General features: G+C 41.3%; 3 protein-coding genes and 1 pseudogene across 5 annotated transcripts; 2 read left to right on the top strand and 2 right to left on the bottom strand.

The window, feature by feature from the left end:
- Positions 1-53,497: 53,497 nt before the first annotated feature.
- LOC101402133 (suppressor of cytokine signaling 6-like) lies at positions 53,498-55,114 on the bottom strand (annotated as a pseudogene).
- Positions 55,115-57,570: 2,456 nt separating this feature from the next.
- OGT (O-linked N-acetylglucosamine (GlcNAc) transferase) lies at positions 57,571-90,819 on the top strand. 3 transcript variants are annotated; one of them, XM_087426510.1, is made up of 23 exons: positions 57,571-57,691; positions 57,788-57,833; positions 60,654-60,804; positions 61,741-61,984; positions 67,851-67,919; positions 71,213-71,329; positions 74,169-74,248; positions 74,810-75,005; positions 75,708-75,848; positions 76,444-76,544; positions 76,711-76,864; positions 76,955-77,056; positions 77,735-77,914; positions 78,589-78,747; positions 78,899-78,988; positions 80,241-80,366; positions 80,704-80,874; positions 80,987-81,103; positions 81,192-81,362; positions 82,776-82,928; positions 84,630-84,882; positions 85,146-85,269; positions 88,544-90,819. In XM_087426510.1, the coding sequence occupies exons 2-23, from the start codon at positions 57,797-57,799 to the stop codon at positions 88,716-88,718; spliced, it is 3,111 nt and encodes a 1,036-aa protein (XP_087282636.1). In that variant the 5' UTR covers positions 57,571-57,691; positions 57,788-57,796; the 3' UTR covers positions 88,719-90,819. The 3 variants fall into 3 exon arrangements, with proteins under 3 accessions (XP_087282636.1, XP_087282635.1, XP_004439899.1); XM_087426509.1 differs by having other exon boundaries at positions 60,624-60,804; XM_004439842.3 differs by having other exon boundaries at positions 57,595-57,833; positions 60,624-60,804.
- Positions 90,820-92,640: 1,821 nt separating this feature from the next.
- Positions 92,641-116,927, top strand: GCNA (germ cell nuclear acidic peptidase). The gene is made up of 11 exons (XM_087427694.1): positions 92,641-92,732; positions 94,882-94,936; positions 102,090-102,136; positions 102,542-102,578; positions 106,267-106,349; positions 108,882-109,250; positions 110,259-110,334; positions 113,553-113,697; positions 114,911-115,049; positions 116,126-116,330; positions 116,633-116,927. Exons 2-11 carry the CDS (start codon positions 94,890-94,892, stop codon positions 116,880-116,882), a joined length of 1,398 nt encoding a protein of 465 aa, XP_087283820.1. The 5' UTR covers positions 92,641-92,732; positions 94,882-94,889; the 3' UTR covers positions 116,883-116,927.
- A 2,719-nt stretch (positions 116,928-119,646) lies between these two features.
- Positions 119,647-121,998, bottom strand: CXCR3 (C-X-C motif chemokine receptor 3). The gene is made up of 2 exons (XM_004439841.3): positions 121,897-121,998; positions 119,647-120,901 (listed from the first exon to the last, which is right to left on the bottom strand). Exons 1-2 carry the CDS (start codon positions 121,906-121,908, stop codon positions 119,804-119,806), a joined length of 1,110 nt encoding a protein of 369 aa, XP_004439898.2. The 5' UTR covers positions 121,909-121,998; the 3' UTR covers positions 119,647-119,803.
- Positions 121,999-132,043: the final 10,045 nt, after the last annotated feature.

Raw genomic sequence — 132,043 nt, 5'->3', positions numbered from 1 at the left:
TATATACACGATGGAATACTACTCAGCCATAAAAAATGATGAAATCTTGCCATTTGCAGCAACATGGGTGGATCTTGAAGGTATTATGCTAAGCGAAATAAGTCAGAAGGAGAAAGTCAAATACTGTATGATCTTACTCATAAATAGAAGATAAAAACAACAACAACAACAACAAACAAACACATAGCTACAGAGATTAGATTGGTGGTTACCAGAAGTAGGGGGAAGGGAGGAGGGTGAAAGGGATGAGTGGGCACGTGTGTGTGGTGATGGATGGTAATTAGTGTTTGGGTGATGAACATGATGTAATCTACATAGAAATCGAAATATAATGATGTACACCTGAAATTTATATAATGTTATAAACCAATGTTACTGCAATAAAAAAAAAGAGTGAGAAGTACTGCAAAGAAAAAACAAAGTGATGTGAGAGGGTATGGGGTGAGGGTGCTAATTTAATGGTCAAGGAAGACCTTGCTGAGTAGCCGTCATTGGCATACAAATATGCATGTATTACTTTGATAAAGTTAAAACATTTTTTAAAAATTTGAAAAGGTAAGCAATGAAAGAACCACAAAAGACACTTTAAAAGACTAGCCAGAGAAGTATGAGGAAACCGGGAGACGCTGTTTTTAGGGAAACCAAAGGAGGAGAATTTCACGGATGGAGTGGTCAACAACATCCAGTCCTCGCAAAAAGGTCAGTCAGATAAGGACTGAAATTTGTCACATGGACTTGGCAATTGTTGCGCCTAGTGAAAACAGTTTCTTTGGAATAGTGGGTGCAGAAACCAGATGGCAAGTGGGTTGAAGAATTGAATTGAATGTGAGGAAGTAGAAACAGAGCTTGATTTGATTAAATAATAGCTATCATTCACTGTGCCAGCCTCTGTGCAGAGCTCTTCTTACCTGGCCTCATTTAATCCTGAACCATCTTTTTTTTTTTTTTTTTAATAATTTTATTTATTTATTTATTTTCCTCCAAAGCCCCAGTAGATAGTTGTATGTCATAGCTGCACATCCTTCTAGTTGCTGTATGTGGGACGCAGCCTCAGCGTGGCCGGAGAAGCAGAGCGTCAGTGCGCGCCCGGGATCTGAACCCGGGCTGCCAGCAGCGGACCGCGTGCACTTAACCGCTAAGCCACGGGGCCGGCCCAATCCTGAACCATCTTTGAGATAGGTACTATTATTCCCATTTTACAAATGAGGAGACTTGTTCAGGGGCACAAAGGGTAGAGGGATTAGCCTTGGACTGGAGAAGGACCACCTTTAAATTAAGACCAGAAAGATGGGTATTGGATATATCTAAGCAGTAGGAAGGGAGCAAACCATGCCTCCGGGCATTGTAAGCCCTAATAAGGAGTTTTGTCTTTATCTTGCAAGTGGTGGGAAACTTTTCAGTGGGAGTGAGGTGGAGGTTGAGAAGGTAACCTCAGCTTTGTGTTTCTAAAACGTCAGTTCCATATCAGTGTAAACATCGCCAATTTTTTTCCTATTGATAGTTTAAGCTTCTTTTGCAATTCCAGGGTCTTAGGTGTTACAGTACAGTATTTGCTGAAATATAATAATCTATCTTGTTTTCCCCCGACTTTGAAGATAAACAACTGGTGTGCTTGTTAAAAAACACTGATTCCTAGGCCCCAGTTCGGCCCTCTTGAGTCAGAATGTCTAGGGAAGAAGACTGGTGGTCTGTATGTTTTACAGATGGCCCAAGTTATTCTTATCTGAGAAGTCTGGGAAACTCTGATCCAGCAACATTCCCAAATTAATGCTATCCTCTGTATCAGCTGTTCTTAAGCTAGTATACATCCAAAGTGGAGTAGGAGTTGCTTATTGTAAATTTAAATTCCTGGGCTTGGGATGTGCATTTTTAATACGCACACTTGTCACTCTGATGCAGATAGTCCTTAAAATAATAATAGCAACACTGTTAATAATAATCCTTTGGTAAACATAAATGCTTTAGAAGAAATATAGAATCACAATTTTTTAATTATCAGGTATATAATACTGCAAATTTATCCTTTGCTTTTTGGTTCATAATAACTTAATAGTCAAGGTTTTTTAAAATAATAAATTACCGGGGCCGGCCCTGTGGCTTAGCAGTTAAGTGCGCGTGCTCCGCTACTGGTGGCCCGGGTTCGGATCCCGGGCATGCACCGATGCACTGCTTCTCCGGCCATGCTGAGGCGGCGTCCCACATAAAGCAACTAGAAGGATGTGCAACTATGACATACAACTATCTACTGGGGCTTTGGGGAGAAAAAGGAGGAGGATTGGCAATAGATGTTAGCTCAGAGCCAGTCTTCCTCAGCAAAAAAAAAAAAAAAAACTAGTAAAATAATAAATTACCCTTACTATTATGTATTTCCTCTATTATTTATGAATATAATGCATAAACTGTGATAATTTAAATTACACATAAATTATAAGTTCTGCAAGTTGGCTTAAATAGATGTAAGACTTTCAAACTAATTTCTTATAAATTTTGCCTATATAGGTTTGGATTTTCCACATTTGGGGGACTCGGAATCCAGTGTTTCCAAGCAACTCCATATTACAGCTTTCCAACTTTTAAAAATATCCATTCATCCTGATTTACAATAAAACAAGAATGTGCACTTATATCCTGTGTTTGTGACTCTCTCACTTATATAGTACAATTAAGACCTTCTATCAACCAAAAATTTGCTTCAGTTATGTATAATATATGTAAGAAGTGGTCAAATAACAGAGTAAGCAGAATTCAATTGCATTTTAGTAGGTGGAGGGTATGTCATATCAATTGATCACAAAATTATTCACTCTTCCTATGTTTCCTTCTTCTTATGAAATCAGTAGTACTTTAAGGGGAGGAAAAAGCAATATGGGAACACTGGGAGCAAATAAATGCTCAAAACTAGAGAAATAGTTAAGCACTTAGGAAAGAAAAAGAATTTATAAATGAGAAATTAAGATTGCTAGGATGCCAGATATATTTTGCTTCAATTTTCCCAATTGTCAGTCTATCAGAAGAAAGTATATTAGTAGTAAATGTATTAGAAGCTGTTTAGGGGCCGGCCCCGTGGCTTAGCGGTTAAGTGCACGCGCTCTGCTACTGGCAGCCCGGGTTCGGATCCCAGGCATGCACTGACACACTGTTTCTCTGGCCATGCTGAGGCTGTGTCCCACATGCAGCAACTAGAAGGATGTGCAACTATGACATGCAACTGTCTACTGGGGCTTTGGGGGAAAAAAGGAGGAGGATTGGCAATAGATGTTAGCTCAGAGCCGGTCTTCCTCAGCAAAAAGAGGAGAATTGGCATGGATGTTAGCTCAGGGCTGATCTTCCTCACAAAAAAAAAAAAGAAGAAGCTGTTTAGACAACTCACTTCCTAAATTTCTTGATCCTAAATTTTGACATTCTGCCTCTTTTAAAATAATATCAGCATAATGCTGGGCCCATATTATGACCATGAAGGCAAGAGTTTAAACCAGTCTTTTTATTTGTTTCTTTCTTCCCCCAGTACACTGGGGGTGTAAGATAAGCTTTTATTAGTAAACAAAGTTTCTAGATTCTCAAGGAGTGGGGGTACCTCTTAGATATGTGGCAGTGGGGAAGCTCATCAGAGTCTGAGAGGAGGTTTTTTTTAAGCCTCCTAAATGATAGGGAGGCCTGCCCGCCCCTTCCCCAATCCCTGATTTAGACAGTTTGGTGAAGTTTCTCTAATATTGCAAACATTCTTAGTCTCAATACTTAAATTCAAAACCAATTGGTTCCTTATCAATAAGGAATTTTCAGCCTTTTACCTTTGTTCTGCTCTGTCCAACAGCTCTCAATCTATCAGAGGTTAAAATAATGGATCTTAACCATATGGACAATTTTGACAACATAGTAAAAGCCATGAACTCTCCCTCCAGAAAAAATATAAATTTTTTGTATGTAATATCAGATGTTTGTTGGACTCCTCATTAAAAAAATAATTTAAAAAGAAGTGTAGCCTGAGGTTTAAAGTAATTTTCTCTCCAAAAGTGTCTAAGTCTCAAAACAATAGAGCATAGTTTACGTACTCCTAAATCTTAAGAAAAAATCATAAGCAAGTTACAGGCTGGATTGCCAATTTATAATAGAAAAGTTGGGGCAACACATTTTCATTCTCTTGAGGTAAATTTACAAGTCATTCCACTTCCTCCAACCTTCTAAATGCCAATTGTAACTCCAGATTCCAGTAGAATCTTTGTAGACTACGAGGCAAAAAACAACTTTTCAACAAAACCCCACATTTCAGATCCAAGTGTCTTAGAAACAGTGTCATATTGTGGTTTAAAATACAGGCTTGAGTGTCATACTTGTGGCTTCCACAACTTCCTAGCTATGTGACCTTGAGCAATTAACCAAGGTTCAGTTTCCTCAGCTACCTGACAGAGCGGCAGTGAGAATTAAAGTGGATCATGCCTATGAAGTGCTTAGCCCACAGTACACACCCAGTAAATGTTAGCTCTGGTTGTTGTCTGTTCTGAATCAGCAATAGTTCGTACATTTAGACCAATTTAAGTTATTCTAACTCCTTAAAGTGAAAACTTAATGTTAAATTCCAAACACCAGTTAGTCTTCTTGTGTTCCACACTAAGTAGAAATCCTCAAGAGAGGAGAGTTTGTCAGAATTACCTGAGAGACTTTTTTGAACTCCCATTCCCTGTTAATCTTCTTCCTCACATTCAAATTGGCTTCCACTATCACCCAGAGTTGTATTATCCCCTTGGCTGAAAATCACTGCCTTGGTGAGCCACTGTTACAGATGAAAATGTGTAAAGGGAGGGGAAAAGCTTCAGAACCACATATTGACTTCATCCCCCATTCTGGCAGGGCCAGAAAATAGAACTTTTCAATTTACTTGACTCTCCTTTATTTAAAATAAACTCCTCTTTATGACAAAGTCAAATAAAAGTAAAACACAGATGCTTGAGGGCTCTAGACATCTCCAAGTGCTGTAATACAGCCAGACTGTATTGCAGATTTGAATAAGGCTTAAGAATTTGTTCACCACTAACTTTTGTAATTGAAAAATTATTTTAGCTTTTATTCCAAGTTTCTTGATGTGTTTCCAAAATTCAAGTTTAGAATAAAAATTTGGGGTTTTAAAAGGTTTGCTTCTCATTTCATTTTCTCTTATGATTTTATTTTTGACTTGAGAAAAAAATTGTAAGTTAGATTTAACTCTCAGATCACCAGCTAAGTATGGCTTCTTCTAACTTTGGGCAATAAATATCAGACTGGGCAGAATTTGTTTACCAGAATATGTAATATAAATTCTTAAAGAGGTAAGATGAAGAAATTTCTTACAATTAAACCCAAAGTTGTTCCCTTTAACTCCATCCTATCATGATGATTTTTTAAAAACATTATTTAGAAGTAAGTTATTACACAGTAAATACATCCATTCAGTTAATACACATTTTACATCCCAGTTTAGTCAACTGACTTCTAGTTTCAAGGGCTCCTCATTTTTTTTCCTTTTTTTTTTTTTTTGCTGAGGAAGATTCACCCTGAGCTAACATCCACTGCTAATCTTCCTCTTTTTGTACATGAGCTGCCACCACAACATGGCCACTGACAGACAAGTGGTGTAGGTCTGCACCAGGGAAGTGAACCTGGGCCGCCTAAGTGGAGCACGCCAAACTTAACCACTAGGCCACTGGGGCTGCCCTGTGGGGCTCCTCATTTTATAACATATAAATTCTAGGTTTTTCCATGCAAAACTCTAATTATTAAAATTTCCAGCACTTAAAACTGCTTTTAATGTCAGTGGGAGCTGTGTAAAGAGGACTGCCTGGAGCTCTCCCTTGGTGTCAAGCCTTGCTCTCAATACATGGGTAGAAGAGGCTAGGCTGCCCTGTCCCCTCCCCCAGGACTCATTACAAAATAATAACTGTGAATTTCCATGAACACTTCTGTTCTCTGACATACGCTATCCTTGTGCATTTTGCCAGGGACATATGCAGCTTCCGAGCCTAGAGACGGTTCAGAGATGCACGTGTAAATGATTTACAAAATAATGAAGTTAGATGACTTCTGGCATTGTTTTCAAATTAAGATAATATGTCATAGTGCCTAAGAACGTGGCTTTGAAGTCAAACTTCTGTGCTCAAACTTTGGCTCTTTATGCAAGTCCCCTGGGCCTTAGTTTCCTCATCTGTAAATGTGGGATAGTAAGATCATCGTAAAGATTAAATAAAATAACATATTGTGAAGTATGTGTTAACTATTATTTTGTTATTACAATAATAGTAATGAACAGGAGAAAGGAGGTGGACCTTCCCTTGTTCTAATTGCACAGCTCATCAGTTCCTGTGTCACAATCTACCGGTGTCACAGCTCAAGTAGAAAAGCAAGGCGCACTGGGCAAACAGTGAATGGCGACTGTTGGGAGGTGGTTCATCGGCTCAGGGGAGACCAGCTGACCACCCAGTTAGGTGACCACTGGTAGCATTCCTCCCAGCCTGTGGTCTCAGTCTCATTAATCAGAAGCTGTGTCCAAACCTTAAGTCAAACTGATATATAAACATTTACTAATTTATTTATTTTAACAACTTAGTGGCCCAACAGAAGCCATCCTTTATTTTTTTTTTTTTTAAAGATTTTATTTATTCATTTTTTTTCCCCCCAAAGCCCCAGTAGATAGTTGCATGTCATAGGTTCACATCCTTCTAGTTGCTGTACGTGGGACTCGGCCTCGCGTTGGACGGAGAAGTGGTGCCTCGGGGCGCGCCCGGGATCCGAACCCGGGCCGCCAGCATCAGAGCGCGCGCACTTAACCGCTAAGCCACGGAGCCGGCCCCATCCTTTATTTTTAATTATTTTTTTTTTTGTGAGGAAGATCAGCCCTGAGCTAACATCCATGCTAATCCTCCTCTTTTTGCTGAGGAAGACCGGCTCTGAGCTAACATCTATTGCCAATCCTCCTCCTTTTTTTTTCCCCAAAGCCCCAGTAGATAGTTGTATGTCATAGCTGCACATCCTTCTAGTTGCTGTATGTGGGACGTGGCCTCAGCATGGCTGGAGAAGTGGTGCGTCGGTGCACGTCCGGGATCCGAACCCAGGCCGCCAGTAGCGGAGCGCACGCACTTAACTGCTAAGCCATGGGGCCGGCCACTTACTAATTTATTAATCAGCGATGAGAACTGTAACAAATAGGCAAGTACTCATATTTGCTTATTAGTACATTCTCCACTAGTTGACAAATCTGCATGAAGAAGACATTGTAATCAGAATGTTGCTCAGTGAGGAGAAAATCAGAACCAGGGCAGTAAGTTGGATTTTACTTTTAAGTTTTTACTGTGGAAAATTTCAAACATACTTAACGGTAGAAAGAAGAGTATAATGAACCCTCATGAACTCCTCATCTAGCTTTAACAGTTATCAACAGTTTGCCAGTCATCTTTCATTTATCCTTCCCCCCTTTCTTGGAGGGGTGCTGTAGTACTTTAAAAGAAGTCCCAGATATCATATTTTGCCAGTAAATTCTTCAGTATGCATCTCTTATGAATAAAAACTTAAATAACTCCTCTACCTCTATCACACTTCAAAAATAACAATGACCTCCTAATACTATCTAATACCAGATCTATGTTCCAATTTCCCCAGTGTTTCAAAAAAACATGTTTATACATTTGGCTTGTTGAAACCAGGATCCAAACATTGTATTTGGTTTATATGTCTTTTACGTCCTTTCTAGTCTTTAACAGTTCCACCTCTCTCTTTTTTTAGAAACTGACATTTATTTGTTGAGGAAACCAGATCACTTTGACTTTCTCACAGTATGGCTGATTACATCCCCAATATTCTTCTATCCCCTGAATATCCTATAGATGGGCGGTTAGACCAGGAGGTTTAATTAGACTCAGTTCAAAATGTTTTTATTTGCGAGGGAGAAAGAGGAACAGGATGCTTCATAAGTGATGGCATGTGCTTCCTATTGCATCACACCAAGAAGTACATACCTGGTTGTTACATTGGTCGATTTTAATGGCTGGTATCATCAAGCTGTGATAACCTCATGCACCCAGCTTCTCTATAGGGATGGATTTGATACTGGAACATCCCCCGAGACAGTGCTGGTGAATATTGATGAATTTGGCCTCTACTCTGAACTCTTCTATCTGATGATTTGCAGACTATCCTTATTCAGTTAATACATCACTTTATCAGATGGAGCTCAGTATAATTGCTGAAATAAAAGCTTCTTACCTGCTAGAACAATCCATCCTGTGCTTATACCAAATCAACTTAATTGAATTTGGAGTGTTAAAAATTTTGTAGATTCTGGGCCAGCCCTGATGACCTAGTGGTTAAAGTTCAGCACACTCCACTTTAGTGGCCTGGGTTTGGTTCCCGGGCGTGGAACCACACCACTCGTCTGTCAGTAGCCATGCTGTGGCGGCAGCTCCCATAAAAAGAGGAAAATTGGCAACAGATGTTAGCTCAGGGCAAATCTTCCCCAGCAAAAAAAAAAAAAAATCATATATTCCTTCCACAGATGGCTTTAGATCCCTTACATATTTTTCTTTATTGTTTTTTAAGTTATGAAATAATTCATGTGTGTAAAAGAATATAATGGATATACTAGATATAAAGAATAAAACCATTAAATATGTACCTACCACCTGACTTAAGAAATTTCGTTTTTTTCTTCAATAGTTTTATTTTGAAATAATTTTGGATTTACAGGAGCGTTTCAAATATAGTACAGTGATTTCCCATATACCCTTACCTGGCTCCCCTTAATGTTGGCATCTTACCATGATACATTTATCAAAACTAAGAAATTAGCATTGGGACAATTCTATTATCCAAACTACAGACTTTATTCAAATTTTACTAGTTTTGTCACTTATGTCCTTTTTCTATTCCAGGTTGCAATCCAGGATATCATGTTGTGTTTAGTCATTATGTCTGTTTAGTCTCCTCCAATCTGTGAAAAATTCTCAGTCTTTCCTTTCTTTCATGTCCTTGATGCTTTGGAAGAGTACTGGTCAGGTGTTTTGTAGAATGCCCCTCAATCTGGGTTTGTCTCATACTTTTCACATTAGACTGGTGTTATGCATTTTGGGGAAGAGTACCACAGAGGTGAAGTGCCTTTCTCATCGTGTCATATCGGGCGGTACACACAATACCAACGTGACTTATTACTGGTGATGTTAACCTCTATCACTTGGTTAAGGAGCTGTCTGCCACATTTCTCCACTATAAAATTACTCTTTTCCACATACTATTCTTTGGAAGCAAGTCACTAAGTCTAGTCTGCACTCAAGGTGAGGGGAAGTGAAGTTCCACCTCCTAGATGGAGAGGTAGCAAAGGAGTTGTGGACATAGGTTAAAACCACTACAGTAATTAATAAACTTTTGATAGACCCCTTACATTTTGACTCCTCCTCATTTCATTATCATTACCAATATTGCCTACACTAGCCATCAACCACTTTGTATTTCTTCACCCAGGAGTTTATTGTTAACTTGTCGTCGCCTTCTTGAGCGCTATAAGTATTTTTACTGCAGTTTCCCAGACTTGTCTGATTATCATGATCACTTGGAGTACTTGTGTAACTATAGGTCTCCAAGCCCCTCCTCCACAGTATAATTTGGTTTGTCTGGGGTGTGGACTTGGAAATGAGCTTTAAAGCATCCCAGATGATTCTTATTATGAGAATAAATTTGAGAGACACTGGCTTATAGCATTTCTCTCTTCTCCCTGTTTTCCAGTAGCTAAATATGGACACAAAACTTACTGTTCTACAGTTTATGTTTATAGTTTCCTTATTTATATAGTTTATAGTTTCCTTTTTTGAAATTTAGGAAATTTTTACTTTCCCATCTTCCATAAAATAAGGATATTTGAGAGTAAACTACAAGAGTAGTAAACTACATTTATGGTTGGGAAAGGGTAGGTGGTCTCCCAACTCTTTCCCTAGAGTTTTGGTCTCTTCCTCCCCTTTGCCTTTTAAACTTGAAGCCTCTACTGCTTTTCTAAAAAGGCCAGAAGTTTTTCTTCCGGGGTTTATCTCTGCTTATTTTTTCTAAGTTTTGGGGGTTTCAGTAAGGATGCCATTCATTTCTATTTTCCTGCTTCTATAATAATAATTTCAATAGCTACAATTTATTGACCATGTACTATGCCAGATATCATGCTTTATGTATTAGGTTGAAATTAGGTTTCAAAAATGAAAAACATTTTTGTAGGTCAGAATTACTGAATGTTGGCAATTTTATATGGTTCGACCTAATACATTATCTTCTTTAATCCTCACAATAACCCTGAGGGTAGCTGGTAGTATGCCCATTTTTACAGATGAGAAAACTGAAGGTCAGAATACTTAGGTGACTTTCCTAAAGTCACATATTTATAAATGGTAGAGCCAGGATGTGGATACGGGGCTATCTGCTTCTAAAACCCATGTTTGTAAACACAGTACTGCTTTAAAGAAAATGTTATGATGAGGATGTGATAAAGCAGGCACCGACACACTGTGTGGGAGTGTAACTTAGGACAATTTTGCTGAAAGCTATTTGACACTGCACATCAAGAGCCTTCAGAATTCTCATACCTTTGCACCTAGTAACTCCATTTCTAAAGAATTATCCTAAGGGACTAGTCAGAGATGTACAAGAACATTTATGTAAAATATGCTCATTGGAGCATTACATTTTTAATATTAAAAATTGGAAACAATGAGTGTTCAACAATAAGGGATTAAACTAAGGTACAGCCACAAGATGGACATGGGCCATGGGAAAATGCTCATGAGACAATGTCAAGTGGGACAAGCAGTATACAAAATTCAGTATTACCACATTTAAAAAAAAAGTATAGAAAAAATATGGAAAGACATACAGGAAAATTATAACAGTGGTTATATCCGTACAGTGGGATGAAGCACGGTTTTCATTTTATTTTTTTAAAATTTTCTGTAGACAGTTTTCTATGACAAACATGACTTTCATCATAAAAATGTTGGAAATAAATTTTGGTAAAAGAAAAGAGTCACCTATGATCCCACTACTCTAACACAATAACTGTTTTCATTTTTGCATATCACCTCCCCGTCTTTGTTCCCACAATTGCATAATTTTACCTGATAGCAGTCGTGGTGTACAAAGTGTGTTTTTTTTTAATTTTTAAAAATTATTATTGTGCAAGTATTATTGTTCATTGTAGAAAATTAAACAATATAGATAAGCAAAAAGAAGGAGATATAAACCTGTAATCCCACCACCAAAGAAAGTCACTATTAACTTGTTTTGTGTATAGCTAGCTCCCAGGCTTTTCCTTACACACTTGTGTATCTATAAAGTATATCAAAATTAGATCAAACTTGCACATACCATTTTTATTATGCTTTGTAAACATTATATTGTAAAGCCTTTTCCAAGTTTCTACATAGTTTATAAAATGGTCTCTTAAAAAAAATTTTTTTTTACTTTTGCTGAGGAAGATTGGCCCTGAGCTAACATCTGTGCCCACCTTCCTCTATTTTTTTTAATATGTGGGACGCCTGCCACAGCATGACTTGATAAGTGGTGCATAGGTCTGAACCCTGGATCCAGACCGCAAACCCTGGGCCACTGAAGCGGACCACGTGAACTTAACCACTACACCACCGGGCTGGCCCCAAAATGGTCACTTTTAATGGCTGCATAATAGTTTATTGAATTAACTTATCCTTACTTACTTAACCATTTCTCTATTATTGTGTTATTAGATTGTTTCCAAGATTTCTCAATTTTAGATGATACAACAATTAACATTTCATGCATATAGCTTTTACTTCTATTGAATTGTTTCTCTAGCATCAGTTCCTGAGTGTGACATAATTAGACCAATTGTCAAAAACAATTCTTTAAAATTGCTCTCTACATAATACATGGTTCAAAAATCAGAAGAACTCATATTGAATAGCAAGTTCCCTGCCACGCCTCTTCCCTTTTCTTCTCCACTCACTTTCCCCAGAGGCAACCACTTCTATCTGTTATGAAGATACTTAGGGGTTTTGCTATGCAATGTCATATTGCTTTCCCAAAGTTTGCACCTGTTTATCTTGCCAGCAGTCCTGTGTGAACATACAAATTTCACTACAACTTTGTCAACTTTAGATGTTATTTAAAAGTTGTTTTTGCCTATTTTCATTCATTCGATAAACATTCTAGCACCTACTACATGAGACAACTGAGGATACAAAGAAGAATGAGATACATCATCTGCCCTCAAGTGTCACAGGTAGCCGGATTGACAGAAGAAGCAAAAACCTAAGAGTTAAGTGTGATCAACGCCATGGAAGTACGTGAAAGGAAGCCGGAGGATGAGAGGAAAAAGTAATCAACTTTGCAGGTCATGGGCAGGTGATGAGGGTGAGGAAAAGCTTTACAAGGCAAAAGACCTTTGAGCTGAATCTGGATGGATATTGGGGGGTTGACAGGTGAGGTGGGTGAGGATATTCCAGGCAGATACTACATATCCAAAAGCCAGAGCCACGCATCAGCATGGACTGTTTGGATAACTGCAAGAAGTCCAGTGCAATTAGAGCATTGGGTATGTGGGGAGGGAAAATGAAGGTAAGGGGAAGGTGGGGAAGGCAGAGCAGATCACGAAACAGATCCCTAAAGGGTTTATGGACCATGGTAATGAGTTTGGACTTTATCTTGATGGATGATGAAGAATTTTAAACAAATGAAGGATGTGATTAGGTTTGGTTTGGTTTTAGAGAGGCTAACTCTGGCTTCAATGTAGTGAAAGTATTAGAGGAGAGGCCAGGCTTGAGGAAAGGGCACCTGTTACAAGGCTATTGCATTAGTTCAGGTGAGAAGTGATGAGGACTTCAGCTAAAGCAATATTTGGGTTGGAGAAGATGGGACAGACTTGGGAGATGTTTAGGAGGTAGACTCAACCATGCTTGGTGACCAATTGTTATAAGAGGCAAGAAATAAGGAGGCATATAGGATTCAGTCATCCAGTCAATAAATATTTATAGTGTACTCACCATGTGCCAGACACTGTTCTAGGCTCTGGGGATATAGCAGTGAAAAACATTGATATAAATCTTTGTTCTCATGGAGTTTATATCCTAGTGGAAAAGAGACAGACAGTAAACAAGTAAACAAATAAACTGCATTAGAAATAAAAGAAGGTGATAACATTAGTAATTGTGGCTGGGTTGGGGTGGGGGTGGTCCTACTTTAGAAAGGATAGACAGGGAAGGTCTCTAATGAGGAGGTGACATTTTAGCTAAGACTTAAAGATGAGAAAGAGCCTCACATTGATCCAGAGGACGATCATTCTAGGAAGAGGGAATAGCAAGAACAAATGCTCTGAGGCAGAAAAGAGGTTGGTGTGTTGGAAGAACTGAAGTATTGCTAGAGTAGCTCGGAGTGTAAGGACCAAAGGAGAGAGTGGAATTCTTTCAGGTTTTTGTCTTGGGCAATTAGGGATGGGGGCAGGGAATAATAGACGAATAACTTAAAAGAAGGAATAGGCTTTGGGTTGGGGAAGATAATGAGTTAAGTGTCATATCAGGTGACATGTCTGTGAGACATCCAAGTGAAGATATTCAGTAAGTAGTTGGAAATAGTAGGGCTTCAGAAGAGGTTGTGTTGTTGTGTCATTAGCCTGTGGATGGCAGATAAAGTTAAGGAGATGAGGTCAGGGCCAAAGGCAGAACTCTGGGGAAAAGACCCGATATTTAATGGGTGGCAAAGGTAAGGGAATAAGCAAGGTGACTGCAAAAGAAGAGTCAGAAAGCATGTAATTCAGAAGCTAGAGGGGAAAGAGGATGTGAGGAATGAAGGAATAATCAGTATTTAAAATGCAACAGAGAAGTCAAGTAAGAACTGAAAAGTAACCATTGAATTTGGCAATTAGGAGGACAGTGGAGTGGTAGGGTAGGAAATAGATCTGCACGAACTTGAAGAATTATTGGACAAGCAGATGTAATTTAAAAAATATATATGCCACTTAAAATAGCAAAAATAATAAGATACCTAGGAATGAATTTAAATAAAAGATTTTTAAGACCTTTATGAAGAAAATAATGAAATTTTACTGGAAGATTTAAAGACCTAAATAATGGAGAGATATTCCAGATTCATGAATAGGAAGATTCAATATTATAAACATGTAAAGATGTCCTAAATTGATCTATAGATTCCAATGTATTTCCATCAAAATTCCAATAGGGTTTTTCACAGAACTTGACAAAACAATTCTAAACTTGGTATGGAAGAGGAATGGACCAAAAATAACGAAGAAGACAAACAAAATGAGGGAACTGGAACTTCCCCTTTCAGATATCAAGACTTTTTATAAAGCAGCAGTTGAGAGAGTTTGGACTTGGCACAGGAATAGGCAAATGTAATGATGGAACAGAATAGAGAGCCTATAAGATAGAAGTGATGTTGCAGATCAGTGGGGAAAGGATGGACAGTTCTGGGACAGTTGGTATCCATATAGGAAAAAAATGAAATGATATTGCCACCTCATACCTCATGCAAAAATCAATTCTGGATGGATTAAGGACTTAGATGTACATTGCAAAAAATTTTAACTTTTTAGAAGAAAATATAAGAGAATATTTCTATAACCTCAGTATAGGGAAGGATTTCTTACACAAAACGTATAAAGCACAAACCATACAATAAAAGTTTGATATATTTGGGGGCCAGCCCAGTGGCATAGTGGTTGAATTCATGTGCTCTGCTTCAGTGGCCGGAGGCTCGCAGGTTTGGATCCCAGGTGCAGACTTACACCATTCATCAAGCGTTGCTGTGGCGGTGACCCACATAAAAAGTAGAGGAAGATTGCCACAGATGTTAGCTCAGGGACAATCTTCCTCAAGCAAAAAGAGGAAGATTGGCAACAGATATTAGCTCAGGGCCAAAAGTTTGATATATTTGACTATGTTAAAAAACCAGACTTCTGGGAGTGACGTCAGCATCATGGCAGAGTGAGCTTTCCTGTAAACTCTTCCCCCGATAACATACAACAAAAGGAACAGGCACAGACCAACAACAGACTCCTAGACACTGAAAAGGAAGATCAGAAGGATCTGCCATGCATCTGAGAGTGGAACGTGCTGGGCCCATGGAGGAAGTGGGAAGAGGTAAGGAGAATTCCTCTCCCTCCCCATCAGATCAGTGATACCGGTCTGTGTGGCTCCAAGAAAGGGGGGAGGGGCGGTGCTCTGCGGGAAACCATAGCTCTTTGGGCTCTCTCAGCCAGTGGGAAACTCCAACACAGAGGACTCAGCTCTGCTACAGGGGTACCATCAACATCTGAGCACCCCAGGAGAGCAGATAACGAGGGGCGAGCGAGAAGCCCCCCACGCAAGGGACCCAGTGGGCAAAAGAGAGAGCCCTCCCTCCCGGCATGCTGGACAATACAGCTCAGCCAACCAGACCAGACCAAGTGGCTGGCAGATCGCAGCGAGCAGCCAGGGCAGAGCGCAGGGGGCTCAGATTACACAGCCCTTAACCCCCATACGGTGGCGGCAGGTGGAAATTGCAACCAGATAATTCCAGGGTGAGGAAAAACAAAGCCAATACAGGAACCACAATGCAAAGGTACAGGAAATCACCAGACCAGAAGGAAAATGACAAGAACCCAGAAACCAACCCCGAAGACACAGAAATCCCTAACCTAAATGACAGAGATTTCAAAATAGCTATCATAAAAAAACTCAATGAAATACGAGATAACACAGACAAACAATTCAATGAGATTAGGAGTTTCTTCACAAAAGAGATTGAAATCATAAAGAAAAACCAATCAGTACTGATGGAGATGAAGAACACAACGGAGGAGATAAAGAAGAATCTGGAATCTTTAAAGAACAGAGTTGACAATATGGAAGAAAGAATTAGCATTATAGAGGCTAGAAATACAGATATGCTCCAGATGGAAGAGGAGAGAGAACTAAGACTAAAAAGAAATGAAGAAAGTATCTGAGAAATATCTGACTCTATTAGGAAATGTAACATAAGAATTATAGGTATTCCTGAGGGAGAAGAGAGGGGAAGAGGAACAGAGAGCCTATTCAAGGAAATAATAGCTGAGAACTTCCCAAATCTGGGAAAGGAGCAGGAAATACCAGTAAGTGAAGCCAATAGGTCGCCTAAATATGTCAACAGGCAAAGGCCCACTCCACGACATATAGTGGTGTCGGGGGAAGAGGGAGAATCTCCCTCTGCCCTTTCCCTTAAGGTTCTTCTGGCTGGCCAAATAATCAACAAGACAGGTTAGCAGGAGAAAATAATATCGAGTTTAATAACAAGTATACATGGGAGAAAGCAGGGACACTGCGTTTCTCAACACAATAGCAGAAATTCTCGTCTTAAATATCATTTTCAGCCAATGACAAAGGAGGATTTTGGGGGTGGGGGGAGTCAGTTACAGGAGATTACCACTAAAGCACAGTAAACAAGAGTAAGGTTTATTATGTAGCTCAAGGCCTCACCTTCCACATTGATAAGTCACTAGAAATGAGCTCATCGCCCTCTCTTCTCCAAACAGAGAGGGAGATACCTTTACAAATGGAGATTTCCCTTATAAATGTAAATGATTGTCTGGCAACTCTTCGCAGGGTCATCCAGAGAATGTGGCCAGAGAGACAGAACTTCTGATAAGAGGGGCTTGTTGGTGCCTTTCCTATTGTAACATTTACCCTATGTTATCTTTACAGCCATCATGATAGATCTGTTTCAGGAAGGAGCTACCATGTCAAATTCTCTAGGCAGTTAGCGGGGGAGGTCAAATGTCCCTAGAGAAAACAACCAAGGTAAAGAGATAGATTTCAGGGTGGCCAAATCTTGATCTCCCACAGTGGTAAGGCTGGCTAAAGTCAATGACAAAGAAACAATATTAAGGGCAGCTAGACAAAAATAAAAAATAACATACAAAGGATCTCCCATCAGGCTCTCAGTGGATTTCTCAACAAAAACTTTACAGGCTAGGAGAGACTGGAATGATATATTCAAAATACTGAAAGACAAAAACTTTCAGCCAAGAATACGTTATCCAGCAAAAATATCCTTCAAATATGATGGAGAAATAGTAACTTTCCCAGATAAACAAAAGCTAAGGGAGTTCATGGCCACGAGACCCCCACTACAAGAAATACTCAAGAAGGCCCTCAGCCCTGAAAAAAAGAAAAGAAAGGGAATACAAAGCTTGGATCAAGGAGAAAAATATGTAGACAAAATCAGAAAAATAGTAGATCTTTACCGGAATAGGTTAGCAACCACTTAAATACCAAAATCAAAGATCAAAGGAAGGAATTCACCAAAAATAAATATAATCTCATCACTGTAAACACACACCCACAACACAAGATAGAATAAGGTATAACAAGAACGACTTAGAAGGGGAAGAGGAAAGAGATTGAATTGACTTTGTATAAGGAAATAAGAGGCCATCAGATAATGGACTATCTCATACACAAGATTTTTTATACAAACCTCAAGGTAACCACTAAACAACTAATCAAAACAAAATCACATATGATAAACAAAGAGAAAACTAATAGAGTCATAAGACAGAACAACCAAACTGAATTGGCAGTCCAAAACAAATGGGACAAGAAACAAAGGAAACGCAAAAGAACTGGAAAATAAGTGAGAAAATAGCAATATGAAGCCCTCATATATCAATAATTACCCTAAATGTAAATGGATTGAACTCTCCAATCAAAAGATAGAGAGAGGCAGGATGGATTAAAAGCATGACCCAACAATATGCTGCCTCCAGGAAACACATCTCAGCTCTAAAGACAAACACAGGCTCAGAGTGAAAGAATGGAAGACAATACACCAAGCTAACGGCAAACAAAAGAAAGCAGGCATTGCCATACTCATATCAGACAAAGTAGACTTCAAGATAAAACAGGTTAAGAGAGACAAAGAAGGGAAATATATAATGATAAAAGGGACACTCCACCAAGAAGACATATCACTTATAAATATATATGCACCCAACATAGGCGCACCAAAGTACATAAAGCAACTATTAACAAACCTAAAAGGAGACATTAACAACAACACAATAATAGTAGGGGATCTTAATACCCCACTTACATCAATGGATAGATCACCCATACAAAAAGTCAATAAAGAAATAGTGGACTTAAATGAAAAACTGGATGAGATGGACCTAGTGGACATACACAGAGTGCTCCATCCAAAAAAGAGATGACTACACATTATTCTCAAGGGCGCATGGAAAATTCTCAAGGATAGACCACATGTTGGGAAACAAAGCAAGCCTCAATAAATTTAAGAAGATTGAAATCACAACAAGCATCTTTTCAGACCATAATGCTATGAAACTGGGAATAAACCACAAAAAAAAAAAAACTGGGAAAGTGACAAAAATGTGGACATTAAACAACATGCTACTGAACAACCAATGGACCATTGATGAAATTAAAGGAGAAATCAAAAACTATCTGGAAACAAACGAAAATGAAAATATGCCATACCAAATCATATGGCATGCAGCAAAAGCGGTCCTGAGAGGGAAACTCATAGCGATACAAGCCCACCTTAACAAACAAGAAAAGGCCCAAATAAACAACCTTAAGTTACTCCTAACAGAACTAGAAAAAGAAGAACAAACAAAGCCCAAAATCAGCAGAAGGAGAGAAATAATAAAAATCAGAGCAGAAATAAATGAAATTGAGACCAAAAAAACAATAGAAAGGATTAATGAAACAAAGAGTTGGTTCTTTGAGAAGATAAACAAAATTGACAAACCTTTATCCAGACTTACTAAGAAAAAAAGAGAAAAGGCTCAAGTAAATAAAATTAGAAATGAAAGAGGAGAAATTACAACGGATACAACAGAAATACAAAGGATTGTAAGAGAATACTATGAAAAACTATATGCCAACAAATTGGACAATCTAGAAGAAATGGATAAATTCTTAGACTCATACAACCTTCCAAAACTGAACCAAGAAGAAATGGAGAATCCGAATAGACCAATCACAAGTAAAGAGATTGAAATAGTAATCAAAACCTCCCAAAAAATAAAAGTCCAGGACCAGATGGCTTCTCCAGTGAATTTTACCAAACATTCAAAGAAGATTTCATACCCATCCTTCTCAAACTATTCCAAAAAATAGAGGAAGATGGAACACTTCCTAACTCATTCTATGAGGCCAACATCATCCTGATGCCAAAGCCAGACAAAGACAATACAAAGAAGGAAAATTACAGGCCAATATTGCTGATGAACATAGATGCAAAAATCCTCAACAAAATATTGGCAACCTGAATACAGCAATACATTAAAAAGATCATACACCATGATCAAGTGGGATTTATACCAGGTACGCAGGGATGGTTCAACATCTGCAAATCAATCAACATGATACACCACATCAACAAAACAAAGAATAAAAACCACGGGGTCATCTCAATAGATCCAGAAAAGGCATTTGACAAGATACAACATCCATTTATGATAAAAACTCTCAACAAAATGGGTATAGAAGGAAAGTACCTCAACCTAATAAAGGCTATTTATGACATACCCACAGCCAACATCATACTCAATGGGGAAAGACTGAAAGCCATTCCTCTGAGAGCAGGAATGAGGCAGGGCTGCCCACTCTTACCACTCCTATTCAACATAGTACTGGAGGTTTTGGCCAGAGCAATTAGGCAAGAAAAAGGAATAAAAGGAATCCAAATAGGCAAAGAAGAAGTGAAACTCTCACTATTTGCAGATGACATGCTTGTATATATAGAAAACCCTAAAGAATCCATTGGAAAACTATTAGAAATAATAACAACTACAGCAAAGTCACAGGGTACAAAATCAATCTACAAAAATCACTTGCATTTCTGTATGCTAATAACGAACTAACAGAAAGAGAGCTCAAAAAGATAATACCATTTACAATTGCATCAAAAAGAATAAAATATCTAGGGGCCGGCCCAGTGGCGCAAGCGGTTAAGTGCGCGCACTCCGCTGCGGCGGCCCGGGGTTCGCTGGTTCGGATCCCGGGCGCGCACCGACGCACTGCTTGGCAAGCCATGCTATGCCGGCGTCCCATATAAAGTGGAGGAAGATGGGCACAGATGTTAGCCCAGGGCCGTCTTCCTCAGCAAAAAAGAGGAGGATTGGCGGATGTTAGCTCAGGGCTGATCCTCCTCACAAAAAAAAAAAAAAAAAAAAAAAGAATAAAATATCTAGAAATAAATCTTACCAAGGAGGTGAAAGACCTATACAATGAAAACTACAAGACATTATTGAAAGAAATCGATGATGACATAAAGAAATGGAAAGACATCCCATGCACATGGATTGGAAGAATAAACATAGTTAAAATGTCTATATTATCTAAAGCAATCTACAGATTCAATGCAATCCCAATCAGAATCCCAATGACATTCTTCACGGAAATAGAAAAGAGAATACTAAAATTCATATGGGGCAACAAAAGACCCCAAATAGCTAAAGCAATCCTAAGAAAAAACAACAAAGCTGGAGGCATCACAATCCCTGACTTCAAAACATACTACATGTACCTTTGCAAATTGGTGTTTTCAAGTTCTTTGGATAAATACCCAACAGTGGAATAGCTGGATCATATGGTAGTTCTATCCTTGATTTTTTGAGAAATCTCCATACTGTTTTCCATAGTGGCTGCACCAGTTTGCATTCCCACCAGCAGTGTATGAGAGTTCCCTTCTCTCCACATCCTCTCCAACACATGTTGTTTCCTGTCTTGTTAATTATAGCCATTCTGACGGGCGTGAGGTGATATCTCATTGTAGTTTTGATTTGCATTTCCCTGATAGTTAGTGATTTTGAACATCTTTTCATGTGTCTGTTGGCCATCTGTATATCTTCTTTGGAGAAATGTCTGTTCAGGTCTTTTGCCCATTTTTTAATTGGGTTGTTAGCTTTTTTGTTGTTGAGATGCATGAGTTCTTTATATATTTTGGAGATTAAGCCCTTATCAGATGTATGATTTGCAAATATCTTCTCCCAATTGTTAGGTTGTCTTTTTGTTTTGTTGATGGTTTCCTTTGCTGTGCAGAAGCTTTTTAGTTGCAAAGGTACATGCACCCCTGTGTTCATTGCAGCGTTATTCACAATAGCCAAGACTTGGAAGCAACCTAAGTGCCCATCAAGGGACGAATGGATAAAGAAGCTGTGGTATATATACACAATGGAATACTACTCAGCCATAAGAAACGATGAAATCCAGCCATTTGTGACAACATGGATGGACATTGAGGATATAATGCAAAGTGAAATAAGTCAGAGGGAGAAGGTCAAATACCGTATGATTTCCTTCATTAAGTAGTAGATAATAACAACAATAAACAAACACATAGGGACAGAGATTGGATTGGTGGTTACCAGAGGGGAAGGGGGGAGGGAGGAGGGTGAAAGGGATAATTTGGTACACGTGTGTGGTGATGGGTTGTAATTAGTATTTTGGTGGTGAACGTGATGTAATCTATGCAGAAATAGAAGTACAATGATGTACACCTGAAATTTTTACAATGTTATAAACCAATGTTACTGCAATAAACAAAAAATTAAAAAAAAAAAACATACTACAAAGCAACAGTAACCACAACAGCATGGTACTGGTACAAAAACAGACACACAGATCAATGGAACAGAATTGAAAGCCAAGAAATAAAACCACACATATACGGACAGCTAATTTTCGACAAAGGAGCTAAGAACATACCATGGAGAAAGGAAAGTCTCTTCGATAAATTGTGTTGGGAAAACTGGACAGCCACATGCAAAAGAATGAAAGTGGACCATCTGTTATTGCCATTCACAAAAATTAACTCAAAATGGATCAAAGCCCTGAAAGTGAGACCTGAAACTATAAAACTCATAGAAGAAAATATAGGCAACACACATTGGTCATAAAGGAATATTTTCAGATGACATGCCCACCCAGACTAGGGAAACTAAAGAAAAAGTAAGCAAGTGGGACTCTATCAGATTAAAGAGCTTCTACAAGACAAACGAAACCAGAATCAAGATGAACAGACAACCAACCAGCTGGGAGAAAATATTTGCAAAACTTATATCTGACAAGGGGTTAATCTCCATAATATATAAAGAACTCACACAACTGAACAACAAAAAAACAAACAACCCGATCAAAAAATGGGCAGAGGAAATGAACAGACTCTTCTCCAAAGAAGATATACAGATGGCCAATAGGCACATGAAAAGATGTTCAACATCACTAATCATCAGGGAAATGCAAATCAAAACAACACTAAGTTACCACCTCACGCCCATTAGAATGGCTATAATCACCAAGACAAAAAACAACAAATGTTGGAGAGGATGTGGAGAAACAGGAACCCTCATACACAGCTGGTGGGAATGCAAATTGGTGCAGCCTCTATGGAAAACAGTATGGAGATTCCTCAGAGAATTAAAAATAGAGATGCCCTATGATCCAGCTATCCCACTACTGGGAATCTATCCAACGAACCTGAAATCAACAATCCAAAGAGGCTTATGCACCCCTATGTTCATTGCAGCATTATTCACCATAGCCAAGAACTGGTAGCAACCTAAGTGTCCCTTGACTGATGATTGGATCAAGAAGATGTGGTATATATGTACAATGGAATACTACTCAGCCATAAAAAAACACAAAATTGTCCCATTTGCAACAACATGGATGGGGCTGGAGGGTATTATGTTAAGTGAAATAAGCCAGAAAGAGAAAGAAAAACATTGTATGATCTCACTCATATGTGGAATATAAACCAACACATGGACAGAGAAAACTGTATTGTGGTTACCAGGGGCAATGGGGGTAGGGGGTGGGCACAAGGGGTGAAGGGAGACATATATATGGTGATGGAAAAACAAAAATGTACAACCCAAAATTTCACAATTTTATAAACTATTAAAACATCAATAAAAAATAAGAAAAAAAATGGAAAATAACAACTACAACAACAAAAACTTCTGTTCATCAAAAGACATCATTTAAAAAGGTTACATGGGGGGCCGGCCTGGTGGCGCAGTGGTTAAGTGCGCATGCTCTGCTTCGGTGGCCTGGGGTTCACAGGTTCGGATCCTGGGCATGCACTGACGCACCGCTTGCCAAGCCATGCTGTGGCAACGTCCCATATAAAGTAGAGGAAGATGGGCACGGATGTTAGCCCAGTGCCAATCTTCCTCAGCAAAAAAGAGGAGGATTGGCATCGGATGTTAGCTCAGGGCTGGTCTTCCTCACAAAAAACAAAAAAAGGCTACATGGTCTGGCAAAAGATATTTGCAATTTATATAACTGATAAAGGGTAACTATCCTGAATATATGTATATTTAAAACTACTATATATCAGTAAGAAAAAGACAAGCCACCCAATAGAAAATTGACCAAAAGTCATGAACAGACATTTCACAGAAGAGGAAACAGGAATGACCGATAAACAATGAAAAGATGAACTACCTCATTGACAATCAGGGAAATGCAAAGTATGACCACAATGAGATTCATTTTACACCCATGAGACTGACAAATATGAAAACTCTGATAATACCGGTGTTGTCAATTAGGTTGTGCAATGGAAATCCTGCTCTCAGAAGTATAAATTGGTACAATCACTTTGGATACATTTTTGACATTTAGTAAATCTGAACATGGTTATACTCTATGACTCAGCAATTCTAACCCCAGCTATATACACTAGAAAAATTCCTGCACAAACATAACAGAAGATATGTACAAGAATTCAAGAGTGTTCATAGCAGCACCAATCTTAATAGCAAAAAGCTGGAAACAGCTCAGATGTCCTTCAGCAGGACATTTGGCTTAATAAATTGTGGCATAATCATAAAATGGTATTAAAGAGAAAACCGCAAGCCCAAAATGGTGTCACTCATGCTAACGCTCATAACACCAAACCTAGATTTAATACCTAACCTAATTGCAATTTCAGCCTCTCCCAGAAATGTAAGTCTTAATCAACCAGTCTGGAATTTTTCCATCAGCATCAATGAAGTAATCTGTCACATTGGCCCTCTCCATCACCCAGAGGAAGAAGAGGCAATCTACACGATAAAACCCTTGGCTTCCCTTCCCTCCAAAAAAGATGTCTGGCCTAAAAATAATCCTTTCTTTTCTTTTGCTAATAGCTCCCGAGCCCCGCCCTTCTTCCTGTAAAAACCTTCTATTTTGTACAACCCTTTGGATCCCCCTTCTACTTGCTAGATGGGATGCTGCTTCTTGATTCATAAATGGTTTAATAAAGCCGATTAGATCCTCAAATTTACTTGGTTGAATTTTGTTGTTTAACATTGGGAAACTACACATTGGTGAAAATGAATACCTAGAGTTACAAACATCAACATGGATGAATTCCACAAACATAATGTAGAGAAAACAAGTTCAGAAAAATTCATACAGTGTGATTCTATGTATGTAAAGTTCAAAAACACAGGTGAAGGGAGCCAGCCCCATGGCCGAGTGGTTAAAGTTACACGTGTTCCGCTTGGGTGGCCTGGGTTTGTGGGTTCAGATCCCAGGTGTGGACCTACTCCACTCATCTCCCATGCTGTGGAGGCATCCCACATACAAAAAATAGAGGATTGGCACAGATGTTAGCTCAGGGCTAATCTTCCTCAAGGGGGAAAAAGTAGAAGATTGGCAGTGGATCTTAGCTCAGAGCGAATCTTCCTCACAAAAAAATAAAAATAAAAAAATAGGGGCCGGCCTGGTGGCATAGCAGTTAAGTTTGCGTGCTCCGCTTCAGTGGCCAGGGGTTCGCAGGTTTGGATCCCAGGTGCAGACCAGCCGACGTACTGCTCATCAAGCCATGCTGTGGCAGCGTCACACATAAATAAAAGAGGAAGATGGGCACGGATGTTAGCCCAGGGCCAATCTTCCTCAGCAAAAAGAGGAGGACTGGCAATGGATGTTAGCTCAGGGCTAATTTTCCTCACAAAAAATAAAAGTAAAAAAACACAGGTGAGAAAGCAATAAATAAAAGCAAAATTCCTGATAGCTGTTCTATCTTGCAGAGAAGGAGAGGAATGCAATTCAGAAGGGTGTAGAGAGGGCTTCAGAGGCTCTGGTAATGTTGTTTCTCAAGCTGATTGATGGGTAGATGGGTGTTCATTTCATTATTCTTTAAATAACACACAGACATATATGATTTTATTATTCTTTGTATATTTGTGACTTAGAGAATTAAATCATAAGAGTATGTGTGTATATACTCTTTTGTATTTGTGATACATTTCATAAAAGTTTTTAAGCTAAAAAAATAGTGATTGGAAGGTGAGAAAGCTAAGCTGTGAAGGAAAGGAGAATAATAGTAATAACCAGAGGGAGAAATGGGATCATCAGAAGAATTTAAAAAGACTTATAAGACAAGAGCATGTTTGTAGGCTTCATTCATTCATTCAACCAACATTTATTGAATACCAACTATGTACCTGGTACTATGCTGGGCCCTGGGGTACAGAGACATATTTATTCAATTATGTCTTTACTGTTTTAAGAGCTAGAAACCATTAATTCATTTGTTCATTAAATGAATATTTATTGAGTGAGTGAATACTACATGCCAGGCAGTGATCTAAGTGGTGGGAATACAGCATTAAACAAAATAAAATCCCTCCTTTTGTGGGAGTAGAGAGACAATAAATAAATATATTTAAGGTGGTGATAAGTACTATGAAGAAAACTAAAGTAAGGTAAGGGTATAGACAGAGCTTGTGGGAGGCGAGTTGCTATTTTAGATAGGGTGTTCAGGGAAGGCCTTTCTGAGAAGGTGACATCTGAGCAGAGAACTTAATGAAATGAGGGAGTAAATCATGTGGATATCTGGGGGAAGATCATTCTAGGCAGAAAGAACAGCAAGTACAAGGACTCTGAGACAGTAGAGGTGTTTGGTGTGTTGAGGAACAGCAAGGAGGCCATCGTGTATGGTGCAGCGTAAATAAGGGGAGAGTGGTGGAAGATGGGGTCATAGAGGTTTCCAGGGGTGAGAGTATGTAACTCCTTGTGGCATGGAAAGCCATTAGAAGGTTTTAAGCATGGAGTGTGTGGGAGATCAAAATTGGCCACCCTGAAATATGTCTCTTTACCTTGATTATTTTCTCTGACAGACATTTGACCTCCCCCACTAACTACCTAAAAGAATTTAACTCTGGGTATGGACAGACTGGCAGGGCCCTCGCTAAGCCCATTCTTTTCAAAGTTCTGTTTACCAATATTTACATTTGTAAAGGTATCTCCTTCCATGTAGTGAGAAGAGGAGGGGATGACCTTATCTCTGAAAACTCTTATCAGTACGGAAGGAGAGGACTTAAATCTACATACTGTTGATTACTATAATTCCTGTCTCTCTGGCCACATTCTCTATAGGTGGCCCTACAAAGAATTGTCTGACAAACATTTACATTTCCCTCTCCATGTGAATTGTCTTCTTCCCCTGTGAAATCCTAAACCATTCCCCCCACCCCCAACATCCTCCTTTGTCTTTAGCTGAAGATGGTATTTAAGATGAAAATCGCCGCTATTGTGTTGAGAAACTCAGTTTCCCTGGTTTCTCCCATGTATACATGTTATTAAACTTGGTATTATTTTCTCCTGCTAACCTGTCTTGTTAATTATTTGGCCAGCCATAAGAACCTTAAGGGAAAGGGCAGAGGGGGATTCTCCCTCTTCCCTGACAAGTGACATGACTTTATTTACATTTTTAAAAGGATCACTTAGGCTTTGTGGTAAATACTAGGGAGCAATGGTGGAAGCAGGGATACTAGTTAGTAGGATATTGTAGTAATCAGGCAAGAGATAGTAATGGCTTGGATGAGGTTGGTAGTAATGGAGATAGAGAGAAGTGGTTAGAGTAGGGATTCTGAAGATAATTCTGAAGGTAAAGCCAACAGGAGTTGCTGATGGATTGGATGTGAGGCATGAGACAAAGAGAGGACTCAGGATTGACTCCCAGGCCTGAAAGAGGGGAAGGTTAGAGATGCTATTTAATGAAATGGAGAACATGGAGGGAAAAGAAGGTTTGGAGGGGAAAATAAAGAGTTCCGTTTTTGACATGTTAGATGAAGGTGCCATTTGACATCCAAGTGGAGATGTTGAATAAGTAATTGGCTATATGAGTTTGGAGCTGAGGGGAGTGGTTGGGGCTCGAGATATGAATTTGGGAATCATCACCATGTAGATGGTGTTTAAAGCCATGGAATTAGGTGAGACCACCCGAGAATTGAGTACGAAGAAGGGAAGAGGTTAAAGGACTGAGTCCTGGGGTACTCCAACAATTATAGAGGCCAGGAAGATGCAGAGGACTCATTAAAGGAGGCTGAGAAGGAACAGACTCTGAAGTAAGGAGAAAATCAGCAGATGGGAGTACAGTTCCCAGAGGCCAAGTAAAAAGAATTTCAAAAAGGCAGTCATAATCGACTATGTGAAATGCTGCTGAGAGGTGCAGAAGGATGATGCCTGAGAACTGAGGGAAAATGGATTTGGCAAAATGAAGGCAATTGGATTATTGACAAGAACAGTTTCAGTGGAGTTGTGGTAGTGAAAGCCTAGTTACAGTTGGTGTAAGAGAGAATGAGATGTGAGAAGTAGAGACAGTGAGTATAGACATGTGAGGAGCTTTACCATTAAGGGGAACAGAGAAAGAGGCAGTATCTCAAGGGGGATGTGAGAGTCTAAAGATTGTATGTGCACATATGTGTATGTGCATGTGTGTGTGGGGAGATATACTTTAGATGCTGACATTTAAGACAAAATTCTTATGTCCAAGTAGTCCTCAGCCTAGGAATGGAAAGATGTTAAGTAAATAAAATCTACAACCTAATAGGTTAATCTAGTGAAATGGATAAAATAGATACTTTGGTAGCAGAGAGGGATCATCTAACACTGCTTGGGGAAGTTAGAAAGACTTTAAACGGCAAGTAACCATTGCACCGATATTTGAAAGAGAAAAAGAGTTATTTAATTGTACAAATCAGGGAAGGCATTCCAGAGAAAGCCACATATCCACACGCATGGATGCCTAAGAACATATTTCATGGTGAATTTGCAGGTGATTTGGAATACCTAAGATAATGGTGGAAAATGCATCTGGAAAGGAGATAGGAGCCAAATCTTGATGGTTACCATATGCCATTCCATGAAGAATGGACTATGTCCTGAAATTGATGGGTTTTAAGTAGGAAAGTAACATGATGACATTTGTGTGGCTATAAGTAACAGACAACTTGATTTAAACAAGTAGGGATTTGTTATTCTCACATAAGAAGTCTGGGGATAGGTAGTTGCTGGTATTGGTTCAATGGCTTAGCAATGGCATTAAGAATTCAATCTCTATCTTTACGTTCAACCCTCCTTGGCATGTTGGCTTTTTGCACTCATGCTTGTTACCTCATGGTCACAGGATGGCAGCTTCAGCTCCAGTAATCATATTCATGTTTGGCAAAGGAAAAATGGAGACAGTAGTGACACCAGCTATGGCTGTCCCTTATATCATGAAAGCAGAAGCTTTCTCCAATTATCAACACACTTCCCTTGATCTCCTGGCCAATACTGGATTAAATGGCAATTTGCAGCTTAGGAAGGCTGCATAGGTGGGAATCTGACAAGGGCAAACAGATTTAGACCAAGCATGATTCATTGCCTGGAGTTGGGCATATTTCTTCCGTGCACATATCTGAGTTCTCTTAGCAAGTAAGTCAGGGACATCAGTTAGAAAATTATTGTAATAATTCAGAAGAAAAACAATGAATGAGGATAAAGGACAAAGGAAACAGTTTTGCTAGATCTTTATGAATATTGGTAACCAAATGAAGAGGGGAAATGTGGAGAAGGTAGAAAAGGACTCCAATATTTATATCTTAGGAGATGATTATGCCGTTAACCAAGACAGGGAACTCCAAGAGCAAAACAGATTTGTTGGATGTAGTAGAGGGATATAGTAAGGTATTTTTCTTCTACTTTATGAAATAAAAGTTTGTTTTACTTAGTTAAATTTTTGTAATAGATAATACATATTTTATCAAAAAGGAGGTCATACTATACATATTATTCTGCAACTTTCTTTTTACACAATATATTATGAATATCTCTCTCTCTACACACACACACACACAAACACACACACACACTCCTCATCCTTTTTTTTCCTCCCCAAAGCCCCAGTACATAGTTGTATATATTCTAGTTGTAAGTCCTTCTAGTTGTATGTGAGCTGCTGCCACAGCATGGCTACTGACAGACAAATGGTCTGGTTCCATGCCTGAAAACCAAACCTGGGCCGCTGAAGTGGAGGGCACCAAACTTTAACTGCTAGGCCATCAGCCTGGCTCATCTCATTCTTTTTTAATTGAAATTTTTATTGAGATAATTGTAAGAAATAATAGAGATCCATTGTACCCTTTTCCCAGTTTCTCCCAATGGCAACATTTTGCAAAACTATAGTATAATATCACAACGAGGATATTGACATTGATACAATTTACCAATCTTTATTCGGATTTCCCCAGTTTGCCTCATTATTGTTATTATTTTTTTTTAGTGAGGAAGATTGGCCCTGAGCTAACACCTGTTGCCAATCCTCCTCCTTTTGCTTGAGGAAGAGTTGCCCTGAGCTAACATCTGTGCCCATCTTCCTCCATTTTATATGTGGGATGCTGCCACAGCATTGCTTGATGAGTGGTATAGGTCCATGCCTGGGACCCCAACCTGCGAACCTGGGCTGCCGAAGTGGAGCATGCTGAACTTAATGACTATGCCACAGGGCCGGCCTCATGCCTCATTATTTTTTAACATCCTATTGATGGACATTGAACTTTCCAATTTTTGCTCTTAACAGTGGTTGAGTCATCCTGGACTCTATTCAGTTCTATTTAATCTTTTTGTTTGTTTCTGAACCACTGTAAAATTGTTCAATTACTATGCATTTAATTATATCTGGTGGGTCAAATGACTTTATTACTCATCCTTTAATGTATTTTCTTTGGCTATGTCAGGGAGGGGGAAATTGCCCCCTTCTACCCTTCTTGTGTTCTTATGGCTGGACTAATAATAAAATTGACACAAGACCAGATTAACAGGAGAAAAACCCAGTTTAATACATAGGTATTGGAGATGATAGAGAAATGATGCTCGGAGAGTGAACAAAGCAGGCAGTATATATATCTTTTGCACAAAGAAAGAATAAATTTGTGAGGAATGACAGGACAAAGAAACTTAGGTTTGGAGTACATAATAAGAGAGGAATTTAAACAGAGTTTAGGCTTCAGGTAGTAAATTAACAAGGTTTGTTTATGCAGGCATCTCAGCCCTGAATACCCTAGCTCTGGTAATAAGGATGCAGGGAGAGCACCTTTCACATGGGAGATTTATTTCCCGCTTTCAGGGGGAACAGAGACAGGAGGGTCAGAATGCCTTTTTTTGCATTGGCTACTTCTCAAGTAACTTTTTTTTTCCTTTTTTGTTTATTTATTTATTTATTTTTATAATTTTATTTATTTATTTTTTCCTCCCAAAGCCCCAGTAGATGGTTGTATGTCATAGCTGCACATCCTTCTAGTTGCTGTATGTGGGACACGGCCTCAGCATGGCCGGAGAAGCGGTGTGTTGGCGCACGCCCGGGATCCGAACCCGGGCCACCAGCAGCGGAGCGCATGCACTTAAGCCACGGGGCCGGCCCTCAAGTAACTTTAATTCAAAGTAATCAATATGACATTGAGGGATATTTTGCGGCAGCCTGCCCTGGGCCCCAACAGTTACTATGATAGATAGCCTCCAATGGTCCCCACCTCCTGGTGTTCATGCCTTTGTATAATCCCCTCCTCTTGAGTGTGGGCTGGATCTAGTGACCTAACAAATAGAATACAGCAAAGGTGATGGGATGTTGCTTCCAAGACTAAGTTACAAAAGACCATGACTTCCATCTTGCTGGCACTCTCTTGCTTGCTCACTCTGAGGAAACCACCTGCCATGTTGTGAGCTGCCCTGTGGAGAGGCCAAAATGGCAAGTAACTGAGACCCTCAGTCCAGTAGTCCACAAGGAGCTGAATCCTGCTAACAACCACAGAGTGAACGCAAAAGCAGACCTTGCTCCAGTTGCACCTTGAGTTGAATGCAGGGAAGCAGTGCCCAGTTTCCTGACCCATAGGAATAGAGAGATAATAAATGTATGGTTTTGTTTTAACTTTTTATTTTGAGATAACTATAGATTCACAGATACTTGTTAAAAAAAATAATACAGAGATCCCAATACCCTTCACCCAGTTTCCCCCAGTGGTAACATCTTACGTAACTATAGTACACCATACAACCAGGATTTGACATGGATACAATCCACAGACCTTATTCAGATCTCACCAGCTTTATGTACTCTCATTTGTGTGTGCATGTGTGTTTGTGTGTGTGTGTTTAGTTCTATGCAATTTTATCACATGTGTAGATTTGTGCAACCACCACCTCAGTCAAAACACAGAGCAGTTCCATCACAGGATGGCTCGTACTACACTTTTATAGCTTCTGAACATAGGATTCTAGGTTGGCAGGGTTTTTTTTTTCTTCCAGTACCTGTTCTTTAAAGATGGTGCTCCACCGACTTCTGGTTTGCACTGTTTCTGACAAGAAATCTGTTGTCCTTCTTGTCTTTATTCCTCTGCACATAACATATCTTTTTTCCTCTGGCTGCTTTTATGGTTTTCTCTTTATCAATGGTTGTGCGTTTTTAATTGTGGTAAATATATATACATAAAATTTGCCATTTTAACCCTTTTTAAGTGTACAATTCACTGGCATTAATCACGTTCACAATGTTGTGCAACCATCATCACTATTTCTAATACCCTTCGTTACCTCAAACAGAAATTCTGTATCCATTAAGCAATAACTACTCATTCCCCCTACCCTCATGCCCTAGTAACCCCCATTCTACTTTCTGTCTTTGTGAATTTGACTACTTTAAGTACCTCATATTAGTGGAATCGTACAGTATTTGTCCGTTCGTGACTGGCTTCTTTCACTTAGCATAATGTCTTCAAGGTTCATCCATGTTGTAGGATATGTCAGAATTTCATTCCTTTTTATGGCTGAAACACTTTGTGTATATACCACATATTATTTACCCATTCATCTGTTGATGGACGCTTGGTTTGCTTGCACCTTTTGACTATGTGAATAATGCTGCTGTGATTTTTGTGTAGAAGTATCTATTTGAGTCCCTGTTTTCAATTCATTTGGGTGTATACCTAGGTGTGGAGTTGCTGGATCATATAATAATTCTATGTTTAACTTTTTAAGGAACTGCCAAACTGTTTTCTACAGTAGCCACACCATTTTACATTCCCACCAGCAATGCATGAGGGTTCTAATTTCTCCACATTCTTGCCAACACTTGTTATTTTCTGTTTTTGTTTTATTTTGTTTATAATAGCCTTCCTAATAGATGTGAAGTGGTATCTCATTGTGGTTTAGATTTGCATTTCTCTCATGGGTAATGATGTTGAGCATCATTTCATGTGCTTGTTAGCCATTTATATATCTTCTTTGGAGAAATGTCTATTCAAGTCCTTTACTCATTTTTGGATTGTTTTCTTTGTTGTTGAATTGTAGGAGTTCTTTATATTATTCTGGATATTAATCCCTTTTCAGGTATATGATTTGTAAATATTTTCTCCCATTCTGCGAGTTTTCTTTTCACTCTCTTGATAGTGTCCTTTGATGCACAAAAGTCTTCAATTTTTATGAAGTCCAATTTATCTATCTTTCTTTTGTTATCTGTGCTTTTGGTGTCAAATCCAAGAAATCATTGCCAAAGCCAATGTCATGAAGATTTTCCCCTATATTTTCTTCTAAGAGTCTTATCATTTTAGCTCTTATATTTAGGTCTTTGATTCATTTTGAGTTAATTTTTGTATATGGTGTAATGTAAGAGTCTAACTTCATCATTTTGCATGTGGATATCCAGTGGTTCTAACACCACTCCTTAAAGAGACTGTCCTTTCCCAATGAATGGTCTTGACATCCTTGTCAAAAATCAACTGACCATATCAGCACGCTCCACTTCGGCAGCCCAGTTTCGGTTTCCGGGCGCAGAAGCACACCACTTGTCTGATAGTGGCTGTGCTGCAGCTCACATGAAAAAACAAAAGAGGAAGATTGGCAACAGATGTTAGCTCATGGCGAATCTTACTCAGCAGAAAAAAAAATCAACTGACCACATATGCGAGGGTTTATTTCTGGGCTCTCTATTCTGTTCCATTGGTCTATGTCTGTACTTATGCCAGTACCACAGTGTTTTGATTACTGTAGCTTTGTAGTAAATTTTGAAATCAGGAAGTGTGAGCCCTCCAGCTTCATTCTTCTTTTTCAAGACTATTTTGGCTCTTTGGGGTCCCTTGAAATTCCAAATGAATTTTAGGATGTGTTTTTCTATTTCTGCAAAATCTCATTTTGACAGAGATTAAATTGAATTTGTAGATGCTTTGGGGAGTATTGTCATCTTAACAATATTAAGTCTTCTAATCCATGAACATAAGATGTTTTTCCATTTATTTAGGTCTTCTTTAATTTCTTCCAACGTTTTGTAATTTTCAGTGTACAAGTCTTGCTCCTCCTTGGTTAAGTCTATTCCTATGTATTTTATTCTTTTTGATGCTATTGTACATGGAATTATTTTCTTTATTGCCTTTTCAGATTGTTCATTGCTAGTATATAGAAATACAACTAATTTTCACGTGTTGATTTTGTATCCTGCAACTTTGCTGAACTTGTTTATGAGATTTTTATTATTTAGTTTATTTGAATTTGTTTATTAGATTTTTTTTGGTGTGGATTCTTTAGGGTTTTCTATGTATAAAATCATCTTATCTGTGAATAGAGATAGTTTTATTTCTTCCTTTCCACTTTGAATGCCTTTTACTTCTTTTTCTTGCCTAATTGCTCTGGCTAGAATTTCTTTTTTTTTTTTTTTCCTTTTTAATTTTTTGTTTATTGCAGTAACATTGGTTTATAACATTGTAAAAATTTCAGGTGTACATCCAATACTATGTTAAATAGAATCGGTGTGAGTGGATGTCCTTGCCTTGCTCCTCATATTAGGGGAAAAGCTTTTAGTCTTTTGCCATTGAGTATGATATTAGTGGTGGGTGTTTCACATATTGCCTTTTTCACGTTGAGTAAGTTCCCTTCTATTCCTGGTTTATTAAATGTTTTTATCATGAAAAGGTGTTAGAGCTTGTCAAATGCTTTTTTTTTTCCATTAATTGAGATGATGATGTGATTCCCCCCCCCTTTATTCTATTACTGTGGTGTTTTACATTGATTGATTTTCATAGGTTGTACTACTCTTTCATTCCTGGGATAAATCTCACTTGGTTGTGGTGCATAATCATTTTAATATGCTGCCAAATTTGGTTTGCTAGTATTTTGTTGAGTTTTCTGCATTTATCATCATAAGTGATATTAGTCTGCAGTTTTCTTTTCTTGTAATGTCTTTGGCTTTCATATCAGAGTAATGCTGGCCTTGTAGAATGAGTTAGGAAGCATGCCCTACTCTTAAATTTTTTGGAAGAGTTTAAGAAGGGTTGGTGTTAATTCTTCTTTAACTGTTTGGTAGAATTCACCAGTGAAGCCATATGGCCCTGGGCTCTTCTTTGTTGGCAAGTGTTTTTTTTTTGTTGTTTTGTAAGGAAAATTAGCCCTGAGCTAACATCTGTTGCCAATTCTCCTCTTTTTTGCTGAGGAAGATTGGCTCTGAGCTAACATCTGTGCCCATCTCCCTCTACTTTATATGGGATGCTGCCATGGCATGGCTTGATGAGCGGTACATACGGCCACACCCGGGGGCCAAACCTGCGAACCCCAGGCTGCCAAAGCGGAGCACACGAACTTAACCACTATGCCACTGGGCCTGCCCCTGTTGGCAAGTTTTTGATTACTGATTCAATCTCCTTATTTGTTTAGTCAGATTTTCTATTTTATCTTGACTCAATTTTGGTAGTTTGTGTGTTTCTAGGAATTTGTCTATTTCCTTTGATTTGTTGGCATACAGTTGTTCATAGTAGTCTCTTATAATCCTTTTTATTTCTGTCAAGTCTATAGTAATGTCCCCTCTTTCATTTCTGATTTTAGTCATTTGAATCTTCTCTCTTTTTTTTTAGTCATTCTAGCTAAAGGTTTGTCAATTTTTGTTGATCTTTTCAAAAAACCAACTTTTGGTTTCATTGAATCTCTGTATTGTTTTTCTGTTCTCTATTTTGTTTACCTCTTCTCTAATCTTTATTATTTCCTTCCTTCTGTTATCTTTGGGTTTAGTTTGCTCTTCTTTGTGGTGTAGTTTTCTTCATGTTTCTTGTGCTTGGAGTGGAGTTCATTGGGAGTCTTGGATCTGTGGGTTTATAGTTTTCATGAAGTTTGGAAATTTTTTGGCCAATATTTTGTCAAATATTTTTTCTGTCCACCTTCTTCCTTCAGGGATTCTAATTACATGTATAGAAGGCTGCTTGGAGTTGCCCCACAGCTCACTGATGCTCTGTTCATTTTTCCAGTCTTTTTTTCTCTGTGTTTCACTCAGTTTCTATTATCATCCCTTCAAGTTCACTAATCTTTTTCTTCTGCAGTATCTAATCTGCTGTTAATCCCATCTCATGTATTTTTCATTTTAGATATTATTTTTTTATCTCTAGAAGTTTGATTTGTATTCTTTTTTATCTTCTATGTCTCTAAACATACTCAACTTTTTCTCTACCATCTTGAATATAGTTATAATAACTTTTATTTTCCTTGTCCACTAACTTTATCACCTGTGCCATTTCTGGGTCTGTTTCTATTGATTGATTTTCCTTCTCATTATGGGTCATATTTTCCTGCTTCTTTGCATGCCTGTTAATTTTTTATTGGATGCCAGAGACTGTGAATTTTATCTTGTTGGGTGCTGGATCCTTTTGTACTGCTATAAATGTGCTTAAGCTTTGTTCTAGGAAGGTAAGTTACCTGGAAACAGTTGGATCTTTTTGAGGCTTGCTTTTCAGCTCTTTTTTATTTTATTTTTTTTAAACTGAAATCAAAACAGTCTTTTAGTCTTGGGATAATTTTGCTCCACTCCTGAGGCAAAACCCTTCTCAGTATTCTACCCAGTGCCTTGTGAATTATGAAGTTTTCCCACTCAGGCTGGTGGAGTCTGGTCCTTGTGTGAGCTTTGAGTATTTTTCCCCTCTAATCCGCTCAGGTGGTTCTTCCCAGCTTTAGGTAGTTTCTTTACATGCATTCACTAACCAGTACTCAGCTGAAGACTCAAGGGGGCTCCTCTGCAGATCTCCAGAGCTTTCTCTCTGTGCAGTTCTCTTCTCTCCAGTGCTCTGTCCTGTAAACTTTAGCTCCCTTGGCCTCCCTGGCCTCCCGACTCTATCTTCTCAGCTCAGAGAGACTGCTAGGCTCTGCCTGGGTTCTATCTCTCTGCACTGTGGCCTAGAAACTCTCTCCAGACAGTATACTAGAGCAACCATAAGACTCATCTTGTTTGTTTCTCCTCTCTCTGTGATCCTTATCATGTGCTGCCTGATGTCCAGTCTGAAAACTGTTGTTTTATATAGTTTGTCCATTTGTTGTTGTTTCAGGCAGGAGGGTAAATTATTCAATCTTGGCCACAAGTGGAAGTCCCCTCTGGCTTTTGGTGAAACTCAGGTTTAAAATTTCAGAAGTCATATTTTTCTGGGCAATGAAGAAGCCCAGGATGTGGCTCTGAAAGTGGAAACTGAAATGGAATGGAGAACAAATTTCCTGCAGTAAAAACAGAATAGGAAATGAAAGACTAGATTGTTAAATGAATCATTCAAATGGATGCTGAATAGGCAAACTAGGTGGGGGTGGAACTGGCATTACAGACAGAGGGATGAGAATGGTAAAGGATCTGGAGGAATAAATTAGCAGTGGTTTTAGAGAACTGTAAAGTATTTCTTATAGTTGGAATATAAAGTGCCTAACAAGCCACATCAGGAAATAAAGTAGACTGGTGACTATATTCAAGATGTGCTCTTGGGCATACTAAGGAATTTGGATATTTTCTTGAAGGCAATTGAGAAAGTCAAGAAATTGGGAAGCCAGGGAGTCAGATGGTCATCCAGATTAATTCTGGAGTCTTCCAGCTGATGACAGGACATGGAGCAGAAAGGAAAACTGAAAGCTAGATTCAAAAATTCTTACTGAATAAGGAGGCTGGGATGATAGTTTTAAGGTTGTGTAGGCAGTTATAAATCCAGATGCCATGAGCCTCAAAAGAACAGAAATTGTTTACCCGTGAGAGGTGGATATGGCAATAGGGAGCAAGGAGAAAGCTTCTTTTATTCCCCCCTCCCTCCTTGTCTTTGTGGTAGTCAGAGTGTGAGAGAAGAAGCAGTCTCCTGGAGAGGACTGCAGGAAAGCAGGAGCCTCAGGAGAGAGGCCCAGTTCAGTTAAGGCAAGGGCTGGAAGGTAAAGTTCAGTGAAGAAAGCCAGCGTGTAGGGTAGTTTGTTTCTCATGAAACAGGAGGCCCAGAGGGCATAGTGGAAAGGGGTCTGTGAAAAGCAAACAGTGGGAAAAACAGATTGGGGGTGTATGTGGAGGAAACAGAGCGTCTGCACCTCTAGTATTAGTTTTCACCTCCTTTCTAGTCTTGTGAAGATGGCTACACCTCCTCCATTGTCATTTTTTTAAATGCCTTTCTTAATGTGCTCCATTACTACTAATTTTTGTTTCACTTGAACATATTTCTAACTCTTACTTGGCTCTCTGTTTAAAATTCATATGATCAGATTGGGATGTCTCCAAGTAAATCCTCTCTCTAGCCCTTATAAAATATGCTCTCTCTACAGCTAAAACCCTGTCATTCCAATATCTTAAGTCATGGTCCAAAAGGCCAAATTTTTTCTCTGACACTATCAAATAGCTGTGCATTCACCACTGCTCATATCCTCCCTGCTCTTCTCAAACTTCTGCTTTCTGTTGGATGAAGGAATGCAAATGCCCCTGATGCTCCCAAGGTCTCCAGCTTTTGCCCAGGCATCATTCTGTAGAAGAGCTTTGCAAGTGACTTGTCAAAGTGCTATTGAACCCTGGGTGAGGCACCAGGAACAGATAGAGGCAAGAAAGTTTGATAGATTCTATGACGTACTCCAGATTCACAGTTTGGGAAGACAGCATCTCATTCCCTTTCAACATTACTTTAGATCCAGTATTTAATTTTTGTGTACATAATGTATAGTACAGAAATTAAAATCTACCAAAAAATATATGGCAAAGGGTAAGTTTCTAGCCAGCCCTGATGGTATAGTGGTTAAAGTTTGGCATTCTCACTGCTTCGGTGGCTCAAGTTTGTTTCCTGGTCGCAGAACCACCTCACCCGTCTGTCAGTTGCCATGCGGTGGCAGTGGCTTGCATAGAACTAGAAGGACTTACAACTAGAATATACAACCGTGCACTGGGGCTTTGGGGAGGGGAAAAAAAGAGGAAAATTGGCAACATATGTTAGCTCAGGGCGAATCTTTCCCTGCAAAAAATAAAAAAGACAGAAAGTTTCCCTTCCTCTCTATCCTCCAATTCATTTCCCCTCCCTAGAGGCAACCACAGTTATCAGTTTCCTGTATATTCTTTCAGAAATATTCTATACATTTATCAACATATATCTATATGTTCCTTTAAAAAAACACAAATTGTAGCACTATATGCCCACTGTTTTGCACGTTGCTTTTTCATTTAGCAGTATATCTGGAGATCTTTCCAAGTCAGTCTATATAGAGCTGCTAATTGTTTTTGTGACTGTATAGTATTACATTGCTAGCTGTACCATAGCTTAAGCAATTTCCTACTGGTGGACTTCTAGATTACTTCTAATTTTTTGCTCTTGCAAACAATGTTTCAGTGAACATTTTTGTATATGTGTCATTTCAAACATATATTTATAGAATATATAGAGAATATATATATATATATATAGACTATATATAGAATAAATAAATATAGAATACATCCCTTGAAGTGGAATTTCTAGATCAAAGACTATGGCACTATCACTTTTGTTTGGCCATGAGGAGGTTCTATCCAGTGATCTCTTGAACACCATGGCAGCAATCCATCCGCTTCCACAGAGTCTTTGCTACGGCTGCCAAGGGCAACTGTTTCCATTTCTTTTTGTTTCCACTTACAGAATCCTCCCTCTTCTTCTGTGGAGTATGTGATAAAACATCTTGTCTAGTGGGCCTGTATAAATCCTTCATCCTTCATGGAGAATGCTTTGTATCTGTGGTGTAATGTGGCTGGTTCAACTTGTTTTTTCTTTTCACTTTCTTCTACTTATCATCATAACTTTGGTTATGGAAACCCTCTGCTGACCTCCTGGCATTCCCTTTCCCCTTTTACTCTTTTTCCTACATCTCTTTCCCCTCCTCCTTCTTATTCTCCTTTCCCTTCTTTTTCTTCTCCTCCTCTCTCCTCTTCCCCAAATCCTTTGATCTGTACCTCAAGGGGGAAGATCAACTTCACTAAATACTTACTGAGAGTTGTCACTGCCTCTGATAGGAAGGAAAACATTCTGAAGGTCCCAGGAAAGGTTCCCCAGTGTCAGGAACAATGTGCTAGGGTTGTCAAGTGAACCACCATATTATTGGTTGGTTGGTTGATGCCAGACTGCTGTTAATTGCATAAAAAAGAAAGTAAAAATGATTGAGCATAAAAATGAGAGTGGTCAAAGTATAAATATCTATGAGTCCATACTGATATAAATAAGTGATTGAATAAATAGATAAATAAATGAGAGGGAAGAGACAAATCTCCCATGCAGAAAAATTCCACATAATTTATGTAGATACTCTCCCCTCAAGGAGGGGGAGCGTACTGCTCCACTCTTTAGGTGTGGGCTGCACACAGTAACATCTTTCCAAAGAGTACAGTGTGAAAAGAGGGGAGAAAAGAGTAACTTTGTAGTGGAGAAATCTGACAAACACTACCTCAGTCAGGTGATCAAGAGCAACATCAACAGTGAAAAGTCATGTTGATAATATGTATCATAGTTATAAGGCAATGAAAATAGCACTTTACCTCTGTGGGCTTCTTCCCCAAAACCCATAATCCCAATCTAACCATGAGGATAATGTCAGAAAAATCCCAATTGAGGGACATTCTACAAAATACCTGACCAGCACTCCTGAAAACTGTGAAGGTCATCAAAAACAAGGAAAGTCTGAGAAATCATCTCAGCCAAGAAGAGCCAAAGAAGACATGACGTCTATATGTAATGTGGTGTCCTGCATGGGATGCTGGAACAGAAAAAGAACACTAGGTAAAAACTAAGGAAGTCTGGGGGCCAGCCTGGTGGTGGAAGTGGTTGAGTGCGCGTGCTCCGCTTTGGCGGCCAGGGGTTCGCAGGTTCGGATCCTGGGCGCGCACCAGCGCACCGCTTGTTGGGCCATGCTGTGGCGGCGTCCCATATAAAGTAGAGGAAGGTGGACACAGATGTTAGCTCAGGGCCAATCTTCCTCAAGAAAAAAAAAAGGGGGGGAGGATTGTCATCGGATGTTAGCTCAAGGCTAGTTCTCCTCATAAAAAAAACAAAACAAAACAAAAATAAACAAAGGAAGTCTGAATAAAGTATGGACTTTGGTTAATAATGATGTATCAATATTGGTTCATTAATTATAACAAATGTGCCATACTAATGCAAGATGTTAATAATAGGGTAAACTGGATGTTGGGTATATGGGAACTCTCTGTACTATCTTTTCGGTTTTTCTGCAAATATAAAACTGCTCTAAAAAATAAAGGTTATCTATGGAGACAATAAAAAGATCAGTGGTTGCCAGAAGTTCGGGAGGAGGAAGAAGGAGGAAGGTTGAATATGTGGAACACAGAGGGTTTTTAGTACAGTGAAACTATACTGTATGATACTTTAATGGTGGATAAATGATACATTTGTTAAGGCCCATAGAATGTGCAACACAAAGGGTGAACCCTAACATAAACTATAGATTATTAGACTATACTAATGTATCAATATTGGTTCACTAGTTGTAACAAATGTCCCACACAACTGCAAGATGTTCATAATTGGGAAAACTGTGCATGCAGGGGTGGGAGTGGGTGGGGGTGGAGACGGCAGGTTGAGTATATGAAACTCTACGTAATATCTGCTCAATTATTCTGTACATCTAAAACTGTACTAAAAAATTAAGTCTACTAAAATAAATGGACAAAGAACTTGAACAGACATTTGTCCAAAGAAGATATACAAATAGCCAACAAACACCTAAAAGGGTGTTCAATATCACTAGTCTTTACAGAAATGCCAATAAAACCCACAATGAGATATAGCTTTATGCCTACTAGGATGGCTATAATTTTTTTAAAAAAAGGAAAATAATAGCTGTTGGTGAGAATGTGGGGAAATTGGAACCCTTGTGCATTGCTGGTGGGAATGTAAGACAGTGCAACCACTGTGGAAAACAGTTTGACAGTGCCTAAAAAAGTTTTTAAAAAATTGAATTACTATATGATCCAGCAATTCCACTCCTAGGTATATACCCAGAAGAATTGAAAACAAGTATTCAAATAAAAACTTGTACGCAGGGGCCGGCCCGGTGGCACAAGAGGTTAAGTGTGCGGGCTCCGCTGTGGCGGCCCGGGGTTCGCCAGTTCGGATCCTGGGTGCGCACTGACGCACCACTTGGCAAGCCATGCTGTGGTGGCGTCCCATATAAAGTAGAGGAAGATGGGCATGGATGTTATCCCATGGCCAGTCTTCCTCAGCAAAAAAAAGAGGAGGATTGGCAGATGTTAGCTCAGGGCCGATCTTCCTCACACACACAAAAAAAAACTTGTAGACAAATGTTCATAGCAGCACTATTCACAATAGCCAAAAAGTGGAAACAACCCAAATGTCCATCAAAGGATGAATGGATAAATAAACTGTGGTATATCCATACAATGAAATTTTACTCAACCATAAAAAGGAATTAACTACTGATACATGGTACAATATGGATGAACCTCAAAAACATTATGCTCTGTGAAAAAACACAGACACAAAATGTCACATATTGTATGATTCCATTTTTATTAAATATCCAGAATAGATAAATACATAGAGACGGAAAGCATATTAGTGATTGCAAGGGGCTGGGGGGGAGGGAGGAATGGGAAGTGACTACTTAATGGGTGGGGGTTTTCCATTGGGGTGATGAAAATGTTTTGGAACTAGATAGAGGTTATGTGAATATACAACATTGAATATACTATATGCCACTGAATTGTGCACTTTAAAATGGTTAACTTTATGTTATGTCAATTTTACCTCAATTAACAAAAGGGAGTGTACAAAGTGCATAGAGGAACCACTAACTGCTTTAGGAGTCCAGAAGATAGGAGGATGAGAAGGTCTAAAGAAATTTTGATAGAAGTGATGTTTGAATTGAGTTGAGTCAATAAATTTATGAATCAATTATCAAATATTTATTGTGTGCATACTAAACACCAGGCACTAGAGCAGGCATTGAGGAGATTATACATATATGAATTCAGATCTCATTTGCCCCTCAGAGAGCTCTGGGGGAGACAGATACCATAATAGGCAATTGCAGTGCTTTGTGGTAAGCGCAGTGATAGATGTATGCAAAAGGTATTGTGGAAATAAGGAGGAGAGTCACCCATCACAGCCTGGGTTGTTTGAAAGAACGAGCAGGAAGTGGCCAAGTGAAGAGGGGGAAGAAAGTTCATTGGAGTAAGAGGGAACAGCACAAGCAAAGGCATGGAGCCAAGAGATAGAAGATGTGTGTGTGTGTGTGTGTGCGCGCACGCGCAAGTGCGAGCATAGGGAGTAATTGCAAGTGGTTTCATGTTGTAATAGCAAAAATTTTCAAAATAGGAAGTGGCAAGTAATGAGGTTTAAACCAAGTGAATGACGGTCAGGCTTATGTTTTAGATAAATTGCTCTGTTAACAGTGTGGAGGCTAGGATTGGAAAGGGACAAGACCAGAGGCAGGGGGACTAATTAGGAGGCTGTTGCAGAAATCCAGATGAAAAATTATCTGGGCCTGAACCAGGGAAGTGGTAACTGGGGTAAAGGGGAAGGGTCAGAATCAAGAAATGCTTAGCAGATAAAATTAACAGGACCCGAGGATTGATTGGATGTTGGTGGTGAGGGAGAGTCAAGGATTACTCCAGGTTCCTGTTTTGTGTGATGGGGTGGGTATTCGTCAGAGATATTAGTTGAGAGCAACAGAGGCTGACTCTAGTTAACTAAACTGAGAAAGCATTTTTTAAAAAGGATATCGAGGAGCTCCCAAATTGTTGGGAGGGCTAGAGGATGAGGTTGGAAGCTGAGCTTCCAGGAACAATGCCCCGAACCATTGAAGAAGTGGCTGGATGATACAGGTGCCCCAACCCAGAGCACAAGAGGAAGGTGCTACCGCTGCTGCTGCAAGAAGTCAACCTTGAAAACACTGGAAATTCCCTGAGAGGAAGAAAGGGAAGCTCCACTTAGAGCTGGGTTCGTCTTGTCGCTCAGTTCCAAATCAGTCTCATGCAGATGTTTCTGATTGGAGGAGCCTAAGTCCCGTGACTCTGTCCTAGCTACAAGAGAGGCTGGCAAATATTTCTGACTCTTACATGAAGGAGGCAGAGCTCATAACATGGAAATTCTTCCATATATAGAAAGGCTATTCAAATAATGAGAGCAGCCACAAGTATGACACAGATGGTGCTGCTATCAACTAATGTAGAGAACACAAGAATTTGGGGGTGGGGATGAGGAGTTCCATTCTGAACACGTGGAGTTTGAGGTGTCTGAACATTCAGATATAGATGTTTAGCAGGTGGTGGGATATTTGAAGTTCTTAGCATACAGGTAGCAGTTAAAACAACACAAGTGGGTGGGGTGGCCCAGGGAGAGCATGTAGAGTGAGATGAGAAGACAGAAGAGAGAGTCCTGGTGTGGGAAATAAAACTTGCCTGGATTTTTCAGTGCCCCTGTAAAAAGCCCTAGCCACCTGAGATATAGGGATGTATACAATATAAAGATAGAGAATGTTTGCTTTCACTTCCCCTAGACACATTTCACTTTTCACATACCATGAGGATGATAGCTCTAGCCATTTGTCTAGCTAAATGCTTGGATCCAAATGGATAATACAACTTCTCTTATCTCTCCAAGAGATCCGAATGGTTACAGCCAGGACTAGGTCCCCAGATGAAGCTCCCAAGGTGCCAGGAAGACTGCAGCACTATTTCCCTAGGTATTAACACCTTAAAAAGGGTGTTAATTAACACCTTGAAAAAAAAGGGATGAAGCCCATACCCTTGAGACATCTCTAGGCTGTAAAAGCTGGAGACACGGGGCTTATCTGGCCCTTGGAAAGACACGTTAACATTACGAAAGGTTAGTGTAAGAATCAGGAGTCTTTCCAACCCATCTCCAAGGAGCAAAGGCTTTTCCCTCTCCTTTCGGAAGGGAGCAGGATGGCTGTCTCTCCCCTATGTATAAATGGAGAATATCTGTTGTTTTCCATCCCTCATCTATGGAGTGAAACCTGCCATTCACATAGAAAGTTTCCATCAGTTCTCATCCTGTCACTTTGGGTCTGGGCGTGGGGGACCGACGTAGCAATGTTACTCTGGCTGTTGATCTGGTTGTATTAATAAAAAATGCTTTTCCCTGATCCAGGTGCCTCATGTTTCTTTAGAATTCATACATATAAAGTACATAACTGTGCAAGTGGGGTAACATCTCAGACCCTTCACAGTTCTTGACAAAACATTGAGGAACATTAACATTTAGGTGATGGAAGGAGGAAGAAATAAAAAGAAGAGAACAAACAGGAATGATCAGAGAAGTACAGAATAACCAGGAAACTGAATTAATTCAATGTGATGGAAACCTAGGAACAAGAACGTTTCAAGGAAGAGGCAATTGTCAGCAGTGTCAAAAGCATAGAGAAGTCCGGTAACATCAAGGCTGAAAAGTAGCTATTGGCTTTGGCAGTTTGGAGGTCACTGGTGACTTTTGCCAAAAGAAATTTCAATAGAAACATTTTTTCAGTAGGATGAAGCATGAATAGATTTGAGGAAGTAGAGACAGCAAATGTAGACTACTATTATTTGGAGAAGCTTAAGCTGAGAAGGTAAGGAGAGAAATTGGCACCTGATGAAGATTTAGGGTCAAGGGAGAGGTTTTTGTGTGTGTGTGTGTGTGTGTGAGGAAGATCAGCCCTGAGCTAACATCCGATGCCAATCCTCCTCTTTTTTGCTGAGGAAGATTGGCCCTGGGCTAACATCCGTGCCCATCTTCCTCTACTTTATATGGGACGCCGCCACAGCATGGCCTGACAAGCGGTGCAACCATGCACGCCCAGGATCCCAACCTGCGAACCCTGGGCTGCCCGAAGCAGAGCACACGCACTTGACCGCTGCACCACCGGGCCAGCCCTGAGAGAGTTTTTTTTTTTTTTAACTGGGAGAGACCTGAACATATTTAAGGCTGAGGAAGAGGCACCACAGATTGCAATCAGAGAGAGAAGAGATAATTGATGAAGCGAGATTCTGCAAGAGATTGAAAAAGATGGCACTTCAGGCACAAGTGGATGGGTAGACCTTGAAAAGGAAGATGGAATGATGATAAGGATGGGTGTGAATGTAGTGTTGTTTGTAGAAGAGATTCAACTGAGGCTGAAGACCATGGATTTATAGTGGCACTCATTTGTATGGTTTTGTGGATTTTCTCTAGCAGGGTGCAAACACCCAAGTCAAGGAGGGGAGAAGGGCGGCTTGTAGTACCAACCCAAGGTGAGAGGTTTGTGGGCTGGTTTGGCAGAGAGGAATGCATAGGGAATTGAGGGTGCTGGTGAGAGAGCAGTTCAGGTCATCAAGCATGGGGTTAAGAAAGGTTGGGAAGAGAAGGAAAAGAGGCCAGGAGAGACTGACAGACTGGGAGAAAATGGAGGGCTCAAAGGGCTAAAGAGGTCCATATGAGGGAAAAGAACAAGTGTCATGTGGATGAAGGCCTGAGGGAGCAGGTAGGAGAGGAGATTGTGGCCAAAATGGAATACCAGAGGGATAAATGTCAGAGGTGAGCAACTCGGGACCACAGTAAAGTTCAAGATGTGGTGCTTTGGGTGTAGGTGGCTGAAGTGGAATGGAGAAGGTAATTGAGAGAGTCAAAGGACCGAGAGGTTGTTAGTTGCGTCATCTCCATGGACAATGAGATCCCCTAGTATGAGCACCAGGAATTAGGGTGGAGAAGGAGATCATGGGCCAGGTGCCAGCATTTTTACTTAAGGAGGGGAGAGTGAAGGATATATAAGAATTTTTTAGGCAGACTGGGATGGAGAGGATGGCCATTCTAGATAGAGAGAGAAGATTGGGAAAAGGCATGGTTGGAAGTGTGAAACAGCCTAATCTTTTCAGGGAACTGTAAGCAGTATGAGCATGAGGACAGGGATGTGACAGCAGATGAGGCTCCATCAGCAGGCAGAGCTGACACATGATGCACAGCCACTGAGGAGTTTGAAGTAGAGTATTTGTGCTTCATTCTGATTTGTATTTTAGATTTTCTAAGGTGACATGTGGAAAATGAGAGTCAGGTAGGGCTAGAGACCAGTTCGAGGGCTGTGGCGATCACCCAGGCCAATGTGGAGGAGTGGCACTGGCAGTGGAGGTGGAAGATGAATTCCAGAGCTATTTTGATATCACACGTATGTCCTTGCAGCTCTACACCCTTTCACCTATTTCCAGCCTGCAATATGAAGCCTGGTTGGTTTATCATTTCAGTTCATGCTTTTATGGCCCAGCTTTTCACCCCAGAAGCAGCTGTCAGGATCTTTGAGAATGGGATCCTTTTTTTTTTTTTTTTTTTTTTTTTTGGTGAGGAAGATCAGCCCTGAGCTAACATCCATGCCAATCCTCCTCTTTTTGCTGAGGAAACCGGCCCTGAGCTAACATCTATCGCCAATCCTCCTTTTTTCTTTCCCCAAAGCCCCAGTAGGTGGTTGTATGTCATAGTTGCACATCCTTCTAGTTGCTGTATGTGGGATGCCGCCTCAGCATGCCCGGAGAAGCGGTGTGTCGGTGCGCGCCCGGGATCCGAACCCGGGCCACCAGTAGCGGAGTGTGAGCACTTAACCGCTAAGCCATGGGGCCGGCCCCGAGAATGGGATCCTTAACACGAATATCTCCACTTTACCTACCGTATAGGGCAGGGGATGCAATTATCAAAAGCTTTTGGTCTCAGATAATTTCCTTTTCTTTACTTGCCTTTGTTTCCCTCTACCAAGTCTTCGGTTAGTCTGAGCCAAGAATTTGATATCTTGAACATTACGGGATCAGACTGCTTCACTCTTTTTCAGTGCTCCATTGCCTGGAGGGACATGTGTGGCAAACTGAAAGGGCTAATACAGTATATGAAAGTTGAACTTAGTATGTGAAAGTGTCTGACAGGCCCCAGTTAGCACTCTCCCTCCTTTTTCAGGGTTACTCTGCCATTTGTGGTAGGCGGAATTCTAACATGGTCCCCAAGATTCTTGGCCCCCTGGTGAATACACACCTTCTCCCAGTTAACTGGTCAAAAACTAGGCAGCACTGCTGTGAAGGGATTGTGCAGATGTAATTAAGATCCCAAATCAACTAACCTTAAGAAATAGAGATTATCCTAAGTGAGCTACCTAATCAGGCGAGCTCTTAAAAGGGTTAGGGCTTGGGGGCCAGCCCTGTGGCTTAGTGGTTAAGTACGTGCGCTCTGCTACTGGCAGCCTGGGTTCAGATCCCAGGCGCACACTGATGCACCGTTTCTCAGGCCATGCTGAGGCAGCGTCCCACATACAGCAACTGGAAGGATGGGCAACTATGACATACAACTATCTACTGGGGCCTTGGGGAGAAAAAGGGAAAAAAAAAAAAAAAAGAGGAGGACTGGCAATAGATGTTAGCTCAGGGCCGGTCTTCCTCAGCAAAAAAAGAAGAGGATTGGCATGGATGTTAGCTCAGGGCTGATCTTCCTCACAAAAAAAAAAAAAAAGGGATAGGGCTCTTCAGTCACAAAAAGCCAGATACCGTTTGATTCTATCTATATGGGGTATCTAAAGTAGTCAAGTTCATAGAAACAGAAAGTAGAATGGTGGTTGCCAGGGGCTGGAGGAGGGGAAATGGGCAGTTGTTTAATGAATATAGTTTCAGTTTTGCAAGATGAAAAAGTTCTGGATAGAACTGTTGCACAACAATGTGAATATACTTAACAATTCTGAATTGAACACTTAAAAATGGTTAAGATGGTAAATTTTATGTTTTATGTGTTTTTTAATCACAATTTTGTAAAAGTGGGAGGGACTAGGCTCTTTCTGGTGAGAATCAAAGTGTGAGAGGAAATTGACACGAGGGAGATTCTCCATTGCTAACTTTGAAGATGGAGGGGGCCACGTGGCAAGGAATGTGGGTTGCCTCTAAGAGCTGAGAGTGGCCTCCAGCTGACTGCCATCAAGGATATGGGAACCTCAGTCCTGTGACCACAAGGAACTAAATCCTGCCACCACCACAGGAATTTGGAAGAGGACTCGAAGCCTCAGATGAGTTTGCAGCCTGGCTGACACCTTCATTGCAGCCTGTGAGACCCTCAGCAGAGGACCCAGTTAACCTGTGCCTGGGTTTCTGATCCATGGGAACTGTGAGAAAATAAATGTGTGTTTTTTGTTTCTTTGTGTGTGTATGTGTTTTTAAATGAAATTTCTATTTATACACTGTATCTAGAAGCAGATACATAAATTCTTACACAATTTATTTCCAGAAATGTGCAAGAAATTACTATTATTTGTTTGCAAGCCAAACCACATATTACAATTAATGGACTTGGGATGATTCATTCCGTGGAGTTCTAAGTACAAATGGTACACACCTGATTTGAAACAAACAGAAATAGTATAACCTACAGCAGTCTGGACTGAAAGTATTAATTTCATGACACTCCAATATGACTATAAAATTTCTTTAACCCAATATGTATACTTACTACAAAATTCTATAAGAATTTTTCATCATCTCTAGATACAGAGTTTGTAACACTTTTCAGAAATAGCAACTACACATTTTGCCATAATTGATTAATAAAAAGGATGTTTATTAAAAAAATCTTCTTTACAGCATTAAAAAAGTATTAAAAGAAACGAAATTTGTGACTACTAGTGTACCAACACTTTATTTTAGAAATTTAAAATTATTTGTGGAACTGGCAATTGTTCCTAATTAGACTATTCAACAAAACTGTCTATTGCTGGTAGTATGATTTCATTTTCAAATTAAGAATTCACATTTGATGAAAAGCCATTAAGATTTAAATATGTATATGAAATATATATTTGGAATCATTCATAAAGCAATAAGTCTCATATATAATGTAAAATGTACAATAATTAAAATTGCAATTTCTGAAGGCATTTTAAAGAAAATGTTTATGCACCCCTGTGTTCATTGCAGCGTTATTCACAATAGCCAAGACTTGGAAGCAACCTAAGTGCCCATCAAGGGACGAATGGATAAAGAAGCTGTGGTATATATACACAATGGAATACTACTCAGCCATAAGAAACGATGAAATCCAGCCATTTGTGACAACATGGATGGACATTGAGGGTATAATGCAAAGTGAAATAAGTCAGAGGGAGAAGGTCAAATACCGTATGATTTCCTTCATTAAGTAGTAGATAATAACAACAATAAACAAACACATAGGGACAGAGATTGGATTGGTGGTTACCACAGGGAAGGGGAGGGAGGAGGGTGAAAGGGATAATTCGGTACATGTGTGTGGTGATGGGTTGTAATTAGTATTTTGGTGGTGAACGTGATGTAGTCCATGCAGAAATAGAAGTACAATGATGTACACCTGAAATTTTTACAATGTTATAAACCAATGTTACTGCAATAAACAAAAAATTTAAAAAAAAAATAAAGAAAATGTTTAGACTTGCAGCATTAGCAGAGTCATTGCATATAACCTATTTAAGATTTTAGCAGCTTTTATCCTGTTTCAATAACACTGGCTCAGAAATTATAATGTATACTTTATAGTTTATTTCATATTATGATTTGGCCTTTTGGCACATGATTTTTTTCAAGAGCAAGATGGTTGCCCTATGTAGCTGGTTTCCTTAAAAACTATTGTTAGTTCTATGATCGTTTCCTGTGATAAATATTTTGACCTTCTAAACTTTCAGATTATTGCACCAAGTAGAAAGAGAACAGTTTTTCTTAGACAGACTGAGAGCGAGACAGAGAGAGAGACACCAAGAGAGAAATTTTCCAAATTCTTTCCGTAGCTTTCTTACTATTTGTAAAAACGCATAATAGTGTCCTAATAAGCTTGACAGTAGCTCTGGCCTCCGTCATGTTTTGTGATGAAACATTTAACAAAAAACAATTTGATCCATTTATTATAGCAAATGGATACAGCTTTCCTGTTTTCTTTGCTTTTTTTGCCTTGAGCTCAGATTTTTAGAAGCACATATTTGAAAATCAAATACAGGTTTTCCCATATGTTATTTAGGTTACCATTCAATAGCTTCCAAAAATATAATCAAAATGTACGCAGACCGAAGTAGATGATGAAATTTTCTCTCTTTTTTTCCCTTCCATTTTAACCAGACTGTTTGAGTATCGTATAAAGCTAGCCTTTCACATTATGTTGTGCTACCTATGTCAAATGGCTCTCTCCATATACAAAAGCAGAAAATATTGCAACGCCTCTTTCTGTTTATAATTTAACTAATTTCTTGGCAAATATTTTTATTTTTATCGATATACTATGAGAACCTAACAATTTCAGATTGTATTATAACAGGGCATATTTCTTTAAAGTATTTTATATTATGGATATACAAAGGCACATCAAAATTGGCTCTCTGAATAGAACAGCATTAATATTTGCCCTCTAAAAGAACACAAAATAAAAATTTTAAAACATTTAGATGAAAATCAGAATAATCTTAACTTGACGCTAAATAGCTAGATCTTATGCACAAGGATCTAGATCTTACGTACATGGGTCCTAGAGCAAATGAAGGCTGAACTATCGCTGGAGGCGAAAATGATAAAACTGAGGCTGTCCTGCTTTGGGTCCTCACAAGAAGGCAGACTCTTTGGGAAAGACAATAATGTTGGGAAAAGTAGAAGGCAGCAGGAAAAGAGGAAGACCAAATATGAGATGGACTGACTCCATAATGAAGCCATGGGCATGAGTCCACAGAAGCTGAGTAGGGCTGTGGAGGACAGGACATTGTGGACATCACTCATTTATAGGGTCGCCAGGAGTTGGGGCCGACTTGACGGCACGTAACAACAACAATGCACATGGTATCACATGAGGAAAAGGTGGGGAACAAGCTATGCACACATGATGAAATGGGGTTTACAGCAGTCCAAAGACCTCTGTGTACCATGATTTCACCAATAGTACATGTAAGTGCTTCCAGAAATATGAAGAAGTCATTTCAACCGTTATTAATATACAGTGGCTCTCTGAAAATACCTACCATCTAATATAGATGCACAAGGACTTTTAGCTCACTCTAGATATATTTTAAATTGTTTAAAAAATAAATAGACTTGTAAAAGAGTAGTTTAAATGTTTTATTAATTTGATAACAGGTTTACAACTCTGTAATAATTCTTAATCCAAATAGCTTATAGTGAACACTTATATTATTACAATATTCTCCATATTTCATCTTATTAGGTGAAAACATCAGAAAATGAAAGAGGAGTCTCCATACCAAGGTACAACCAACGTTTCACCAAAATTAAGTACATTTTCCCCTTTAAGTCAAAATACATAGTACCATGATATTATGGTTTTGTGCCTTTTCTTGGTAATATCTCAATTCTGACCTTAAAAAACAAGTAGAGAAAAAAGTAGGGGTACAGATACGTCTGAATGACAAAGCCATTAAGTCTGACTTAAGATTTTTACCCTTGTGTTTAAATGAGAGCAGAGAAAACTAAGTGACAAAAGAAACTTCTTGAATTACATGTTTCATCTTAGATAGAAACATTTTTCTTTGAAGCTGTGTAACTGGAAACATTTTCTGGACAAGGCAATCTCAAAACACTACATTATAACATTGTGCAATGAATCAACACTCTGCATTTCAAAATAACTAAAAAATATTAGGGATAAACATCCCCATGACTACTGAATCAGAGGTCAAATGATTAATGATTGCAAATTACTCGAGACTTAGCTGAATTAAAGAGAAAGAAACAAACAAAAACTTTTTTTTAAATGGCAGTATATGGTAGGCAATAAGACTTCCATGTATCTGATATGGTTTTAATATTTTCCTTACATAATGCTTCACAATTTCCACATTTTTTCAACTAGAGTCTTGGGGGGGCAGGGGTCAAATCTAGCACATTTTACTAGTGACCACATTAAAGATAAATATAAATCCAACTGCAAAACAATGTTTTCTTTTTTGCTAAATCAATTCAAAACTTTATAGAAACCTTAATGTTGCAAGAGCATTGACAATCCATTTATTAAAATTAGTTGTACAATCATGTTCTACCCAATAAAATGTTGACTAAGCTGAAGAAACTGAGATACAATGTTTGCCAAAGGAAAGTACTACAGATAACACAAAAAATTATCATAGGAATCTAAGATCATGTAATATTTCTTTAATAATAGTTCTAGTTCCATAGGTCTTTATATGTTATGCCAATTTGTATCAGAGTCTAGACAGAAAAGGCAACAATTTCTAAATTGGTGGCATATACTTCTTTAAGATTTTTTGATGTAAGGCCATTAAAAAAATCTACAAACCACTAAATGAAAGTGAAGGCAACAGAAAAATTCAACTTTTCACAATGAAAAAATTAGCACAATCTTAAAAATAATTTAGAAAATGGTGTTGTAAAAGATATGTTGCAGACCTGCATTCTATTACCCAAGAGTATGTCAATTCATAATTCTTTCTAAAGTATGAGATTAAAACGAATTTTCAGTGTATATGTAAATTCTGCATTTTATCACATGGGTATGTTTCTTCAACACTATCTTCTGAAAATAGGTCATTTAAAGAGAACGATTTTTATTCTAAAAGTTTCATTCAACTTTACTTTGGATTGGATACACATGAAGTGTGCCCTCAATGCATAAAAATCACAGTGGATAGCAGCAAAGGACTTGGGGAGGTATGGATGAAGGAGAATCTGATAATTCACATTGTGATTATTTTGCACATGATACAAGATATTCACACTTCTAAAACCTCAAGACTTTCTTTTTTAAAGAACCAAAAATAAACTCAAGACACCTTGCTGACACTTCCCTACCCCTAAACAAATTGATTACTTTTTTCACCTAAAACTGAACCAGCTATGGCAGCAAAAGATTTTGATAGCAATGAAAGTTTGTAAACTATATTTCAATCTCTTTTTCTTGAACTGAAAGTGCAAGATACAGGGTTCTCCTAGTCTTTCAGTAATGCTTCTCCTGTCAATAATCTATTTTGTTTGGCAAAGGCAGTTTTTGAAATAAGTCTATTGGTATACTGACATAAAACAAAACGACACAGGTCTTGCAAAAGAACGCCACCTACACAAATTGTGATACTCGATTGGTCAGTCTGACAGGGTAAATTGCAGATCCAGGCAATTTGACAGGGTAAATTGCAGATCCAACTTTGAATAACAAAAAGCTCCATTTTCAGAGTCTTTGGTTGAATGTTTAATTAGATCACCAAATTGTCCACCCACATCTGGCTGTTCATAAAAGCAAAACCTACCATTAGAGTGCTCAATTCTAGTGTGAAGTGTTTTACCATGGGAGGGAAAGCTCAAGCTTAAACTATAACTGTCATTAGAACTATCCTGAACAAGAAAAGAACCATCTGGAACATTTACTAGATTCCCTTCACCCTCTGAGCATGTAATTGGTCCCCAGTACCATCCTTATTCCGCAAGTTTTTTCAGCTCCTCTGTAAGGCTTGTTACAACCATAAGACCACTACTTTCCATTGAATCATAAACTCTTGCAACCTCAGGAGCAGAGTCAGGATCGAAATTCAAATAATAGCGCATACTTTCAGACACATGGACATCTGTGCCGGTGAGTCCACTGCAGTTCGTTTGCATTTGATAATTCTGCATTAGAGGTAGCAATGGTGAACGTGGAGGGACATCATCACGACTCGCTCTTGGGCTTTGCAATGCGACGCCTGTGGTGCCAATGAACAAGCCATTCACAGACTGATCCACAAAGATCTCTGGGGCAACGACTATGTCCTGGCCTACTTGATTTTCATTTTTGGAGAAAGAGTTCCCTCCCACTTCAGAAAGTACTGCAGAAACTTCCATGGGAGAGGAACTGTCCAGACAATAGCTAGGCGATCCTTCTAAAGGATGCATCCCCTCAGCTACAGGCACAGAATACCAAATGCAGTCTTGAGGCATAAGTCCAATAACTACAGGCATGTGTTCATTGAGGTGAAGATGCAAGTCTCCATTTTGAGATTCTGAACTCTTCAATGAGTTATTTTGTTCTTAGCACGCAGTTTCAGGCTGAAGACTGAAAATCTTTTTGAACATTATTCCGTGCTGGACTTGGATTGGAAGAATAAACCTAGGCTTTGACTCTCACCTCCTCCATCTTGATACACATATCCTCAGCGTTTGTAAGTCAAGAGGTCAAGGGGTAGGACTATAGGGATGATTGCCAAGGGAAGTGGATCTTATTGGTCTTTGAGCTCTCACATCCTTAAAGACTATTATTGGTGCTGAGGAGAGGAAAACGTATCCTCTGGCAGAGCTCCTGGAGGGTGGGCTACCCTTGCCTTTCAGCTTTTGTTCTGCAGAAAGCCGCCTTTTTAATGTACCCATTAGGCTTCCCTCTTAATCTATTTTTTCCACCTTTTTCATCTTCACTGTTGATATCACAGCTGGCCATATCTTTACCATAGCAGCTACCAAATAAGGAATCACGTTTTCCAAACTCACTGGCTAGTGATTGTTGTCATACTACCCTGAAATCAGTTTCTCCTTTACTTTTATTCAGGTTCAAAGATTTCTGGAAGGTTTTAAGACTAATTTTCTTCATTATGACTGGTTACCTAACCCAGGGGGCTCAATTTCTCTCTGGAATATTATCCCCAAACATCTGGAGAGCCTGCGGGGCTACATCTCTGTATTTTTCCAGCTTCCTTGAGCCTTTGGAGCCATTTTCCAGCGGCAGAGTGGCGGTGGCGGCCAGAGCGTGTCTCCCGCTCCCTCGCCCAGCGCTAGCGCCGCTGGTGCGAAATGTGTGTTGTTTTCAGCCGCTCAATTTGTGGTAACTTGTTACAAAGTAACAGAAAACGAAGACACCGTTAGTGGTGTTATTAGGATGGCAAAGTTTGGAATTGGGATTGAAGTGTGGCTGATTTATTTCAGATGATTCTGAATTTAGAATTGCTGCACATAAAAGGGAGAAAAAAAATAACCAGAAATCAGCGTTCAAGAGAACACACAGAAGCACCTCCTTCGATGTCCAAGTCAGGCCTTCTTCGTCACCCTCCTCCAGCCTGAAGTGACTGTTCCCTCCCCAGATATTTATAGACAGTAATATATTTCATCACCTAAATACTACTCTTCTGTTTTATGCTCTGGTGGCTTTTTGTGTCTACCTAACTGGGCTTCAAGTTCCTTAAGGGAAAAGATCTTGTCTTGGTGACTTTTGTGTCCCCCACAGCGCTTTGCACTCTAGTAAATGTTACCTGACTGGCCAAAGAAGATGTGTTTGTCAGATGAGTAAGTCCCTCAAACTAAACCCTCCAGGTGCTATTTCTGGAAGGTACCTGGAGGGGGTTCTTGAGACTCCAACAGGGGTTTTTCTTTATTGAACCACTGTGAGCCCCACTATCCAGCTTTCCACCCAGCAAAATGTATCGTAACATCCTCTGACTCTTCTGTCAGGATAAGGAACCTTAGACCACAAGTATCAATGGGCCAAACAGCCTGCCTGACTGGGAAAACGACCTGGCATCTAACAACAAAAAGAGTTTTACTTAATTAGCTAGCATCCGCTAATCAGTAAGGCCTAAACATCTGCCAGTGGAATCTGAGAAGTCTGTTCTAAAAGTTGAAAAGCTGAGTTTACTCACCACAGATGGGGGCATTTGTGGGGGGGGGGGACTTTTACCAGTTAAATCAAATTAAGAGAATAGATTGGTGCCCAATTTCCAGGAGAGTTTGTAGAGTGAACTTGGTCTTTTTCACTGCATGTGACTCTTCATTATGAATGTGATGGAGGAAATTATCAATAGTATGAATTTTCTCTGTGCTCATATCCATAATGAACAGTTTGTGAACTGTCTCAAAGAAATTGAAGCAGAACTTGAGGACTTAGGTTTTTTTTTTTTAATGTAGTCAAATGACTAGGTAGTGGAAATGTTTTGAAGAAATTCACTGACTTGTTTTCTTAGATCAAGGACTTTTTGAAATAAAAAGGCTCTGAGAGATCCAACTTGTTGCCTCCATTGGTTTATAATAATTTCTTGCTGATGTGGCAAGCTACCCTAAATCTTTTTTGGAATAAGAGATGAGATGTAAATTAATACCAATGTGACAAAATGTCTGAATAGTGGATTTGAAACTGCAGGAGGATCATAAGAGCTCATTTCTTCAAGGAAGTGGAGGCAATTCAGCCTCCATCTAGATATGAGGTTTAAGTGAATTCATTTATTATTGTTGAACTGCTTTGAGCTAAACGAAATCACTGATTGTGATGATTTGCAAAGCTATGTGGTGGAAATGGAGTCACAACTCAGAAGAGTCATGGATCTTGATGAATATGAATCATCTTTAACATCTTTATGGCTGCCTTTGGAGTGCAAACTCTCAGCATGTTTCTGAGTTATGAAGCATTTGCCCTCATACTGTGAGCAGACCTATCCTGAATACCAAAATGATTTTGAAATTTCGGGCTATATGGCCACGATGTGAGATGTTTGGGTTCATTTGGCCCCGTGAAAGCATCAATCTTCTTTGTTAAAGTGCTTAAACCAATGGCTGGAGTCAGAATTAAGACGTGTTCAAATTGGGACCCTCCCCTATCGTTTTGAACAACAGTTCAGTCTTTGAAATATAACCATTTAAATTTACTTGCTCAGAATTGATCCATTAAACTTGTAACTATCCATTTTGGTACGAATAAAGTTGATTAAACTTTTTCAGATGCCTTTGGCATTTATATCAAAATCTTCACCACTGGCTAGCTAATAGACTAGACCACTTTGGCAAAAATGCATCCGTCACGTGTACGGGTTTCTTTTTAACCTTCCGCTTCACTAGTAAAAAACTTGGACGCTCCTCGCCCAGACAGTGCCCCAACCGCGAGCCCGGTTGACAGGGTTGCTCGCATGCGCTTTCGACAGAATCGTGTTTGTCGCAATGGGCCCCGCGCGGAAGGTTACAAAAGAGCTAGGGGCTTCGAGTACACTCATTTTGTGGGTAGAGCAGGTTACCGCGCTACTTCCGCGCCGGTACTAGATTGTAACAGAAAGTAGTTCCGGTCCGTGTTGTTTCGGCCGAGGAGCCGTCGCCGCCATTTCAAGACCGTGAGAGGTAGATGGACAACTAGAGTTCTAAGGTTCGAAGCCTGTAACTGCTGCCGCCGCTTAAGCCTGCCAAAACACTGGTACGGCTGCTGCCCTCCTCCTCCTACCTCTAGAAACATTCTTGCCAGTAGTGGCGGCAACAGGACTCAATTACCCCCCTCTTGTTTTCCCTCAAGAAGCTCCAGATGGCGTCTTCCGTGGGCAACGTGGCCGACAGCACAGGTACCGGTGTCCGTTCTACCTTAGCTGACGCCGCGTTGGGGTCTCGCGCCGTCCTCTACCTCTCCTCATTCCCTTCCTTCACCCTAGCCATCCCCATTACAGCAGTGGCATTGCGGAGCTTTTCGTTCTCTACCGGCGTCTGGTCGGGTTTTCCGCTGTCGTCCGCTCCTCAGACATTTCCTCTTGCTTGCTTGCTTTTGAATTCCATAAATTTTCCAGCTTTCTACTCTCTCGGGACGTTTCTACCCCACGTGCGCGCCTAGGATGTCTCGGAATGGACTGCAGTGGAATCCCTGTCCTTTCACTCGCCTTCTCAGCCGTTTTCCCCCTAATTCAGCTCATCGCCCCCTCCTCTTCCCCTGCCACATCCCCCTTTAGGCCTTTCTCCGTAGCTAGATTCGGTCCTTCGCTGTCAGTCTAGGGCGGGGGTGCCATTCCGATGGAAGCGTATCCTCACTGTGCATCACCCAAGGACGAGCAAAAGCTCCTCGGTGGGCTCTACGTAACCTCGAGAAGAGGGGATATTGAGAGCACCCCGCTGGGCAGCGCCTTTCGGGTGTTCCTTCGGTTGAGCGGCCCCGGTTTAGATTGGAAATTTCCAGGGGTTCCTTTCGCCATCGCCCAATTCCACTCGCTGCCCCCAGCCTGGATTTCCCACCCTGTGCTCCCTCCCTTCCCGGGGGAACCACACCCTTTCCTTCGTGAGGTTGCCAGCCCTGCAGTCCACTTCCTATCCTTGGGGAGAAGCCACCCTGGGGGCTTGGTGCTTTGGCGTTGACCACCCTGCCCGCCGAAGTCTCGCTTTGTGTTACTTTCTCCCTGTGTTCCTCCGCCGCCGCTTCTGGGTCTTCCATCCCCATTCCTTAGCTCAGTAGCTCTTTATTCATAGGGTGTGTATTTTTTGGTTTCCATCCCTGCTTGAAGAGTTTGTAAAGCAACTGGAGTGTAGCTGCACAAGTGCAAGGCGGTTGCCCTTTTAGACAATTCAGTCGACAGCATTTGGTACTAAAAATCAGAAAACAACCAAATTACAGGAGCGTCCTTCAGCTGCCTTTCCATATTGAGGCTATTTGGGGCGGGGGTGGGGGGTGGGGGTGGGATTGGGCTGCGGTTCTAAGGTTTCCCACGAGGTTATTTTTTTGTTGTCGTTGTTTCTCAGTTGAGATGTGTCAAGGGTTTTATTTATTGTTTTTGGACATTGTGCAGTAATAGGTGAATCTTCAATCGTATCTTATCCATGATTGTAGACAGTGGGATTAATAATTAGTCAGTGGTCGCCTCCCGCCCAGGGACTTTTAAAGATTTAAGATTCTGTACTAGCTTGCCCTTTTCTAGGTGTATTATTTTATTTGAGGAAGCTGTCATTTAAAGTGTTAAAATAGCGGATAAGCGGCTTTGAAAAGTTGATAAAATGTGTTAAAATAAGGAGCTAGGAAGTTCTAGAGACTTGTCTAAAATGTAATTTTGTAGTTTCTATTAGAGATAGAACCCCTCCCGGATTTGGATGCAAGTCTCTCTGCTCTTGTGTTAGTCAGCTGTGCATTCTGTCAGGAAATTTACTTTGCTTTCCTGAGTATACAGATCACTCGCCAGCTCTCATAATTGGGGAGCTAGGCTCAGATTTCAGTTTGTCACTGTGACCTTGGTAGGATTTAAGTAATTTGTACATGGTTTCCCATTCCAACCGTCTAGTGAAAGTGCTATGGCCAAATTCCCAGTAATGTATCATTGTTTAAGTATTTACAATTGAGACTTAGTTTGTTGTTGTTCTTTTTCCCCTCTCTGAGCTTTAACCATATCCTTTAAGTATCTGAATTAAGTTACTTACAGCAAAGTGTTTTCATTTATTATTCATTCTGTTGCACATTATCAAATGGTTTTATGTTTTAGCATTTTCCCGTTATTTTTTTTAAGTCATTGCAGTTGTAGGTAACTGCTTGGTTTATGTAGGGTTGTTTGCAATGTCTTAATCCTTTAGACAATGTCAGTGCTCTCTGGAAAATGCTGGTGTTAAACCGTCGTGGGTGGGATTTAGTTAATTTGGTCTCATTGTGAGTTTGGGATGGTAGAGGAGCTGTATAATCTTGGGTTTTTATTTAAAATGTTTGATGACCCCTTTAAATATTTTGGCTCTTGACAGATGAATTCATCTTGTTTGTCAGCTGTTTTAAAAATAGCACCTTGACTTTTAGTTCTTTTTTCCTTTTTGCTAGTTTCTAGTGTCGCCCTTAATTTAATTTTAAAAACTGAAGTTGTGAAATATACAAAAACATCAATATAATTTTAAGAGTTAAAAACTCATGGTGTCCCAGGTTAAGAGAGAGATTGTTGCCAGTACCCTACCCCCCAAAAATCCAACCTAAAACATGGGACAAAGTATTAAATTTCCCAGTAGATTATTTGTGACCTTGTAAATCACGTTTTATATTTTGTTTCTTTATGTTACTTAAGGTATAAGGAATAATGTTTAGTGAATCTTTAGATACTACCTCTGGATTTATAATTTGAAGGTACAAAGTATTTTTGGTCATAAAATGTAATCTCATTTGGAAGTAAATATTTCTATCGAGTCTGGAAAAGAAAGTTAATGGGTGAATTCTAAAAATGCCAATTCTGCACCTGGTGTTAACTTGGGGGTATAAGTAATGTGCAGAACACTCTAGTGCTTTACATAGTTTCAAGCCTTTTCATCTTTAAGTTTAATATACCACATTTTTACATTTTTTTGTTTGCATTTCTAACTTTTTGTTTTCCCCCCTCCTTCCCTCAAATGTTTTGATGATTCTCCAGAACCAACGAAACGTATGCTTTCCTTCCAAGGGTTAGCTGAGTTGGCACATCGAGAATATCAGGCAGGAGATTTTGAGGCAGCTGAGAGACACTGCATGCAGCTTTGGCGACAAGAGCCAGACAATACTGGTGTGCTTTTATTACTTTCATCTATACACTTCCAGTGTCGAAGGCTGGACAGGTAGGAGATGTGGGGGTACCTGCTGGTGATTGCTGCCTCTGGGTGCTGAGCTTGAAAAATGATACTTAAATATTTGAACTTGAAATTTTTCCAGTACTGGCTTTCAACCGAGCCACCAACACACATCTGCTCTCTTGCCCACTTGTGACATGCCCAGCTGCCAATTTTTCTCCTTCCTTTTGTGGTGGCGGTTATATTATCAGCATGACTAGGGACCTTTTTGAGATTTTTCCACCTATATCTGCTGCTTTCTTAACTCTCTTCAGTTAATAAATTATTCTTAGTATACATCTGAGCATCCAGTCTCACCTTTGTAAGACATGTCAGCTTGCGGGAAGGAAATGCTCAGAAATGATGGTGTATATGCTGTGGTAGGAGGTGCATATGTGGTTCAAGTTGCAAACGCCACCATTAAGTTATGATATGCTGCTTTTAGCTAATCAGTTGAATTAATCAAAAGGGAAGAATCTTTGTTCTTGTCCTTTTAATAAATTGTCATTCTGGCCTATTTAGACATTTAAAGATGTGCATATCAACAAATGGATAATGAGACTCATGCGCGTAGCATTTTCGTTCTTGATCTTAATAATCATGGCTTACAGTGTGACAGTTTGGTAATAAGACTCTTCTAAGGATTTTATCTCATAAGAAAAAAGAGCGTTCCAGTTTGAAATCTGGAATACTTCCACTTTTGAAAAACTTTAATTTCCAAAATTTTTCCTACTATGCTCTAGTTAAAAGATATTATAATATAATTAGTTAAGTTATATAATATAATATAATTAATATATATATAAATTATAAAGTTAAATAATATAAAAGTTAATATAATTAGCAGTAGCACAGGATCTTTAGAAACTGTTTGAGTTGCATATGAGCCATACCTTCTTTCTGTAATGTGCATACCCATGCATCAACACTTTTCCCCTTTTCCAGATCTGCTCACTTTAGCACTCTGGCAATTAAACAGAATCCTCTTCTGGCAGAAGCCTATTCGAATTTGGGGAATGTGTACAAGGAAAGAGGGCAGTTGCAGGAAGCAATTGAGCATTACCGGCATGCATTGCGTCTCAAACCAGATTTCATTGATGGTTATATTAACCTGGCAGCCGCGTTGGTAGCAGCAGGCGACATGGAAGGGGCAGTACAAGCTTACGTCTCTGCTCTTCAGTACAATCCTGTGAGTAAAATTTTAATGGTTATTATTTTCCCTTCACAAAAGCCCAGAAAGAAACGTACTTTGATACTTCAGACACTAAAATAGGTTTTTGCATGGAATAAAGTCAAGAGTTTAGAAATGTTTGTCTATTTAAAATGATGAAATTGCTTTAACACCAGATCTGTGTTGTTTTAAAAAAATTGTTTTATCTAAGAAGTTATATTAGAAAGCATAAAAATTATCCTTATGGCAAGAAACTCTACATCTGTTTTTATAATGCCCGTAAAAGTACAGAACACGTGATTGTTTCCTTGGGCTGTTTTGATTAAATTTGGAGAAATTCTGATAGGTGTTTGCAAGAGTTAATTGATTTTAAAGGAATAGTGAATATAGGGCCTTAATTTGTAATATAAAATAGTTCCAATGAGATGCCGCTATATGGATCAGTGACAGGAAAATGAGGCTGCAAAATTTGTTCCTCAATATCCTATTCTCTTTTCTATCAACATAACTAGAAGTGGGAGAATTGAGGTGATAGTATCCACACCAAGGTTTTGATTAGTTCTTACAATTTTTTTGTCTAAATTGCAGATGTTTTCTGAGGAACAAGTCAGGCCCAGCTGGCAGACGTTAAGTTCACACTGTGTTAGGGTCTCTGAAAGATACACACAAAAAGTAAGACTTGCCCTCAGAACTTTTGATATAGTTAGGGAAAGAAGATAGATGTAAACTTAAGAGGTAAGTGATAAAGAAAGGAATTGTAGGAATCCAGAAAAAATTGAAGAATACATTTCCAAGCTATGTCGTCAACATTTAGTTTTACAACAACCCTGGAAGTGGTTAATAATTAACTGTTATAGCTACCACTTATTCAGAGTCTGCTGTGTGCTCAGACACTGTGCCTATCTCTTCAGACCTTGGCCTTAATGCTTACAGTGATCCTTCAAAGTAGAAAGTATTATTTCCAGTTTTACCAATTAAAAAAAAACAGACTCAGGGGTTAACTTTCTTGGGATCACACAGCCAGTAATGGTGAAGTGGATATTAAAACCTGAGCCTGAATATCTTGAAAGCAAACATTGGAGAGAGAAGAAATAAGAGGTAGAAAGGGAATGATATGCCCAGAGGGCACCCACCCCTCAAGGCAGCCCTTGAGCACAGTTTGAAAACCATTGATCATATTCTGCTGTCCCTTAATCCCTATTTTACAGGTTAGGAGACTGAAGCTTAATTTAGTAGTTTGTACAAAGATCTGAAATCACTTTTTATCACAACATCTATTAACAATTATTGTTTTAGTTAATTTTGAGTTTAAAATTTTTTATTTTTTTTATTCATTGCTTTTTGTATAGATACAGTGAAAAGTCTCCCAGCTACCCTTCTTGGAGAGGTAGCCAATGAAACTAATTTCTTATGTATCCTTTTAGAGATACTCAATGCATATATATGTAAATTTGAGTGACTTTTTGTAATTTTTTATTACAGTACTATCTAGCTAGTTTTACCCCCAGAAAGTTTTAGGGAACCCTGTATGTGCTGTCACTGGGGCATGGACTCTGTTCTTGCCAAGGCTCAGGGCTCACTTGTGTGCCTCGTTGTCACAGTACATTCTTTCCTTTTATTAATCAGGGTTGGTTCCACCCTTCACTTGTTGATTGAGTGTAAGCTCACTTGTGCCCTCTTAACACAGCGGTGGCCCCTAATGTTTTGAACCTTGATTCCCTTGGCTCAGCTTTCCGGTTGCCTACGTGTGTAGCAGAGCAGTCATTGCTGCTGACAGTACAGTCATGTGCCACATAACGACATTTCTGTCAATGACAGACAGAATATACTATGGTGGTCCCATAAGATTAGTACCGTATAGCCTAGGTGTGTAGTAGGCGATACCATCCAAGTTTGTGCAAGTACACTCTCTGATGCTCCCACAATGATGAAATCGCCTGACGACGCATTTCTTACAATGTATCCCTGTCGTTAAGCGATGGCATGACTGTACAAACCGTAGGAGTATGATGAGAAGGGAAAGCTAAAGTGGGAGATAGAACCATTCTTTTCAATATCTAACATGTTAACAGGAAGCTTATTATTGTGCCCTACCAAAGAAGTAAGATAGTACTAAAATAAATCATGGGACTACCCCTTGAAGGCATTGAACAGCTGTACATTCCCATCTGGCTCTATATTTCTACTAGTGGAAGGTGCTACTTTATTTCTCTGTCTTTACTGGTAAGAATGAAAAAGGTATTGTGCAAACTGCCTTGATTTCACCTAAGTATACCATAGTGATTGTGTTTTATTTCATTTCAGGGTATTTACTCTTAACTAGATTTAAGCTTACTGTCAAATGCCTTTGTCAATTCAGTGCTGACAGAATCTTGTCTCTTCCTAAATTGTGCTCTTGTTAGCAGTGCACTGTTGGCCTGAATCATAGATGTAGTTGGCATTCTATGAAAAATAGTTAAAGAAACTCATATTATTTTGGTTTTGCAGCAGTAAAAAAATAAAATGTTAAGGTAGTATTCTTGGTAACCTGTTTTCAGCAGTGCTTATTTTTTTAAGTTAACGAAATGTCAACTTAGAAGTTATTCTGTGACTTGATTATAGAAATTACTTTTAAGACACAGAGCTGTTTCATATTTTTATATTCTGAATTATCTTCTGTAATGTTGGATGATTTAATAATTTGACTAAAATTTTAGTCTATCGGATTTGAAGGGGCTATTGTAACTGGTAATCTTTCACATGATGCCTCACTAGAGTTGCCCATAGCTGGCAATCCCTTTTATGAATTATGTATAAAATTGTCCTTTGTATAATGGTTATGACCCTGAGTTGCCCGAAGGAACTCTGTTTCTGAATCTTATAGGTTGTTGAACCATCGCTTCTGCTTTGATTGTGGATGCGTAGCACTGAGAGCTACTGGCATCCTGACTGTCGTGTGTTACTGTCATATTTGTTACTATCGCCAGCCTCACTTATACAGCTGAACTGTAGAAAATCATGCATATATTTCTGTTCCTCTGTGCTCTGCTTTTTAAGTTTACCGTGCAAATGTCACATTTAAATATTTGAGTGTTTATTATTGTATGTACAATGCTTTGTTAGGAACTGGGGAGATGTGTTAGTGGGGGAAAAAGTTGTGGATTTATAATATGAGAGATGACCTGACCCGTAAAGGAAAAAAGGTGTAAGTTCCTTGGATGATTATTGTTAGAGAGTATCAATCAGAAGATTTTCTTGAGTGGGTGCTTATAACCTAAGCATTCTGTAGGAAGGTAAATAGCAAGTAGACTTCTTGGCTGAAGTGGTGAGTCAAGTAGGAACAAGAAGTGAGTGTAGTAGAGAAGAGTCAATTGGAAGATTTAGAAAGAGTAGAGAGGCCGAGGAGTTTGAATTTAATTTGAGAGGCAATTGAGAACTACTGTAGATTTTTATCAACCTGATTTTACTTCGTGTGTATATAGATGTCGTGAGTGGGGGTGGGGGCTCTAGGAGGAAAGGCAGGAAATAGATGCTATCTTAGAAGGGGTGGTTATGCAGGAAATTCTTACTCATTTCCATCTCCTTACCTTTATTCATGCTATTTTCCCTTGTCTACAATGCCCTCCTCCTACTCATCCTTTAAGGCCCAGCTTAAAAATTTCTCCTTTACGTTCATTTACTTCTCTAAAATTCTTTACCACCATATGGGCAATTTAGTATGTATGTGCCTTGTCTTTCCACATAGATTGTAAGCCCCTTAGGGTAAGGGTTCTGTTAATTTCTTTTCTCTACAGTTCCAGGTATATTATTGAATTGAGTAAAGGTTTGCATAAAAGATATTAACCTGGGAATGGGTAGAATGGGCCAGATTTGAGAAATGTGATTCTTTTAGCAGACATTGTTTTGATTTGACGAATGAAGGAGAATTGGTGTCTTAGGTTTTGAACTTTTGGGAGAATAGTGGTATGCTTGAATTTCCTAGAAATTAGCTGTTAAGGCATAAAGGTTTGGATCTCCAAGTGGGACAATTCGATTTCATTATTATATTTAATATGGTATGTTTAACTTTTTGCTACAACTGCCTTATTGAGTATCTTATAGTGATCTTGAAGATAATCTGTTTTTAACTATGGGCAGTGTGTTAACTTGATTTAGTATGCTGTAATGGATCGAGATGATATAACCAAATATAGATAGATACACTGTCAGGACATGGATGGCATTCATCCAAGAGTTTATAGAAACTAGAGGGTAAAATTATGCAACAGTTGGCTAAGTTGTATAGCCCATTAGGGTCATTGCTGGAGAATTATTGCAAGACTCCTGATTATTATGGCTCAGAAAAGGCATAGGAATTGGTAAAAGTCCAAAGATGTATGACCACAATAATCAGGTGTAGTAGAAGGAGCTTGTAGGAGCAGATTGGCAGTCATCATCTGCCAAAACAGACGGGTAACCCTTAAAGTTTAGGGAAAAAAAAATCATACAAAGTAGATAGCAAGACTATAAAATTCATTACTTCTGAGAGTACAAATGGGGTTAAAAAGTGCTTAGACTCAATAGAGGAGGAGAAGTCTGTAATAAGATTAATGATACCTATGATGTTTTGAGGATTAGTATTAGCCTTTTGTCCTTGAGGTCACAGGAGATAACCATTCTCTCCCAAAACACCAGTCATTGCTCAATGGACAGACAGATAGGGTAGATCATGGAACTAACCCAGTATGGCCAACCATAAGGGTGTTCTGTGGCAGCCTGTTCTTTGCTGGATGACTTTTTGGTTCACCTGATGGATGATAATATACAATCACAAAAGCTGTTTATTAGTAAAATTAATTACCTGATTTTGGAAACCATAACACAGTTGCACATAGAATAATGTGTATGATGATACTTTGGCACAGTTGATAAAATTTCACTTTCTAGGACTTAATTTAAGGCTCTTCCACTCATGAAACAGTTTGAAATGATAAGCCTACTCCCTATTGCCATTGTCTTTGCTTGTTAACTCAGATTTGACTGACATAGGCAAACAAGGACAAGTAAAAATTTAAACTCACTGTTCTGATGTGTCTTTCATACTGATGAACGGACTGGCGAGTCAGATGACTAGCAACACAATCACACTGCTAATAAAAAGCAGAGTCAACTGCTTTTCATTATTCATCCACTCAACTCTAATAGCACTTAATACTAATGAGTAATCTACTGGCAGGTGCCAGGATTGAAGCTTTGATTGGATTGTAATCCTTCTAATAGTGAAATGAAGTCAAGGTTTCTAAATGTGCCTGACAGCCTAAGGGTGGGTTTGCTGAGAGCTAATCATGGTTTAAATACTTTTTTTCACTATGGAAAATTTTTGGCCCTTGATATAGGAATGATTCATCATAACCTTAAACAAATATTTGATGCTTTAAAAAAAAAAAAAACTTGGCTGATATTTGGGGATAGGGGAAGCTATAGTAAGGCCCATAGTCTTTTATCTGAAACTGGTGGGATCAAATGCATTTCAAAATTCAGAATTATTAGGATTTTAGAAAGATGATAAAACCATATATAAAACTCCCAGGTGGGTCTGGAGCAGCACCTTCTAGTAAAACACATTTATATTTCTAAGGTGTTAATATTCTAAGGTATGAGTATTCACACTTGAGGAGGATCAATAAATTCCATAAATAGCTTTGTGCCAGTTCAGGTCAGCTTTAATCATCAAATGAGTTTTTGTAACTTTTTGGAATTTGGAATTGGTGATGAGGGATTGTGGTTTTGTGCTTAAATTTGTCAAGCAGTATCTTTAGTTGACAGAATAAAATGACAGGGAGGTAGATGCATGAAAGTAATTTCAAGATATTTTTGGTCGACAAAGCAGAGTATAATTAATGACAGAGTATCTCTGGATTTCTAGGATTTGTACTGTGTTCGCAGTGACCTGGGGAACCTGCTCAAAGCCCTGGGTCGCTTGGAAGAAGCCAAGGTAGGTGTTTGATAGAACACATTTAAACATCAGTGTTATGAAAACTTGTACTTTTTTGCCAAGTCTTCAACTCTTCATTGAGCTATCTTCACAAAACAGTCCTATGAAACTGAGGAAAACTGACGGCATGAATCGCCTCAGACTAGAGCAGGGCCAGGCTTTGGCATATCTGTTCTAAATCTGGGGGTAAAGCAAGAACCTGAACATTTTGGAGCCTTTCTGCTGAGCTAGATCATCTTTATAACAATGGGCTCTGTCATGATCTTATGTGGGGATAAATAACATTCCTTCAAATCTGAGGCTTGCCTGCTGATGACAAGCAGAGCGCCCGTGATTTGGCTCAAGACTCGTATATGATGCAGGTGCCATTGAAAATGCTGCTCTTCTAAGTCCTTTGTGGCTTGTAAGTGGAGAAGAATTTCATCAAATGTTACCCTGTAATACTGGCATTTAAAATTCTTATTTAACCTTCCTCCCTTCATCTTCCTCACCCTTTTTACAGTGGAAGAAAGGCTGTTAAAATGATTGCAAATTAATAATTGAAACATCCTGCCTCTTCTTGTCCCCACTCCCTCCCCCAAGTTCCTTTTTCCCCCTTTCCAGTCCTAGTTGCCTACCTTCTTTTCTTCCTTACTTCCTTCTTTTATTCCTCCCCATCCCACTTCCTTTTAAAAAAAAAAAAGTTAGAAGGACAAAGCTGGTTTGTTTCGGAAATGGACTGATCGAAAGAAAACTTGCCAAAGTGGAAAGGTGGCTTTTAGCATTCTGTGTTTCCAAATAATGAATTTGAACACCAGGTTGGGTTATTAAAGCTTTTGGTATAATTTTAAATTAAATTTATAAATGACATTGTCTTGTTACAAGCCACCTTACGCAACCGCGCTGCAGGGGTGAGGAGTGGGGAGAAACCAGAATGCTTCTGAAACTCCCACCTGTTGCTCTGAGCCCCACGCGCATGCTAATGCGTGGAGTGTATGCGCAGCGTAGCTGTCTGTTTGACTGCTTCATCCAGGGAGGGAGAAGGCTTTTCAGCACCATCTAATGTTAAAAGGCACTAGTTTTAAGTGCGTAGCGCGTAAATTCTGCTGACACTTTGGATTAACCTTATGTAGGTTTCCAGCTAATGAATTGTAATTGATTTCAATCTTAGCTGATAAATCTAATTGGTAATTTATAGAACAAATATTTGATAAGCTCCTATTAATTGTCACCCCACCAAGCGGACAGCTAACATGAATTGCACTTCACTGCAGCTTTAGAGATCGGTTTAGGCTGAGACATTGCGCCTGCCTTAGGTTGCTGACTTCTTTATTTCAGAGCTCTGGAGACACCTAGTTTGAAAAATGTTATTCTGTTTTTGTGAGAACTTAGTGAACAAGAAAATACTCTTGAGTGAAATGCAATGTATTTCTTTTGTAATCAGTGCATTTGAAAATTCAAGCCAGCATATTCCTAGTAGATGGAAGCAAAATTGTGTTGTCTTTGTAGAAAATGAAGAGCCTTTCTTCCAGCAAAAATCCCTGCTGTATGCAATAGCCCTGATTAACCCTCTCCCTTCTGCATGTTTCCCATGTTACAGACTTGAGACTGTCCTCATTCCCATATGTAATAGACATCCAAAGAATTTCAATTGCTTTGTTGAACTTTTACTAATGATCTTGTTTTTATTTTCTCTCTTGTTTTTGGTTTTTCACCATTGATATTGTATTTAGAAGGTTTCAGGTGGGTGAAACCTCCTATTCCATGCGTAAGGTGCCTCGCTGAAGGGAGCTCGAGGCCTGGATCTAGGGCAGACACACACCTCCTCCTCTTCCAGCAAGGAACGCACCGAAAAGTCACATGATGAGAAATATGGTAACGGGTTTGTAACTGCCACAGCAAAACAATTTGCCTCCATGCCTGAATCTTCTGTCTTGTGGCTTCAGAAACAGCTTAAAATAATTTTGTTTACAAGCAAGTTATGTAAGAGAATGTTTTATACTATAGCCACAATTCTGTCAAAGATAAGTAAAAGTTAATTGATATTAAAAATTGTTAGAGATAATTTACTAGTAAAAGCTTCTAACTCTTCTTGTTGTTCATTTTTTTCCTTTTTTCTTCTTTGTTTGGATTGCAGCATTCTGCTCTTCTGATGATGCGCTGTGACCCTGCAGTAGCGCAAAGGCTGCGCAGCGTTAATGCGCCATGCGTGCGAATGAGCCCCTGTGAACGGTTGACTAGATGAGTAATCTGATTGACTGGCTCCCTCAGTCCTATTCTGTAGTCTTTTTGGATAAAATTGGGTTTTAACATACCTCAAGTCCAACTAATCTCATTAAACAAATATTCTCTATGGGCCTGTCTAGTAGATTAATGGATCTGGTTGGCCGTTTGCTGCGTCTAGGGGTGTTATATGTAGCGCAGCAGTTCGCAGCGATTGCGCAGTGCGATGCTGTTAGGTTGCGCAAGCGATGTTTGCGCTCGCATTACAGGGACCTCAACCTAGGTGCAATCCTGTCATATGAGGTTTCAGCTTCAGTCCCCCTTGGGAGACAGGGGCATTGCAAGGATATAACTTATAGCTTGGCTTTATGGTATCTGACTTGGCAGAAAAACATTTTTCTCCTCAGTGTAGTTTTGATGATAGTGAGGAACATTATTGTTTAGAGCAGCATTTCCCAAAATGTGTTTCATAGTATTCTAATAAAAGGTCCAATGAAAAAAGAGTTCATGGTCAACTAAGTTCAGGGAACGCTGTATATACTATTAAAGCCTTAGGAAAGTCCTGTAGTAAAGAAACCTGTTTTCTGTTTTCCTGATTTATTTGATCATGAAATCCTTTTTTCCAGTGATACCTATTAATACCTCATAGAACACACTTTGGGAAACTGGGGGTGGGGGTGTTGTGGGGGTGGGAAAACTTGGCCTTAAGTGAAGCCCTCTAGATATCACTTGAAAACATAGCAAGAGCCCTTAGGTGTTCAGATAAGAGAAGTCCAGCAGAGTCTTAAGGCAGCTGACTTCCACGATAAGTCCCAGTGTAAGGGTTGGTTGTTGGTTGGCAGAACTGAACATGGTGGTTTGCACTTGGGTTCTGGTGGCGCAGGCGCAGGAGCAGCCAGCTGTGGCAGCGCATTAGTTTTGGCGCAAGCGAGCCTATGCTGCAGGGTCACTTTTGGCTGGTCAGAGAAGGAATAATGATATCACCTTCTTCCCCCCTCCCCCAATCTTTTTTTTTTTCCCCTTTACAAATTTTCCCCTTTCCCTTTGCCTCCTTCCCCTCCCATCTTCTTCTTTCATTAACCCCTCCTAAGGCATGTTATTTGAAAGCAATTGAGACGCAACCCAACTTTGCAGTAGCTTGGAGTAATCTTGGCTGTGTTTTCAATGCACAAGGGGAGATTTGGCTTGCAATTCATCACTTTGAAAAGGTTGGTCATTAAATTAATATTGGTATTTATGAAGTGCTTATGTGTGCAGGATGTTTTTACCAGAACTAAATAACTAAATAAGAGGCCTTTACTTAACCAGTCACATAGTATCTTTGTTTCTCTGACAGTATTGCAGCATTTACTTGATGGTATATGATATGACAGTTTCCAATTTTGCATTGAAAATGTACTTTAGTAATTAAAAATCCTTTTTTTAAGCAGACAGCTTTACTGTAAAGAAGCAGGGCTTCTCGGTGAAAACGCTGATTCCAGATCTGGGGCAGGAAATGTACAAAATTAATCTGGAGTGCCTTGTCATACCAGAAAGCAAGGAAGCTTTGATATGTCACTTTGATTGTGTCAAAAGGACTCAAAAGGCAACCAGAAGAGGCTCCCACTGGCTAAGGATGGGACTTGAGCATCAGTAGGAATAATAACTGAAATACGTTGAAATTTACCAAACATGTTTAAATCCATGAGTTCATAATTACACTAAGAAGGAATTCATTGGTCACCTTTGGAAAATAAGGAGCAACTCATTTTGAAAACTGGTTAAAAAGGAAACAATAAAGCACTTGTCCTCTTTCTCCTGTATGAACTGGACCTCAGGGTAACCCAGTAGTTGAAAGGAGGAGTTTCTCTTTATAGAAGTGTTCCAGCTAATAGTTGAAGAAGGAATGATAGAATCAGAGTATCACCATTAATAGATTTAGGCATTTATCAGTGGCAAAAAAAGAGACACAACCAGACACGTATCTTGTGATATGGAAGTAAACAGTTCCACCAGTGAAGTAGCCTTGCAAAAAGAGAAAAGAACCCAAATCTGATTAAGCTTGTAGTTCTAACTACCAATTTGGAAATTGGTAGGAAATACATGGGACAGGGAAACACGTTACAGTACACCATAGGGATGCAGTCAGCAAAGTCCAAACTATGGGAAGCTGTATAGGACAATGATCTGATTTCTTCACCAAATTACAGGAATAAAAATGAATATTTAAATTAAGCCTTTAATTTAAAAGATTAAAAGAAGCTCACAAAGGCATGTTGACAAATTGTGTGGGTCTTATTTGAATCCTGAATCAGAGTTAATCAGAAATTGGACCACTGAATGGATACTTTTTGTGTGTGTGTGAGGAAGATTGGCTCTGAGCTAACATCTGTTGCCAGTCCTCCTCTTTTTTTTTTTTTTTTGTGAGGAAGATTGGCCCTGAGCTAACATCTGCCAATCCTCCTCTTTTTGCCGAGGAAGACCGGCCCTGGGCTAACATCCGTGCCCATCCTCCTCCACTTTATATGGGACGCCGCCACAGCATGGCTTTGCCAAGCGGTGCATCGGTGCACGCCCAGGATCCGAACCGGGGAACCCTGGGCCGCCGCAGCGGAGCGCATGCACTTAATGGCTTGCGCCACCCAGCCAGCCCCAGTCCTCCTCTTTTTGCTGAGGAAGATTGGCTCTGAGCTAACATCTGTGCCCATCTTCCTCTCTTTTGTATATGGGACACCGCCACATGGCTTGATGAGTGGTGCATCCGTCTGCGCCCAGGATTCGAACCTACGAACCTTGGGCCGCGGAAGCGGAGCACGTGAACTTAACCGCTATGCTACCGGGCTGGCCCTGGAATGGATACTTGATATTAAGGAATTGCTGTCATTTATTTTAGGTGTGATATTGGTATTGTGGTTATGTTGGGATGAAAAAGTATTCCTGTTTTGTCCCTGAGATACATTTTGAAATATTTTCAGATGGACTGAGAAGTCTGGGATTAGCTTCACAATGACCTGGGAAGAGGGGGAGTTAGGTTGGAATATAGATTAAATAAAATTAAACATGATTTGTTAATTGTTAAAGCTGGATAGTGGAGACCTGGGAGTTTGTTATATTCCTCTGCTTTTGTATATGTTTGAAATTTTCCATAATGAAAAGTTAAAAGTTTTTGAGGTGGACATCTATTGCTATAGACAGCCTAAGTTAAGTGCATCATGCTGTCTACTATAAGAGTTGCCATCTAAGTGAAGAGGAAGTGTTTTTTACGAATCTTTAATATAGTCACAGTTACTCGGTACCTTTATCTTTTCAGTATTTCAGTTAAGATTTGCATTTATTACACTATAGGAGTACCTACCTCTTTTGCTCAGTGGTTGTTTACTTTGGTTGCACATGAGGAGCTTGTAAACGATACTGATATGCTGGCGCCATCTTCAGAGGATCTGCTTTAACTGGCCTGTGATGGAGCCCAGGCACCTTTTAGGAGGTGAATTTTTAATATACTGCCAGGGATGAGAATCGCTCCTCTAGATATATCTGACTGTATTTTAAGGCAGCTTCAGAACTATTTGGATGAAACCATTTAATGGTTAGTATCTCCTTAAAGTAATGTATCTCACTGAGTATACAGCTCTAATTACATATCTTACTAAGGTTGTACTGAGTATACAGTTGTAGTTACTGATGGATGTATTTTCTTTTTCAGTTAGAGCTTGCTGCTTCTTCTGCCGTTAGTTTTTAGAAGAGTTAGGCTGATTAATTGTGAAGAAAATAATGCCAACCATTAGAAGTATTCAGCTCAATAAAATTGGAGCAGACCCAATCAAAAATTTTTCCTTCAGGACACATTTTGCCCTTTATATTACACGAGAAGTTATTTTGATAACATTGAGATTTGTGAATAATGAGTGGGTACTAAAATAATTGGGTTTTAAAAATGAAAGAAATGAGATTTAATTATACTAGAAAATGTAGCTGGAAGCTCTAAAATTATCTCAGAATAAAAAATTGTACTTGTGAAGTTAATCTGAAATGCTAACTTGCTCTAAGTAACTGTCTTCTGATTTTTAGGCTGTCACTCTTGACCCCAATTTTCTGGATGCTTATATTAATTTAGGAAATGTCTTAAAAGAGGCACGGATTTTTGACAGGTGAGAGAATGTTCTATTTGATAAATTTTCTTGAGTCTTTGTTGTATCAACACTTGAGAGTTTGGACTGAAATTATGACAATGTCCATTGAAATACATTTTCCTTTTCTAGTATATCGTATATCGCTTTTCCCCAATCACGTCTGCTGTGTTACCTTTTATTTACCTGACTTTTCATTGTTGGCTTTCCACAAAGCCATTATCCTTCTCACTAGGAGTTTAATTGAAATTTCCTTTATTGTAAAACTGTTGAAATGTTTATCTTTTTGACTAAATTATTCCTTTGATCTGATTCAGAAATCTAACTAGATCCTGACTTAACTTTTTTTGTTGTTGTCAGAGGAAAGCCTGTTTCTTACGTGGGAATAGAATATTTGTCAGTGTGAAAATACATTTTATAAAGTTGCAATTTTGATTTGAGGTTAAGTATAGTATAGCATGAATTAATTGTAATTAATTACAGTTAATTAATGTACTTTGGTATAGTATAGCATGAATTAATTGTAACAGGGCATCCATTAAAAGTTAGTTGCATTGTGTGTGTGTGTGTTTTTGTTTACAGAGCTGTGGCAGCTTATCTTCGTGCCCTAAGCTTGAGTCCAAATCATGCAGTGGTACACGGCAACCTGGCTTGTGTATACTATGAGCAAGGCCTGATAGATCTGGCAATAGACACCTACAGGCGAGCTATTGAACTGCAACCACATTTCCCTGATGCTTACTGCAACCTAGCCAATGCTCTCAAAGAGAAGGGCAGTGTAAGGATTTTTATTCAGTCTATTTCTTTGTTACTTGGTAGGATTAAAAAATTCTTTGTACATATTATTAAGTATTAAGGTGGTAAGCTATTTTACTTTGGAGTTTGGTTGAGAAGAAAAATTGCAAAATTACCTATTTTCTGGAATATTACCAGTGTTAAACAACAAAATTCAACTGAGTAAATTTGAGGATCTATTTGGCTTTATTAAACGATTTATGAATCGGGCAGCATCCTATCTAGCCAGTAGAAGGAGATTCCAAGGTGTTGTATAAAATGGAAGGTTTTTACAGGAAGAAGGGTGGGGCTATGGAGCTATTAGCAAAAGAAAAGAAAAGGTTATTTTTAGGCCAGGACATCTTTTTTAGAGGGAAGAGAAGGCGACGGTTTTATCATGTAGATTGCCTCTTCCTCTGAGTGGTGGAGAGGGCCTAAGTGACAGATTACCATATTGGTGCTGACCAGAAAATTCCAAACTGGTTGATTAAGATTTACATATCTGGGAAAGGTTGAAATTGCAATTAGGTTAGGTATTAATCTAGGTTTGGTATTATGGGCTTTAGCACAAGTGATGCCATTTTGGCCTTTTGGTTTTCTCTTTAACACCAGCCATTAGGCTTAACTAAGCAATTGTTAGAATAATATCATTGGTGGCTCTGTGATTCCTCTGTATAGGTTTTGAATAGTTTCTTTTGTTTTCTAGGTTGCCGAAGCAGAAGATTGTTATAATACAGCTCTCCGGCTATGTCCCACACATGCAGACTCTCTGAATAACCTTGCCAATATCAAACGAGAACAGGGAAACATTGAAGAAGCGGTCCGCTTGTATCGTAAAGCATTAGAAGTATGTTGAGGGTGGTGTGGCTGGGTATTTTGTCTATGTGATAGTAGAGAGAAGGCTGTTAAGTTTGCCGTGTCATCCACCTCTTTTGTAAAAATAGATAATGGTTGAATTATTCATTGAACCTAATTGAGTACCTAAGGTATGAGTGAGGTCCTGTGTGATGTTCAAGAAAATCCCTCCATTGAGTTTGTTATTTTATGGGTAGATAAGATCTGCACAACAAAAATTAAAAGTAAGCTACAGTTTAAGAGAAGTTACCAATAAGACCAATAAGTATAATTTCAGTGCCTGATAGCTGTAATAGTGGTTGGTGGGTGTGGTAGGCGTTTAAAATATTTCAAAAGAGAGATGCTGGCGTAATCGCATAAACTAAGATGAGGAGAGGTCTACCTCATTATGTTTTGAAACAAGGAGAGGTACAAAATAAAGGAAGAGGTTGAATTGGAGCTACTCGGCTTTGAAGAATGAATAGACTTGAAGTATGTGGAGAGAAGTGTAGGAATATAAAGGTACTTGAGCAAAGTTGTTGTGGTAAGTTATTACTGCTGTGTAGTAGGTTTTTTTTAAACCTCAGTTTTCATTTGACTCTTTGTAGGTCTTCCCAGAGTTTGCTGCTGCCCATTCAAATTTAGCAAGTGTACTGCAGCAGCAGGGAAAACTGCAGGAAGCTCTGATGCATTATAAGGAGGCTATTCGGTAAGAGACTCACAGTCTTGTTTTTTTCTTTTTAAGTTTTTAAATATTTGGCATTTGGCACATTTGGCATGTGCTAAAATGACTTAATAACAACAGACTAAATTAACATTACAGGGGGTTAAAGGATTTTGTACTAGATAAATAAAACCTTTGTCCTCTCCTTTAGAATTAGTCCTACTTTTGCTGATGCCTACTCTAATATGGGAAACACTCTAAAGGAGATGCAAGATGTTCAGGGAGCCTTGCAGTGTTATACTCGTGCCATTCAGATTAACCCTGCATTTGCAGATGCCCACAGCAATCTGGCTTCCATTCACAAGGTACTACTGTTTATTATAATGTGTGCATGTTAGCACCTAATGTTTAATTTTTGGGAAAATTTTTGACCATCCCACTTTATTTATTTCCAGGATTCAGGGAATATTCCAGAAGCAATAGCTTCTTACCGCACTGCTCTGAAACTTAAACCTGATTTTCCTGATGCTTATTGTAACTTGGCTCATTGCCTGCAGGTAAAGAATAACAGGCTAGTAATTGGCTTTCGGTGTTGTCATCACTTTTTTCTTCTTTTCCCCCCCCCAAAGCCCTAGTACACAGTTGTGTATAGTTGTAAATTCTTCTGGTTCTTCTATGTGAGCCGCTGCCACAGCGTGGTTACTGACAGGCGAGTGGTGTGGTTCCGTGCCTGGGAACCCAACCCGGGCCACTGAAGCGGAGCACGCTGAACTGTAACCATTAGACCATGAGGGCTGGCTCCCCTCAGTGTTATAATCACTTTTTAATTGTTATGTGCTGTATTAATCCAAGTCTGGCTGGAGACAGTGTTGTGTTTTTTTTCTTCTTTTTGGTGAGGAAGATTAGCCCTGAGCTAACATCTGTTGCCAGTCCTCCTCTTTTTGTTGAGGAAGATTGGGCCTGGGCTAACACTCGTGCCCATTTTCCTCTACTTTATATGGGATGCCGCCATAGCATGGCTTGGCAAGCGGTGCGTCGGTCTGCGCCCGGGATCCGAACCTGTGAACCCCAGGCCGCCGAAGCGGAGAATGCGAACTTAACTGCTACGCCACCGGGCCGGCCCTGACAGTGTTTTTTAATAGGTTATTTGACATTACTTTAGGCCAAAGACACATAAAATGTTAAATCCCTGGAATAGGGTTTTTCGAATAATAACTTCTTTTTGCCTCCTCTAGATTGTCTGTGATTGGACAGACTATGATGAGCGAATGAAGAAGTTGGTCAGTATTGTGGCTGACCAGTTAGAGAAGAATAGGTTGCCTTCTGTGCATCCTCATCATAGTATGCTATATCCTCTTTCTCATGGCTTCAGAAAGGCTATTGCTGAGAGGCATGGGAACCTCTGCTTGGATAAGGTGCGATTCTTTTGTTTTAATCTTTTTGTAGAGTAAAACACAGGAAACTACACGAATCAAGTGTATGGCTTAATGAGTTATCATAAGGTGAATACCACCCAAGTTGAGAAATGAAACTTGATCAGCCACCTCAGAAGCCCCTTCTGTTGTGTCCTATCTCAATCATAACCCCCTCCGTCCCATAAGGTGGAATCCTTAACTGAAATACTAACAATAGACTAGTGGTGTTTTCCTTTAATTTGAAAACCGTAATGTTTAACAAAGTGTTTGGTATTTCATACTCACCTTTGAGAATTAGAGCACTACTTGATCAAAGGTGAGAATTTGCTCAGCAGAATAGATTGGAGTGCTGGGTGTAATTCTGATTTTTAAAAATGCTTCTTTACGGAATTTTCTAAAATGCAGAGTTTGTCATGCTCTGTCCACACTGCCTCCTTTGTACAAGTTTTAGATTTGCTCAGCTGTGTCATAGGCCTCAGGAACAGGTCAAAATATGAAGCGTATTATAGACTGCTAAGGTTGCATTGAACTGGCTATCTGAATTACAGTATTCTGGGCAAACCATTCCCAACAGGTGTGAGGTACAGGTTTGGTATTGTTTTTATTCAGTTTTCCTAGATGAAAATGTATGTATAGACTCTACTTTACTAACAAGCTTTGGATTCCATTGGTAGATTAATGTCCTTCATAAACCACCATATGAACATCCAAAAGACTTGAAGCTCAGTGATGGTCGACTGCGTGTAGGATATGTGAGTTCTGACTTTGGGAATCATCCTACTTCTCACCTTATGCAGTCTATTCCAGGCATGCACAATCCTGATAAATTTGAGGTAAGACTAGTGTTTCTCTAGAGTCACTGTTTATTTATAAAAAACAGAAACCCATGATGGTGGCTTTATTGTCGCCATTAGATGTTAAGCCAACTGTCTTTTGGAAAGATTTGAGCTAAGGTTATTAAATATACTGTGTGCTGCCTTTCAGGTATTCTGTTATGCCCTGAGCCCAGATGATGGCACTAACTTCCGAGTGAAGGTGATGGCAGAAGCCAATCATTTCATTGATCTTTCGCAGGTAGGTGAAATTCTTACACTTCCAACTTTTTATTTTGAGCAAATAGTGAATAAAACTATTGGCATATAGCTTATATTTTTCGTGACAGGTATTAAACATCAGCAACTACATATGGGCAATAGCTTTGATCTTATTTCCTTGATCATTTACATTTATAATTGGCATGGATTTTGCTGAGGTTGGAAATGAAATAGAAATGCGGTATATATGTGCTTGCACATAAAACTTTTCTGGGGTTTGAGCCAGCACTTGCAACAGTAGATAGTTAATATTAACTGAATAAATTGAACAAAATGGTGGCTTGGAAGAAGAAGAGATCATTTAAAGAAAATAGGTGGACTATGGTTCATCTATTTTCGTGGGCCTTTGCCTTTGGTTATCTTTATTTCTATACTTGTTCTATTGCTATTTCCTCTGTGAGCATAAGTTTTATGATAAATTAAGATTGAAACCTGTGGGGGAATTAATTTGCTGAGGGTGTAGACTTGAGTTTTTTCTTTATAGACTATTGGCCACTTCGGTGACTAATAGAGTTATGCAGTGTACAGTATATCTAGTAATTCATATACAAATCATTGAAGTCCTAGCAGAAGGATGTGAGACTCTTGTCATTCAACAAATAATACGTACCAACATCTTTTGCAATATAGCTGTTCCTTCGGAAGTATACCTGACCATTTTTGATGTAGGGTTGGACTCTATGACCAAGAAGCATAATGCCCTCCACCTCTGAGACTTTCAGGAACTCTCTGCTTATTGACTAGAGTCTAAACTCTTTAGCATCGCCTTCTAAGTTTGACCACAATCTTGTTTTCCAGTCTTGTTTTCCCCACCATGTGCCCTCATGTATACCCTATACCAAATAGATGTGATCTACTCACCATTTTTTAAACCTACCATGCACTTTACTCTGGTTCTTTATTCATACTCTTCTCTACCAAGATTGCATTCTGTCCAACTCCCTTAAACTCCTGTCCATCTTTGAAGGCCCATTTCAAATACCAGCTCCTCTATGAAGCCTTGTTATTCATGCATTTAATCTAGAAGTAAACTCTCCTTCCTCTGTATTCTGTTTCTCTAATGCTTTGGGCCCATTTCAGTGGCACTTAACCATATTTTTACCTTGCATTAATGTAATTTGTGTTCTTATCACTTTTGCATCTGGGAATTTGAATTCTGTTTAATGCCATTAAAACTAATTGAATTAGCCTGAGAGTCTACATAGTGAGATCTTATTTTTTTTATTCCATAGATTCCATGCAATGGAAAAGCAGCTGATCGCATCCATCAGGATGGTATACACATCCTTGTAAATATGAATGGTTATACCAAGGGTGCTCGAAATGAACTCTTTGCTCTCAGGCCGGCTCCTATTCAGGTAAAGGAATTAATAATTGCTTATAATGTGTATTGGGCTAAAAAGACAGTGATGTGTTTTTTTTCCTTTGGTTACCTGGCATTTGAAACAATAGGGCAGACATGCCTGACTTAAAAAAAAAATGTAATACTTGAAATGTACAAGGGCAAAGAATTTTGAGTGTAGAACACAGTGCCCACAGGTACATGTATATGGAGACATGGTTAGTCTAAAATACCACTTGATTGCTCTTGGCTAAAGAAGTCAACCCTCCTTGTTTGTTTGTTTACTTATTTAATTTTGGACCCTTTTGATGAAAGTTCTTAGTTTTTGGTCTGACTTTTTTTTTTTCTTTTAGGCAATGTGGCTGGGATACCCTGGGACTAGTGGTGCGCTTTTCATGGATTATATCATCACTGATCAGGAAACTTCACCAGCTGAAGTTGCTGAGCAGTATTCTGAGAAACTGGCGTATATGCCCCATACTTTCTTTATTGGTGATCATGCTAATATGTTCCCTCACCTGAAGGTAGGTAGAAAAACAGTGCTATGGGGGAATTGTAAAGAACTGTAGTCATTTATTTCCTTGTTATTATCCCTGTGCATCCTAAAAGACATGTCTGAAACTTTTTTTCCATTAGAAAAAAGCAGTCATCGATTTCAAGTCCAATGGGCACATTTATGACAATCGGATTGTTCTGAATGGCATCGACCTCAAAGCATTTCTTGATAGTCTACCAGACGTGAAAATTGTCAAGGTCAGAACCTGGTCAATATTGTCGTTGAAATAAAGTTATGTGCATTGGAGATCTTCCTAATGATGGGTTTTGTGTCATTTTTTTAAAGATGAAATGTCCTGATGGAGGAGACAATGCAGATAGCAGTAATACAGCTCTTAATATGCCTGTCATTCCTATGAATACTATTGCAGAAGCAGTTATTGAAATGATTAACAGAGGACAAATTCAGATAACAATTAATGGATTCAGTATTAGCAATGGACTGGCAACTACCCAGGTGAGAAGAGAGTAATAGAGCATAATATGTACCAACAAGTATGCATTTATCTCCTTTAAATCTCATAATAACCCTAGGAGGTAAGTGTCATTATCCTTGTTTTATAGATGAGGAAATGAGTTCAGTGGAAATTGGCATCTTATATAGGTTTGTCTGATTTTTAAAAGTCTCCTGGATTTAGCCAGCAGGTTACTTAATGAGAGTCTACTGTGTTACTATCTTGTTATTCCCTGCCTGTGCTTTACTCTGATCAATGGTGAACTCTCTGTAGGCATCATACAGTTTCTTGCTTCTGTAACTCACGCTTTCCTTAGTTAAATCTTGCTCATCTTTCAGACTTTCAGTTCAGACAGCTCCTCCAGGAATCCATTCCTGTCCTTATCCCTAACCTCTCTTTCCCTGCTTCATTGGTACCTGTCTTCTCTGCTTCTGTAATATTTGGGGTATATATCTTTACATCCAGCACAACACATTATAGTTCCCTGGGTTTGTATTCTCCACTGAATTGAATTACTTTAGGGCCCGTGTCTTAGCCACAGTGATGTAGTATGTGCTCAATAAATATATATTGCATACTTATAAGTGAATATGTAGCTCTGTCAAGAGATTGTAAGGCAAGGATCTCTGGCCTCTTAGGAGTTAACAGTTTTAGTGGTATAACAGTTCATACCGAAAGTGCTCGAAATGAACTCTTTGCTCTTCAGGCCAGCTCTTATTCAAGTAAAATAATTAATTATAATCACTCATAATGTATATTGGGCTAAAAAGACAGTGATGTTTTTTCCCCCTCTGGTTAACTGGCATTTGAAACAATAGGGCAGACATGCTTGACTTAAGAAAAAAAAAAAGTTCTTGAAATGCACAGGGACAAAGAATTTTGAGTGTAGAACACAATGCCCATATGTACCCAATGTCCATGGATACCTGGAATAGTTACATAACAATGTAAGGCAGTACTCAAATGTGTGGGAATTGCAAGATAAGACTATAATTGTGTACATAGATGCCCAGAAATAGTGATGATAAATGTGAGGGAGAGACAGTCTTAGTAGAGATCATTTGGAACAGTAATTTAAGTTTAGCCTTGAAGGTGGGTGTGAGGGGAAAAGGACATTTCATTCATGAAGAAAAGAGTGAGCAAAAGCTTGCTGTTGGATTAGTAGGGTTTTGAAGAGAACTTTTTGGCTGGAGTGAGAAGTTTCATAGTGCAGTCCTCCCCAAATTAAGAAAATGCTGTAACTTTTTTTCATTTTTTTCATTTAATATGTCATGAATATTTTCTCCTATTATAGTTCAGTGACATGACTTTTAATGGTTATACCATTTTGCATCTTAAGGATTCTTTATTGATTAAAAAAATATTGTACTATGTTGACTTTAAATATAATCATTGTATTCTTTTTCTTATTCTAGATCAACAATAAGGCTGCCACTGGAGAGGAGGTTCCCCGTACCATTATCGTAACCACACGTTCTCAGTATGGGTTACCAGAAGATGCCATTGTGTACTGTAACTTTAATCAATTATATAAAATCGACCCTTCTACTTTGCAGATGTGGGCGAATGTGAGTATGTGTAGATTCATTATTAATGTCTAGAGACCAGTAAAGATTCTGTATATAGGCCATTCAGGGTGGAGGGCAGCCTCAGTAAGATGTGCTCATTTCTAATCTTCAAAAGAGTTGTAAATTTTTCAGCCATTTTTGATTTTTTCTTTCAGTGTCTAAATATCAAATTATGAACCTATTTAATTTATGTATTCAAAACCCCAGGGATCAACAAACTTTTTCTTAAAGGGCCAGATGGTAAATATTTTTGGTTTTGCAGTCCGTACTCCCTGTTACCTCTACTCAGCTCTGCCATTGTAGCAGGAAAACACCATAACTATATAAATGAATGAGGGCAAGTGTATTCCAATAAAATTTTATTTACAAAAACAGGCAATATGCCAGATCTGGCTCACAGGCTGTAGTTTGCCAACCCATGGTCTAAACTGATAGCAAAAGCTGTCATGTACATCCACCCATGTTTAACGTTTTTGCAGTATTGTAGAGTTATAACCAATAAGGAATTGATTTATGCCATTACCTCTCAGTCAGTTCATCAGACCAGTTTGCATAAGCAGGATCTTTCTGAAGTTTCTAGATTTTACCATCCATAACTGGCTCTTATTTCCGTAGAGCTAAAATGGAGATAGTTTTTGGTTGATTTTTTTTTTCTGATTAATATCTGTGTTTTTTTTTTAAGGAGAGGGGAGGGTGGAAGAGAAGAGGAAGCAGATGAGTACAGGTTACTATCCCTTAATCTTCACTTCTCAGTGTTCAATAAATCCGAAAACCAAAAGCTTTTTCATAAATTTGTGGCAAATTTATTTGGTAGCAAAGCTACCTGAACTAATGTTAGGCTATTTGTGGTCTTTTATTTATTCCATTTAGTATGAATATTCCTTCATCTCAATGCAGAGATACTAATGTGTTTGTTTATAGGGAGTTGCTACTGAGGGTGTTATGTAATATATATGCACAGTACTACTTTTTTAAGATCTGAAATATTCTGAATTCCAAAATTCATCTGTTCTCACGTCTTTCAGAGACGGGATGCTGAACTTGTGTGGTGCATTGGGTAGATGTAGATCTAAATCAGGGGTTGGCAAAACTATGGCCTGTGGACCAAATCCAGCCCATTGCCTGTTTTTGTAAATAAAATCTTATTGACACAGCCACGCCTACTTGTTTACGTATTGTCTATGGCTGCTTTCCAGTGACAAGGTCAGAATTGAGCAGTTATGACAGAGTCCATCTGGCCGCAAAGCCAAAAATATTTGCTGTCTGGTCCTTTACAGACGTCTGCTGACACCTGATCTAGATTAGGCAAATAAAGTTAGGCAAGTCTGAGCTAACTTTGTTGTGTCATGGTAGGGGATTTAAAATTTGAAATGGAAAATTCCTCTCTCATCGACAAAAACTACTGCCGGTATCAATTGCCATAGGACATAGCTGCCTTAGATTTTGCCAATTAGTAACTTGTGTTGTGTCTTCTTACATCAGTCTCCTCTTTCTTTGAATTCACGTTGGGGACAGCTATGCAGAACAGGAACCTATAATTCAGTTGATCTAATTCATCTATGTGAAGAAAAGACTTAAGTTCACAGTAGGCTGCTATCTGGTGGAAAAGAATAAAGTGTGGTAGAATTATTAGAGATGTATGGGAGCCTTTCTTGAGAAGGGCAGAGCTGCTATTAATAATTTTTATTTTCTCTATTTTAGATTCTGAAGCGTGTTCCCAATAGTGTGCTGTGGCTGTTGCGTTTTCCAGCAGTAGGAGAGCCTAATATTCAACAGTATGCACAAAACATGGGCCTTCCCCAGAACCGTATCATTTTTTCACCTGTTGCTCCTAAAGAGGAACATGTCAGGAGAGGCCAGCTGGCTGATGTCTGCCTAGACACACCCCTCTGTAATGGGCACACCACGGGGATGGATGTCCTCTGGGCAGGGACACCTATGGTGACTATGCCAGGTGAGTTACTGATAAATCATTGGAATCTTCCTTGTTCTTTTTAAAATCTCCTTTGAGAGAGAGACCCCCGCTCCTCCAAGGAGAAATTGTGTAGACTAGAAGCAACATGTAGGGCAAGATGATAGAAAATGAGACTTGTTCAGGTCTGAGCACTTGGCTCCATTCTCCTCATCTGCATTGTGTGGATACTTAACATAAATAACATTAATAACTGTGTGCTATTTGCATTCTCAGATGTGCAATTATTATCTTTGTTGTTACAGGAGAGACTCTTGCTTCTCGAGTTGCGGCTTCCCAGCTCACTTGTTTAGGCTGTCTTGAGCTTATTGCTAAAAATAGACAAGAATATGAAGACATAGCTGTGAAACTGGGAACTGATTTAGAATAGTAAGTAAACTTTTCTGTGAACAAATTACAGTTGTCCTCGGTATCTGTGAGGGGTTAGTTCCAGGCCCCCCCAATGGATACCAAAATCAGTGGATGCTCAGGTTCCTTAGTCAGCCTTCCATATCTGTGGGTTGACTGTATATGGTAAAGTGAAGGAAATAAGGAAAATTTAGAGACAATATAGGAAAATAAGAGAAATATAAAATAGGTCAATTAGTTGTATGATCTCTGGATAGGAGAAGAACTTTCTAAACTTTCATAAATGAAGTGATCAATAGGTTTTACTATGTAAAGAGTAAGTGGCTAAATAAAAGTAAGCCAACAAAATTAAACGGCAAAAAAGAGGAAAAAAGAAATCTTTGTTTCTTATGTCAAATATTAATAGCCAGGCTATACTTAAGAAGTATAAAGACTGAAAAAAGTTACATTTTAAATCCCTTAATAGGAAAGTAAACAAGGAAATAGCCAGACAACTCACTGAAGTAGAATTACAAATGGTTAACAAGAAGTTTCAACCTCTGTAGTAGAAATGTAAATTAAAATAACATTGAGGTATACCCATTATTTGCCTATAAAATAAGAGATTTTTAATATACCAATGATGAGGGAGTATTGAGGTGCTGGCCTTTTCATACATTGGTGAGTAAATTGGTACAACCCTTCCTCAAAGTTTCAAGAGCCTTATTAAAAAAAGCCAGACCATTGACCCTAATAATGCCACATCTTCACTGCAGCATAAGGAAAAAAAAAAAAACACATAACGTAAATGCTCCAAAATGTGTGGGAGTTAGAGGGGTGATGCTTATATAAATGATGCTTTATCCATACAAGGAAATTGTGTTTATCTCTTAAATGCGGTTTTTCCTTTGGGTATTATGGGTGGTTTTTTTTCTTTGTGTTTTTCTGAGAAGTAGCATATTATATGGAAGTTTAAAGAAGCACCCTGTTTGAGTCAGATTGCCTGGGTTTGAATCTAGGATCTCCCACTTACAAGCTTTGTGACTTTGGGCAAGTTAGTCTCTATGTGCCTTGGGTTTTCCATCTGCAGAATGGGGATGAATGATAGTACCTACCTTGCAGAGATGTTGTAAGGATTAAAAAAAGATGTTCCATGTAAAGCACTTATGACAGTTCTTGGTACATAGTAAGCATTCAACAGATACTAAGCATTTATTTGTTATTTTCAAAATTTTCTCCATTGAGCATCATATGTATCTAAGAAAAATGAGTGAAAATTTTGAGCCCAGGCATTAAAGAAATTAAGATTCATGTCCATCATCCCAGGGATAACTACAGCAAATAATTTAGTGTATTTTTTTTTTTTTTTTTTACTTTTTGGAATTTAGTTGATTTTATACACTACTTTCCCCCAACATTTTGTTATGAAAATTTTTAATTTTGTAATAAACACTTGTGTAACTACCACCTAGGTTCTACCACTAACATTTTACTCTCCTTGCTTTATCACATAACTGTTCATCTATTTATTCATCTATCCATCTAGCAATCCATCTTACTTGATACATTTTGAAGTAAATTGCAGACATCAGTACTCTTCACCCTAAATACTTCAGAATGGACATCATTAACTAGAGTTTAATATTTATTTCTTTTTTCTTTTGAGGCAGAATTTATATTCAGGGGAATACACAAATCTTATGCGAGTTTTGAGAAGTACTTTTATAACTCAAACCCCTAACAAGATACAGAACATTACCATCACTCCAGAAAGTTCCTTCATGCCCTTTCTCAGCTGATCCTCCTCACCAACCCTCAGAGACGACCACTGTTCTGATTTTTTTTTCCCCCACCATAAATTAGTTTTGCCTTTCTAGAAACTTATACAAATGGAACCATATAGTAAAGGCTTCTTTCACTTAGCGTAATGTTTTGAGATTGATCCATGTTATTGGCTTGTATCAGTAGTTCATTCCTTTTTATTGTTGAGTAGTATTTTACTGTATGGATATACCACAGTTTAACCATTCTCCTATTGATATACAGAACTTAAAAAAAAATGGAGCTGGGGCCGGCCTCGTGGCGTAGTGGTTACGTGTGCGTGCTCCTGCTGCTGGCGACCCGGGTTTGGATCCTGGGCGTGCACTGATGCACCGCTTGTCAGGCCATGCTGTGGCAGTGTCCCATATAAAGTGGAGGAAGAGGGCACAGATGTTGGCCCAGGGCCAGTCTTCCTCAGCCAAAAGAGGAGGATTGGCATGGATGTTAGCTCAGGGCTGATCTTCCTCACAAAAAAAAAAAAAAAGAGCACCAAAGTATTTTTATTTGGAAGAGAGCATTAATATGGTCATGTTTGGGTTGAAGCCAATAGATATGCATAGCCATTTTACTAGTTCTGTCACAATAAACATTAAAACAACTTTTTTATTAATTGCTTTTAAAAATGCACAGGAGTGTTACAGCTTCTGGTTCTAAAGTAATAATTTTCTCCATATAAGAATAATCTCATGACAAATGATATATTCAGAAGGGGAGAATAGAGAGAGAAATCTTCTCCCCCGTTTCCAGAATAATTGATTGCTTTTTTCCCCTGTTTCTGAACAGAACTATAGTCTTGATGATATTAGGAACACTTTTTTTAATATGTAAATAAACAACTCAGTTCATGTACAAGTGGAAAATTTTCTCAGTAGACATATCGCATTTCTTTTCCCCTTTAGTGTTTTCCTATTTCATTAAAATGTTCATAAATTGAATATTTCATCTTATGTTTGTGCCTCAGCTATTGTAAATGATGCTTTGATGAACATCTTTCCATGGCCAGATGTGTCTGCATCTCTGATTATTTCTTTTGAATAGATTTAAAAGTGTTATCGATAGGTCAGTGGGTTATGAATATTTAAGATTATTAATATGCACATTGCTAAATTACTTACCAAAAGGATAAGCAGTTTACATACCAACCAGTAGTACATAGGAATAGACGTATCATTGCCAATTCTTATTTTTAGTTTAAGGGTAGAAATGAGATGAAATGGAGAAAGCATGGTATCTCTTGGATATACTTGTTGAGGAAAGAACTAAAATTTTTCAGAGAACGTGGAGGTGAACTCAATTATAAGTGTTAGCATTACCTTAGCTGTGACCTTTCCCTTTTTCAGCATTGAAGGAAGGGGGCCAATCAGAAGAGAAAATAGTGTGAAGTTTGTTCATGTATTTTACCACAAAAGTTACGAGGTATTTATGGGGACTAGTTCTGACTTTCTGCTCTGATCTGTAAACTTGGCTGTTTTTTTTTTTTTTTTTTATTACCCAGCCTGAAGAAAATTCGTGGCAAAGTCTGGAAGCAGAGAATATCTAGCCCTCTGTTCAACACCAAACAATACACAATGGAACTAGAGCGGCTTTATCTACAGATGTGGGAGCATTATGCAGCTGGCAACAAACCTGATCACATGATTAAGCCTGTTGAAGTCACTGAGTCAGCCTAAATAAAGACTGTATGCACAGGAGAATTACCCCTATACCTGAGCCTCAACCTTCTGGGGGAAAGGGAACTAGATAACGTACTTTTTACTTATCTGTACAGTATCATGTTGCAGATGGGTGACAAATAATGATAATAGAATAGCACAGTCAGACTTGCTTCCTGCATGATAGGGAGAGACATACGAGATGGGAAACTGCTGTTCCATGAGGAATCTCCATAGAATTTGGCAGCAACCAGGTGGTGCATAGGTCTGGAAGGTCTGATCTCCCTTGGTCTTCCATGGGATGGTTAGTGTGGAGGGGAGATATAGATTGTCCAGCCATTTTGTGATTCCATGGATTGATTGAGTCTTCTGAATTTAATTTTTTTCTTTATATTTTGGGTATTGGAGCTTTTAAAAATGTTTGGTTTCAGGTATTTTTATTCATGTGAAGTGTATATGATTCTCTTGAGATGAGGTTTTAAGCTAAAATGTTCCTTGTTTTAGTTTCTGAACTCTACAGATTCATGGGGACTTTGCTGGTGTAGTCTTTTTATAGGTTTTATAAACCACTTGAGCCTATATCAGTCGTTTTAGTGTCTGACCTAATGTTTGGAGCTATCAGTGCTTTGTTGGCTTAGGTGATGACTCCGTTTTCTTCTGGTCCATTTCCTTCCCTTCCCCTCCCCCCACTTTAAAATTTCTCCTGTAACTCAGCTAACAAAACCAAGTCTGATTCAAAACATCCCAGAGTGTTTCTCTTAAACACGTCATCTGGTGCCAAATGAAAATTCTTAAGGAGTGATTATTAATTATAAAGGGCACAGTTGTGGTACTGTCATTGATGATACTAATATAGATTTTTTGGGCCTAGTTTTGACGTATTTCACCAGTGTTTTACCTTCGACTGCCCCTCTATGCTGCTTCCAAAACTGATAGTGTGTGATAAGATTTTTACCTTCCTTTCTAAAGTTTGTTTTTTTTTAAGTGAGTCCTGTTCTTCCTATTTCTTTCAGCAGAAATGAAATCCCAGGTAAGTATAAGTATTCAAATATTTGATCCGTAAATCACAGTTTTATCTCCAATACATTAAATAATTTTCATCAAAAAACATGTTATAGGTAAAAAGCTCTGAAGGACCAGCTATGTATATGAGTAATTATTTTTCAGACCTTCTAGGGTATTATATACTGTCTTCTGGACTTGGTCTTGAAGTCTGTATGGATTCAGCCTCAGTAGTAGCGAACTGTACCGCTACTTGGTTTGGAGTACAAATGAGACTTTAGCCCTCCTGGAGCTTGAGTTCTTAAAAACCATAGGAATAAAATTATTGAATCTCAGCAAAGGATCGAGGGCTTGAGGCTTAAACAAGCCAACATATGAATATGTTTTGTCTTGCTGTATTGCACTTATGCTATCCAGTAACAGATAATTTTTGTCTGCTAGTAGTGTTCTAGATTATAATGTCTTTCCAAAGCACTGAGACAGTGCACCTATTCTGTAGTTGCAGCTGATGTCTGAATGTATCCTAGCTGACGAATTATTGATTAATAAGAACTTGAATTTCTGAAAGATTCTTACTGTTACCAAAATCTGAGCAAGGAATCTCAAATGCAATTCTTAGCCAGAATTACGTGTTAATGAACTGTGTACCTTTTAACAATGTAAATCAAGAAACATCAGTTTAGGAATTTCTTAATTTATTTTTTACCTGATTGAAATGTCAGTTAAAGGTTGCCAGCATGGTTGCAGATAAACTGATGTTTGAATTTCACCAAACTACTTAATGTGGAATAGGATAATATACTTCCAATGCCCTCAAGGCTGTAACCTTACAGCCATTTTATATAGCACATCATTCCTCCTATAGGGATGAACTTTTTCCTGGCGCGAAAAGTAGCCGCTCTGGTTGAAGCTTTGCTTATTGTAACAGGCTTTTGTTTCCAGGTAACATGTCTGTGGAAGACTTAATTCTGAATAGAGATATAGGTATTACTGGAAACTAATTGTTTTTTTCTATTATACTATGCTTTATCAAAAAAGTAAAACATTTAAATTGTGCTACAGAAATCCAGATGTTGTCTTGCAATCTTTAAACAATAAATGAATGATTTGCCCTTAATATGGCTGTTGTATTTTGTGTTCTGTTAAATTGAGCTTTGGACAGAATAGTAGGGTTATCCAATGATGAAACCTACACTTGAACAGCTCTGAAGAAAGGGACCAGATTTCCCTAGTATAGCTATGATATTAAGAATTATTTTGTTTTCTCAGCCAAGTCTGGTAGAGGGGTGGGGTTGCTGTATGATCCATTAAAACAATGACAAAGCCTGCAACTCCGGGCACAGCCGTTGTTGCTTGTTCCTGACGGCTCTGGCTTCACCTACCCTTGTAGTCTGATTCTTTATGTGGACTATTCCTTCCTGCTCTGTATGGTGGTTGAACTCAGCCACGGGTATGAGGGAGGAGGATATCAGTGCATCAGGGACCAGAACAGGCTCTTTAGCTGCCTGTTTTCTCAGATATTAATGAGAATATTTTTCAATAAAATTTCAGGTGATTTACCTCTCAACTTCTGTGGGTTGTGACCCTCAAAGCCCTAATGTGAATTAGTGTTTGTTTCCTAAAAGATGGTGGGGGAAGAAAGGTGTCCAGTAGCCTCCTCATGAAGGTTCTTACCCCCACCCTCTTCTATTTGTTAGGAATCAGCATCAGTTATTTCCAGTCTACTTCAGCTCCTCCTGCCTTCAGTCTAAAGGAGTTGCTTGTGCACCTTGAATGAACTTGTAACTTATGATTAGATTCCAGTCCTAACTCTCTCTACTTGAAGCACATGCCTCTTAATATTAACTGCAGCTAACATTCAGGTTCTTTGCCCAAATGTCTGAGGCACGCAGTTACATCATCCCCATTTTTATAGAAAAGGCTCGTGGAGGTAAACTTCCAAGTTTGTTGTAGAGATAGGGTTATAATGATAAGCCCGTTTTATCTAATTCTCTCTCAGCTCAGAAAGTACTTTTACATATGTATGTAGGCAGTTTGGTGCTTAACAGTTTAGGTTTTGAAACTAGTGCTGCTGGAGTTTGAATCCCAGCTCTGCTACTTTCTAGCCATGTGATCTCTGTAAAATGAGTGCTAACATTCCCTACTTTTTAAAGTGTCATAAGGATTAAATCACTTGGAATAAACACATCAAACACTTGGAATAGTGCCTAGCATGAAATTAACTAAATATTATTAATAACTTGAAATGCAGGGACATTTTATTTGTATTTTGGTGGCCAAATGCTTAAATTATGAAATAGGTGTCTGCCAGAGAAATGGGCACAATCTAAAAAGTATCTGCTTTCTCCGTTTGTGTTTTTCTTGGTGTGTTTGGAGCAAGTGCCAAGAATCTTAAGTAACAACCCCTCTTTATCTTCAGGGTTCCAGCGAATGTCGTAGTTCCGTGTTGCTAGGTGCTGTTGGGTTGCTGCCTTGGTCTAGGTGGCCTCCCCCGTGTGTCATTCCCCACCCCCACCACACCCCCCGCCCCACCTCAGAGTAGTTTGGAGGGCAGGCAAACGGACGTAAAGGTTTGCACAGTTCAAGCAAGGAACAGGGCCCGCTTATCCAAGTCCTCACAAGGATGGAACTTGGTTGGGGAGGACTCAGCTGAGTTTTTCCCTGTCACCCAAAAAGTTAATTTAGGGATCGCCGAAGTACAGAAACAGGCTTGGGGCCCTGAGCTCTGCATGAAATGGCACTTTTGGGACAAATAAGCAATACCCGGTTGAAGTGAGACATTCCGGAAGCACTGCGGCTGAGCGCTAAATTTGAGTTCATAGTTGCGAAGTTTAAATTTGCTTGGTGACCACGCTGTGATTGGTGGGTACAGGGAGGGCGGGAACACGTCAGTTCCTACGTCACACTGAGCTTGGGCTCTATAAAAGGTCTCGCGATTGCCGCCCCTCACAGTTGCTCGGGATCTCGCACTCCTTCCACGCGCAGTGGGAGTTGAACGGCAATCGGCCACGCCAGAGGCGGCCAGAGCAGGTAGGTGACTGGTGGGGCTGAGGTGGGTACTGAAGCAGGAACAATCTTGAAGCTCATCCTAGTTGAGCGGACTTAATTAAAACCAGGACTGCCATATGCCCTAGACACTCTGATTGTCCGTGAACCTTGGGACAGATTCTGACAAAATATTTTTCCTGTTTCCACTTAAAAGGGCTTTCGGAAGAAGAGATTTTTTTTGTTAGGGATATTAACTCTGCTAAAGCGAAGATGGGGAATGGGGGGGTAGAGGGTGGGACGTGGTGTGTGGTTTTGGGGTGTTTAGGCCTGAGGGGTGGAAGAACAGCTGGCGGAGTGATTTGGGAGTGTAAGGTGGTGGAGGTGGAGGGCTGGTGGGGGTGTGGGGGTGGTGGGGCGTAGAGGTGGTCGATGCCTGATGGGTGGAAGGCCGGCTGGCTGACTGAGGTCAGAGTAGAGGTAGAAGCCAGGGCAGGTGGAGGGCAGGTAGTGGTGTGTGTGTGGGAGGTGGACGCCTTATCGATGCCTGATACACTGGGAGGGAAAGGCGGGCGTGGGGGCCATGAGTGGAGGTGTCGAGGCCTGATTGGTGCAAAACTGGCTGGGGGTGGGAGGTGGGAGTGGGGGATGGGTCTGGACCTAATGGTGCGAGACCTGGGGACGAGAGGTGGGCAAAGGGGTGGAGGCTTGGGGGGTTAATGAAGGTTTCGTGGTCTGATTAGTGCAAGACTGGCTGGGGGCAGGAGTGGGGCAGGGTCTTGGCCTGATCCCGCGAGACTTCCTGGGGACGAGAGGTGGGAGCAGGGTGGGTGGAGGCGTGGGTGGTGCGAGTGGAGGTGTGAGGGCTGATTGGTGCAAGACAGGCTGGAGTGGGGGCAGGGGTCTTGGCCTGATCCCGCGAGACTTCCTGGGGACGAGAGGCGGGAGCAGGGTGGGGGGTGGAGGCGTGGGTGGCGCGAGTGGAGGTGTCGAGGTCTGATTGGTACAAGACAGGCTGGAGTGGGGGGAGGGGTCTTGGCCTGATCCCGCGAGACTTCCTGGGGGCAGAGGCGGGAGCAGGGTGGGGGTGGAGGCGTGTGTGGCGTGAGTGGAGGTGTCGAGGTCTGATTGGTGCAAGACAGGCTTGGGGTGGGAGTGGGAGGAGGGTCTTGGCCAGATCCTGCGGGACTTCCTGGGGACGAGAGGCGGGAGTGGGGGGCTGGAGGCGTGGGTGGGGTGAGTGGAGGTGTCGAGACCTGATTGGTGCAAGGGAGTGGGGAGGGGTCTTGGCCTGATCCTGCGAGACTTCCTGGGGACGAGAGGCAGGAGGGGGTGTGTGGGGAGGGGTGAAGAGGTGGGGAGGGGGAGGAAGCGTGGGTGGGGTGAGTGGAGTTGTCGAGACCTGATTGGTGCAAGACTGGCTGGGGCAGGAGTGGGGGCAGGGTCTTGGCCTGATGCTGCAAGACTTCCTGGGCACCAGAGGCGGGGGTGGGGGTGGTGAGTGGAGGCGTGGCAGCGTGAGTGGAGGTGTTGAGGCCTGATTGGCACAAGACTGGCTGGGGGTGGGAGTTGGGGGCGGGTCTGGGCCTGATCACGCAAGACCTCCTGGGGACAAGAGGCGGGAGCAGAGGGATGGAGGTGTGGGGGATGAGTAGAGAGGTCGAGGCCTGATTGGTGCAAGACTGGCTGGGGCGGGAGGCAGGAGTAGGAAGAGTGAAGGCGTGGGGAGAGTGGAAGGCTGGTGGCAATGTGAGGGGTGGGAATCCGTTTAAGGGCAAGAGAGCACTGGACTGGTGACGCAGTGGGGGTTAGTGCATACAGAAGCCTTACAACGGGGAGAAAATTTATCTGGGGGCTAATAAATGAATCAATGTCCTCCTTGCACATCTCCATAACATGTGGTGGTCGAGATGCCTTAACATCAGGGGCCACCGTGTGCTTTGGGCTTTCTGATTGATCTGCAAAGAACTTTGGTGGGGCAAGGTGAGAGAGGGGGTGGTATGCCTTGTCTCAAGTTTTCTCCGTCCAGGAAAGTTTGCAACAAACAAATTTAAATTTCTCACTTCACAGAGCAAAGTTTTGGCTTTACATTAGGATGAAGAAGCTGCTCAAAGATAAGTGCAGAATGTAGAAATGTCTAATTGGTTCTAGGTTCTGGTTTTCTTAAAAAAGTATTTCTTTGTCTTGACTACAGACGTGGACATGTCTGCAGAAGAGGCTAGCCAGTCGAAGATCCAGGATGATGATTGGTGAGATTTGAAAAATTCTCTTTTCTCTTAGTTTAGTCCTACTCTGTTGGCAAAATGACTTTTCTCAAAAAGTGTACGTTTATTTCATTTAGAGTCTGTGGAGTGTATGACTTGATTAGTTATAAAATGAATTATAAAAAGGGATTTTAGAATCATAGGAGTCCAGCCTCCGACCCAATGCATGAATCCTCTGTATAACATCTCTGTTAGTGACCAAGAGTGCACAACTCCTTGCAATGCATTGTTGAATATGTGTAATTTCTAGAAAGTTCTTCATTTTGATGAACTTTGAACCTGTCCTTATGTTACTTCCACCCTATAGTTTACAGTGCTGCCCTCTAGAGGTACACAGATGAAGTATTTTTCTTCTTGTAACGTGGTATTTTAAGAGAGTTGTCTTCTCTAAGTCTTCGCTCTCCTGGAACACTGACCTGTTTTCCTCCTTTACAGATAAGCATGTAAGTGTATGATATGGGAGAAAGTGGAAACCATAGAACAGAGAGTCTGGAAATAGACGCAAATACATATGAAAATTTAGTTCATGATACAAAATGACATTTCAAATCAGTGGGGGAAAGATTAACAACAAATAATTTGAAGATGATTGGCTGACCATTTGGAAAAAAATAAGAATTGGATTCTTACCTAAACACTCCTTATACCAAAATCAATTACATGTGGATAACATATTTAAAAATAAAAAAATGAAGCTATTAAAAATGTTAGAAAACATGGGTGGATTTTGTTTCCGATAATTTTGGAGTGGGGGAGGTCTTTCTAAGTTTGATATCAAACAAAAGCATAAAAATGACAAATAACAAACTGGAAAAATATTTGCATTACCTATGATAAAAGCCTATTTTCCTTAATCTAAGGGAACTTTCACAAATCAACAATTAAAAGGTGAAAAAACAAATAGAAAATGGACAAAAGATATTAGAAGGTAGTTCTCAGGGAAAAAATACAAATGGAGCACAGACATTAAAATTTATTCAACTTTTGATTATATTACTTATATTTAAAGGAATGAAAACATTTTAAATGAGATACAATTTTTCATATATCAGATTGTCAAAGATTGAAAAAAGTTTGATAATATCCAGAGGTGGCAAATTTGTAGGGGAATAGGCAATTTCATACAGTCATGGCGGGAATATAAATTGGTACAATCTTTTTGGAGGCAATCTGGTAATATCAAAATTTTAAATGCCCATGTCCTTTGACCCAGTAATTCTACTACTAGGACTTTTTCTTTCACTTTTAGAACAATTTTATTTAATTTCTTTATACATATACTCACATATACGTAAGTGCATAAATGTGGTTGGTATACATGCTCTTTTTGTAGTTCACTCTTATTTTCTCTTGACTCCTTTTCCCCTTCTCCCTGTAACTCATGTTCATTTAGTCATATATAGACGTATACAGGCTGTTTTGATCTTCGTTCAGTTCTGTGGAAGAAGGATTTATGACTTAATTAGTAGTACACAGAGAAATACATACAGAGATGTTCATTGCAGCATTGTTTGTAATAGCACAAGCTTGGAAGGAGCTTAGATGTCCTTAGGGCGTAGTTGAATAAATTAGGGTTCATCCAAAAAATGTGATAAGAGCTATATGTACTGATAATGGAAAGACCACCAAGATATATAAAATGAAAAACTTCAAGCTGCAGAACAATTCATGTAGCATAATACTATTTATAAAAAAAAAAGGTGTGTATACTTGATGCTTATGCTGGTATGTGCTTATGCTTAAGAACTTTTGAGAAGAATAAATAAGATACGTTGTTGATCTCTGGAGAGTGGGACTGTTGGAAGTATAGGGACAAAGTGTTCCTCTTCCTCACTCCTCTTTTCAGTGTTCAGTCACAAAACTATCTGGTAAACATTATTTTGTGATAGTCATTAAAATGGGAGGGCATTAGGAAAAGAATGCAGAAAACAAATATTGGAAAATATACATCTTAGGCAGTAATAAAAAGAAATGCTAACTAAAAAATTATTTACACATTAAATTAGCAAATTTAAAATACTTAGTCCTGTTTTAATAATGCTGCTGACATAAACTGATACAACCCTTTGGAAATGGTTAAGCAAATATACTAAGAGTTATAAAATTGGTCATACTTTTTGAGGAAGTTTGGCCATGAGCTAACATCCATTGCCAATCTTCCTCTTTTTGCTGAGAAAGATGGGCCCTGAGCTAACATTTGTGCTCATCTTCCTTTATTTTGTATATGGGATGCCACCACAGCATGGCTTGATGAGTGATGTTTAGGTCCGCACCCGGGATCTGAACCTGCAAACCCTGGGCCGCTGAAGCAGAGCGTGCGAACTTAACCACTACGCCACCAGGCCAGCCCCTAAAATTGGTCATACTTTTGGTTGAATGGTTTGACTTTTGGAAATTAATCCTAGGAAAATCCAATTTGTGAAAATAATTAAATGCACAAAGATGCTTGTTGCAGCATTCAACCAAAAAGTTAAAGTAATGTGTGTGTGATCAGAAGTGCACAAGGTAAAATCCTAGCTCTCTCATGACCCTCAGTCACTTGTCCAGGGTAGATGTTTGGCATTAGTTCTCCTGAGAAGTAAACAGGCACTCTGGTTAGCCCCTTGCAAATTTGGTTAAAAGGAGTTACTCCTCTAGCATTTGATGAAGAATTGAGAAACCTGAGTTCCTGCAGCCACAGATGCAAAGACCAGATTTTGGACTTCTCATTGGAGATTGCCCTTGAGGCTGGGCAACAACCTGCCAGTCTCTCCATCTACCCTCACTGCAAGTTGGGACCATTATGTTTCAGGATCCGGGCACTGTATTTTCATTAATGCAGACAGTATTGTTAGTTTTTTGTTTGTTTTTACTTTGGGCTGACTCTGTACCTCACACCTTCACATAAATGGGCATATGTGTGTAATTAATTTTTTAAATGGAGAAAATTAGTACTTAATGAGATCTGGTAGGCAAAATCCTTTAAAAACAAGGTTCTATGGGGGTGTGGGTGGGAGGGTGGGAAATAATAAAAGGGGTTCTTGGAAGCACTTTTTGAGATCCATTTATTCAACAAATATTCATTGAGTACTGACTTTGTACCAAACAGTGTGAAACGGATATACTTCCAAATCCTTGCATAGCTCACCATCTGGAATGGGAGATAAAAACGTGTAAACAGGCTATTACAGTATAGTGTGATAGATGCTGTGATGGGGGAAAAGTACAGGATCCTATAGAAGGGTGATATTATCTTGTTTAATTATTATTTTTTTAAATTTTATTTATTTATTTTTTCCCCCAAAGCCCCAGTAGATAGTTGTATGTCATAGTTGCACAGCCTTCTAGTTGCTGTATGTGGGACGCGGCCTCAGCATGGCCGGAGAAGCAGTGCGTCGGTGCGTGCCCGGGATCCGAACCCGGGCTGCCAGCAGCAGAGCGCGCACTTAACCGCCAAGCCACGGGGCCGGCCCAATATTATCTTGTTTAATTTTCACAATAGCCCTATGAGATAACGTGGTTCTTTTACAGTTGAGGCCCAAGAACTTGATATACAGAAGTCTATGTGAGAAGTGATGGTGGCTTAGACTAGGGTGGTAATAGTGGAGTTGGAGAGATTTGGATGAATATAGGATATTTTGTAGTTCATCAATTCTGAGACTTTTTTACATGTTAACATTTCTGAAATTGGGGTGGATCATACATTTGATAGCACATCATCATTTGGTAGTGTTTTTTTTCTTTCTGAGAGGCACATATAATAATGTCTTAGGTTAGGTGAAATGTACTCTAGAGGTAGAACCAACAGGTCTTGGTGGTGGATTGGATGTGGGAGGTGAGAGAAAGAGAGAAATCAAGATAACTCCTAAGTTTTTGGTTTGCGTTACTGGGTGGATGGTGGTGCCATTGACTGAGATGGGTAAGATTGGTAAAAGAACAGGATTGAGGGAGGAAATTAAGAATTCTGTGTTGGCCATGTTACGTTTTAGGTACTTAGTTAATGTCCCGGATGTCATGTAGACAGTTGGAGTTCAGTGGAGAGTTCAAGGATAGAAATATAAAATTGGGAGACATGGGGTCTAGGGTTAGTAGAATGAATGATCCAGGAGAGAGGGATCAGTAATGCAGCACAGAATAGAAAATTGCAGGAATAAAATCCTTGAGAAGGCTAGAGGGGGATGAGATCCAAACAACAAGGGAGGACTTGGCCTTAGATAGTGGTAGGGACACTGTTCCTTGTTACTGATAGAGAAGGCAGAGAGTTGGGTGTAGTTACACGTAGGTCGATAGATTTGTTGGGAGGATGAGGGAGTTCCTGTCTGATTGCTTCTATTTTCCCAGTGACTTATGAGACAAAGCCATTAGCAGAGTGAAGGGAGTTTTGTCAGTTTGAAGGCAGAAATGCTACTGAAATACATAATGCAAAGAGTGGGGGACTAGTTTTCATTGATCAATCAAAGCCTAGTTAGTACTCTCTGATGCCTACTGACTAGTCTTTTTTAGCCCAAGATTCTTGGTTTTGTTAATACTACCATCAGAAAAAGTATATTTTAAAAATTACCGTTATACTCAGTTTAAAATAATCAGATCACAAAAGCAAACAGGTCACCTAGTGGGCTGGCTGTTGTAGACGTTCAATAAATGTTGAATCAGTGAATGAATGAAGCACACATGTACCTTTCATATTTACTTATAACATTTATTGAGTTTCAGAAATTACCAAGGGAATACAAGCCTGTGGTAAAGATAAACAATACAGAAGCATCTAAAGTAAAAAGTGAAAATCCACCCTCACGCGTACACAACCTCTCATTCTTCTGAGGTAATAATAAGTTGGTGTTGGTTCTTGTAGATCTTTTTCTGTAATCATATAAAAGGATACATAGTCTCTATGGTTTATGGCCCCGGTTTTAAAGGGGAGATCTTCTTTGGATCCTTTACTTTAAACTTTTTGAGTGTTTTTGTTTGGTGTATCTTCAAAACCTTCTAATGTGATTTCTTAGTCCTTTCATGATAGAGTTAGGGTTAAGCCAACTGGCTTTTCCTAGGTACATATATTTTCTAATAACAGCGACACTGAGCCTTGAAATACTCTCTAGAGACTTGTACTCCTGGTGGTAAATTTTATTTGGAAAAAGTATCTAACAAAATCTGCCTCCTTGACCACCTATTTCTTCCTTAGTGCTTTCCTCGGACCACTTTTCCTGTTGGTTACTATCCAACCTGGAATTCGATATTTTGTCTTTAGGGATTAGAGTGGGGCTCTTTGTCATGTAACTTTTTGTGTCATGTCTCTGATCCCTTATTCCTTTTGCCTGACCTCTAAAACAATGTGTGTGTGTGTGTGTGTGTATGTGTGTAACACAAAAGTATGTAAGAACATAGATGAAGTATGAATCACACTTTAGTTTGTATGTAGTGCTATTTAATTGATAATAGGTTTCAAGATAACCAAGGTCACATTTTGACCCATACCTGGGAAACCTTACACTCAGCAACAGTTTGTTTCCTGAAAAAAAAAACCCAACAACTTGAAGTCTAGTACTGAATAAGTCTGGTGTGCAGTGATCAATAAATGAATAGGAGATTTATTCGAGGGGGTGAACTAGCATGTGTCTTGAAAGTATGTAATCAGTTCAGTTGTTACTGAGCAATGGCCTTGCTCTGATAGCCTTGATCTGAGCCAATTAATCACAATGAGTTAGGGATTGAGAAAGGAAGTTTTAATTTGATTAGCTGGCATAATCGGGAAGATGGCAGATGAATGTCTCAGAAAACCATATTCAAAGATTACAGAATCTTAAGGTAGTTATATAGGGAAAATGGGCAGTAAGGAGGAGGTCCAGGGATGTTGGTCTCCAGGCGTGATGGGCTCCAGGCATCACATTGTTCCATTCTTCTCTCAGCTGATGGATACCTTGTAGGTGTATTTCCCACCTGTGGTCAGCCTGTTCCTGGAGAGAAACTCATAGAACGAAGTTTTTAATTTATCAAGCTATTGGGCAGTACATATGTAAGCAGAGGCCATAAATCAGGAGAGCATGTGGATTTTTTAGAGTACATGCAGAGCAGCGAGTAGTCACACAGAAGAGGGGCTGGGGCCGTTGAGTATAACAAGATGGCCTCACTTATGCTCACTTACACGGGAATCAACCTCAAGGCCAAAATAAAAGTCCTCAAGAAGTGGTTAAGGCTAACTTTTTATATGTAAAACTTTATAAATATGTAAAACCATATAAATATATGTAAAACCTTATAGCTATTATATCTACTTTCTTTAGCACTTTTGGTATCCTCTGTGAGCTCTGTGTCACAATAACTAATGAAAAGATTACCCATGATTAGGTCCTAGACTGTAGCCATGCTCCAGCATTGAAGTGATGCTTCTTGCGGCATGACTTCTCTGAGCTGGATTATGGATTTATGTCATGAGTGGCTGACATGGGATATTCAGTCGGCTGCTATCCGGTGAGCTGGAGGATCCCAAGCCAAGCCGGAATGTGCTTTGGCGTCACCTCGGGCAGTACTGCGCAGCCATAACAACAGGCCAAGCAGCCTGCCAGAGGGCAGGGAAGAATGAGTGCTAGGGCCTCTGGCAAATTGTGAGGCAGAGAAGTGGAGGCCCCAACATCATGGTTCACTGCAGGGAGCAGTTGCCACTTTGAAATCATCCTTTGTTTGCTCCTGAAGAAATGGACTTCAGTATTTGTCCATCTACCCAGAGAGCAATCTGGGTAAGTAGGTCCTCTTCAAAGAGTAAAGCCCCCAAGGATGTCCTCCTTGCTCTTTTGCTCTTTCAATTTTTAACTGTCATCTCTTCATCCTCAAGTCCTCTCCCTTGTGGCCTCCTTCTCAGCATTCACTTGCATCTCTTTAAATAGAAATAAATCACTTGGCAGAAAACAGGCTTCTCACTGGTAGCTAATGAGACTCAACTACCATTCTGTCCCTCTCTCATCCTGCAGGAGGGACTGAGCAGCTTGTTGCTTCTAAGTTTTCTTCACCTCCCCTATTGTGATCTTAATTTCACAAGCCCTTACAACCTTTTTGCGTTTCAGAAACTCTGACCGGTGGTTCGCTTCCTTGGAGATTTTTGACATTTGGTTGCTTATGATGTTAGTAGCCTTCCTTTAACCCAGGGTGTATTTTATTTTTGCAGTTACATTCTTACTGTGGACTCGAGCAGTGATGCAGAATTGGAGTCCTGTAAGTAGAGTTCACTCAAAGCTGTAATTTAAATTTTAAAGTGTAATTTAACCATGTCTTTGTAGAGATGACTGAAATGTGATTTGGGACATTGGGTGTAAGCTGGTCCTAGGTTTGTCTCCTCTCGGGCTCTCTCTAGATTGGTGAAATGGAGTTTATTTCCCTATTGTTAAGGGCAGAGGAAGTTCTCTGTGCTTCTTTTCTAATTTGCTTCCTTTACCTTTTTCATTCTAGGTCTCCCTACTTTTATTTCCTCTCTCTATCTCACGGGGGATGTAAGAGTCCACCATGAATTTTAACCAGCTCTAACTTATGGACTTTGGTTTTAGGGAGTTAAAGACATGGTAACCAGATTTTATCATGCTTCAGATGCTTTCTGATGCCCTCTTTCTTTCTCTGATTTAGTTGTGGCCAGAAGGAGCATTCAAAAAGAGAACACCAGGTAAGTGGGAGAATTAGTGAAAATTGATTTTTCTTTAAGGAATGATGTTCTGGGTAAGAAGATTTAAGAATAAACCATCACTTTTCCTCTGTGAACGCTATGTTCAGGGTGATAATGGGTGTTTGATCTCACAACCAGGTTCAAAATACTAGGTTCCTTATCCCTGGCCCATTATCTAATTGGTCAGTTTCTTCTTCAAAATGTCTCTGTGAACCATCTCTTAACTTGCGGTCTCTGCTGCTTAGGCCCTTATCAGTTTTTACTCTTGTATTAGTACAGGAGCTTTTTTTTTTTTTTTTTTTTTTTGGTGAGGAGATCAGCCCTGTGCTAACATCTGCCAATCCTCCTCTTTTTTTGCTGAGGAAGACTGGCCCTGGGCTAACATCTGTGCCCATCTTCCTCCACTTTATGTGGGACGCCGCCACAGCATGGCTTGCTAAGCGGTGCGTCAGTGCGCACCCAGGATCCGAACCGGCAAACCCCGGGCCGCTGCAGCGGAGCACGCGCACTTAACCGCTTGCGCCACCGGGCCGGCCCCCACAGGAGCTTTTTAAGTGGGCTTCCACCCTGATCTCTTCCTCCTCTGGTCCAGTCTGCATCCCATTCCCAGATTAATCTCCTGAGGCACTGCTTTGATCATATTGATCCCCTGTTCAACTTGCTTGTCATAGGAAAATCAAACTATTTAGCCCAGTAGTTAAAGTCCTCTGTGATCCGACCCTAACCTATCTTTCAGCATTATCTACTACTATTCCTATAAGGAGCCCTCTACTCTAGCCAGAGCTAGATGAAGGGTGTTGTGCGGGTGCCAAACTATAGGAGGTGCTAAAAAAATTACTGGAATAAATCTGAAATATGGTGCTAGACAGCTGTGGTTTCTACATCAACTCCTTGAATTACTGTGGAAATGTGAATTGGTCATTCTTGTTCCCTCATCAAGCCAAATAGTGCTGTCACGTGAGAAAACCTTTTTCTAGCTAGCTCTGATTTATCTCTGTTGATTATTTTGCAACATGTAAGCCACCAAGCCTGACACCAATGTGTGTGAAAAGTGACTTAAAGTTAGCAGTTGTACTCAGCTAAAATTCTAGAACCAAATAATGCATTGTGTAAAGCTATTTACTAGAAATGATTGGTTTTATTCTTTAAACTTTTTTGTTTGTGAGGAAGATTGTCACTGAGCTAATGTCTGTGCCATTCTTCCTTCATTTTGTATGTGGGACACTGCGACAGCATGGCTTGATGAGCGGTGTGTAGGTCCACGCCCGGGATCCGAACCCAGAGATCCCTGGGCTGTCGAAGCAGAGCGTGCAAACTTAACCACTATGCCACTGGGCTGGCCCCCTATTCTTTTATACTTTTAAAGTCAAGTTTATTGAGGTATGATTTACATACAGCAAAATTCACCCTTTTTAGGTGTACAGTTTGATGAATTCTGACAAATGTATATGGTAATGTAGCCATCACCACAATCAAAGATGCAGAATATTTCCATCACTGTCATTTACATTTTATAAGTGGTTTATCAAGGATCATTAGAAGTATTCTGGTTTATAATATTATACATAATAAATTGCTTATTTGGTAATAAATTAAAAAGTACAGTAGTCCCCCCTTATCCATGGGGAATATGTTCCAAGACCCCCAGTGGATGCCTGAAACCACAAATAGTACTGAACTCTATATATACTATGTTTTTTCCCATACATACATACCTATAATAAAGTTTAATTTGTAAATTAGGCACGATAAGAGATTAACAACAATAACTAATAATAAAATAGAACAATTATGACAATATACTGTAATAAAAGTTACTGCACATCCTAGCAACCTCAGCATATGATTCTTTTCTTTTCTTATTAAGTCAAGAACTTTCACATTTTCACTTAAAGGAAGCACCTTATGGCTTCTCTTTGGCATATCTGAATTGCCAGCATCACTACTCTTGCGCTTTGGGGCCATTATTAAGTAAAATAAGAGTTACTTGAACGTAGGCACTGCGATATCATAATAGTCGATCTGATAACCTAGACGGCTATTAAATGACTAACAGGAAGGTAGCATATACAGCATGGATATGCTGGACAAAGGGACGATTCATGTTCCGGGTGGGACGGCACGAGATTTCATCACATAATTCAGAATGACGTGCAATTTACAACTTATAAATTGTTTATTTCTGTAATTTTCCATATAATATTTTCAGACCATGATTGATGTGGGTAACTGAAACCATGGAAAGCAAAAGCGAAGATAAGGAGGGATTACTGTATCCAATTTTTAAATAGAAAAATTGGTTTCTTCCTGCCTTCACTAGATACATGTTGAACAAATATGTAAAGAAAATCCGTTTTAACGGGCCTGCCAGGAGTGCCCACAGATCTTGGTCTAGTCCCAGGTGGCTTCTATATATGGGATACTGAAGGAAGGGTGGATTTGGGAAAGAAGGTGATGAATTCAGTTTTGGACATGTTGAAATTGAGAGGCCTGTAGACAGGGCTGATATTCAAAACATTTAACAACCAACAGAGTACAAACAGGGATTAGTCAGGACGGCTGCCTGACTGGTCAGATGCCATCAATAAATGGTAAGGTTATTCCTGTGCATGCTGACTAAAAATTGGCCCTACCCACAGGATATCCAGGAAGGAAGTTGAAACTGTGGAGCTAGAAGTCGGAAGAAAATTGGGCTAGGTATAACGGATTGGGCTGGCAGATAGATAATGCTTATCTATTCCTTAGTAATTGATTGGATTGGTATGAAAGGGCTGTAGATAAACCGTGGGAATGAGTTGAGAAAGAGAAGTGAGTGAGAAGGAGTGGATGGAAAGGTGAGAAGAGAATCAAAACAGAAAGGTATCCCGGAAATCAAGAAAAGAATTTTAAGGATAGAATGGTCAACAGGATAGCAAAGGCCCATCAACTTGGCAGCTTAGAAGTGGTGAATATGGTGGAAATGGATTAATGGATTTGTGTCTGTAACAGGTACAGACAAGTCCTCTAACAGTGTTTTAAATAGGTTTCTCACTCATTATAAAGGTATATCAGACTTATTGTACACTGTTTGGAAAATACAGAAAGGTGGCGAATTTCAACCTTCTGGAACCTCTGACCCAAATACAAGGGCTGGCCAAGAATGAGGGCCTCAGAGGGGTGTTCACCACCAGCACCCTGGGTGGCACAGGGGTACTGCTGAGGTTGACTCCTGCCAGAGCAGTCTGTCAATTAGAGAGGGTGGGGCTGGTTTCAGGCTGCAAAGAGTGGCGCCGAGGAGAAACTTCTCTGCTCTAAGGCTGCCTCTCTCCATCTGTGGCTCTCGACCCTTCCTAGGCAGCTGAATGTCAACATTGATAAAGAAAAATGGCAATTAACTAGACATTTCCCTAATCAGATTTCCCCTTGCACCAGACTGTTTGAATACATACCCTCTGAAAGTCCATTTCACTCTCAGTCCTTTTGAAAGGATTGAAACAGATGGAAAGATTCAGTAGAAAGATGGAAAAGATGAAAAATCAAAAATAATGATTTATTAGTTCCAAAGAAGGAGAACAGAGTTACTGCAGGAAACAAACCAACAGAGCATTTCTAAGTGACCATGCGCATTATAGAAAAGGAAGAAAATGCCAGGAAAAGAAGAATGTTGCATTCATGTTTCTCTTTTGTTTTTCCCTGTCTCATCACTCAGCTACGTGGTGATTGACTCAGACTCTGAGGATGAATACTTCCCTGAGGAACAGAGAGCTAAGATTTCCAAAATAAGTAGCAAAGGCAAGTATACTACTAACTGACAGAAGTAGCTGAGCTCTGCAGCCTCATCACACACAGTTGTTTCAGGATAAGAGTCAACAAACATTCTATTCTGAATCACGTAGTAGTGGGCGCCACCACTTCTTTCCTCATATGTGCTGGATGTGGATATGGCTGGATTCCCGACACCCCCTGGTAAATTTCCTAACACAGCAGCCACTGTTCCTGCTGCCTTAGACCATGGACAATCCCCCTCAGAAGAGTTCTGACCTACCTAGCACTACATCAAGGGAGCAGAGGGAAGAAAGCCAACAACTGAGACTGAGAAGTATGAAGGCTGCTCTGCTTCTCCCCGTTCAGCTCTTCTCCTCCTCCTCCATGTGTGGGAATGACAAAGAGGGGGAAAGAGGAGTAAGAGGCACAGGCTCATTCTTTCCAGCCTGATGGAGAGAGACTTCGGTGTGTGATGGTTGTGGGCCAGCAGGCAGTGACTTCTCAGGGGATTCCTTGCTTTCTCCATCTAGCTGTTTGTCTTTGCCTTTTGCTACTCCCTTTATGTTTTCTAGAGAGTCCTGTTTTTCTTGGGCCTGTTTCCCACAGCAGATCCTTGCCTCTTTTGATTCAGCAGCCCTTTTAATCTTTCAGGAGGTGTGGAGCTTTACTCGCAGTTCAGAACCTGCTCAGTGGATGTGAAATGTAGGAGGACTAGGAGTTTCTTAAGCATCAGGGATAGTATTTTATTGATCTTTGTTTGCTTAGTACCAGATATAGGGCATGATACATAGGCACCTAGTTAAAGTACTGGCACCCTTAAAACACTGGCTACTTCTTTGATAACTACTCAAGAGCTACCATTGGCTAGAGTTTCCTGGCTAACCTGGGATATCAGAGCAGGAAAAGGAGAGGTGGCTTGGAACCCTAGTCTCCTACTGTTTCATCACCTGTCCTCTCTAATTTCTTCTCTCCCTCCTTCTCTCTAGCTCTGAGAGGATTGCCTGAGCACGCTAGAGGTCCAGGTGCAGAGTAGGGGATATGACAGGGCAAGCTACTGTAATGCAAAGGGAGCCCCAAGGGAGGTAGCTTTAGAGTAGGGCATGAATGACAGGGCCCAAAACCAGTTCATCACTCTGGGCCGCCAGTTGCTGACTCCTTGAATCAGAAGATCCATAGTCTTTTGAGGATGAACTTTCAACTAAGGCTGCTCTTACGTCTCTGACCAGTGGACTCTAACTGTGGGCATCCATACCGGTAATGGAGGGATGAAGAATGCTCCCCCAGGACTGTCTTTGTATGTTTCTTTACTGTTCTCCACATATCATTTTTTTGTTGTTCTTATAATGAATTTAGGTAATTTTACAGAAAAAAAGGCCTGAGGAGCTTTAACACATACTTCCAACCTCACTTCTAACCTTTGTCAATGTAGTGTGTCTCTACTTTTTGTTTTTTATAATTTCAATTACAGGTGAGAAATCTTTAAATTTTCTAGGAAGGATGACTTTTTACCATAGGAACACCCACTCCTTTCTCTTTCCCTATTGTATATCTGAAGTTCTTTGATAATTAATTCAAATAATAGATGAGACTCTCAAAATATATTATCCCAAATCTGCAATTTTAGGATAAAGAGTTTTTGCATCATAAATATATTTTCACATCTTTCCTATGCTGTGGTTTATACTTTTTACATCCAGAATCATAGAAACCTAGAAGTTGAGCTCTGAACAGACTCCAGAAAGCGTGTGGTGTTAGACATGCTGCCCCTCGTTTCCAGATGGAGGGACCCTCATTGAGGGCGGTGACATTCCAGATGTTCCCTGGGCACCTAGCGCTGACATCAGGACTTAACTCCTCACTCTTATATCAGTGGTTCTGAGAGCTTTGCACTTATGGACTAGTTAGAAAATTAAATTTTGGTGGCTAATGTAGAGTTGCCGATTTTTAATTTGTCTACTGATGGAAGTAAATTCTAACTACCATCTACTAGCACCATAATTTCTTAAAGTGCACCAAAAGTTTAGTGAAGACATAATTGCAAAATAAAGGACAGTCCTTTAAATCATAAAAATTGAACTTGATGGGAAAAAACTTCACTTTATTATTCTAGTTTCTTTTATTTTTCTGTGGACCAGTGACAATATAAAAGTCTGCAGACGCATGTTTGGGAACCACTGAGCACCTACACTGTGCTGCTTAGAGAATGTAATTTGAAAATTGCCACTGGACTTGGATTGTAGTTTTATCTGTCACTGCTCTCAGTAAAATAAGAAAGTATTTGGGTGGTGAACATGATGTAATCTATGCAGAAATAGAAGTATAATGATGTACACCTGAAATTTATACAATGTTATAAACCAATGTTACTGCAATAAATAAAAAATTAAAAAAAAAAGAAAGTAATAGAGGGAAAACCATCAAAAATAACTGATTCTTAACTGTGATTCATAATGTTGCAGTTCATGGCTTGTTTAATTTGTGCTCAATAATCTGAAGTTGAATGCATAAGAGTGGGTGGAGGGAGTATAATTATATGTGATTGTGTCTCTTGAATTTCAGATGAGATTCTGGAAGTGTTATCTGATACTGATGAGCAGCCTACCACACAGGAACCTCTGATACTTGTTATTGATGATGATGAGAGTAATGATGTGGAGGGCCCTGTAATAATAGAAGACGATTCATGTGATCAGGGCCAAATTTCCTCAAATGAAAAAGAGATGGATGAGTTGCTTGTCTCCCAACGCAATTCATCTGGTGATGTTGGTGAGCAGAATGTTGGTGAAAATTTTGGCCAACCACTGAATGATCGTGAGGCTAACCTAGAGATTTCAGGTAGAAAATTGTCATCTGATGAAGAGCCTGCACCTGTGGTGGAGCAACCACGGAAAAAGAAAAATAAAACCAAAAATTTATCTATGACACCTGGTAAGCCAATCAAACCAAGTATGGTTGTCCCCCCGAATATGCTAGCCTGCCAAGTGTGCCAGCCATGCCTGCCATGCCCTTTTCCCTGGATATGTCTATCTTGTCGTGTCTGCCTGTCCTGCCTATCAATTCTATGGTATTTCAGCAGCTTCCTAGTGGCCAAGGGAGGCAGCCATCCCAGTGAAAAGGGTCTTTCTGGGAATAGGAGAGGAATGCCCATGTCTTAGTATTTGCCATTCCATCCACCTTTCTCCCTGCACTTTTTGTCCTGAGGATATCCCATTTTCCTTAGGACCCAGCCAAATTGTCACTTCTGTAAGAAGCCATAAGTCAGAGTTGCTCCTCCCTCCTGGGTTCCCAAAGTTCTTAGACTCCGTCTCTACTAAAGCACTTACACAACTGTGTTGGAATATGTTTCTGAATCTGTTCTCCCAGTAGACGGTGAGCCTCTTGATGGGAAGACTTGTTACTCATCTTTTAGTCTCTCCCAGGGTCTAGCTGGTGTTTAGCATGTAATAGATGTTTAATAACTTTTTAAAATAAATGAATGATTAACACTACTGATACATGTCTCTGGCTAGAGCAACCAGCAGTATGGGTGCTGGACAAAGGTGGAAAGATTTGGCTTGCATATTGGGTGAAGGTGCTGCCTAGGATATGAGCCACTTTCCTCGGAGCAAGTGTGTGAGCTATGCCATACCAGTCCTTATACTGCACGTGCCTCAGTTTCCCCCACATTCTAACCTCCAATGGCATGCTCATGTAACCTCTACGGTCCTCCATACCTACGACAGAATCCTATCCAGCTTACTCAGCTGGCAGCTGTGATTCACAGAGGCAGAACTTTTCACACTGACTGATGGAGCAGTATGCAGGCTTCAGACAGACAGTTTCCGTTTATAGACGTTGCTTTGGGTTTGGCTGTGGGGGCTCCTCCTTGGTTTAGCTTTCTGCCGGTTGGTTGATGGTACCAGTTTTCAGGGTACAAATGAACTGTTATCTTTTCAGCTGTTAGAGGACAAAAAAGGCGTGGGCCTTCAGAGAAGAAACCCAGTGCAGCAAAATTTGAAAAATGTGGAACTGGGTATGTACAACTGAACGGGAATTGATTGCACAATTATCACATGTTAAGCAGTCCACTGGGCGTGCAGGGGTGTCTTCAGGGGGATGAAGGAGTCTGGTGGGGGAGGGGAACAGGGTTTCCATCCCTGAACTGAAAGGGTAGAAGCAGGAGGCGGAGACACCCTGCCACTCCCCTCTTCCCGGTCCCCCAGCAGAGTCGGGCGTGGGAGCTCTGCAAAGATCCCTGCAGGGCAGACTGGAGCCCTTTTGCCCCCATAGCAGCTCTGGCCTCTTAGGTTTCCTTTGTCCTTAAACTCAGATTAAAGAATGATGTGTAGCCAAACAAGATACTTTTTTTTTCAGGCTAGATACAGCCTCATGGCCACCAGTTTGCACTAAACCAAAGCAAACGCAGTGAAAATGGTGAGAAGGCAGAACCGACATCCTGTTCCAATCCACTGGAATTGGAGGGAGGGCAGCCAAGACTGTCTGCCAGGTTTTTCTAGCGCTTTCAATGAACCCAGTTACTCTGACTACTTGTATATCTTCTTGTGAACTTTTCAAGCTTTATTAAACATTAGGGTGAAATAGATTGCTTGTAGTTCCTTTATTTTTATTAAACTGTATATAATTGATACTGAAAACAACAGGTCATTTAGACCAAAGACATACTAATACTTTAAGGAAGCAAAAAACTAACACATTTTCTCATTTAGATTCCACGAACTTCTCAATTTTCCCTTAAAAATATGATGTAGTAAGCATAATTTTCTTTGTTTTCACTTGCATTCAGGAGTAATATATACTTACATCTTAATTATCTTACAAGAGAAGGAATATATTTGAAGGACTGTATGTTTATTTTTTTACCTGTATTTTGGGACAATAAATGCATCTTAAGGAGAGAAGGAGAATGATGTCTCAGGCATTGGGGCAACAGAGCGACGTGGACCCAAGCAGAGGCTCTCTCTGTTTCTGCACTTCTTGCTGGGTGAGGGAGCCGACAGCAGTTTGGCGTGTTCTCTCTTAGATGGATCCCCTTTCAGCAGAGTTTTTTCTCTGGAAATCTAGGTACATATTTAAGCTGCTTTGCCTATAGGGACACGTGTCTTGGGTAGCTCTCAGGTTGCTTTGCCAGAGAGTGTGACAAAAGAAGGAAGAAGCTGTCCCTTTGTGTCTTTGTCCTCTGCATCATCCAAAGGAGGCTAGCCTGTTTGGACCCCTCACTGTTGCCTTGGTACTTCCTGTTTCAGTCTGTAGCCTTCCTATTGTGCTTAGCATTGTTCCTGTGTAGGGTGCTTGCTGGTCATGGTGTCTGATGTACCCATTTGGTGTCTTGTTGGTTCCTCTGATGTGGAGATGCTCAGCCTGCAGTAATAGCACAGACATTGAGGTGAAGGTATGCTAAGCCACAAGGCCTGCTTGACGTGAGCACAAACACACGTAAGGGTCATGTTCTCCGCTGAGATCTGCAGATGGTTTGAGTTTTCATCTGTCACCTTTTATGATGCAAATTTGCTTTCAGAACTAAGTAATTTGAGGCAGAAATGTTCATCACCTGTATCAGGCTTTGGGATGAAGACCTTTTAGCTGTCTTTGCCTTGTCTGGTACTTTTCCCCTCTGCTCACCCCGGCCACCTCACATAGGGTTTATTTTGTGATTTAACGGTTAATGAGTGTCCTGGCAAAACCTCAGTCTCAGGAGTTCTGTTAAGTCAGAAACTCATTTCCCTGTGTTGGCTTCTGTTTTATCTTTCCAGCTCTGTGGGCTCATCTCTTTGGACTTGTGAATTGTCCCAGCCAAGATAAAAATGCTTCAGTTTAAATAAATAGTTATCACAAGTGTGAGTCCTTTATGTGTTCACCACTGTTCTTTGTGCATTTGAATTAAGCCTTGACAGATGGGGTAGCAATAGTGGTCTAATGGAAAGACCAGGGGATTCAGTGTCTCTGTGAACTCTGGGTAAGTCACTTAACCTCTGAGCTTCAGTTTCCTCATCTGCACACTGGAGATAATAAGAATAGGAATAGCTTCTTTGGAGGGTGGTTGTGAGGATTAAATATGATAATGCAAAAGGAAGTTCTTTGCAAATGATAAAGCACTACACAGATGGTTGTTCTCGGTAGAGGTGGAGATGTCATTCTAGGCCATGGCAAATGGGTTGTGCCAAGGCATGAATGAACTGGGGGGAAATCACAGTTAGTGTCCAGGGAACGTTTAGGTTGCCCACTTTGGCCAGAGGGGAAATAGACGTTGGGACCAGATTTATCTGGGCCTTGAATGCCAGGCCAGGCAGTCAGTGAAAAGCCAGAGAGGGACATAATTGGAACATGGCCAAGGAAAATTAATCTGGAGGTGTGTGTGGTTGGATTAGAATAAAAAGAGCCCTGAGGTAAGGAACACAGAGGAATGTGGTAGTATCAAGGCAGAAAGGGGAGGACAGGAACTTGATCTAGGGTGCTGACAGTGGGGTGGAGAGGAGGGGCTGGATGGAAGAGACGATGTAAAGGAGATAATGGTCGGTTTTTGTGCCTAATTCAATATAGGGTAAGGGAGAAATGAATTAAAAATATCTCTGAGGGGGCTGGTCTGGTGGCATAGCGGTTAAGTTCACGTGTTCCACTTTGGCGGCCCAAGGTTCGCGGTTTGGATCCTGAGCGTGGACCTACTCACCGCTCATCAAGCCGTGCTGAGGCAGTGTCCCACACAGAGCAACTAGAAGGATGTACAACTATGACGTACAACTATCTACTGGGGCTTTGGGGAGAAAAAGGGAAAAAAAGGAGGAAGATTGGCAACAGATGTTAGCTCAGGGCCCATCTTCCCTCAAAAAAATAAAAAAACAAAGAAAATGTCTCTGAGGTTTTTGACCTGTTATAACAGAAGTTGGATCATTAAACACATTGAACTGGAGACATGCTCATGTTACTCAGTTGGAAATTTGCATCGGACAATTGTAAACTCAGAACTACATCTCAGGAGAGAGATTGAGACTGCGGATACAGATGTGGGATCACTCCTGTTGAGGTTGAAACCATAGGCTTCACATCTCTGAGAATGTGCAAAGAGTGAAGGGAAAAAGGCTATGAATGGAACCTTGGGAAATGCCCTCATGTAAGGAGCTGGAAGGAAGAGGGACCAGCAAGTTTCCCAAGTCTCTCTTGACATGAGCTGTATGTATGCATTTCTTCTATTTATTTCTTTAGCTCTATAAAACTCAGTTGAATTTGCCTTTGCAGGAATGCTATGTGCAAAATACCTGGATGTTTCTTGCGTGACCTGGAAAACTCAAAGCAGTATTCCGGAAGGAAGTTCAAGCAAAATAAGGATGAATTGGTGCAGAGAATCTACACCCTGTTGAACAGTTCTGTTTTTCATAAAAAGGTAGTCACTGAATAAGCACTCATGGAACACCAGCTCTGTGCCCAGCACTCTTGGGTGCTGTGGGGTGTGCAGATGTTCTAACTGTGTATTTCCTGCCCTTGAGAAGTGTCAGTTTAGATGCGGAGATGAGACATGCGTACGTGAAAGAAATAGAGAATGTTTGTGGGTTAGAATATATGGTACAGACTGTCACTACCACAGGAGATCAGCAGAGGGAGAAATCACTGACAGCCTAAGTGGCCAGGAAATAGGATTGCCTGGAGGAAGTGAGACTTGTTCTGGTTCTTGCAGGATGGTAAGTGCAGAGAACAACAGTTTTGGGGGAGAGGGCATGTGTTGAGGCTTGATTATCTGGAAGAGAGGGTTCATGTTGAAGAATAATGGGAAGGAGCTATGTGACCTTGGGTAAGTTACTTACTCCTATGCCTCAGTTTCCTCATCTGTAAAATGGGGACGATAATAGTACTTACTACTTCGTAGAATTATTGTCAGGCCTAGGTAAGTTAACACACCTAACGTGCCTGGAACAGGGCCTACGACATGGTAAGCAATACATGTTAGCTATTTTTTTTTTTGATAGCATAGGACTAGATAATGGAGGCCCATGGGATCAGGTTGGAGGAGCTTAAATTGAAATCAGTAGGCACCACTGCATGGGGATATGATGTGACATGAAATGGCTGCTGAAAGAAATCAATTTGTCAGAAGCATGGGGGTGTAGACTGGATTGGAGAGAATCTGGAAGCAGAGAGACCCGGTGGTCATTAGGTTTTGCAGACTTTGTCTCTAGTGACAAAACTTCCTGCAGGGAAAGTTCTTATATCTTTCTAAAGGTTCCCCAGCCTTTGATGCCCTTCCTGATGACAGTGGTGTTATATCAGGTGACTCTGATTAGGGGAACCTGAGTGTTCTGAGTTGCATGTTCCATTTTGCCTCATGGCTCTTATGCACAGGTTTCCGTCTCCTACCTCAGCAGGCTTGTACTTCTCTCCTCAGCTGCCCCTGACCTTTGTCTCCATGCAAGGGAGCACAAATCCTGCAGTCACCTGCTCTCAACAATCTCCCTTGTGTCCTGACTGCCTGTTAATTGTCTTAACTTGGGCTTCAACTTAGCTTTTATTCTCCCCAGAATGTTTAGATTTGCAAAACTCTTGAGTTACTGTTTTTTGGTCTGCTTAGAACTGCTTTCTGATTCACTGTTTTTCATTCTCAGCTGCCGGAGAAAATAGATATCAGCTGGAATAAAAAGATGCTGAGAACTGCTGGCTTATGCACCACTGGCGAGACACAGCACCCGAAGAGGGAGCGTTATGCTAAGATTGAGATTTCTCTGAAAGTCTGTGACTCTGCAGGTGAAGGCAGGAGCATGGAAGCTGTCCCACTGTGCTCTTTCCTTCTGACACAGCGCCTGTTAAGTTATTCTCAGGTGCTGGTATTCTCTGGCAGCCTCTGTCACAGCTTTACCTGTCGTTCCTGGGGGAACAGGCCTACCGTGTGTTGCTCAGAGGACCTTATAATTGGATGTCTCACCATCGCTGAGAAGCCAACTCATCTATCTTTCTCCTAGGCCTAACTTTCTCTCTGTAGCTCTCTGTTGTCAGTGGCAGTATCTCCATTCTTCTAGTAACTGAGATTCAAGGTCCCCAGTCTCTAGCCAATCACCAGATCTTCATAATGACTCTCCTATCATCATTCCTTTTCCATCTTTGCCTCTGCCCAGGTATGGGCCCACCTCGCTCTTTTCCCTGCTCTGCTCAGTCTCCTGCACCCCTCTGCATTGCTTTCCTGCTGAGAAACCTAGGGCTGGCCAGTGCCTGGAGCCTGGCTTTCAAGGCTGTCGTAGTCTGCCCCCACTCCGCTTGGCAGGTCTTGCCTCTCACTACTCCACCGCTAGCCTGTGCTCCAACGAGGCTTTCTTCACACTGGCTTTCAAAATGTACCACATGCCTTCCTGGCCCCAACCTTTGCTCATATTTTTCACCACACCTAGAATGGGCTTTCTAATTTTGTAAATCCCAGCAATTGTTAAGGACCCAGCTCAGATCCAAGTTTCTCCATGGAACTTCTCTTGACCAAATCCCATGGCCATGGTGATTGTTCCCCACCCTGTCCACTTATGTTCTTGGAGAGCGGAAACCAGGTCTTGGCTGGATGTGTTTCTAGCAGCATCTCACAAAAAGATGAGCACGTTGGACCTGCTCCAAAAAGACTTGCTCATCTAAGGCTCTCTGCCATTAACAAAATTGGGTTGAAGTAGGCAGAAATTTCAGGTTTACCATCCTGGGAAGATAACACTCATGCTTGCCGGCATATGCTTATATAAGATGGCATTGTGTCTGGTGGGATTGAGAGTCCAGGGGTGGTTGGGTAGCAGACCAGAAGGGAATCTATTTAAGTGCTCATGATTTCTTTTCATTCCTCTTCCAAGACCGACTCCGGGATACTTTGGTCCATGAAATATGCCACGCAGCCTCCTGGCTGCTCGATGGTATCCGTGATTCTCATGGGGATGCATGGAAGTATTATGCCAAAAAATCTAACATGGTGCACCCGGAGCTGCCCAGGGTCACCCGTTGCCATAACTACAAGATTAACTACAGGATTTATTATGAATGTTCTCAGTGCAAATCCAGGTAAGACCCTTCTCCTCAGACTTTTTCCAATTATGTTTTTACTACAGCCTCCAAGTAGCTTTTCAGTGATTTTTATTAGTAAGTACATGGCTATCTGACTTGAGGAGCAAAACCTCTCTACTCCTTTCCATGTCCTCTTTCTCCATTCTCTCCTGCTTTGAGCTGGCCTGACCACTGCCACTGCCTAGTGCCCTATTCTCTGAGAACCCCCTTGGGCTTTGGGCCCAAGACCAGCAGCTCAGAGAAGATGCTGAGGTACAGTGACTGATTCCTTTGCTGTGTGGTGTCTCTTTCCTCGTTAGGGTCGGCCGCTACACCAGATCGTTGAACACCGAACGCTTTATCTGTGCCATTTGCAAGGGACCTCTGGTCATGCTGCCATTAACTCGGAAAGATGGAACTCCCATCGAGCCTCATGTGAGACCTTTTGCTAAGTATGTGCAGCAGTATTACACATTAGTTCAGGGGGAGACAGCAGGGATAAGCCATGGGGATGTGATGAAAAAGCTTGGCAAGGATTATGTTGCCAAGAAACAAAGGCAAGATCGTTGAGGTTATCTGAGAGTGCGTTTGTGTGAGCAGAGTCCTCTGCTGGTAAAGAAGTTTTAGAAAAATATCTTTGTTTCTATGAATATTAGAATTTAAATCATTTTTAAAGCTTCATGTTGTTAATGACGATTGTTCTTAACCAAGGGTTCTATTGCTAACCGTTCTGTGCCCCTGACAGTACTCAGAAGCCCTGTGGATCCACCTTGGGTTTAACTTAGACTCCATATTTTAAGGTGTAGAACAAAATGCAAAAGAGAAATGAGTTTTCGAGAGTGGTGCATTGAGAGAATGAGGGTAATACTGGAAAGAGAACAAATTTTAAAGGCAGCACTTCAAAACCAGGGCTGCTGGCAGATGTAACCTGTTTCCTCTACCTAGGAGTAAAAGACAAACACCTTTTATGAAGTAGTTGCTCTTGACATTGAAGCCATCTGAGCCAGTGTAATTGCTCATGAAATAAAACAAATAAAATAAATGTTTTCTGGAATTTGCTTGTTAGCAATGTCTGTTCATTGACCCCCTGTGCCTGGAGCAGAACAAACTCTTGGGTCTTTTGTCCAAGCCCCCGGACATCTTAAGCTCTCCAGGATGTGTCTGGAAGAGCACTCTTCGTTCTGGGTTTCTCTCTGATTTTTACGACTGCCCATAAGCACTTCAGCCTCCCTACTTCTGGGAGATATCCAGGATGTAGACTGGGATCAATGTTGTATTCGTTTCCTGTTGCTGCCATAACAAATTACCACGAACTTAGTGACTTAACACAAATGTATTATGTTAAGCTCTGGAGGTCAGAAGTCTGGCGCGGACCTCACTGGGCTAAAATCAAGGTGTGGGCCGGGCTTTGTTCCTCTCTGGAGGCCCTGGGGGGGGCGGGGTGGGGTGGGGTGATCCGTTTCCTTGTCTTTTCCAGCTTCTAGAGGCCGCCTGCATTCCTTGGTGTGTGGCCCCTTCTTCCATCCTCAAAGCCAGCAACATCTCTGTCTCTGACTCTCTCTCCCCTTCTGCCCCACTCTTTCCCTTTCAAGGACCCTTATGATGACATTGGGCCCACCTGGATAATCCAAGAGAATCTTCCTATTTTAAGGTCAGCTGAGTAGCAACCTCAATTCTGTTTTGCCATGTAATGTAACATTCACAAGTTCTGGGGTTTAGAGTATGGACATCTTTGGGGACCCATTATGCAGTCTGCCACAAACATCTTTTCTAGTCTAGCATCACTGATACTTTTTGTAGGCAGGATGTGTTATTCTGTCATTTTCCTTCCTTCCATCCTTCCTTCATTTTGCAGATGTTTAGAGTGTTCTTTTTTAGTGGCCACAAACTGAAGCCTAACCACAAGTCTGAGGGATTGGGTATGTGCACAGGGTAGTACGAGCTTCCCCAGCTAAATCCTCAGGTCCCTCCCCACTCCCACCTCCAGCCGTATCTGCAGTCTCAGCAAAGGCCCAGCTGACCTGTGAAACTGGATCGTGGCACATTGGTGACTTAATTCGGGGGAACTGACAGTGCAGTGGTTCCACCCCTGCAAAGGGAGGGTCCAGCCCTCTGCCTTAAGTTAGTAATCCTGTCACTTGCCTTTCTGGGGAGCCCTGGTCATTTCCTCCACTCACTTCCACCCCAGCTTTAGCCATAGGAGAATGGAAAATGCTCCCTACAGCTGACCCGTGCCTCCCGGTGGCCTGTGTGCTAATGACTGTCGGGCGAGTCATCCAATCTCGTTGCTTTTCTTCAATCTCACTGCCATTTCCCTAGTAAGAGCCTGCATCACTTCTCACCTGGCTAACCACTACGGCTTTCTAACTGGTCTCTAGGATACCATCGCCTGATCCCAAACTAACTTGGAGTCTTATTTTCAACCCTTTCCCTACCTGAACCCTTAACTCTAGCTGGTTGGGACCACTTATAGTTCCTCCACTAAGCATTGCTGTTTTCAGCCTTCCCACCTTTGCGACTGCCCTCCCTTCTGCCTGCAAGTACCATCTTTCCTTTGCTTTGTCCTTGGAAGTACTACTTGCCCTTTAAGGTCTGCTCATTTCTGTCTTCAGAAAGCCTTCCCAAATGGCTCCAGCCACGGGGCCCTGAGCCCCAGCTTCACTGTCTCTGCCACACATTTGCCTCGTGGCATAGACTGCTTGGTATCATTACTTCTCACCACATCTTCCCTGCTGGCCTGAGCTTCTGGAGTGCAGCGACTGTCTTATTTATGGCTGAAGGCCCCTTCCCCAAATTATGCCTCGACAGTGTCCATCCAGCCAGTTGACTGACTGCTTACCCTACACTCATGTACCTGAGTGCTTCCCTGTGAGCTACAGGCATGCCCAGGAGGGCAGAGAGGAGGCTAGACATAGACATCAAGACAGGTGGCATTGGTTGGCACAGATCCCAGGCCAGGCTGGGAGAAGCAGGAAGTGCATCCCCGGAGCCTGGGCAGGGCTGGCTGTAATGATACGCTACAAACACACCCCGATCCTGATTATCTTGTTTATTGAAAAGTTTTAAGCAGAATTTTAGATGTAAAAATAAACATGAGCAAATACAGAGGTCTTGGGGACCACAGCCACAGTCACTACTGAGCTGGAGGCTTGGGCCAAGGCGCCATAGGGGCAGCTTCTGCTATGCTGTTTGCTTTCTGCTCCCTGCATACAGGGAAGGCCATTACTGCATTAGAAGGGCAGGGGGGCTCCGGGCAGCCAAGGTAAGAAGGGCCTGAAGGTAGCCACCCCTGAAGTGGCAGAATGGGGCTTGGCAGCTAAGGAGCAGCAATGGTGCAGACCCCAGAGCCAAGAGGGTGACTCCCTGGGAGACTGGGCAGTGCTGGGGCTGCCAGGGAATCCCAGGAGTGGGTGTCTGGGGAGCAAGGCTTTGGGGAGAGGGAGGAACCTGGAATGTGGGGGGAGTCAGGCTGCATGGCCCCCATCCTAGCCTCACAAGCCTGAGTAGGAGGCCTCTGTAGTCTCAGACCAGGATGAATCCCGGCGGGAAGACGGTGGCTGCCGCTGATGCCCTCTCTGGTCAGGGCGGCCCAGGCGCATAAGTAGCATCCACATACGCTCTCGGAACTTGACACCCACAAAGGCATAGAGCAGTGGGTTGAGGCAGCAGTGCATATAGCCCAGGCCTGAGGTGACAGACTTGGCCACATCCACGTGGCTTTCTCGGCCACAGTTGCGAGCCAAGGCCCCCAGGTCCATGAGGGTGTCCACCAGCACCACCAGGTGGTAGGGGGTCCAGCAGAGGGCAAAGGCCACAACTACCACCACCACTAGCCGCATGGCTCGCAGACGCCGCTGGCCCCTGGAGACCAGCAGCACAGCCAGGATGCGGGCATAGCAGTAGGCCATGACCAGCAGGGGCAGCAGGAAACCAGCAACCAGCTGCAGTACACGCAGAGCTGTGCGACCCACCTGCGGGAAGTCGTACTGGCAGTGGGTGGCATTGAGGCGCTCGTCACGGTGGGCTGACAGGAAGATGAAGTCTGGGAGGGCAAAGAGCAGACAGAGCCCCCAGACAACTACACAAGTGAGGGCCACGCGGGTTGGTGGCCCCCGGCGGTAGAGCTGGGTGGCATGCACTATGCTCAGGTACCGGTCAAAGCTGATGCAGGCCAGCAGGAGGGCCCCTGCATAGAAGTTGATGTTGAAGAGGGCACCTGCCACTTTGCAGAGGCCAGAGCCGAAGACCCACTGGACAGCAGCATCTACTGCCCAGAGCGGGAGGGTCAGCACCAGCAGTGCGTCAGCCACGGCCAGGTGGAGCAGGAAGGTGTCAGTGCTGCTCAGGGCCGCCCGCTGGCTCAGCAGCACAGCTGCCACTGCCCCATTGCCCAGCAGCCCCAGCACAAACAGGAGGCCATAGAGGGCAGGCAGGAAGGCCCGGTCAAAGTTCAGGCTGAAGTCCTGTGGGCAGGGTGGGGAGGCACAGCAGGAGTCGCTCTCGTTTTCTCCTAAGTAGTCATAGGAGGAGCTGCAGTTTTCCAGGAGGAAGGCAAGCTCAGTGTCTTGGAACACTTGATGTTCGCTGATCTGCAGAGGGAGGGAGGGAGGGCATGGACCGTATAAAGGCCTTACACTTCGAGATTTAGTCTGATGAGCCTTTCTCTGAGCCGCTCCTCTGTAAGGCAGGCCCGAGGCCCAGCCGGGGTCATACCCTGTGAGTGTCCCCGCCTTTCTTCCAAGGCCACGCCTCCCGAACGCCATCTGCCCAGACTGGGCGAAGGGATGGTAACGTCCCTCCTCAAAGGCTGCTTCTCTCACACCTTTCTGGGCCATCTCATTGGCCCCAGGATTGTGGGCCAAAGGAAGAGCTTCCCTCCTGTGCCAAAAGCCCTCCCCACTGCTCTCCTCTCTCTCCTTGCTCTTCCTTCACAGCTTGGCTGTCGTCTTCAGTTCCCGGCCATGCCTAGTTCCACTACTTTCCTCCTCAGGTGCCTCCCCACAGTCCCCTCTCCCAGTCACCGGCCCTCCTCTTCCCTCCTCAGCCCTTGTCCGGGGACCTCCAACTTCCTGGTCCCCCTGGGGCCCCTCTATGAATCACTGTGGGCCCCTCCAACACATGCTTTCTCCTTCTGTTCTTCCCCTCCCCTACCTCATGGCCTCCTACCCACTGGGGGCTCCCCACCAAGCTCTAGCAGAAATATTCCTCACCCCTTCCCCTGCAAACCACCCCAGAGCTGCAGGCCACCCCAGTGTCAATTCAGTCCAGCATGGAAGAGTCAAACTTTCAAGTCAGAGCTGAAGGGAGCCTTGGAGGCTGTCGGGGTGAGCCTCTACGGCAGGCATTTTGCTGATGAGGCACCAAAGCCAGAGAGGGGAGGGGACTCGCCCATGGTCATTCACAAGTCAGTGGCCAAGGTGGGTTCCCAGTTCCCCACGCAGTGCTCCTTCTACACAATCCCTGCATTCTCTACTTACTCAACCCTCTGCTGGCCCTGGCTTGTGGGCCAGCCCTGACGTCCCCTTAGTGTCCTGCGCTCTCCACTCCAAGCTGTGGTCTGGCGTGGCTGGGCAACAGCACTTACCTCAGGGACCATGGCTGGGTTGGTGCTCTAGCCGCCGGGCTGCGTGCTGCCTGCCCCTCTGCTTTGGTGCTTGTGGTTGGGAACTTACACTACACAGAGGAAGTGAGGGTTTCACGCGGTTCTCGGCAGCAGCCTCATCCATGGGGTTATCTACACCAGACCTCTAGACCCAAGGCCACGGGGTTCCAATCCCACCATGCCCCTGGCTGGGGGAAAGCTGCTCTGGAGGATCTGGCCACAAGCCTGGGACCAGAAAGGGTGGGGCCTAGGGAAGGGCAGGGTGTGTCTGGGCAGGGGCAGGTCGTTTTAGGGGGGAGGTTTGAAGGAGAAGCAGAGCAGCTGGGAGTGAAGGGCAGTCCTGCTGCCAGGGAAACAACTGCTTCTCCTGCACTTGGTACAGTCAATGCTTAAGAAATTGGAACTTGTGCTCATCTGTCCTGGGCTGGAGATGATCTTTGCATAATTGTAGACTGGATCGCTAAACGTGTTAAGTCTGTAAAGGAGATTAACATTCTTAAAACATCAAAATATTTTAAAGAAATCCATCACAGTAAATCTAGTCCTTTCTTACTGTCCCTCCCCGCTAATCAACAGGGGCAAGGAAAGGGGACTCCTGGTAATGAACCTGCCATGTCCTAGATGTTGCTCTAGGTGCTTTCCTTTCTCTGCCCCTGCCTCGTTGCCACCACACAGCTCCCTTGTGAGGTAGGGGCTACCCCACGGCAAAGCCAGAAAGGGGAAAGGCCTTCACCAGATGGAGCAAAGCAAGGGTGGGCGCTGAGCTCGAACCCCGGCTCTCTGACTCTCCTTTTACCACTCATCACACTGCCTTCATTTTTTTTAAATGGATAAACTATGATACATTCATGCAGTTGAAAACAAATGAACCAAAGCTATATATTTTAATATAGATCCATCTAGAAAAGCCAATGACCACATGGTGGAATAGGCAAGTTACAGAAAACTGTGTATAGTTTGACACCACTTATGTAAATTCTAAAAACCACACACAAAAAACAATACCATTTTGTTTTGGATACAGCTGTTTTTTGTAGAAGCTTAAAATGGGCACTGGAGACACCACAAATTCATGAAAGCAGTGGCTTCTGGGGCGAGAAGAAGGGGAATAGCGTTAGGGAAGAGCACATGGTGGCCTCCCGATTAAGAAAAGGCTGTAAGCAGTGTTTGTAGAGCAAATCAGTCCCTTTATGGCTGCTGCACTGTCACAGTTCCTCTCCCCACCGTGCCCTCAGCTTTCCCCTCTGCCCTCTTCTCTCTATCTCCCTGTCACCTTCTTCTCATTATCAGTGGGGAAAGGTGGCCCCTAACTTGCTTCTCCCAAGCAGTTTCCTCTTTCCCTCTCTCCCTCAAGATGAAAAGGAGAGAGAGACAGAGGCAATGCTAGCCCGTGGCCTTGGGGTCTAGTTTTCAGCCAGAGTGCTTCACCAGAGCCCCCAGGCTGAGGCCTGAATTCACTTCACACTTATTGACAAGACAAATGCTTTCGAGGCAGTGAGGCCCTTCCCTGCCTTCTGTGGGCAGAAGGTGTGACTATCCTTGCTGTAAACAGCTTGTCACCTGCAAGGTCCAGGCCAAAGGGAACTAAGGGCCTGGAGGAGGTCAGAAGCAGTGTAAGTGGAAGGGACTGGGAGGATTCCAGAAGCCACGGCTGTTAGGATGGGTAGGACTTGGCAAGTGACTGCCTGCGGGGTGAGGAAGCAGGGTGGGAGCCAGGCCCACGGTATCCTGATGCTGGTCCATGAAGAGTTTCTGTTCACTGGGCTTCTACACTTGAGAGAAATGAGGACAATGAAAAGCTCTATTTGTTCAACTTAAAGGAGGGTCTTATATTCTGCAGTTATGTCCTTCATCCTCTTTTTGGTATTGGCAGGATCTTTTCTTTATGAAATGATGATGAAAATAGCTGATAGTTTTAGAAATATCTTGTGCTGGCAGAAGTTGACAACCCCAGTGCGGGTCCTCCAAATATATGTTGGAATATTACTGGCCCATGTGAAATTTTTACGTCTAGGGACCCCTGGTCTCCTTCCTGTGCCCCAGTCTCTTCACTTGTCACATGGGGACAGTGATCCCCACCTTCCCGGGTGGCTGGGAAGGAGAAATGAGAGAAGGTTGGGCAAGAGCTTTGGAAAGGTGCAGAGCTTTCCTTTCTGAGTTGGGCCATATCCTGATAGGCCAGCCTGGGCTGTGGGGCAGGCTGCTCTCACTGCTCCTGGTGTGGCTGTGATGGGGTGGGAAGAACGCTAACCTTGAACGCTGAACTAGCCCTGACTCCACCCTGTCGAGGTGTGTGACCTTGGACAAATGACATGACCATTTTGAGCTGGTCTCCCAGCAGGGTTGTTATGAGATGAACTGAGATAACCAAGGCTGTAAGGCCCCCGGCACAGGGCCCAACACTTGGGAGCACAGTGGAGAATGCTGAGGGCGAGGGATATTGGCTACAAACCTCAAGTCACCAAGAGCCTTTCATGTCAGGGGACCCCCGGGATAGAGTGTGCTGCCTTGTGGGGCATGCAGCTGTGGACCTGGCCAGATGGCAGGTCCTCCAGAAAGGCTGCCCCTTGCCTTAGCTGGGAGTGTTTGGCCAGTCCTGGCCTAATCCTCTGGCTGCCCAGCTGTGTAATCTCAGGCAAATCATTTTACCTCTCTGCCTCGGTTTCCTCGTCTGAAAAGTAGGGCTACATGTGATAGGGTTGCTCTGTGGACTGCAACTGATACATGTGGAAAGTGTCTGGCACAGGGGAGGTGCCCAGTGAGCAGCAGTTTCCTCCCCTTCCTGTAACTTTCCAAACCAACCCCTCCCAGGCCTCAGAATGGCAGATCTGCGCTGGGCTTCTGCTGTCTTTCACAGCTCAGATGCCTTGGAAGATGCCTGTGTCATGGTGCCAAGGCAAGCCCTTGTCTGGCCCTCTAATTTGGTCCTCTCTTGTCCCAAGCAGCCCCCAGACCAGATCAGAAGCAGGCCCAGCCCTTGGGGAGACCCACCTAGCCAGAGGCCTGCACTCTGAGTTCTGGTAGATGCGCACTCCTGCTTCTGCCCTCCCAAGCAGCCAGTGGGGAAGCTTGAGGAGGAAGTTAGTCAGAGTGAAGCTACTTCGGGCCCCACCTGTGGTCAAGGTGTGAAATGTGCACCTGTCTCTTCTCTGCTACCCCTCCCCTGTTTTTTTTTAATTTCTTTCACACCTCTAGGCTGTGGTTTGGGGAGATGGGAGGCTCAGAGGTCTGAGCCCTGGGCCTAGTCCCTCACAGGAAGGAGGGCCTCCACAGCTGTCTGTCAGGCCAGCCAGGGAAGGGGGCCGTTTCCCCCTCCTCCCTCTCAGTGTCTGCTGCCTCATAGCCTTTCAAAGCTCCTCAGAATGCACCTTGGAGCCCTGCTCTATAAGTCCCTGGACTCAGCTGCCAGCCCCAGGCTGTCAGGGGAGCAGCTTCCTGTGGGGCTCAGGCAGTGGCCTAAGCTGGGGCAGAGCCTTTCTTACACAAAATTGAGAAGAATCCTAGCCCCAGGAAGGGGTATGGGTCTACCCTAGAGAGTGCTGGGACTCTGGGCTTCCTTCTGCTGGCCCTGAATTTCCCAAGAGAAGGAGGGCTTAAGTCACAGTGAGGCGCAGGGCCTGGAGACCGCCCTCTCCGCTTCCCCTCTTCTGCAGCTCTGAGCCCTACTCAGGGAGTGGGAAGCAAGCCCGTTCTAAGTGCTGGGGCCATGGGCTGGGGCCTAGGCAGTCCAGGCGCATGAGGGTGAGTCCCCAAGCTATGGGGGCGCTCATTCTTTTTGGGACCAGGGAAGGAGGAAGTTGCTCCATTTGTCAGGCGGCAAAGGGAGACAAGGCAATTCAGGCCGGGAACAGCAGATAACAAGGCAAGAGCTTGTCAGCCCAGGGGCAGTAAGTCTGGTTGGAACAGAAGGTACATGTGAGAGCAGGAGGGTAGAGGGGGCTAGAGAGTAGTTCAGGATCTAAGCCCTTCCACCAAGCACAATGACCTTCGTGCCATCCTGTCCCCGGCAGCACCTGGGAACTATTAAACGAAAATAGCTTCCATTCAGCAAGCCCTTACTTTCATACACATGATCTCTTTTAAACCTTTCAGCCACCCAGGGAGGCAGAGGTCACCATACCCATTTTGCAGAATGAAGATGGGAGTTCGGAGAAGTGAAGTGACTTGTCTCAGGCTAGTCAGCCAGTAGGGTCTGTGACAAGACTCCTGTCCAGGCTGCTTTCTAATCTGCTATACTGATCGCTGGGGCTGAGACCCCCGCCCCCCAAGGACTGGTTCTTTCAGGAGCCACATCTTACTCACCACGTGGCCTCACATCTTGTGGGAGGGCAGGTGCTCACCCAGCGGGGCTTGTGCCATACAGGGGGCTTTGGTAAACCTTACTGCATCCGCATTCTTCTCGCCCTGCTCCTCCCCACTTACCAGGGAGAAGAAATGTCATAATTTCCAGGATAAGGGGCCTGGAGGACCAAGCAAAAATCTGCAGAGCGCCAGACCCCTTTTGCACGCCCCCAGGAGAATCTGTGGTGCTCCCAGAAGCCTCCATTCCATCACAGGTCCAGCTCCTGAAGGCCTGGCGTGGAAAATTCCCCATCTCTGTGATCAGCGTGCAGCTGTTCCCATTCCCCTTGTACCTGGGACTCCATCTCAGCTCAGGCCTGTCCAGACTCTCCAGAGGTGCAGGTGGCAACATTATCGAGGCGCAAAAATCCGAGTATGGAAGCCTGACCTTGATGGGTTCTTGAGTCCCAATCACTCCCACAGTGAACAGGTGACGTTTATTGATTACTTAACTATGTGTCAGGCAGTATTCTAAAAGCTTTATTGGGATGAATTCATTTACTATGGACAACTATGTAGGAACTGTGACATCCTTACTATTATCATCCTCATTTTACAGATGACAGAAACACAGAAAGATTAAGGAACTCGCTCAAAGCCACACAGCCAGCAAGTGGCAGAGATTTCATGCTCTTACCCGTTACACCACGACACCTTTTAAGGTTAGAGGGACTGGGATCGAGGGTGGTGTTCAAAGAGGACTACTTTGGCCTTATCTGTAATGTTTTACATGGAGTCTGTATTCATGTATTAGCTGTATGATTAAAAAGCCATCAGAAAGGAAAATAAAATTGAGCTAAAAAACTGGAACAATTGATGAAATTTGAATATGGCCTGGGGATTAGATAAAAACCTTATATCCATGCTATTTTGCCAACTTTGACAATGTAAGAGGATGTCTTTGTTTGTAGGAAATACACATTGAGGTATTTAGGGGTAAAGGGCTGTCACGACTGACTTCCACATGACTTGGAAAACGAATATGCAGAGCAAGAGGGGATGCACAGAGGAGAAAGCAAACGGAGCACCATGCTAATAATTGGTGCTATGGGGAAAGAGTACAAGGGAGTTCTTTGTATTATTCTTGCAAGTTTTCTGTCAGTTTGAAATTATATCAAGTTAAAAGTTACTGAAAGAATCTCTCTCACGCAGGATGGGTTTGGTGTCAGATGCTATTCCCAGGACCCACTTGGAGGCCTTGTGAGAAGAAGGTGGGGCCAAGGCTGCCTGGGAACAAACGCTCCCTGGCCGTGGCCTCTGGCCTCATCCCCAGGAAGCACTGCTTCCTCCCACAGCTCAGTCGCCTCCTCTACTCCCCGCCAGCCTCACTTCGCTTCCGTATTCCTGGGCTTCTCTCCTTTCCCATTGTCTGGCTAGCTCCAACCTCTCAGACTTGAGTTCCTCCCAACTTGCCCTGCAGCCTTTTGAACCAGGAAGCGAAGTGCTGCCTGCTCACCAGGTGGAAGGCATTAGCAGCCCACGTGATCCTTCTCCAAGCCACTCAGGGCCCCTCAAGGAATATAGGTTGTGTCTGAGGTTCTCAGGGCGACTCCATCCTTGGCTCAGACTGGCTGAATAGAAGGGATTGGGGCTTGTGTCCTTCAGAGGGTGTCACCAGCTGAGAGCCTGGAGTTCTTTTTCCCAAATGGCAGTGGGTCTGCAAAGCCAGGTGGGCCCTGCCAGGAAGGCTGCTGTCCCTGAGGAGCAGGTGGTCTGGGCCGGGGTTCTTGGCTGCTGGGCTCCCATGAAGAGGAAAAGACACAGCCTGGAAACCACGGTGCCCACCCCAAGGTACTCCTTTCAGCAGAAGCTGCTGAGTAGTGTTCCTCTCTGGGTCCTTACCTTGGAGGGTTCCCAGTTGTGCTTTAAGCTGCCCTCCTGGGACTCTGCATAAGACCCCTTGATAATGGGCCTGACTCTGGTCTAGACTCTACCTGCCTACACTCTCTGGCCTTCTGGAAAAATTCCTCAGCCAGCCAAATGAACTTCCTAAATCCCAACAGAATGTGGTGTTGGCCTTGGAGGCTTTGTCCACGTGTCCTTTGCAGGGCAGCCATGACCCAGGGCCCACCTCCTATTAGCCTTGAGCCCATATTTCTCCAACTAGTCACTAAGTCATCTGCACAGACACAGGCATGGGTGCTTGTCCAGCCAGAGCCGAGCTGGCCCCAAGGTAAGAACATGGACTCTGGAGCAGGCTGTCTGGATTGGATTCCTGGCTCTGCCGTTTATTAGCTGTGTGACGTTGTGCAGGTTATTTCACCTCTCTGTGCCTTGTTTTCTCTTTCCAAATGACAAGGGTCAGTACGCTGTATATGTAAAGGTACTCAGAACGATGCCTGGCACGTGAATTGTTAGCTAACCTCCTCACTGTGGCTGCTGAGGTCCTCCCGGGACTGGGCACACCCACGGGGGCAGTTTTATTTGCATTGAGGTACCACACACCCTAAACTGGAAAGCCTAAGCCTCGGCCCTGTCTGAGTTGCAGAATTGGTTAAAGTGCTGACGCCTTTGGCTGTGGGGCCTGAATGCCAGTTTGAGTTCAGTGCCCAAGACTTCATGAGTAATTGGGGTGGAGGTCCCTTCCAGATGCAAACCCCAGCTGAGTGGGCTGTCTACTCTGAGCTGTGGGTGTGGAAGGAACTGGGCCTAGAAGCTGGGCATTGCTTCTGTGGGTCAGGACTTAAAAGGAGCTTGAGGAGACACCCAACTGAAAACATACTTTCCCTGTGATGCCCACACGGTCCTCACTCGAAGAATACTGCAGTAACTGCTGACTCAGCCAAAATGCCTGTCGGTAACCTGACACGCGGCAGCACCAGCAGTAACAGTAATCCGGAACGTTACGTAGCACTCACTGTGTGCCAGGTGCTGTTTGAAGCACTTCACACATACATATCCTCATAACAAGCCTTTGAGGTAGGTTCTATTTTTATTCCTAGTTTAAAGATGAGGAAACACACTCAAAAAGGTTAAGTAACTTGCCCACGGTTAAACAGCTAATAAGTGACAGAGCCTGGATTTCAAATCAAACAGTCTGGCTTCAAAGCCTACACTCTTCACCACGCTGCTGTATTGTTTTGGGTTTGAAAAGGCCACTATGTGACTTTAAAAGGAGCAGAGGAGCCTGAGGCTGGCCCTGGCGAAGGGGTATGCTGTTCACTATACAAATCCCCAGCCATGGTTCCAGAGTGGCTGAGCCAGTGCAGGGGCTGGGGCGGAAACCACAGCAGGGCCCCTTCCTGGAACAAGGGAGTGCCTCATGCATTCCACAGTTGGGCACCAGGACAGAAGATGAAGGGCAGGAGTGCAGAACTAGGGGTGGTTACCATGGAAACCAACAATGTGGTAAAGCTCAAACCTGAGCCTGTCTGGGTTTAAAAAAAAAGAAAAGAAAAGAAAAGAAAGGAAAAGAAAAAAAGCAAACGCTATTTTGAAAAATTCTAGATTTTTTGGAGGATGGCTTAGGACAAAACTTCTGTGGAACTCAGATGAGTTTTTGGCATATTTGCTAGTGAATAGCTGTCTTTCACATCACTATCCAGAGTATTTATAAATTACTGTAGCTTATAGTATAGCTAGACAAACGCTTGCGTACAAAGATGCACAGGATGGGATGGGTGAGGAGGATGGAGGTGGTGAGGTTAGGGAAAGATTGGAAGAGGGGAGATAGTCTGTGGGCAGGTAGCTGCAAGGAGACAAGTTAGAGGGAGAGAGAGTGTTAGCTGAAGTGGGGTAGCAGGGGTGGCACGGAGGGGAGAGAGAAGGTGATTTAGAGCCGGAATCCACAGCACTGATTGGCCACGCCCAGCCCAGTCTGCCTCCAGTGGGTCTCCATCCATCTTTGCTGTGAGGATGGCATCCACTGTGGCCCCTCGGCTGGCCCTCTGCCCTCATGTCAGGTCTGGGAAGTCTGGCATAAAAGGGATCCATTTGGCCTCTGAACTCCAACTTATTGACAAGGAACCTTTACTTTCTCACATAACACCCCTTCCTGTTACTGCTATTATTATCCCAAAACACATGTTGTCTGCAGGACACACTTTGGCAAACACCAGCCCAGAGAATGGAGGCTGTTCGCCTGGCCTGGCCTTCAAGACCTTCCATGATCTGGCCCCAGCCTCCTGCCCAGCCTAGTTCTCCACTCTGCTTTGTGCATCTTACATTCTAGCCAAACTGGGTCACATGCTGTTGCAAGCATACCCCGAGTTTCCACTGCCTGGCTGGTCTCTGCCAGAGTCCTATCCACCATCCAGGATTCAGAAGTGCAGCTCAGAACCATGAAGGCATAAAAAGTCCCTTTAGCTGGACCCTGTAGCTCTGCCCTGAGGGCCCCAGGTGATGGGGCAGGACAGAAAGGAGAGGTGAGAAGACCCAAGGGAGGAAGCAGGAAGTTTCGGTACCTCTGCCTACCTTCCAAACATAGAAATAGGTTGAAGTAATTCTGCAGGGCAAGTCTCTGACTAGAAGTAGTACCCTTTGCTATCTGATCTCCTGCCTCCAGCCTTCTCACCTTCGGAACTATTCATTCCACTGGGAATCACTAAACAGGAATAGAAAGGCCAAGGCGGGCTCTGGAGGATCTCAATGGGAGTCCAGCTGAGCACAGGAACCCTGTAGCATGGTAGTAGTAAATGGGCTTTGTTTGGTGTCTGACAGGCCAGGGTTTCAATCTTATATTGGCCACTTAATAGCTATATGATTTGGGCAAATCACTTCACTTCTCTGAGCCTCATTTTCCCCATCTGCAAAGTGGAGATATTACCTACTTCACATGACAAGGATGAGTTGGTTGTTGAGAGGATTACATGAGATTAATTTAGGCAAATCTGGTGAAATGCCTGGCCTTCTCTGACACCCACTGCAAAGTAGCCCCCTATCCCTCTCTATCCCTTTAGCGCACTTTATATTCTTCATGGCATTCATCACAGCCTGCTGTTTATTTGCTTATTTGTTTATTGACTGATTACTCCATTAGAATAACTTTTCACAAGCGATATGATTTTGGTTTTTTTAATCACTATATCCCCAATGCTTTGAATAGTTTCTGACACATAGTCGGTGCTCAGAAATATTTATTGAATGAGTTCATAAATGAATGGATAGTAGGTTCTGAAAGGGTAGATACATGATGTACACATATGTATGGATATAACTCTCTCATGCATAACGGTCTTGCACGCATATGACCTGCAATGCTGTGAGTTTGGGTCATAGCTGCTGGTTAGCATGTGACCTAGCATAAGGCGTGTTCTGGGAGCACTTGTCCAGGGCCTGTGTGTGGGAAACAGTGCCCGTTAGCATCGGAAAGTTTTGGGGAAGTTCTGCTATAAAGACAAGAGTCACCAAACTCATTTAGTCACCGTATTGGCTTCCTAAGGCTGCCATAACAAATTACCACAAACTGGATGGCTTAAAACAACAGAAATTTATTCTCTCACAGTTCTGAAGGCCAGAAGTCCAAAATCAAGGTGTTGACAGGGCGACATTCCCTCCAGAGGCTCTAGGCGAGAACCCATTCTTTGCCTTTTCCAGCTTCTGGTGGCTGCTGGTCGGCATGCCTGACCGTATCACTCCAATCTCTGCTTCCATCTTCATATGGCCTCCCCTTCTTCTGTGTGTCTAGTCTTCCTCGGTCTCTCTCTTATGAAGACACTTGTGTTGGCATTTAGGGCCCACCCAGACAATCCAGGATAGTTTCCTCATCTCAAGATCTTTAACTTAATTACATCTATAAAGACCCTATTTCTAAATGAGATAACATTCACAGGTTCCAGGGTCTAGGACC

The sequence above is a fragment of the Ceratotherium simum genome, chromosome X, assembly GCF_057802395.1.
Source record: "Ceratotherium simum simum isolate JZ-2026a chromosome X, ASM5780239v1, whole genome shotgun sequence".
Lineage (NCBI taxonomy): Eukaryota > Metazoa > Chordata > Mammalia > Perissodactyla > Rhinocerotidae > Ceratotherium > Ceratotherium simum.
Note: the sequence above shows the minus strand (reverse complement) of the source record. Positions and strands in the feature narration are given on the sequence as shown.

What these genes read in the sequence shown, in the direction of transcription:
- OGT (XM_087426509.1), top strand. Translation starts at nt 57,797, where the DNA reads ATGGCGTCTTCCGTGGGCAACGTGGCCGACAGCACAG. An exon ending in TGTATCGTAAAGCATTAGAA is followed by an intron (nt 75,849 to 76,443) that starts GTATGTTGAGGG and finishes GACTCTTTGTAG; the next exon opens with GTCTTCCCAGAGTTTGCTGC. An exon ending in ACTTGGCTCATTGCCTGCAG is followed by an intron (nt 77,057 to 77,734) that starts GTAAAGAATAAC and finishes TGCCTCCTCTAG; the next exon opens with ATTGTCTGTGATTGGACAGA.
- GCNA (XM_087427694.1), top strand. Translation starts at nt 94,890, where the DNA reads ATGTCTGCAGAAGAGGCTAGCCAGTCGAAGATCCAGGATGATGATTG. An exon ending in AAATTTATCTATGACACCTG is followed by an intron (nt 109,251 to 110,258) that starts GTAAGCCAATCA and finishes TTATCTTTTCAG; the next exon opens with CTGTTAGAGGACAAAAAAGG. An exon ending in GAAAGTCTGTGACTCTGCAG is followed by an intron (nt 115,050 to 116,125) that starts GTGAAGGCAGGA and finishes TCCTCTTCCAAG; the next exon opens with ACCGACTCCGGGATACTTTG.